This window comes from Ranitomeya imitator, chromosome 2 (assembly GCF_032444005.1).
Source record: "Ranitomeya imitator isolate aRanImi1 chromosome 2, aRanImi1.pri, whole genome shotgun sequence".
NCBI classification, from domain to species: Eukaryota; Metazoa; Chordata; class Amphibia; order Anura; family Dendrobatidae; genus Ranitomeya; species Ranitomeya imitator.
This window is the reverse complement of record NC_091283.1, coordinates 302598559-302742737: the sequence shown is the minus strand read 5'-3', so window position 1 is coordinate 302742737 and position 144179 is coordinate 302598559. Positions and strand designations below refer to the sequence as shown.

The 144179-nt window shown below is 45.5% G+C and overlaps 1 protein-coding gene across 2 annotated transcripts; it reads left to right on the top strand.

Annotated features, from left to right (window-relative positions):
• Positions 1–27918: 27918 nt before the first annotated feature.
• Positions 27919–122953, top strand: LOC138666951 (oocyte zinc finger protein XlCOF22-like). 2 transcript variants are annotated; one of them, XM_069755155.1, is made up of 7 exons: positions 27919–27976; positions 41689–41838; positions 41968–42147; positions 43821–43944; positions 44028–44125; positions 55899–55989; positions 121240–122952. In XM_069755155.1, the coding sequence occupies exons 1-7, from the start codon at positions 27950–27952 to the stop codon at positions 122574–122576; spliced, it is 2007 nt and encodes a 668-aa protein (XP_069611256.1). In that variant the 5' UTR covers positions 27919–27949; the 3' UTR covers positions 122577–122952. The 2 variants fall into 2 exon arrangements, with proteins under 2 accessions (XP_069611256.1, XP_069611255.1); XM_069755154.1 differs by having other exon boundaries at positions 27928–27976; positions 121237–122953.
• Positions 122954–144179: the final 21226 nt, after the last annotated feature.

Sequence of the window (144179 nt, the reverse complement as noted above, 5' to 3'; positions counted from 1 at the left end):
ACCCTAACCCCAACACACTCCTAATCCTAAACCCAACCCTAACCGTAATCCTAACCCCAACCATAACTTTAGCCCCAACCCTAACCCTAACTTTAGTCCCAACCAACTTTAGCCCAACTCACTTTAGCCAAAGTCTAACCCTAATGGGAAAATGAAAATAGATGCTTTTTTTTATTTTATCACTTTTACCTAACTAAGGGAGTGATAAAGGGGGGATTGATTTACTATTTTTTTTAATTTTGATCACTGTGATAGGGTCTTTCACAGTGATCAAAATGGACCAATAGGAAAAATTTCCAATTGTTGCCGGGTACCAGCCAGCACATCTCGGCCGGCGCACTGCATCTGCCATTTTCTCCTGGAAGACGCAGGTGGCCTGGGGAACTTCATGGGGGTTGCAGGGACAACGGAGGTCCCGGGAGAAGGATCGGGGAACCCTATTTCTCTCTCTTCTCTGATTTGTGAACTGTTGGGACCATCAGTTGTGTTGTGCAGAAGTCTGGTGGATACAGAGCTGATAGTCCTACTGAATAGACTATTAGCTGCTTTTTTCTTGCCATAATATAAATTCTAAGTAAAGAAAAACGAGTAGCCATCATTACTTTAAGAAATGAAGGTCAGTCAGTCTGAAAAATTGGGAAAACTTTGAAAGTGTCCCCAAGTGCAGAGGAAAAAACCATCAAGCGCTACAAAGAAACTGGCTCACATGAGGACCGCCCCAGGAAAGGAAGACCAAGAGTCACCTCTGCTTCTGAGGATAAGTTTATCCGAGTCACCAGCCTCAGAAATCGCAGGTTAACAGCAGCTCATATTAGAGACCAGGTCAATGCCACACAGAAACATCTCTACAACAACTGTTAAGAGTAGACTTTGTGCAGCAGGCCTTCATGGTAAAATAGCTTATAGGAAACCACTGCTAAGGACAGGCAACAAGCAGAAGAGACTTGTTTAGGCTAAAGAACACAAGGAATGGACATTAGACCAGTGGAAATCTGTGCTTTGGTCTGATGAGTCCAAATTTGAGATCTTTGGTTCCAATCACCATGTCTTTGTGCGGCGCAGAAAAGGTGAAAGGATGGACTTTACATGCCTGGTTCCCACCGTGAAGCATGGAGGAGGTGTGATGGTGTGGGGGTGCTGTGCTGGTGACACTGTTGGGGATTTATTCAAAATTGAAGGCATACTGAACCAGCATGGCTACCACAGCATCTTGCAGCTGCATGCTATTCCATCCGCTTTGTGTTTAGTTGGACCATCATTTATTTTTCAACAGGACAATGACCCCAAACACACCTCCAGGCTGTGTAAGGGCTATTTGACCAAGAAGGAGAGTGATGGGGTGCTAAGCCAGATGACCTGGCCTCCACAGTCACCAGACCTGAACCCAAACGAGATGGTTTGGGGTGAGCTGGACCGCAGAGTGAAGGCAAAAGAGCCAACAAGTACTAAGCATCTCTAGGAACTCCTTCAAGATTGTTGGAAGACCATTCCTGGTGACTACCTCTTGAAGCTCATCAAGAGAATGTCAAGAGTTTGCAAAGCAGTCATCAAAGCAAAAGGTGGCTACTTTGAAGAACCTAGAATGTAAGACATATTTTCAGTTGCTTCACACTTTTTTGTTAAGTATATAATGCCACATGTGTTAATCCATAGTTTTGAAGCCTTCAGTGTGAATGTACAATTTTCATAGTCATGAAATACAGAAAAATCTTTAAATGAGAAGGTGTGTCCAAACATTTGGTCTGTACTTGTTATAAACTGGTGGTTTAGGAGCAACATGGGACGAGCTCTGAAGGAGGTGGTACCTGTACTGACCGCAGTCCCTAAGCTCAACACAACACTAGAAGTAGCCGTGGGATGCTCCTGTCACTCCCTAGGCACCTCGTCACAGCCTGAGAACTAACTACCCCTAAAGATAGAAACAGGAAAACTATCTTGCCTCAGAGAAAATCCCCAAAGGAAAGATAGCCCCCCACAAGTAATGACTGTGAGTGGAGAGGGAAAAGACATATAATGAAACCAGGATGTAGCACAGGAGGCCAGTCTAGCTAGATAGATAGGACAGGACGGAATACTGTGCGGTCAGTATTAAAAACTACAAAAATCCACACAGAGTTTACAAAAATCTCCACACCTCACTAAAGGTGTGGAGGGTAAATCTGCTTCCCAGAGCTTCCAGCTTAACTGAATTAATCCATACTGACAAGCTGGACAAAACATAGAATGCACAGAACGAATAAGTCCACAACATGTGGACAAAAAAGAGCAAAGAAAGGACTTATCTTTGCTGAACTGGTCAGGATATCAGGGAAATCCAAGAGAGATGTGAATCCAACCAGGAACCATTGACAAGTGGCACTGGCTGAAGGGAAGAGCCAGGCATAAATAGCCGAGCAGAAAGACAATAAGTGGAAGCAGCTGCAGACTGCTAAATCCAAGGAGCAGCCATTCTACTTAAAAGCACCGGAGGGAGCCCAAGAGCGGAATTCACAACAGTACCCCCCTTGAGGAGGGGTCACCGAACCCTCACCAGAGCCCCCAGGCCGATCAGGACGAGCCAAGTAAAAAGAACGAACCAAATCGGCGGCATGGACTTCAGAGGCAACAACTCAAGAATTATCCTCCTGGCCATAACCCTTCCACTTGACAAGATACTGAAGCCTCCGCCTCGAAAAACGAGAATCCAAAATTTTCTCAACCTCATATTCCAACTCTCCCTCAACCAACACCGGGGCAGGAGGATCAACCGAGGGAACAACGGGCACCACATATCTCCGCAACAAAGATCTATGGAAAACATCATGAATGGCAAAAGAGGCTGGAAGAGCGAAACGAAAAGACACCGGATTGATAATTTCAGAAATCTTATAAGGACCAATAAACCGAGGCTTAAACGTAGGGGAAGAAACCTTCATAGGAACATGACGAGAAGACAACCAAACCAAATCCCCCACACGAAGCCGGGGACCAACACACCGACGGCGGATAGCAAAGCTTTGAGCCTTTTCCTGAGACAACGTCAAATTGTCCACCACATGAGTCCAAATCTGCTGCAGCCTGTCCACCACAGAATCCACACCAGGACAATCAGAAGGCTCAACCTGCCCCGAAGAAAAATGAGGATGAAAACCAAAATTACAAAAGAAAGGTGAAACCAAAGTAGCCGAACTAGCCCTATTATTAAGGGCAAACTTGGCAAACGGCAAGAAAGCCACCCAATCATCCTGATCAGCAGACAAAAAGCATCTCAAATAAGTTTCCAAGGTCTGATTAGTTCGCTCAGTTTGGCCATTAGTCTGAGGATGAAACGCCGAAGAAAAAGACAAATCAATGCCCATCCTGGCACAAAAGGCCCGCCAAAACCTAGAGACAAACTGAGAACCTCTGTCAGACACAATATTCTCCGGAATGCCATGCAAACGAACCACATGCTGAAAAAACAATGGAACCAAATCTGAGGAGGAAGGCAACTTAGGCAAAGGTACCAGATGGACCATTTTAGAGAACCGGTCACAAACAACCCAGATAACAGACATCTTCTGGGAAACAGGAAGATCCGAAATAAAATCCATGGAAATATGCGTCCAGGGCCTCTCAGGGACCGGCAAAGGCAAAAGCAACCCACTAGCGCGGGAACAGCAAGGCTTGGCCCGGGCGCAAGTCCCACAGGACTGCACAAAAGCACGCACATCCCGCGACAAAGAAGGCCACCAAAAGGACAAATCTCTGGTACCAAAAATCCCAGGATGACCAGCCAACACTGAACAATGAACCTCAGAAATTACCTTACTTGTCCATCTATCAGGAACAAACAGCTTCCCCACTGGACAGCGGTCAGGCCTATCAGCCTGAAATTCCTGAAGCACCCGCCGCAAATCAGGGGAGATGGCAGAAAGAATCACCCCTTCTTTAAGAATGCCAACCGGCTCAAGGACTCCAGGAGAATCAGGCAGAAAACTCCTAGAGAGGGCATCAGCCTTAACATTCCTAGATCCCGGAAGATACGAGACCACAAAATCAAAACGGGAGAAAAACAGGGACCATCGAGCCTGTCTAGGATTCAGCCGCTTGGCCGACTCGAGGTAAATCAGATTCTTATGATCGGTCAAGACCACAACGCGGTGCTTAGCTCCCTCAAGCCAATGTCGCCACTCCTCAAACGCCCACTTCATAGCCAACAACTCCCGATTGCCGACATCATAATTGCGTTCCGCAGGCGAAAACTTTCTGGAAAAAAACGTACACGGTTTCATCAAAGAACCATCAGAATCCCTCTGAGACAAAACAGCCCCTGCCCCTATCTCAGAAGCGTCAACCTCAACCTGAAAAGGAAGAGCAACATCCGGCTGACGCAACACAGGGGCAGAAGTAAATCGGCGTTTAAGCTCCTGAAAGGCCTCAACAGCCGCAGAGGACCAATTCGTCACATCAGCGCCTTTCTTCGTCAAATCAGTAAGTGGCTTAACCACACTGGAAAAGTTGGCAATGAAACGGCAATAGAAATTAGCAAAGCCCAAAAATTTTTGAAGGCTCTTTGCAGATGTGGGTTGAATCCAGTCATGAATAGCTTGGACCTGAACAGGATCCATTTCCATAGACGAGGGAGAAAAAATAAAACCCAAAAAAGAGACCTTCTGAACTCCGAATAGGCACTTAGACCCCTTCACAAATAAAGCATTATCACGAAGGATCTGGAATACCATCCTGACCTGCTTCACATGAGACTCCCAATCATCGGAAAAAATCAAAATATCATCCAAATATACAACCATGAATTTATCAAGATAATTGCGGAAAATATCATGCATGAAAGATTGGAACACAGATGGAGCATTAGAGAGCCCGAATGGCATCACGAGGTATTCAAAATGGCCTTCGGGCGTATTAAATGCAGTTTTCCATTTGTCACCCTGTTTAATACGAACAAGATTATATGCCCCTCGGAGGTTAATCTTAGTAAACCAACTAGCCCCCTTAATCTGAGCAAACAAATCAGAAAGCAAAGGCAAGGGGTATTGGAATTTGACCGTGATCTTATTAAGAAGACGATAATCTATACAGGGTCTCAAGGAGCCATCCTTCTTAGCAACAAAAAAGAAACCCGCTCCCAATGGTGATGAAGACGGCCGAATATGCCCCTTCTCCAAAGATTCCTTAACATAACTCCGCATGGCGGCATGCTCTGGCACAGACAGATTGAAAAGTCGGCCCTTAGGGAACTTACAACCTGGAATCAAGTTAATAGCACAATCACAGTCCCTATGTGGAGGAAGGGAACTGGACTTGGGCTCATCAAATACATCCTGGAAATCCGACAAAAACTCAGGGACCTCAGAAGAGGGGGAAGAGGAAATTGACATCAAAGGAACGTCACTATGTACCCCTTGACAACCCCAACTAGTCACAGACATAGTTTTCCAATCCAGCACCGGATTATGTTCCTGTAACCATGGAAAACCCAGTACAACAACATCATGCAGGTTATGCAACACCAGAAAACGGCAATCTTCCTGATGTGCTGGAGCCATGTACATGGTCATCTGCGTCCAGTGCTGAGGTTTATCCTTGGCCAATGGTGTAGCATCAATGCCCCTCAAAGGAATAGGGCTCTGCAAAGGCTGCAAGGAAAAACCACAGCGCCTGGCGAATTCTAAGTCCATTAAGTTCAGGGCAGCGCCTGAATCCACAAATGCCATGACAGAAAAGGACGACAATGAGCAAATCAGGGTCACAGATAAAAGAAATTTAGGCTGTACAGTACTGATGGTAACAGACCTAGCGACCCTCCTAGTACGCTTAGGGCAATCAGAAATAACATGAGCAGACTCACCACAGTAAAAACACAGCCTATTCTGACGTCTGAATTCCTGCTGTTCTGTTCTAGTCAAAATCCTATCACATTGCATAGGCTCAGGACTCTGCTCAGAGGACACTGCCATATGGTGCACAGCTTTGCGCTCGCGCAGACGCCGATCAATCTGAATGGCTAGAGACATAAATTCGCTCAAACCAGCAGGCGTAGGGAAGCCCACCATTACATCTTTAAGGGCTTCAGAAAGACCTTTTCTGAAAATAGCAGCCAGAGCATCCTCATTCCATTTAGTGAGCACAGACCATTTCCTAAATTTCTGGTAGTATAATTCTGCCGCTTCCTGACCTTGACACAGGGCCAACAGGGTTTTTTTCTGCATGATCCACAGAATTAGGTTCGTCATACAATAATCCGAGCGCTTGAAAAAATGCGTCTACATTCAGCAATGCCGGATCCCCTGATTCAAGGGAGAATGCCCAGTCCTGAGGGTCACCACGCAGCAAGGATATGATGATTTTAACTTGCTGAATGGGATCACCAGAAGAACGGGGTTTCAAAGCAAAAAGCAATTTGCAGTTATTTTTAAAGTTCAAAAACTTGGATCTGTCCCCAAAAAACAAATCAGGAGTAGGAATTTTAGGCTCCAAAGCCGGAGTCTGGACAACATAATCTTGGATACTCTGTACTCTTGCAGCAAGTTGATCCACACGAGAAAACAAACCCTGAACATCCATGCCAGAGCATAAATCCTGAACCACCCAGAGATCAAGAGGAAAAAAAAAGACAAAACAGAGCACAGAAGAAAAAAAAAGCTCAGAATCTTTTTTTCCTTCTTTTGAGATGCATTTAATTCATTTTTTGCCACTGCTAAGGACAGGCAACAAGCAGAAGAGAATTGTTTAGGCTAAAGAACACAAGGAATGGACATTAGACCAGTGGAAATCTGTGCTTTGGTCTGATGAGTCCAAATTTGAGATCTTTGGTTCCAATCACCATGTCTTTGTGCGGCGCAGAAAAGGTGAAAGGATGGACTTTACATGCCTGGTTCCCACCGTGAAGCATGGAGGAGGTGTGATGGTGTGGGGGTGCTGTGCTGGTGACACTGTTGGGGATTTATTCAAAATTGAAGGCATACTGAACCAGCATGGCTACCACAGCATCTTTCAGCTGCATGCTATTCCATCCGCTTTGTGTTTAGTTGGACCATCATTTATTTTTCAACAGGACAATGACCCCAAACACACCTCCAGGCTGTGTAAGGGCTATTTGACCAAGAAGGAGAGTGATGGGGTGCTAAGCCAGATGACCTGGCCTCCACAGTCACCAGACCTGAACCCAATCGAGATGGTTTGGGGTGAGCTGGACCGCAGAGTGAAGGCAAAAGAGCCAACAAGTACTAAGCATCTCTGGGAACTCCTTCAAGATTGTTGGAAGACCATTCCTGGTGACTACCTCTTGAAGCTCATCAAGAGAATGTCAAGAGTTTGCAAAGCAGTCATCAAAGCAAAAGGTGGCTACTTTGAAGAACCTAGAATGTAAGACATATTTTCAGTTGCTTCACACTTTTTTGTTAAGTATATAATTCCACATGTGTTAATCCATAGTTTTGAAGCCTTCAGTGTGAATGTACAATTTTCATAGTCATGAAATACAGAAAAATCTTTAAATGAGAAGGTGTGTCCAAACATTTGGTCTGTACTTGTTATAAACTGGTGGTTTAGGAGCAACATGGGACGAGCTCTGAAGGAGGTGGTACCTGTACTGACCGCAGTCCCTAAGCTCAACACAACACTAGAAGTAGCCGTGGGATGCTCCTGTCACTCCCTAGGAACCTCGTCACAGCCTGAGAACTAACTACCCCTAAAGATAGAAACAGGAAAACTATCTTGCCTCAGAGAAAATCCCCAAAGGAAAGATAGCCCCCCACAAGTAATGACTGTGAGTGGAGAGGGAAAAGACATACGTAGAATGAAACCAGGATGTAGCACAGGAGGCCAGTCTAGCTAGATAGATAGGACAGGACGGAATACTGTGCGGTCAGTATTAAAAACTGCAAAAATCCACACAGAGTTTACAAAAATCTCCACACCTGACTAAAGGTGTGGAGCGTAAATCTGCTTCCCAGAGCTTCCAGCTTAACTGAATTAATCCATACTGACAAGCTGTTATGGCTGGCAATCAGGCAACACAGCGTGCAGTAATCAGCGCACATACAGAGATCTGGCAATAACCAAAAACAATAGGACGAGCTCTGAGACGTGGAATCTCTGTAGACTGCAGTACCTGATCTATCCTCACACAACTATAAGCAGCAGTGGATTGCGCCTAACAACTACCTATGCAACTCGGCACTGCCTGAGGAGCTGACTAGCCTGAAGATAGAAATACAAGCCTGACTTACCTCAGAGAAATACCCCAAAGGAATAGGCAGCCCCCCACATATAATGACTGTTAGCAAGATGAAAAGACAAACGTAGGAATGAAATAGATTCAGCAAAGTGAGGCCCGATATTCTAGACAAAGCGAGGATAGCAAAGAGAACTATGCAGTCTACAAAAAACCCTAAAACGAAAACCACGTAAAGGGGCAAAAAGACCCACCGTGCCGAACTAACAGCACGGCGGTGCACCCCTCTGCTTCTCAGAGCTTCCAGCAAAAGACAATAGCAAGCTGGACAGAAAAAAACAGAAAACAAACTAGAAGCACTTATCTAGCAGAGCAGCAGGCCCAAGGAAAGATGCAGTAGCTCAGATCCAACACTGGAACATTGACAAGGAGCAAGGAAGACAGACTCAGGTGGAGCTAAATAGCAAGGCAGCCAACGAGCTCACCAAAACACCTGAGGGAGGAAGCCCAGAGACTGCAATACCACTTGTGACCACAGAAGTGAACTCAGCCACAGAATTCACAACAGTACCCCCCCCCTTGAGGAGGGGTCACCGAACCCTCACCAGAACCCCCAGGCCGACCAGGATGAGCCACATGAAAGGCACGAACAAGATCTGGGGCATGGACATCAGAGGCAAAAACCCAGGAATTATCTTCCTGAGCATAACCCTTCCATTTGACCAGATACTGGAGTTTCCGTCTAGAGACACGAGAATCCAAAATCTTCTCCACAATATACTCCAATTCCCCCTCCACCAAAACAGGGGCAGGAGGCTCCACAGATGGAACCATAGGTGCCACGTATCTCCTCAACAACGACCTATGGAATACATTATGTATGGAAAAGGAGTCTGGGAGGGTCAGACGAAAAGACACCGGATTGAGAATCTCAGAAATCCTATACGGACCAATAAAACGAGGTTTAAATTTAGGAGAGGAAACCTTCATAGGAATATGACGAGAAGATAACCAAACCAAATCCCCAACACGAAGTCGGGGTCCCACACGGCGTCTGCAATTAGCGAAAAGCTGAGCCTTCTCCTGGGACAAGGTCAAATTGTCCACTACCTGAGTCCAGATCTGCTGCAACCTGTCCACCACAGAATCCACACCAGGACAGTCCAAAGACTCAACCTGTCCTGAAGAGAAACGAGGATGGAACCCAGAATTGCAGAAAAATGGAGAGACCAAGGTAGCCGAGCTGGCCCGATTATTAAGGGCGAACTCAGCCAACGGCAAAAATGACACCCAATCATCCTGGTCAGCGGAAACAAAACATCTCAGATATGTTTCCAAGGTCTGATTGGTTCGTTCGGTCTGGCCATTAGTCTGAGGATGGAAGGCCGAGGAGAAAGATAGGTCAATGCCCATCCTACCACAAAAGGCTCGCCAGAACCTCGAGACAAACTGGGAACCTCTGTCAGAAACCATATTCTCAGGAATGCCATGTAAACGAACCACATGCTGGAAGAACAAAGGCACCAAATCAGAGGAGGAAGGCAATTTAACCAAGGGCACCAGATGGACCATTTTAGAAAAGCGATCACAGACCACCCAAATGACCGACATTTTTTGAGAAACGGGAAGGTCAGAAATGAAATCCATCGAAATATGCGTCCAAAGCCTCTTCGGGACCGGCAAGGGCAAAAGCAACCCACTGGCACGTGAACAGCAGGGCTTAGCCCTAGCACAAATTCCACAGGACTGCACAAAAGCACGCACATCCCGTGACAGAGATGGCCACCAGAAGGATCTAGCAACCAACTCCCTGGTACCAAAGATTCCTGGATGACCGGCCAGCACCGAACAATGAAGTTCAGAGATAACTTTACTAGTCCACCTATCAGGGACGAACAGTTTCTCGGCCGGACAACGATCAGGTTTATTAGCCTGAAATTTCTGCAACACTCTCCGCAAATCAGGGGAGATGGCAGACACAATGACTCCTTCCTTGAGGATTCTCGCTGGCTCAGATAACCCCGGAGAGTCGGGCACAAAACTCCTAGAAAGAGCATCCGCCTTCACATTTTTAGAGCCCGGAAGGTATGAAATCACAAAATCAAAACGAGCAAAAAATAACGACCAACGGGCCTGTCTAGGATTCAAGCGCTTGGCAGACTCGAGATAAGTCAAGTTCTTATGATCAGTCAATACCACCACGCGATGCTTAGCACCCTCAAGCCAATGACGCCACTCCTCGAATGCCCACTTCATGGCCAGCAACTCTCGGTTGCCCACATCATAATTACGCTCAGCAGCAGAAAATTTCCTGGAAAAGAAAGCACATGGTTTGAACACTGAGCAACCAGAACCTCTCTGTGACAAAACCGCCCCTGCACCAATCTCAGAAGCATCAACCTCGACCTGGAACGGAAGAGAAACATCAGGTTGACACAACACAGGGGCACAGCAAAAACGACGCTTCAACTCCTGAAAAGCTTCCACGGCAGCAGAAGACCAATTAACCAAATCAGCACCCTTCTTGGTCAAATCGGTCAATGGTCTGGCAATGCTAGAAAAATTACAGATGAAGCGACGATAAAAATTAGCAAAGCCCAGGAATTTCTGCAGACTTTTTAGAGATGTCGGCTGAGTCCAATCCTGGATGGCCTGAACCTTAACCGGATCCATCTCGATAGTAGAAGGGGAAAAGATGAACCCCAAAAATGAAACTTTCTGCACACCGAAGAGACACTTTGATCCCTTCACGAACAAGGAATTAGCACGCAGTACCTGGAAAACCATTCTGACTTGCTTCACATGAGACTCCCAATCATCTGAGAAGATCAAAATGTCATCCAAGTAAACAATCAAGAATTTATCCAGATACTCACGGAAAATGTCATGCATAAAAGACTGAAAAACAGATGGAGCATTGGCAAGTCCGAACGGCATCACCAGATACTCAAAATGACCCTCGGGCGTATTAAATGCCGTTTTCCATTCATCTCCCTGCCTGATTCTCACCAGATTATACGCACCACGAAGATCAATCTTAGTAAACCAACTAGCCCCTTTAATCCGAGCAAACAAGTCAGAAATCAATGGCAAGGGATACTGAAACTTAACAGTGATCTTATTAAGAAGGCGGTAATCAATACACGGTCTTAGCGAACCATCCTTCTTGGCTACAAAAAAGAACCCTGCTCCCAATGGTGACGACGATGGGCGAATATGTCCCTTCTCCAGGGACTCCTTCACATAACTGCGCATAGCGGTGTGTTCAGGTACGGACAAATTAAATAAACGACCCTTAGGGAATTTACTACCAGGAATCAAATCGATAGCACAATCACAATTCCTATGCGGAGGTAGGGCATCAGACTTGGACTCTTCAAATACATCCTGAAAGTCCGACAAGAACTCTGGGATGTCAGAAGGAATGGATGACGAAATAGACAAAAATGGAACATCACCATGTACTCCCTGACAACCCCAGCTGGTTACCGACATAGAGTTCCAATCCAATACTGGATTATGGGTTTGTAGCCATGGCAACCCCAACACGACCACATCATGCAAATTATGCAGTACCAGAAAGCGAATAACTTCCTGATGTGCAGGAGCCATGCACATGGTCAGCTGGGCCCAGTACTGAGGCTTATTCTTGGCCAAAGGTGTAGCATCAATTCCTCTCAACGGAATAGGACACCGCAAAGGCTCCAAGAAAAATCCACAACGTTTAGCATAATCCAAATCCATCAGATTCAGGGCAGCGCCTGAATCCACAAACGCCATGACAGAATACGATGACAAAGAGCACATTAAGGTAATGGACAAAAGGAATTTGGACTGTACAGTACCAATAACGGCAGAGCTATCGAACCGCCTAGTGCGTTTAGGACAATTAGAAATAGCATGAGTAGAATCACCACAATAGAAACACAGTCTGTTCAGACCTCTGTGTTCTTGCCGTTCTACTTTAGTCATAGTCCTGTCGCACTGCATAGGCTCAGGTTTACTCTCAGGCAGTACCGCCAGATGGTGCACAGATTTACGCTCGCGCAAGCGACGACCGATCTGAATGGCCAAGGACATAGACTCATTCAAACCAGCAGGCATAGGAAATCCCACCATTACATCCTTAAGAGCTTCAGAGAGACCCTTTCTGAACAAAGCCGCTAGTGCAGATTCATTCCACAGAGTGAGTACTGACCATTTCCTAAATTTCTGACAATATACTTCTACATCATCCTGACCCTGGCATAAAGCCAGCAGATTTTTCTCAGCCTGATCCACTGAATTAGGCTCATCGTAAAGCAATCCGAGCGCCAGGAAAAATGCATCAACATTACTCAATGCAGAATCTCCTGGTGCAAGAGAAAACGCCCAGTCCTGTGGGTCGCCGCGCAAAAAAGAAATAATAATCAAAACCTGTTGAATAGGATTACCAGAAGAATGAGGTTTCAAGGCCAAAAATAGCTTACAATTATTTCTGAAGCTCAGGAACTTAGTTCTGTCACCAAAAAACAAATCAGGAATCGGAATTCTTGGTTCTAGCATCGATTTCTGATCAATAGTATCTTGAATCTTTTGTACATTTACAACGAGATTATCCATTGAGGAGCACAGAGCCTGAATATCCATGTCCACAGCTGTGTCCTGAAGCACTCTAATGTCTAAGGGGAAAAAAAAGACTGAAGACAGAGCTAAGAAAAAAAAATGATGTCAGGATTTCTTTTTTCCCTCTATTGGGAATCATTGGTGGGGCTCCTTGTACTGTTATGGCTGGCAATCAGGCAACACAGCGTGCAGTAATCAGCGCACATACAGAGATCTGGCAATAACCAAAAACAATAGGACGAGCTCTGAGACGTGGAATCTCTGTAGACTGCAGTACCTGATCTATCCTCACACAACTATAAGCAGCAGTGGATTGCGCCTAACAACTACCTATGCAACTCGGCACTGCCTGAGGAGCTGACTAGCCTGAAGATAGAAATACAAGCCTGACTTACCTCAGAGAAATACCCCAAAGGAATAGGCAGCCCCCCACATATAATGACTGTTAGCAAGATGAAAAGACAAACGTAGGAATGAAATAGATTCAGCAAAGTGAGGCCCGATATTCTAGACAGAGCGAGGATAGCAAAGAGAACTATGCAGTCTACAAAAAACCCTAAAACGAAAACCACGCAAAGGGGCAAAAAGACCCACCGTGCCGAACTAACAGCACGGCGGTGCACCCCTCTGCTTCTCAGAGCTTCCAGCAAAAGACAATAGCAAGCTGGACAGGAAAAAACAGAAAACAAACTAGAAGCACTTATCTAGCAGAGCAGCAGGCCCAAGGAAAGATGCAGTAGCTCAGATCCAACACTGGAACATTGACAAGGAGCAAGGAAGACAGACTCAGGTGGAGCTAAATAGCAAGGCAGCCAACGAGCTCACCAAAACACCTGAGGGAGGAAGCCCAGAGACTGCAATACCACTTGTGACCACAGAAGTGAACTCAGCCACAGAATTCACAACACAAGCTGGACAAAACATAGAATGCACAGAACGAATAAGTCCACAACATGTGGACAAAAAAGAGCAAAGAAAGGACTTATCTTTGCTGAACTGGTCAGGATATCAGGGAAATCCAAGAGAGATGTGAATCCAACCAGGAACCATTGACAAGTGGCACTGGCTGAAGGGAAGAGCCAGGCATAAATAGCCGAGCAGAAAGACAATAAGTGGAAGCAGCTGCAGACTGCTAAATCCAAGGAGCAGCCATTCCACTTAAAACCACCGGAGGGAGCCCAAGCGCAGAACTCACAAAAGTGCCACTTACAACCACCGGAGGGAGCCCAAGAGCGGAATTCACAACAGTACTGTACATTACCCCATTTTGCAGTTTCTTCCAGGTAATGTGATTACATGATCTGAAAGGTCCTTGAGCTAGTCGAGTGGAAGGTCCTTCAACTGCTCACTCAAGAAGTGCAGCCTCAGTGGTTGATACCTTTTAATGGCTAACTGAAAAGATGGTAACAAATTGCAAGCTTTCGAGACTACTCAGGTCCCTTCATCAGTCTTAGATTAATGCAAATTCTGAAACGTGCACAAATGGACAGCGACATTTTTTTCTTATCTACGTGCAAAAAGGAGAATCTAATTTATCACTCTCACGTAATGGTAGTTCTGCTTCACGTCACCTGTCTTATCTATGGCGTTATTTCTGGGCTGTATTGTGCATAAATATGTGACAATGAAGCCAGCACTGATTGGAAGCATGGTTCACGTGACATAATCTCACATGAGCCCTGGGAATGAGAGTGCCGACACCACTGGAACGGCGACGGCATGGTTGGTGAGTATGAGTGTTTTATTTTAACAAAGGCCAAACATAAAGAGGAGACAATCTATTTAAAGAGAACCTGTCACCTGAATTTGGCGGGTCCTATTTTGGGTCATATGGGTGGTGTTTTCGGGTCTTTTATTAACCCCTTTTTTCCCGCTGGCCACAAGATTGACTTGACGTTGATTCGCTTTCCTCCCTAGTTAATGCGTGCGCAAAGCAATCTTGCCTTGCGCATGGGCAGTATGCTTTGCTCAACTGCGGGCAAAGCCGAAAACCATTAGTGCGCATACGCCGGCGCACTATGTCCCGGAAGTATTTCACTGTGTTCCGGGACATAGTGCACCGGCGCATGCACACTAATGGTTTTCGACTTTGCCTGCAGTTGGGCAAAGCATACTGCGCGTGCGCAAGGCAAGATTGCTTTGCGCATGCGTTAACTAGGGAGGAAAGTGGATCAACGTCAAGTAAATTTCGCGACCAGCATGCGGCCAGCGGGAAAAAATGGGGTTAATAAAAGACCCGAAAACACCGCTCATATGACCCAAAAAAGGACCTGCCAAATTCAGGTGACAGGTTCCCTTGCAGGAGTGCATTCGTGCACTATTATTCGTGTACATTTATTCAAAGTACTTTTTTCTAAGTACTTCGGCAGTTATAACATGGCAGAATATAACAAGCATCTCTTTTCTCTTCATTCAGGTAAACTTATCATTCATTCTCTGAACTGAAATATCCTGCATGTCTATTGCTCCACTCCCTGACAGCAAGCAGCCTGAATGGTATCTGAGTCATTCTTTCTTCGGCATTGAATCCTGCATATATCTATATATGTTAGCCATCTTATTATGCAATTGTTTTTGTTTATAGATATTTAACTCACTTCTGCTTGTCCTTATGCAGAGAGATCACATAACTGTTTCAAAGCGGTTTATGATCCATGTAGACCTGGACATTTGTTTATCTGTTCACTACATTTATTGTGTCCTGCTGTCTCAACTGAGTTAGATTGATTGGTAACGAGAGAGAAAAAAAAAGTGAGATCTAAGAGCTAGCCTTCTATAAATGTAGACATACTTTGGGGATGCATTCGTGCAGGGGTGCATTCGTGCACTATTATTTGTGTACATTTATTCAAAGTACTTTTTTCTAAGTACTTCGGCAGTTATAACATGGCAGTTAGACAGGGCAGGAGACAGGTAAGAAGAATTAAATATATACGCTATTCATTTGAAAAAGAACAAATATTCACCATATGTATTTGTATATAATCTATATCCTGGCTGCTGCATTCACTCACATTCACCGCCCTTGCATAAACTCTTTACACTCCATCCATATTGGCCCCTCTGTCCTCTCCTCTCCTATGTATAGCACTCATGCTCTGTTCACATTGCTTAACAGCGCTGATCCATTCAGTCCCACCATTCAACACAAGAGATGCTCTCACAAATCACTTAACCATCTGCTCACTCTTTCTATCCTCCTCCTAATTGCTGGAGACATCTCTCCCAACCCCGGCCCCCCATGTTATAGCCAGTCAAACCTCCCAACTGCTACACTCAGAAACCCCTCTAACCTTATTAATATTCCATGCATGCCTTCTGTATCCTTCAATTGTGCCCTTTGGAATTCTCGCTCTGTGTGTAATAAACTCTCCTTCATTCATGACTTCCTTTCTAACTGTCTTAATCTCCTGGCTCTTACTGAAACCTGGATCCAGCAGTCAGACACCACCGCTGCTGCTGCTCTTTCATATGGTGGACTACACTTTTCTCATACCCCAAGATCAGACAACAGAGCAGGTGGAGGCGTTGGTCTGCTCCTTTCACCCAAATGTACCTTTCATATTATCCCCCAAGTACCCTCACTTGTATTCCCTTCCATTGAGGTCCATGCTGTCAGACTCTACGTCCCCGTCTCCATGCGAGTGGCGGTGGTGTATCGTCCTCCCGGCCCCTCTCATGAGTTCCTGGATCACTTTGCCACCTGGCTTCCACACTTTCTCTCCTGTGACACCCCCACCCTTATCTTGGGTGATTTCAACATCCCCATTAATTCTCCCCTCTCCCCATCTGCTTCTCACCTTTTATCTCTAACCTCCTCTTTCGGCCTCTCGCAGCATACTAACTCTCCAACACATGAAGATGGAAACTCCCTTGACTTGGTCTTCTCCCGGCTTTGCTCAGTGGACGATTTCACAAACTCCCCTCTCCCGCTCTCTGACCACAACCTTCTTTCATTCTCTATCAAGAACTGCCATCCCGCTCAGGTCACCCCCACTTTCCACACTTATAGAAACATACAGGCCATTAACACCCAGAAACTTATGAAGAACTTGCAGTCCTCATTGGCCCCAATCTCCTCCATCTCATGTCCTGATTCTGCTCTGAAGCATTACAATGAAACTCTGCAAAGTGCCCTGGATGAAGCTGCAACCTCCTATACATAAAACAACTCAGCACAGACGGCGACAACCGTGGCACACGCTACAAACACGTTTCCTGCAGCGGTGCTCCATGTGCACCGAACGTCTGTGGAGAAAATCTAATCTACCCGAAGATTTCATCCATTATAAGTTCATGCTAAAAACATACAACTCTGCCCTTCACCTCTCTGTTGTGAATTCTGCTTTTGGGATCCCTCCGGTGGTTGTAGGTGGTAATGCAGTTGTCCCTGGGCTGCAGTCCTGGACAGGTGTATCTGCTGATTGCAAATCTGACTGGGGTATTTAGGTTTGCAGGACTCATTAGTCCTTGCCAGTTGTCAATGTTTCTTGGGAAGTTCTTGGGAACCACCGGAGGGAGCCCAAAAGCAGAATTCACAACAGTTCCCCCCCCTTTGAGGAGGGGTCACCGAACCCTCACCAGAGCCCCCAGGCCGATCAGGATGAGCCAGATGAAAGTCACGAACCAAATCAGCGGCATGGACATCAGAGGCAAAAACCCAAGAATTATCCTCCTGGCCATAACCCTTCCATTTGACAAGGTACTGAAGCTTCGAAAAACGGGAATCCAAAATTTTTCAACAACATATTCCAACTCCCCATCAACCAACACAGGGGCCGGAGGATCAACAGAAGGAACAACGGGCTCCACATATTTCCGCAATAAAGATCTATGGAAGACATTATGGATAGCAAAAGAAGCTGGAAGCGCCAGTCGAAAAGACACCGGATTAATAATCTCAGAAATCCTATAAGGACCAATAAGCCGAGGCTTAAACTTAGGAGAAGAAACCTTCATAGGAACATGACGGGAAGACAACCAGACCAGATCCCCAACCCGAAGCCGGGAACCAACACACCGAAGACGGTTAGCAAAACGTTGACCCTCCCCCTGAGACAACACCAAATTGTCCACCACATGAGCCCAAATCTGTTGCAACCTGTCAACCACAGAATCCACACCAGGACAGTCAGAAGGCTCAACCTGCCCAGAAGAAAAACGAGGATGAAAACCAAAATTACAAAAGAAAGGCGAAACCAAAGTAGCCGAACTAGCCCGATTATTAAGGGCAAACTCGGCCAATGGCAAGAAAGCCACCCAATCATCCTGATCAGCAGACACAAAGCATCTCAAATAAGTCTCCAAAGTCTGATTAGTTCGCTCGGTCTGACCATTTGTCTGAGGATGAAACGCAGAAGAAAAAGACAAATCAATGCCCAGCCTAGCACAAAAGGCCCGCCAAAACCTAGACACAAACTGGGAACCTCTGTTGGACACAATATTCTCCAGAATACCATGCAAACGGACCACATGCTGAAAAAACAGCGGAACCAAATCCGAAGAGGAAGGCAATTTAGGCAAAGGCACCAAATGAACCATCTTAGAGAAGCGGTCACAAACAATCCAGATAACCGACATCCTCTGGGAAACCGGAAGATCGGAAATAAAATCCATAGAAATATGAGTCCAGGGCCTCTCAGGGACTGGCAATGGCAAAAGCAACCCACTAGCACGGGAACAACAAGGCTTGGCCCGCGCACAAGTCCCACAGGACTGCACAAAAGAACGCACATCACGCGACAAAGAAGGCCACCAAAAGGACCTACCAACCAAGTCTCTGGTACCAAAAATGCCAGGATGACCAGCCAACACGGAACAGTGAACCTCAGAAATCACTCTACTAGTCCATCTGTCAGGAACAAACAGTTTCTCCACAGGACAGTGGTCAGGTTTGTCAGCCTGATATTCCTGAAGAACCCGTCGTAAATCAGGCAAAATGGCAGAAAGGACCACCCCTTCTTTCAGAATACCGACCGGTTCTAAGACCTCAGGAGAATCAGGCAAAAAACTCCTAGAGAGTTCATCAGCCTTAATATTCTTAGAACCCGGAAGGTACGAGACCACAAAATCAAAATGGGAAAAAAACAAGGACCATCGAGCCTGTCTAGGATTCAGCCGTTTGGCAGACTCGAGGTAAATCAGATTCTTATGATCCGTCAAGACCACAATATGGTGCTTAGCTCCCTCAAGCCAATGTCGCCACTCCTCAAACGCCCACTTCATAGCCAACAACTCCCGATTGCCGACATCATAATTGCGTTCAGCAGGCGAAAACTTACGGGAAAAGAAGGCATATGGTTTCATTAAGGAACCAACAGGATCCCTCTGAGACAAAACGGTCCCTGCCCCAATCTCAGAAGCGTCAACCTCAACCTGAAACGGAAGAGAAACATCCGGTTGGCGCAACACCGGAGCAGAAGTAAATCGAAGTTTAAGCTCCTGAAAGGCAGAGACAGCCGCAGAGGACCAATTCGCCACATCAGCGCCTTTCTTCGTCAAATCGGTCAAGGGTTTAACCACGCTGGAAAAATTAGCAATGAAACGGCGATAAAAATTTGCAAAACCCAAAAATTTCTGAAGGCTCTTCACGGATGTGGGCTGAATCCAATCATGAATGGCCTGAACCCTAACCGTATCCATCTCTATAGACGAGGGAGAAAAAATAAAGCCCAAAAAAGAAAACATCTGCACCCCAAAGAGACACTTAGACCCTTTCACAAACAGTGCATTGTCACGAAGGATCTGAAATACCATCCTGACCTGTTGCACATGAGACTCCCAATCATCGGAAAAAATCAAAATATCGTCCAAATATACAATCAAGAATTTATCAAGATAAGTCCGGAAGATATCATGCATGAAGGACTGAAAAACAAATGGAGCATTAGAGAGTCCGAATGACATCACAAGGTATTCAAAATGGCCTTCGGGCGTGTTAAACGCAGTTTTCCATTCATCACCCTGCTTAATACAAACAAGATTATATGCCCCCTGAAGGTCAATCTTCGTAAACCAACTAGCTCCCTTAATCCTAGCAAACAAATCAGAAAGCAAAGGTAAAGGGTATTGAAACTTGACCGTGATCTTATTCAAGAGGCGATAATCAATACAGGGTCTCAAGGAACCATCTTTTTTAGCAACAAAAAAAAAACCCTGCTCCCAATCGTGAAGAAGATGGTCGAATATGCCCTTTCTCCAAAGACTCCTTAATATAGATCCGCATGGCGGTATGTTCAGGCACAGACAGGTTGAAAAGTCGACCCTTAGGAAACTTACAGCCTGGAATTAAGTCAATAGCACAATCGCAGTCCCTGTGCGGTGGAAGAAAACTGGACTTGGGCTCATCGAATACATCCTGAAAATCAGACAAAAACTCTGGAATTTCAGAAGAAGAAGAATAGGAGATTGACATCAAAGGAACATCATTATGAACCCCCTGACAACCCCAATTAGTCACAGACATGGACTTCCAATCCAACACAGGATTATGTACCTGCAACCAGGGAAAACCCAGCACGATAGCATCATGCAAATTATGCAACACCAGAAATCGACAATCTTCCTGATGGGCTGGCGCCATGCGCATGGTCACCTGTGTCCAAAACTGGGGCTTATTTTTAGCCAAGGGTGTAGCATCAATGCCCCTTAAAGGAATAGGGTTCTGCAAAGGCTGCAAGGAAAAACCACAACGCTTGGCAAACTCAAAGTCCATTAAGTTCAAGGCGGCGCCTGAATCCACAAACGCCATGACAGAAAATGATGACAATGAGCAGATCAAGGACACATAACAAAAATTTAGGTTGTACAGTACTGATGGTAATTGAACTGGCGATCCTCTTTGTCCGCTTAGGGCAGACAGAAATGACATGAGAAGCGTCGCCACAATAATAACACAACCTATTCTGACGTCTGAAACCTTGTCATTCCGTTCTAGACAGAATCCTATCACACTGCATTGGCTCAGGAATTTGCTCTGAGGATATCGCCACAACGCGCACAGTTCTGCGCTCCCGCAAGCGCCGGTCAATCTGAATGGCCAGAGACATAGAATCACTCAGATTGGAAGGCGTGGGAAACCCCACCATAACATCTTTAACGGATTCAGAAAGACCCTTTCTGAAAATTGCCGCCAAAGCATCATTATTCCATTTAGTCAACACCGACCATTTTCTAAATTTCTGACAATACAATTCTGCCGCCTCTTGACCCTGAGACAGGGCCAACAAGGTCTTCTCAGCTTGATCCACAGAATTAGGTTCATCATATAACAATCCCAAAGCCTGAAAAAAGGAGTCTACATCAAGCAAAGCCGTATTCCCAGATTCCAGGGAAAATGCCCAATCCTGCGGGTCGCCACGCAGCAGGGAGATGACGATTTTAACCTGCTGAATGGAATCACCGGAGGATCGAGATCGAGGTCTAAAAGCAAAAAACAGTTTACAGTTGTTTTTAAAACTCAAAAATTTGGACCTGTCACCAAAAAACAAATCAGGAGTAGGAATCTTCGGTTCTAAAACAGGAGTCTGAACAATATAATCAGAAATACCCTGTACCCTAGCAGCAAGCTGGTCTACACGAGAAGCTAATTCCTGAACATTCATGCTAGCACAAGGCTCTTCAGCCACCCAGAGATAAAGAGGGAGGAGAAGACAAAGTAGACTGAAGAAAAAAAAATGGCTCAAGACCTTTCTTCCCTTCTTCTGAGATGCATTTAACTCATTTTTGGCCAGTTGTACTGTTATGATCAGGTGACCCTGGAGCAGCATGAAAACTTTCACTGGAGTAGGTGGTAACTATACTGACCGCAAACCCTGATCTTAACACCACAACTAGAAGTAGCCGTGGGGTGTGCCTAACAAAACCTAGACACCTCGACAAAGCCGGAGGACTAAATACCCCTATAGATGGAAATAGGAATTCTACCTTGCCTCGGAGCAGAACCCCAAAGAATAGACAGCCCCCCACAAATAATGACTGTGAGTAGCAGAGGAAAAGACACACGCAGGCAGGAAACAGGATTTAGCAAATGAGGCCACAATAGCTAAATAGGAAAGGATAGGACAGGATACTAAGCGGTCAGTATTATTATTATTATTTATTTATATAGCACCATTGATTCCATGGTGCTGTACATGAGAAGGGGTTACATACAAGTTACAAATATCACATACAGTAAACAAACTAACAATGACGGACTGATACAGAGGGGCGAGAACCCTGCCCTTGCGGGCTTACATTCTACAGGATTATGGGGGAGGAGACAGTAGGTTGAGGGTTGCAGGAGCCCCGGTGTTGGTGAGGCGGTAGCTCCGGTGTTGGTGAGGCGGTAGCTCCGGTGTTGGTGAGGCGGTAGCTTCGATAGTGATGAGGCAGCAGCGATGTCAGTGCAGGCTGTAGGCTTTCCTGAAGAGATGAGTTTTCAGGTTCCGTCTGAAGGATCCGACTGTGGTTGATAGTCGGACGTATTGGGGCAGAGAGTTCCAGAGGATGGGGGATATTCGGGAGAAGTCTTGGAGGTGATTGGATGAGGAGCGAATAAGTGTGGAGGAGAGAAGGAGGTCTTGGGAGGACCGGAGGTCACGTGAGGGAAGATATCGAGAGATTAGTTCAGAGATATATGGAGGAGACAGGTTGTGGATGGCTTTGTAGGTCAGTATTAGCAATTTGAACTGGATACGCTGAGGGAATGGGAGCCAGTGAAGAGATTTGCAGAGGGGGGAAGCGGAGGAGTAGCGAGGAGAGAGATGGATTAGTCGGGCAGCAGAGTTAAGGATGGACTGGAGAGGTGCAAGGGTGTTAGCAGGGAGGCCACAGAAAAGGATGTTGCAGTAGTCAAGGCGGGAAATGATGAGGGCGTGCACAAGCATTTTAGTAGATTGGGGGTTGAGGAAAGGACGGATCCTGGAGATATTTTTGAGCTGGAGGCGACAGGAGGTGGAAAGAGCTTGGATGTGTGGTTTGAAGGACAGGGCAGAGTCGAAGGTTACTCCGAGGCAGCGGACTTCGGGTACAGGGGAAAGCATGATGTCATTGACTGCGATAGATAGGTCAAGTAAGGAAGATTTGTGGGATGGAGGAAAGATGATGAGTTCAGATTTGTCCACATTGAGTTTGAGGAAGCGAGAGGAGAAGAAGGAGGATATGGCTGATAGGCACTCTGGGATTCTGGACAGCAGAGCGGTGACGTCTGGGCCAGAGAGGTAGATCTGAGTGTTGTCAGCATAGAGGTGGTACTGGAATCCATGGGACTTTATGAGTTGTCCCAAGCCAAGTGTATAGATTGAATTATTAAAGTATTAAAAATCCTTCCAAAAATATCCACAGCAGAAAATACAAAAACTCCACCATCTAACTAAAGATGTGGAGCGTATATCTGCAACTCCAGAGAATCCAACAAGACTGAGAAAACACTGACACAGTCTAAGCTGGACAAGAGAAAAACAAATGAATAGCACAGAATATAAGCACACTGCATGTGTGCCACAGAAAAAGAAACAGACACTTATCTTTGCTGAATTGGCAGCTAAGCAGGAGAAGCCAGAAAGTGATCCAACACTTCCCAAGAAACATTGACAACTAGCAAGGACTAATGAATCCTGCACACCTAAATATCCCAGTCAGAACTGCAATCAGCAGAAACACCTGGCCAGGACTGCAACTCCCACCTACAACCACTGGGGGGAACCCAAAAGCAGAATTCACAACACCTTACACAGCCTGGAGGTGTGTTTGGGGTCATTGTCCTGTTCAAAAATAAATGATGGTCCAACTAAACTCAAACCGGACATTTGTTAATTCATAGTTTTGATGCCTTCAGTGTGAATGTACAATTTTCATAGTCATGAAAATACAGAAAAATCTTTAAATGAGAAGGTGTGTCCAAACTTTTGGTCTGTACTGTACATTCCATTGCTCCTCGGGTTTCCATGTGTAAATTAGAAGAAGGATGATCCCTTACCCATACACTGTGACATCCATTCAAATATTTGTAGACAGTTATTAAGTCTCCTCTTAGCCTTCTTTTCTCTGACGCCCATGATGGCACCACGGAGAGAGGTGATCCACCCACCAAGGACAGGAAACCTACAGATAAAAAGGCGGTACCTATCTCCCGCATCAGTTGATTTCCTGTCCTTGATGGGAGACCTACAAACTTACCGACAGAAGACGAATGTCGTGGGATTCCGGGACCAATCAGTCCGACTCCGGCAACGGGGGTCCCCCCTGTGGGGGTCGCAGCCACCGTGACATCCCCTTTAAAACCGGATCCGGTGTCAAGTACCCCACTGCTCTGGTAGGGCGATCCAGAACACCCCCTCTTCCCAGCCCAAAGTTGGCAGAATCACCCAACTCCTGCTGCTGCCACATTCTGGGTAAGTACATCCGAATAATAAGATGCACCCCATTTTGACCCAAAAAAATTTGGTAAAAAAGAGTGCCTCGTATGAAAAATACGGTATGTGAAATGAATTAAATAGTTCTTGCCATTAAATAAATCATTTATAAATGGTTTTACTTAGTTGTGTCAGTAGTTTCCTATATGAGATGGGAACTGGTGATCAGTAAGTTTCTGAAGTCACAGGTATAGTGGTGTAAAGCTGTGCGCCAGTAGTAAACTTGATGGATCAGCATCGGACTGAAAAAATAGGATTATTGGAAAATAATCCATTGAACCTAAAGACGAATACGTAACCCAATGGTTGATAAGTAATAAGAATGAGGCTATGTGCACACGCTGTGGAGTTTGCTGCGGATCCGCAGAGTTTCCGTAGCTGCGGGTCCGCATCGGTTTCCCATGCGTTTACAGTACAATGTAAACCTATGGGAAATGCAATCCGCAGTGCACATGCTGCATAAAAAAACTTGCAGAAACGCAGCAGTTTACATTCCGCAGCATGTCAATTCTTTGTGCGGAATCCGCAGCGGTTTTACAACTGCTCCATAATAGAAAACCGCAGGTGTAAAACCGCAGTGGGAACAGCACAAAATCTGTGGTAAATCCGCAGTAAAAACGCAGTGTTTTTGCACTGTGGATTTATCAAATCGGCAGCTTAAAAATCCGTCGTGGACCACTTCTACGTGTGCACATACCCTGAATGTCAGTCTGGGGTGTTACATAGTGAGAAATGGAAGTGCTGACAAAACAAGAATGTGATTGAATCTTGTATGTGACGGCTGTCTATTCGAAGAGCGCGTGTTGGTTCCTGATCGCGGCTGTTCTGGTAACAGGAGGCATAAACCTAGTGAACATGTATCGGGGTCAAGCTACTATGGTGGAAGCTGCTAGAAGGTGTAGTGAATGGGAGTGAGGGAAAATGAGGGAGGTGTTGTAGATGAGGTGAATAATGCGATACAAGGAGCGTCGGCTGATCACTCAGGCTACAGAACGGAGGAACCATTAGAATGAATTACACATACGGGAATTGGTGACAGGTGTGTAGTATATAATATAGTATATATCAGGATATGAGAAGAATAATTGCCCGATTTGAGATAAACAAACTAGGTGTTATTATAGTAGAAATTTATTAAAACTGTATTAGAAATAAAGGTGATAAAAAATATGACACATTTATGAATGTATTAGAAGTATGTTAAAAATATTAAAATAATTAAGATCCCCAATGAATAGACCAATAATATGATGACTATGATGAATATGACAATAAAATATAATAAATAATACAATTAATTATGGCAAAAAGGTGGTGACAAAACTACATCTGTGATTTCACTGAGTCCATGTGGAGTAAGGATTTTTTGTTTATAAATTCAAAAGATTTCTTTCCGATTTAGTTTAGTGCGATTCTGAACCTGTGGGGGAATCTCCTCTATGGGGAATATTTCCAGTTGTGTGTAATCTTTATTGTGTTTGATGGTGCAGTGGTGTGAAAGCCCATGATTGAGAAAACCCTATTGAATATTGGTGCAAGTTCAGCCTTTTGTGGAGCGGTTGGTTAATCCTTCCCACATATACATTCTGACATTAGCATATACCGTATTTTTCGGACTAAAAGACGCACTTTCCCCCCCCAAAAAAAGGGGGGAAAATGGGGGGTGCATCTAATAGTCGCAATGCAGTCTTACCGTGGCGGCAGAGGTGCGGTGGCAGAGGTCCGGTGGCAGAGGTGCGGTGTTGGGGGTGTGGCGGCAGAGGAGGCGCAGTAAGCGGGGTCCCTTTCCCCGGTATGGTGATGCAGCAGGCCCGGTATGCAGCAGAGCCGGGTGAATCCTCTTGTTATCGGTGGTGGCGGCCATTTTCCGGAGGCCGCGCGTGCGCAGATGGAGCGCTCTGCTTCCCGGGGCTTCAGGAAAATGGCCGCCGCGATCTCCATCTGCGCACGCGCGGCCTCCCGCGGCCATTTTCCTGAAGCCCCGGGAGCAGAGCGCTTCATCTGCACACGCGCAGCCTCAGGAAGATGGCCGCGCCTACCGATAACAATAGGATTCACCCGGCTCTGCTGCATACCGGGCCTGCTGCATCACCATACCGGGGAAAGGGACCCCGCTTACTGCGCCTCCTCTGCCGCCACACCCCCACCACCGCACCTCTGCCACCGGACCTCTGCCACCGCACCTCTGCCACCAAGGTAAGCCTGCATGGTAAGCCAGGGACCCCTCTCACGCCATACCTCTCACTGCACCTCCTGATCCCAGCACCTCCTGATCCCAGCACCTCCTGATCCCAGCACCTTCTCATCCCAGCACCTCCTGATCCCAGCACCTCCTGATCCCAGCACCTCCTGATCCCAGCACCTTCTCATCCCAGCACCTCCTGATCCCAGCACCTCCTGATCCCAGCACCTTCTCATCCCAGCACCTCCTGATCCCAGCACCTTCTCATCCCAGCACCTCCTCATCCCAGCACCTTCTCATCCCAGCACCTCCTCATCCCAGCATCACCCCACCTCTGCCGACACCTTGCCTCCTGTGACCTTGCTCTGCCACCGCCATCCCTCAGGTAAGATACTGTAAATTCGGACAATAAGACGGACCCCCATCTTATAAAAAATCTTTTTTTCTGCAATTTTCACCCCAAATTTGGGGTGCGTCTTATGGTCCGGTGCGTCTTATAGTCCGAAAAATACGGTAATTACGTATATAACATAACTGGTGGAACGTGACATGGGACTTTTGATAGGGAAAATGTCACCTGTAGAATGAAGGGTGAGTTCAGAGACATCATGGCAGATCGTGTGACAACATAGACAATTTTACATATCGCATGTAATGATTTTATTTGGAAGACACACCACTTTTAGCGAATCTTCCATCTTCTTTTTTATCTTTCTTGGTGCTAGGACATTTTTTAATGATGGAGCTCTATTCAAAATGTCAAAGGAGGATTGCTGGGTAATGTTTTTCCCACTCCAGCTGTCTGACATGCTCATGATGCTCCTGCAGAGTACGTGAGTAACTCAACATATCATCCAGGTAAACTCCCGCATATCTACCAACCAGTGAGAAAAACATATAATTTATGACATTTTCAAAGATTGATGGAGCATTGCTTAATCTGCGTGGCATCAGCAAATGTTCAATCTGCCCCTCAGGTGTATTGAATGCGGTCTTCCATCCGTCACCATGGCGTATACCTATAAGGCTTTATGCCCCTCTCATGTTGAGTCTGTAAAATCATTTATCTCCAGATAATTGGCTAAACAGGTCAGGTATAAGGGGTAAAGGATAGGGAAGGTGCACCGTGATTTTATTAATCTCTCTAAAATCCAAGCATGGACACCGCCCTCCATCCTTTTACCAAAAAACAAAACATGATGACTGGAGAGGTGCATGGCCGTATATGACCCTTAGCCGGACTCTGGAAGGGGTTAAATAAGTGAGATTTCGGCATTTTAGCTCCTGGTATGGAGTCGATAGCACAATCATATGCCGCCATATAGTAGCCGTCCGGTAACTGGTGATAATTCCCTCATGTGTGGGGTCTATTTGTCTCCAGGGAAATCACACGTTACATTCCACACATAACACTGTGTAGAAAAGGCGGCGCGGGGTAATTGTGCCAGTAGTGAGGGGGAATAATGGCGGAAACGTCACTGACTGAGGAGAAGTCTCCATGTAGGGTCTACACTGTGGATATCATACCCTGAGGCCCCTGATCATGTGACCCCTGACTCCTCCCCTCCTGTGACCTCATCACAGGTCCTGTGCACAGAGCAGCCATATATGTGGAGTGCGGCTCTGCAGGTGGAGGTATGTGGAGATTCCCCATAACTGGGGGGGGGGGACATTAACCCCTTCAGTACTGAGACTCTTCTGGTGTCTTTGTTGCCACTTTATAAGAATCACAACGTTTTTGTTCTGTTTCCTGTAATAGATACATACGACCCAACTATGGAAGACAGGAAGTGAGGGAACGGATTGTTCTCCTAGTACAGGGCCCCTTTCTTGGCCCCACACAGTGTAATGCCCCTTATGCAGTATTTATGATGCCCCCACACAGTATAATGTCTCCCTTATGCCCCTGTGAGCAGGTGACCGGGTACAACACGCCGACTAAGGGTATGTTTCCACGTGCAGGAAACGCTGCGTGTTTGACGCTGCATAGAGCCGCAGCGTCAGACACGCAGCGTCCAGATGTTACAGCATAGTGGAGGAGATTGAATGAAATCCCGTCTCCACTAGGCGTGGTAACACGCACGCGGCGGCCCTGCGACTCCGGACATGCGGCGCGTCTTTTAAGATCGCAGTATGTCCGTCTACCTTGCGGCAATGCTGCGTCGCCGCAAGGTATAGCACAGGGCCTTATGGTGGGGTGCAATGATCCCGGATGTGTGCTATGAACACATCCGGCATCATCGCGTCCCAGAAAGTGGGCGACGACACCGCCGGCCATCCTGATCGTGGAAACATACCCTAACACAAGGCGGAAGTAACTAATATAATTATTTATTTCCTGATAATGGGAATTGCGATCACTATGGCAACAGTGAATAATGCAAAACAGGGTGATTATGAGGTGAAATATCCAATATCAGATACACAATGAATTCTCCGCCTCACTCTCACTGTAATAGCAGCCTCTAACCACATGTTACTTTAGCTACTGACAAGGGTGATTTTCCTGACACATATAGTTGACAACGCTCTCTTCTGCGAACACCGGCCATAGTGGGGTATCCACCTTTTCCCATTAGGCCATAAGTCCTCCTAATAAAGTCTATCAAGGCTCGCTGGGCCGCCTTCACTTCAGTCATCTTTCATCTTGTCTGTTGTGCTACCCTGGACCAACACCTGTACTGAACATGGGGAAAGGGAAAAAGGAATTAATCAGTGCTGACCAGAGTATCACAGGGCCATGGGGGCCAGGTTCAATATGGCTGGAATCCACTTGTAAATGCAGGCATAGAAGAAAAAAACAGCACGAGGTGATTTTCATAAAAAAGCCAGATTTGTCTTTTTATTTAATCCATAGTTTGCAAAAAGTTAAAAACATACATGGCATTAAATATCAAGGGGCAAACATCCCCCACACGTCTAACGCATTTCAGACTTCATTTCCTTACTCATAGGCACAGATGCCTTGATATTTAATGTGATTTTTTAATGGAAATCACCTGGTGTGGTTTTTTCTTCTTTACCTGTACTGACGTCAGTGCTGGAAGCAATAGCACCTGTTACTCGCCCCTCCTGCTCTTCTCTGCAGGCCTGTACTACTGAGTGGAATCTCCTCACAGATCTTCAGTGCTTGACCAAAGATGGATGTGTCTTGTCCCAGAAGTAATAAGAGCTGTGACTCTGCTCTTGCCTGGCATAGTTTGCACTCTGGGTCTTGACCGGCACAGGTCAGGTTCTCAGGCCTTGACAGGCATAGTTTGGACTCCGGGTCTTGACCAGGGCAGGTCTGGTTCTCAGGTCTTGGCTGGTATAGTTTGGACTCCGGGTCTTGACCAAGGCAGGTGTGGTTCTCAGGTCTTGGCTGGCATAGTCTGGACTCCGGGTCTTGATCAGCGCAGGTGTGGTTCTCAGGCCTTGGCTGGCATAGTCTGGACTCTGTGACTCATCTGGTGCCGCCTGGGTTCTGCCACCATAACCAGCTGCCTCGGGAACTTTACCATGTCCTGGTACTTCAAATTGTTCCCTGGCACCCTGTTGTTTGGCTTGGTGCCAAATCTGTTCAGGTTGTAGGGCTATGACCTTCATAATAACAGGAAACTGTGTCATCACGGTCACCTGATCTGGTGTACCATCTAGACACTTTCTTCCTGAAACTTTCCCTTTTCCCATTGATTCCGCAGGGTCCCGTCTGGATGGCTGATGGCAGTTATTTTGTACAAATGCAGCACAGCCATGAGGATTCTTTCTTCTTATGACACACCATTTTACACCCCTTATGCAGTATATATGATGCCTCTCACATAGTATAAAGTTTCCACAGTACTGGCATCTCTCACACAAAAGATATTTCCACAGTTCTGCCATACCCCCACGTATGCAGGTGCATCTTGCAAAATTAGAATATCATCAAAAAGTTAATTTATTTCAATTCCTCAATACAAAAAGTGAAACTCATATTATATAGAGTCATATAGGATAATAAGGTATAATAAAATTGTTATGGACGTAACTTAACATTGTGCAGTGACTCTGCTTTCCATATAGTGACAGATATTTCTTGTTGCTAAAACTGTGATTTTTTTTTCAATTTGAAACTTTTTTTTAAACCCCTCTGATTAGTGCGATCATGCAACATACAAGCCTCTGATTGCTCCGGTGATGCCCTGTACTACTGTAAGTGTCGTGTATCATCACTGCTGTCAGTATAATACTAATGGCCCCATACACATGAGATAAGTGTTGGCTGAATGGTCATTTGGCAGACGGCCATCTCTTCCGACTCCCCCATACACACAAATATTTCAGCTTTCCTGTGGTCTGTATGAGAGAGTCGCCCCCAGACTCCTCTAGCGGAGGATTATCTACAGGAAGAACAAATGGATTAGCCTCTGAAATTCAGGATGTCAGATGCTTCTCTGCGCTGACATCATCTGTCGTGAGGCCCCCAAATACATTATATAGTCGCCCGAAGCCCCCAAAATCAGTGCTTTCATGTAACTTTAGTCTAATGTGTAAGATGGCTGCCGGACTAGTCCTTGAGGAGATATATGTGTCATTGCGGCTATTAGCTGCTATGATGTGAGCTCAGAAGAATGCTCTAGCACATATACAGGTCCTTCTCAAAAAATTAGCATATAGTGTTAAATTTCATTATTTACCATAATGTAATGATTACAATTAAACTTTCATATATTATAGATTCATTATCCACCAACTGAAATTTGTCAGGTCTTTTATTGTTTTAATACTGATGATTTTGGCATACAACTCCTGATAACCCAAAAAACCTGTCTCAATAAATTAGCATATCAAGAAAAGGTTCTCTAAACGACCTATTACCCTAATCTTCTGAATCAACTAATTAACTCTAAACACATGCAAAAGATACCTGAGGCTTTTATAAACTCCCTGCCTGGTTCATTACTCAAAACCCCCATCATGGGTAAGACTAGCGACCTGACGGATGTCAAGAAGGCCATCATTGACACCCTCAAGCAAGAGGGTAAGACCCAGAAAGAAATTTCTCAACAAATAGGCTGTGCCCAGAGTGCTGTATCAAGGCACCTCAATGGTAAGTCTGTTGGAAGGAAACAATGTGGCAGAAAACGCTGTACAACGAGAAGAGGAGACCAGACCCTGAGGAAGATTGTGGAGAAGGACCGATTCCAGACCTTGGGGAACCTGAGGAAGCAGTGGACTGAGTCTGGTGTGGAAACATCCAGTGCCACCGTGCACAGGCGTGTGCAGGAAATGGGCTACAGGTGCCGCATTCCCCAGGTAAAGCCACTTTTGAGCTACAGAGAAGCAGCACTGGACTGTTGCTAAGTGGTCCCAAGTACTTTTTTCTGATGAAAGCAAATTTTGCATGTCATTCAGAAATCAAGGTGCCAGAGTCTGGAGGAAGACTGGGGAGAAGGAAATGCCAAAATGCCTGAAGTCCAGTGTCAAGTACCCACAGTCAGTGATGGTGTGGGGTGCCATGTCAGCTGCTGGTGTTGGTCCACTGTGTTTCATCAAGGGCAGGGTCAATGCAGCTAGCTATCAGGAGATTTTGGAGCACTTCATGCTTCCATCGGCTGAAATGCTTTATGGAGATGAAGATTTCATTTTTCAGCACGACCTGGCACCTGCTCACAGTGCCAAAACCACTGGTAAATGGTTTACTGACCATGGTATTACTGTGCTCAATTGGCCTGCCAACTCTCCTGACCTGAACCCCATAGAGAATCTGTGGGATATTGTGAAGAGAAAGTTGAGAGACGCAAGACCCAACACTCTGGATGAGCTTAAGGCCGCTATTGAAGCATCCTGGGCCTCCATAACATCTCAGCAGTGTCACAGGCTGATTGCCTCCATGCCACGCCGCATTGAAGCAGTCATTTCTGCCAAAGGATTCCTGACCAAGTGTTGAGTGCATAACTGAACATTATTATTTGATGGTTTTTTTGTTTGTTATTAAAAAACACTTTTATTTGATTGGATGGGTGAAATATGCTAATTTATTGAGACAGGTTTTTTGGGTTATCAGGAGTTGTATGCCAAAATCATCAGTATTAAAACAATAAAAGACCTGACAAATTTCAGTTGGTGGATAATGAATCTATAATATATGAAAGTTTAATTGTAATCATTACATTATGGTAAATAATGAAATTTAACACTATATGCTAATTTTTTGAGAAGGACCTGTAGTGCTGAGAGAGTTATTAAGCCATTCCAGGGCTGGGTTTTACGAGCTGTCATAAGAGACTGCTCGCATATCCCAACCCCAGGGGCATGATTTGGCAGATAAAATGGAGGCCGAGTCTCTCATTCAGTGTCTGGAGCTGGATGTGTGGATCTCCTGTGTGTTGGTCTGTGCTAAAGAATCGGACACTATCCTGAGCGGGCGGACCCGCTGTATGTTGTATGGAATTTTTATTCTATGTTTTCACTTTGTGCCGTAAAAGGCTGTTCTTTTGTTTTACTATGCTGAACGGTTTATGAAGTTTAAATAAACTTGCCTTGACATTGCAGCAATACCACTGTCTGTACAATGAACAAAGGAAAGGGTAGCATGCATACTAAAGGAATCACCACAGAGATTTATCAAAGTATAACAATTTTATTAAACCACACTTTTAGAACACTACACAAAGCAGTTAAAAACAATTAAAATTGCAAAAACATAGCAAAAAGGTATGAAGACCAGACCTATAATAAGGTCAAACCTCAGTGCCACCCTGAAAACTACCTAAGGAATCCAAATATAAGGGGTTTTTAGGAAACCCAAATACCCCAAATAAGAAACCCTCGTGGCTAAGGATTTGCCAAACAATAGGGTGCCCTATACTATCTGACGAAATGTACCAGGTCTCCAAGGTAGCATTCCCATGTGGTGGATCAGGGCAATAGAAGATGGTAAAAATGAGAAGGTGGCACCGGGCACAGGTGCCCAACGCGTATCGCCAGTAAACTGGCTTCCTCAGGGGCAATATCAGTAGTGAGTAGTCTCCATCTGAAGTAGTTAAATACCTTTCAGATAATTAGCAGAGTAGAGTCAGCTGGAGACAGGAGGTGTCCGGACAGAGTCCGGATAGTAAACAAGCATCAGGGGACCGGAAGTGGCCTACAACGCCCGTGGCTGCGCGGTGAGAGGAAAGAGGCCGGGGCTCCTGTTCCGGAGCGCCCACCCGGGTGCGAGTGCGCACGCGCCAAGTCGGCGCATGTGCAATGCATCCGCAGCAGACGCAACACAGACAGGAAGCGCCCGACCCAGTGTCCAACACACCAGCGCCTGCGCAGTGAGGTGCATGAAGTCTAAGTCCCTTGTCCCAAGATATCCGCCCAAGGCCCAGCGCGCACGCGCAAACCAGCACACTAGCAGTGGGCCGAGGACGGACAATGAGGAGATAGAGGAACCAATAGGATGGTGGCACCTAGTACCAATCACAATGGGCACACGTGCAGTACATCCAAAGCGGGCGCAACACAGACCGGAAGCGCCCGACCCAGAACCCAGCATACCGGCGCCTGCGTAATAAGGCGCGTGAAGTAAAGGTCCTCTGTCCCAAGATGGCTGCCCCGGGCCCAGCGCGCATGCGCAAACCAGCGCACGCGCAGTGGGCCGAGGATGGACACCGAAGAGACAGAGGAACTCCTAAGATGACAATACTTAGTACCTATCACAATGTGCCAGGTACGGTTACAGTGAGACAGGGGGACAAAAGGAGAGAGAAATCTCCTAGGCAGCGGGAAAATATGAAGGTGGACAACCTATAACCACCACACGGATACTAACATATCAGGGTGCCCAAAATATACCAGGGAACAAAATAATGCATATAAGTACATGTACGTGGTACCATAGGTTAAGACATGACGAGACTGCATACGCAGAAATGAATACCCAAGCCTGGCACAATACATAAGGTCACATAGCATAGTATGGAAAGTGATGCAGATATTAGAATAAACAATTAGTTTCAGATATTTAAGAAAAACATGGTTTTCAACGGATAGGTTCATCCGTATTAAGTGACCAGAGCAGAATAATACTCGAGACCTGGAAGAGGAAAGAGTCACATAGGCAAAATACGCACCCACACTTTATCATTATTTCACAAACACTACATATTTTAAAGTTGTTTGTAATAGCCAGTAAAAAGCAATTCCTCATTTAGTCCATGTGGAGTAAGAGTATTCAAATTGTGGATCCACTTTGATTCGCATCTTAGCAGTCTCCTGACCACATCGCCACCACGGATATTTTGTGAGATTCCCTCAAGTCTCATAACCCTTAGTCCCCTAGTCCATCCACTGTGAAAGTCCAAGAAGTGAGTAGCAACAGATGAAATGCCCCTTCCCCTTTCACGATCCCTAAATGCCGTGGAGATATTAGACAAGTGTTGCTGTGTTCTTCTTCGCAATTCCTGCGTGGTCTGTCCCACGTAGACTTTCGGGCAGTCGCAGATTAGAGCATAAACAAGTGAACAAGTCTTGCAGCTGAAGAAGGCTTTTTTCGGAGTAATCTGAAAGGGAGAGACAGTGAGCGAAAGGCCATCCTGCGCCACCATGTACTGGCAAACATTACAACCGCCACATGGAAAGGTTCCAAAAGTCCTGATTCCCCTATTTAATCTAGATGTAGGGCGTGTAAAATGACTGTGGCAAAGCATAGCCTTCAGATTCTTTGCCCGTCGGGCTATCAATTTAGGGGTGACCGAGATAAGCGGTGTTAATCTGGGTTCACTCAATAGAGTGCCCCAACTGCGATCAAGGATCTTATAGATGTCCTGCCACTGGTTGTTAAAGGTAGTCACAATACCAAGTGGTGTATCCAACTCACGTGTCTGTCTCTGAAGTAAATCCGAGCGCGGGCTAGTCCTGGCCCTCTGATACGCAGAATAGATTATCTTCTTAGGGTAACCACTGTTGTGAATTCTGTGGCAGAGTTCACTCCTGTGGTCACAAGTGGTACTTCGGCTGATTCTCTCTGGGAGCTTCCGTTTGTGGAGGAAAGTGGTACTGCAGCTTCTGAGTTTCCTCCCTCAGGTGATCTGGTGAGGTCGTTAGCTGCTTCTCTACTTAACTCCACCTAATGCTTTGATCCATGCTTCCTGTCAATGTTCCAGTGTTGGACTTGTGTTTCTCTGGATCATTCCTGTGGCCTGCTGCTCTGCATAGCTAAGTGCTTCTTTGCTATTTGTTGCTATTTTTTCTGTCCAGCTTGTCTATTTGTTTTGCTGGAAGCTCTGGGACGCAAAGGGTGTACCTCCGTGCCGTTAGTTCGGTACGGAGGGTCTTTTTGCCCCCTTTGCGTGGTTTTCTTTAGGGTTTTGTGTAGACCGCAAAGTTATCTTTCCTGTCCTCGTTCTGTCTAGAATATCGGGCCTCACTTTGCTGAATCTATTTCATCCCTACGTTTGTCTTTTCATCTTACTCACAGTCATTATATGTGGGGGGCTGCCTTTTCCTTTGGGGTATTTCTCTGAGGCAAGGTAGGCTTATTTTTCTATCTTCAGGCTAGTTAGTTTCTCAGGCTGTGCCGAGTTGCATAGGGAGCGTTAGGCGCAATCCACGGCTGCCTCTAGTTGTGATTGGAGAGGATCAGCAATTGCGGTCTACAGAGTTCCCACGTCTCAGAGCTCGTTCTATTATTTTGGGTTATTGTCAGATCACTGTATGTGCTCTGACCGCTATGTCCATTGTGATACTGAATTGCCTATCATAACAGTACAGGAAGCCAAAAGTACTAATGATTCTCAATAGAGGGAAAAAAGAAATTCTGAGACCATTTTTTTTTCCTTTGCACTGTGATTTGTCTTTTTTTCCCCCTAGATATTTGGGTGGTTCAGGACACAGGTGTTACAATGGACATTAAAGGTCTGTCTTCATGTGTAGATCAGCTCACGGCAAGAGTTCAAGATATTCAAAATTTTGTGGTTCAGAATTCTTTGTTAGAACCGAGAATTCCTATTCCAGATTTGTTTTTTGGAGATAGAACTAAATTTCTGAGTTTCAAGAATAATTGTAAACTGTTTCTGGCTTTGAAACCTCGCTCCTCTGGTGACCCAGCGCAACAGGTTAGGATCGTCATTTCTTTTTTGCGTGGCGACCCTCAGGACTGGGCATTTTCTCTTGCGTGAGGAGATCCTGCATTAAGTAATATCGATGCGTTTTTCCTGGCGCTTGGATTGCTGTACGATGAGCCTAATTCAGTAGATCAGGCAGAAAAAAATTTGCTGGCTCTTTGTCAGGCTCAGGATGAGATAGAGCTATATTGCCAGAAATTTAGAAAATGGTCCGTGCTCACTCAATGGAATGAATCTGCGCTTGCAGCCATTTTCAGAAAGGGTCTCTCTGAAGCCATTAAGGATGTCATGGTGGGATTTCCTATGCCCGCTGGTTTGAATGAGTCTATGTCTTTGGCCATTCAGATCGGTCGACGCTTGCGTGAGCGTAAATCTGTGCACCATTTGGCGGTATTACCTGAGATTAAACCTGATCCTATGCAGTGCGATAGGACTATGACCAGAGTTGAACGGCAAGAACACAGACGTCTGAATGGGCTGTGTTTCTACTGTGGTGATTCCACTCATGCTATCTCTGATTGTCCTAAGCGCACTAAGCGGTTCGCTAGGTCTGCCACCATTGGTACGGTACAGTCAAAATTTCTTCTGTCCGTTACCTTGATATGCTCCTTGTCGTCGTATTCTGTCATGGCGTTTGTGGATTCAGGCGCTGCCCTGAATTTGATGGACTTGGATTATGCTAAACGTTGTGGGTTTTTCTTGGAGCCCTTGCAGTGTCCTATTCCATTGAGAGGAATTGATGCTACACCTTTGGCCAAGAATAAGCCTCAATACTGGACCCAGCTGACCATGTGCATGGCTCCTGCACATCAGGAGGTTATTCGCTTTCTGGTGTTGCATAATCTGCATGATGTGGTCGTGTTGGGGTTGCCATGGCTACAAGCCCATAATCCAGTGTTGGATTGGAATTCCATGTTGGTGTCCAGCTGGGGTTGTCTGGGGGTACATGGTGATGTTCCATTTCTGTCAATTTCGTCATCCACCCCTTCTGAGGTTCCAGAGTTCTTGTCTGATTACCGGGATGTATTTGATGAGCCCAAGTCCGATGCCCTACCTCCGCATAGGGATTGTGATTGTGCTATCAATTTGATTCCTGGTAGTAAATTCCCAAAAGGTCGACTGTTTAATTTATCCGTGCCTGAGCACACCGCTATGCGCAGTTATGTGAAGGAATCCCTGGAGAAGGGGCATATTCGCCCATCATCGTCGCCATTAGGAGCAGGGTTCTTTTTTGTAGCCAAGAAGGATGGTTCGCTGAGACCGTGTATAGATTACCGCCTTCTTAATAAGATCACTGTTAAATTTCAGTACCCCTTGCCATTGTTATCTGATTTGTTTGCTCGGATTAAGGGGGCTAGTTGGTTCACTAAGATAGATCTTCGTGGTGCGTATAATCTGGTGAGAATCAGGCAAGGCGATGAATGGAAAACTGCATTTAATACGCCCGAGGGTCATTTTGAGTATCTAGTGATGCCGTTCGGACTTGCCAATGCTCCATCAGTGTTTCAATCCTTTATGCATGACATCTTCCGTGAGTACCTGGATAAATTCCTGATTGTGAAGGCGGATGCTATGTCTAGGAGTTTTGTGCCCGACTCTCCGGGTTTATCTGAGCCGGTGGGTATCCTCAAGGAAGGAGTAATTGTGTCTGCCATCTCCCCTGATTTGCGGCGTGTGCTGCAAAAATTTCAGGCTAATAAACCTGATCGTTGCCCAGCGGAGAAACTGTTTGTCCCTGATAGGTGGACGAATAGAGTTATCTCTGAACTTCATTGTTCGGTGTTGGCTGGTCATCCTGGAATCTGTGGTACCAGAGAGTTAGTGGGTAGATCCTTTTGGTGGCCGTCTCTGTCGCAGGATGTGCGTACTTTTGTGCAGTCCTGTGGGATTTGTGCTCGGGCTAAGCCCTGCTGTTCTCGTGCCAGTGGGTTGCTTTTGCCCTTGCCGGTCCCGAAGAGGCCTTGGACACATATCTCTATGGATTTTATTTCTGACCTTCCCGTTTCTCAAAAGATGTCAGTCATTTGGGTGGTCTGTGATCGCTTTTCTAAGATGGTCCATCTGGTACCCTTGTCTAAATTGCCTTCCTCCTCTGATTTGGTGCCTTTGTTCTTCCAGCATGTGGTTCGTTTGCATGGCATTCCAGAGAACATTGTTTCTGACAGAGGTTCCCAGTTTGTTTCGAGGTTTTGGCGAGCCTTTTGTGGTAGGATGGGCATTGACTTGTCTTTTTCCTTGGCTTTCCATCCTCAGACTAATGGCCAGACCGAACAAACCAATCAGACCTTGGAGACATATCTGAGATGCTTTGTTTCTGCTGATCAGGATGACTGGGTGTCCTTTTTGCCTTTGGCTGAGTTCGCCCTTAATAATCGGGCCAGCTCAGCTACCTTGGTTTCGCCGTTTTTCTGCAATTCTGGGTTCCATCCTCGTTTCTCTTCAGGACAGGTTGAGTCTTCGGACTGTCCTGGTGTGGATACTGTGGTGGACAGGTTGCAGCAGATTTGGACTCAGGTAGTGGACAATTTGACCTTGTCCCAGGAGAAGGCTCAACTTTTCGCTAATCACAGACGCCGTGTGGGTCCCCGACTTCGTGTTGGGGATCTGGTTTGGTTATCTTCTCGTCATATTCCTATGAAGGTTTCCTCTCCTAAGTTTAAACCTCGTTTTATTGGTCCGTATAGGATTTCTGAGGTTCTTAATCCTGTGTCTTTTCGTCTGACCCTCGCAGATTCTTTTTCCATACATAACGTATTCCATAGGTCATTGTTGCGGAGATACGTGGCACCTATGGTTCCATCTGTTGAGCCTCCTGCCCCGGTTTTGGTGGAGGGGGAATTGGAGTATTTTGTGGAGAAGATTTTGGATTCTCGTGTTTCAAGACGGAAACTCCAGTATCTGGTTAAATGGAGGGGTTATGCTCAGGAAGATAATTCCTGGGTTTTTGCCTCTGATGTCCATGCTCCCGATCTTGTTCGTGCCTTTCATGTGGCTCATCCTGGTCGGCCTGGGGGCTCTGGTGAGGGTTCGGTGACCCCTCCTCAAGGGGGGGTACTGTTGTGAATTCTGTGGCAGAGTTCACTCCTGTGGTCACAAGTGGTACTTCGGCTGATTCTCTCTGGGAGCTTCCGTTTGTGGAGGAAAGTGGTACTGCAGCTTCTGAGTTTCCTCCCTCAGGTGATCTGGTGAGGTCGTTAGCTGCTTCTCTACTTAACTCCACCTAATGCTTTGATCCATGCTTCCTGTCAATGTTCCAGTGTTGGACTTGTGTTTCTCTGGATCATTCCTGTGGCCTGCTGCTCTGCATAGCTAAGTGCTTCTTTGCTATTTGTTGCTATTTTTTCTGTCCAGCTTGTCTATTTGTTTTGCTGGAAGCTCTGGGACGCAAAGGGTGTACCTCCGTGCCGTTAGTTCGGTACGGAGGGTCTTTTTGCCCTCTTTGCGTGGTTTTCTTTAGGGTTTTGTGTAGACCGCAAAGTTATCTTTCCTATCCTATATTCTTTCTGTCTAGAATATCGGGCCTCACTTTGCTGAATCTATTTCATCCCTACGTTTGTCTTTTCATCTTACTCACAGTCATTATATGTGGGGGGCTGCCTTTTCCTTTGGGGTATTTCTCTGAGGCAAGGTAGGCTTATTTTTCTATCTTCAGGCTAGTTAGTTTCTCAGGCTGTGCCGAGTTGCATAGGGAGCGTTAGGCGCAATCCACGGCTGCCTCTAGTTGTGTTTGGAGAGGATCAGGAATTGCGGTCTACAGAGTTCCCACGTCTCAGAGCTCGTTCTATTATTTTGGGTTATTGTCAGATCACTGTATGTGCTCTGACCGCTATGTCCATTGTGATACTGAATTGCCTATCATAACAAACCACGATGTCTGAAGCGATCTGTAAGTGTCCTCGCTTCATGCTGGAAGTCAGACGTCAAACTGCAATTTCTCTTCAAGCGCAGGAATTGGCCGGTTGGAATGCCATTCTTGAGGTGCCTAGGATGAAAACTTGAATAGTGTAACAAACTATTCATCGCCGTCGGCTTACGGTATAATGTAGTGACAACATTAGAGCCCGCCAAGCTTACTTTAAGGTCCAGAAATTCCACACAAGTATGTGATATATGCGATGTAAGCCTAATATTAAAGGGATTATCGTTCAGATCAGCGATGAACTGGTTACAATCCTCTTCGGTGCCTGTCCAAAACATCACAATGTCGTCGATAAATTGAAGCCATTTAAGGCACCTTTTCCTGTCTGTGCTGACAGTTAAAAGGTAACTTATTGGACGCTACCTCTGGCTGGCCTAATAGACCTTCGTACATTGCAGGCCCAGACACCAGTATTAGGCATGTAAGTATTGTAATAACCAGGCCGCCCCATACTATCGAGTGCTTGGGGAGAAGGGCATTCAGCAGGACTCTGTCACACCTTCTTAGATGCCATGTTTGCTTTTCAGAGCAGCAAGTGGTTAAACTGTTAGGGTTTTTGTTGGAGGGTCATCTATGCTGTCCCTGTGGTGTACATCTATGTTCTGGTGCTCAAAATAGTTAATTTGTAGAAAAATGTTTCACTTGTTAAAAAATAATAAAATGTGTCTCCTGCTTTTTTTATATTTTTTTATTTTTACAAGAATTGTTGAAGCCAATCTTCTTTTGAAACATTTTAATATCTGATTTTTCTGGTGTTTTTCTGGTAATATAGGAAAGCCTAAGGCCAGAAATAAACCCCATAAAGCATTGTACATGGAGATTTTGGGATCAGATCATTTCTGTCCGCGGTGTTTGAGGAAACAAAAAAGCTTTTTTAAAAAGTCTCAAACTTCTGTGTGTGAATCAGGCCTGAGATACAGTGCAGGGAAGACGGGAAACTTTCATATAGACGGCCGGTGGTGATGGAGTCAGTGACGGACTCTGGACGAATCTGTTCCTAGAGCCGTAGTAGAAGATGAAGATGTTGTCCTCATCATGAAGTAGTTATTTCTCCTGTCACGTGTAATGAATATCTCCTGCAGTATTGCTAATGCCGATTCCAGTGTTGGTAAATGAGACGAGAATTAGCGTTATGGAAGATGAGTCTATGAGAAACGTATTCAGCTGCCGACTCCGAGGAAGAAACTGCTTGTTGTCTGTGGCCTAAATATATAGGTTTTATTAGTGGATGTAAAGAAGGAAACTAAACACTGTAAAATAATAAATCTCCTCGTGTTTCCCTTATTATCTCCAGTAATTGTATTATTACACAGGATTTTTATGATGTTACATCGGCTCATCTCCTTCTCATTCAGGTCTCTACAATATCTGATCGTCTCAGTGAAGATCTTCTATATAAGAGAATTTTCCTAATTTATTCATCAAGGATTGATATGGATAGACACAAGATGGTGGAGAGGATCTTTCACCTCACCCTAGAGATCCTCTTCCGTCTTACTGGAGAGGTGAGAGATTCTGATGACGTCACATTACATCATTCTTATCTGTGGGAATAACAGATGGACAGAACTGGAGAGGTGAGGACTCTGGAAATGTCTGTAGTGAGATTCATTATTGTGTCTCTCCATAACCAGGATTACACTGTCGTGAAGAAGACCTCTAGTGAGTGCTGTCAGGACCCTGTGTCTGAGGGATGGGGAAGACCCCTGAGCCCAATCTTTAGGCCTCCACCTCACCCCCTGATGCATGAGGAAATCAATGACCAGAGGATCCTAGAACTCATCTACAAGATGATTGAGCTGCTGACTGGAGAGGTGACACTGCTGGGACATTATACAGTAATGTTATGAAGAGATTGGGGGGATGATGGTATCATTGTACAGTTAAGTCCATATATATTTTGACAGAGACTACATTTTTCTAATTTTGGTTATAGACATTACCACATTGAATTTTAAACAAAACAATTCAGAAGCAGTTGGAGTTCAGACTTTCAGCTTTCATTTGAGGGTACCCACATTAAAATTGTACGAAGGGTTTAGGAGTTTCAGCTCCTTAACATGTGCCACCCTGTTTTTAAAGGGACCAAAAGTAATTGAACAGATTAAACTATTTTAAATAAAATGTTCATTTCTAGTACTTGGTTGAAAACCCTTTAATGGCAATGACTGCCTGAAGTCTTGAACTCATGGACATCACCAGATGCTGTGTTTCCTCCTTATTGATGCTCTGCCAGGCCTTCACTGCAGTGGTTTCTAGTTGCTGTTTGTTTGTGGCACTTTCTGTCTGAAGTTTAGTCTTTAACAAGTGAAATGCGTGCTCAATTGGGTTGAGATCAGGTGACTGACTTAGCCATTCAAGAATATTCCACTTCTTTGCTTTAATAAACTCCTGGGTTGCTTTGGCTTTATGTTTTGGGTCATTGTCCATCTGTAGTATGAAACGACGACCAATCAGTTTGGCTGCATTTGGCTGGATCTGAGCACACAGTATGTCTCTGAATAGCTCAGAATTCATTTGGCTGCTTCTGTCCTGTGTCACATAATCAATAAACACTAGTGACCCAGTGCCACTGGCAGCCATGCATGCCCAAGCCATCACACTGCCTCCGCCGTGTTTTACAGATGATGTGGTATGCTTTGGATCATGAGCTGTACCACGCCTTCACCATAGTTTTCTTTTTCCATCATTCTGGTAGAGGTTGATCTTAGTTTCATCTGTACAAAGAATGTTCTTCCAGAACTGTGCTGGCTTTTTTAGATGTTTTTTAGCAAAGTCCAGTCTAGCCTATTTATTCTTGAGGCTTATGAGTAGCTTGCACCGTGCAGTGAACCCTCTGTATTTACTTTCATGCAGTCGTCTCTTTATGGTAGATTTGGATATTGATACACCTATCTCCTGGAGAGTGTTGTTCACTTGGTTGGCTGTTGTGAAGGGGTTTCTCTTCACCATGGAGATTATTCTGCGATCATCCACCACTGTTGTCTTCCGTGGACGCCCAGGTCTTTTTGCATTGATGAGTTCTCCAGTGCTTTCTTTCTCAGGTTGTACTAAACTGTAGATTTTGACACTCCTAATATTGTAGCAATTTCTCAGATGGGTTTTTTCTATTTTCGCAGCTCAAGGATTACTTGTTTCACCTGCATGGAGAGCTCCTTTGACCGCTTGTTTACTTCACAGCAAAAACCTATGCAAGCACCACACCTCAAATCAACTCCAGGCCTTTTATCTGCTTAATTGAGAATGACATAACGAAGGGATTGCCCACTCCTGTCCATGAAATAGCCTTGGAGTCAATTGTCCAATTACTTTTGGTCCCTTTAAAAACCCAATTTTAATGTGGTTACCCTCAAATGAAAGCTGAAAGTCTGAATTTCAACTGCATCTGAATTGTTTTGTTTAAAATTCATTGTGGTAATGTCTATAACCAAAATTAGAAAAATGTTGCCTCTCTCCGAATATATATTGACTTAACTGTATGTGTCAGATTTCTATAAGGTGTCGGGATGTCGCCGTCTATTTCTCCATGGAGGAGTGGGAGTATTTAGAAGGACACAAAGATCTGTATAAGGACGTTGTGATGGAGGATCCCCAGCACCTCACATCACCAGGTAATAGACAGAACTAAATACATATGGCCTATAATTATCTGTATGTAAAGAATGAATTCAGTCCCTGTATGTGTTTCCTCCAGATCTTTCCATTAAGAGGACAACACCAGAGAGATGTCCCCATCCTCTTCTTCCACAGGACTGTAAACAAGAAAATCCCAATGTTCCTCAGGATCATCAGGTAGATGGAGAGAAGGTGTCAGGAGATCTCCCCTATGATGTGTAGACGGCTGTGAAGGTCTTGTGTCCATTCTTGTTTTATCCACCAGTATTTACATGTTTTATACTTAGATTCATAGTTTCAGATATATTCCATTGCTCCTCGGGTTTCCATGTGTGAATTAGAAGAAGGATGATCCCTCTACACTGACATCCACTCAAATATTTGTAGACAGTTATTAAGTCTCCTCTTAGCCTTCTTTTCTCTGACGCCCATGACGGCACCATGGAGAGAGGGGATCCGCCCACCAAGGACAGGAAACCTACAGATAAAAAGGCGGTACCTCTCTCCCGCATCAGTTGGTTTCCTGTCCTTGATGGGAGACCTACATACTTACCGACAGAAGACGAATGTCGTGGGATTCCGGGGCCATTCAGTCTGACTCAAGCAGCGGGGGTCCCCCTGCCTCGGCTGGTGTGGTGACCCGAGGAGCCACCGCTGGGGCTAGTGGGCCTCTAGGGTGTGCGGGGGAGGTGGCATGGAGTTCGCGGCCACCTCCCTAGGTAAGATCCACTTCAGCAGCAACAGCATCCAGGGTGGTGCCTCTGTGGATGAGGAGAGGGGCGCGGCTCTCCCCCCGGAGCGTCAGTCTGCTCGTTGGAAAATCCAGGGGTTCTGGTGTGCAGCGTCCCGGGCATGATGTGCGGCATCATTTTGGAGGGCGGGACCGGTCTGCGCATACGCAGGATTTGGTCGCGTTTCTCACGCGAATACGGGCCATTGCACATGCGCAGGTTTGGCGGAGCCTCAGAGCTGAGCAGCGTTACTGTGCAGAAGCAGGTTTAAATAGACGGCGGGAATCACCGCCGCATAAAAGAGGAGAAGTAGCCCAGGCAGGCGCTTCTGTGAGCTCAACCAGATAACATGAGCGACCTAGAGGCATCACCCCTATCAAAATCACGACCACCACCAGCGCCGGCGCATCAGCAGCAGCAGCAACAAAACTGACGGCCACAAAAAGGACACCAAGATGTCACCGGTATAGGACGCCAAAGGTCCCTGCATAACAAGGAGTCCAGTACGGCGTCCGGCACAAGGATGACAGATGCAGAGCATCCCCAACCGGTATTTATGGGTCTGCAAGGTGGTAAGTGATCTCCGTGAAAGTCTGTGACAGTAAGGGCATATTTGTCTTTTCTTTCTTTAGGGGAAGAAAAGCTTAGGCAAATCTAAGCATAGGATTAGCGCCCTTTGTAGAGAGGACCTTCCAACTACCTGGGAAAAAAGGCTTTGTAGCATGTGTATACAGCAGACAGTATCCGAAGGGCTTCCCGGGTTCGCAGACGACCTCAAAACCCTGATAAAAAATCAGGTGGAAGACACCTTTTTTTTTTTTTGAATCAGATATTTTTTATTAAACAATAAAGATGGTACATAAAAAATGCCTTGCTGTCAGCAATATACAAATGTATTTTACTTTTTTAGGAAACTTATTTAATCCCAAACCGAACTCCCACCCCCCTTCCCCCCACCCTTTAGAGACCTGTCAAGAACCGCCCCACTTTACTACATCATACACAAATGTACAAGAAAAAGGAAGATGACTTGTCAATAATGCTCCCAAGGGGGCAAAAGGCCCAAAAAACAGAAACAAAGTCATTTAAATCACATTGATTCAAGCCACGGATTCCACAACCTGTCAAAGAGGTCCATCTTGTTTCTCTTAGAGTAGATACTCCTCTCCAAAGTAATAATATGATCCACTTGCATCATAAAGTGTCTTCTTGTTGGTGGCTCTTCCCTAATCCAGAACTTGGCGATCAAATTTCGCGCAATAAATAACAGTCTAGCAATAACCATTTTGTACAACTTATCAGCTATAATCTCCTCTACGTAGCCCAAAACACATACCAAAGGATCCCGCGGCACAGAGCAATTATATGCCAGTCCCACTTTATTCAGCACCACCACCCAGAAGGAGGACAACCTGGGGCACTGCCACAACATATGGAGGATACCCGCCTCAGACTGCGAGCATCTAGGGCATTCTGAATTAGGTCTCAACCCGGCTTTGAATAACATGTCCTGAGTTCTATAAGCCCTATGAATAACAAATAATTGTGACAACCTCCCAGGCTCGCTCATTTATATCTTAGGCACATAATCTAGTATTGATTCACAATGGTCATTATCAATCGCCCCCAGGTCAACCTCCCATTTCGCCCTGGCTCTAATAGGGTTCTCCTCCAAAAACGAGAATAGAAGAAATTCATATATTCCTGAGATCACCCCCTTCGTGCCTCCCCCTACAAGGATGAAATCCAGCATAAGATCCACCTGGATCTCCACAGGCCCTCTCCTACACTGTGCCCGGTACGCATGAGAGAGGCGACGATACTGATACATCTCAGAGTCTGGCAGTAAAAACTCCTCCTGCAATGCCTCAAAGTTCCTAATTCTGCCCTGATGTAAAATTTGGCCCATCCGAGAGATGCCTGCCTCCTTCCAAATATGAAATCCCGCCATCTGTCTAAACTCTTGTAGGCAACAGTTATTCCAAATGGGTGAGAATCTGGTAAGTGCCCCCACTCCCCTAATTCATTTAACTTTGTCCCAAACCTTGTGAATAAGCCTAATAGTACAAAATTTAGAACCTTTCTCACGGAAATGCCCCCCCTCCAGGCCCTCACTCAATACCTTCATCCCAATCAATGATCTCAGGCTACAGGGTGCCCGCGCCCCACCCGACTCGTCACCCCATCCCTTAAAATGCTGACACTGTGATGACAAAAAATACAACCACGGATTAGGTAGTGCCACCCCTCCCTCCGTCTTTGGCCTTTGTAGAGTTTCCTGTTTAAATCTGGGGCTCTTTCCACCCCAAATCAGCTCGCCAAACAAGGATCTAATCCTCCTAAATCTATTCTGCGATATTCATATAGGGGAGTTGTGCAGCACATAAAGAAGCTGCGGCATCACAATCATCTTTATAAGGTTTATCCTGCCGATTACCAATAAATGTAACTTTTTCCACGCCTGAACTTTAGTACGTATTTTACGCAAAAGTGGTGCCAAATTCAGCTCCTCAAAACTAGTCAAAGGGAGAGCAATCTGGATCCCCAGGTATTTAAATTTATCAACTAGCCTCAACCTTGTGAAAGAGTCCCCCACTCCACCAACTCCATAATCCCCATCTATCAACATCATATTGGATTTGTCCCAGTTGATCCTTAGGCCCGAATAACTCCCGAATCTATATATATAATTGTCTAAGGGTTTTTCCGTCTGTCTGTCTGTCTTTCTGTCTGTCTGTCTTTCTGTCTGTCTGTCCTGGAAATCCCGGCTCTCTGATTGGTCGAGGCCGCCAGGCCTCGACCAATCAAATACCGGCACAGCATCGACGTAGAAATCCCGCGTCTCTGATTGGTCGAGGCCGCCAGGCCTCGACCAATCAGCAACGGGCACAGCGACGATGATGTCATAATGGTTGCCATGGCGACGATGATGTCATAAAGGTTGCCTCGACCAATCAGCGACGGGCACAGTCTGCCGCGAATTCTGGAATCATCATTGTCCATATACTACGGGGACATGCATATTCTAGAATACCCGATGCGTTAGAATCGGGCCACAATCTAGTTCCTCAATAATGGCCTCCGCCCTAACCAGGGTCCCTTCAGAATCTTCCAAGAAAAGCAGAATATCATCAGCGTATAACGCTACTTTTTCTTCTGAGTCCCCGTACATAAAACCTCTCACCTCCGGGGACCCTCTGATCTTTGCAGCAAGGGGTTCCACCGCCAAGGCAAAGAGCAGCGGGGACAGAGGGCAGCCCTGTCTAGTTCCCCTAGACAAAGAAAAGGTCTCGGAGAGAGCGTCATTCACTCTAATTTTGGCCACTGGAGAAGAGTACAACAGCCGCACCCATGAAATAAATTTGGGTCCAAACCCCATTCGTTCCAGCACTGACCACAGATAGCTCCACTCCACGCAATCGAAAGCCTTATGGGCGTCCAAGGACACCACAACCCGTTTGCCGACATTATCAGAAGGGATTTGCAGATTTAAAAACAACCTTCTCAGATTGAGTGCCGTTGACTTATTGGGCATGAAGCCTGACTGATCCGGGTGAACCAGTCTGTCAATCACAATGGACAACCTATTTGCCAAAGCTTTTGCCAAGATCTTTATGTCGGCCGTCAGAAGTGAGATTGGTCTATAGGATTCTGGTAGCTGTGGGTCCTTGTCTGCTTTAGGGATAACTACCACAATAGCCTCTCTCATTGACAAAGGTAGCTCCCCTCTTTCCAATGAGCTATTATACACCCCCGCCAGTTTGGCCAGCAAAGTTTCCTTCAGCACCTTATAAACCTCAGCTGGAATACCATCCGCCCCCGGAGCCTTACTCCCAGCAACACCCGCCAACGCAGCCCCCAATTCTTCCTCCCCAATCGGCTTCTCCAACACCTCACATTCCTCTCTACTCAACCTAGGCAGGTCAATCCCCTCCAAGTAACCCGTCATATCCTCGGACCCCCTCCCCACACTAGAAGTATATAATTTATCATAGAATTTTCTAAACACTTCTAGGATTTGTTCCCCCCGAGTAACCAATGTTCCATCCTCTGTCTTAATGGAGTAGACATGCGAGGAAGCCCTCTGTGCGGACGCCACTACCGAAAGTAAATGCCCCACCTTTTCCCCCTCTGAATAGAAAGATGCTCTTTGAAAAGCCCGCAATCTCTCCGCCTTTCTCAAATATAGTTGGTTGACCTCCTTCTGAGCCATCCTCATACGGCTCTGAGACTCCCTAGTGCAATGGGCCCCCAATGCCGCCTCAGCTGCCTTCAGTTCCTCCAGGACAGCTTGATCCTGTACTCTAGTCCTTGTCTTGTGTCTTGAAATGTCCCGAAACAGAATGCCCCTTAAATATGCCTTCATAGTGTCCCATACTACATGGCATTCTGCACTACCTTCATTAATCTTAAAAAACTCCTCTATCTCAGCCCCCACCCTTTCCATGTCCAAGAGTTGTAGCCAGGAGGGGTGAACCCTCCAGCCCATCCTCCGCGACCCAACCTGTTCTGATAACTTTAAAGAGACCTGAACTGGGCTATGATCTGATAGAATCCTGGGACTATATTCCACCCCGCTTAACAATTCGTTCATCCCGTCATTACCCAAGGCGACATCAATTCGAGACATAGAACCATACGTGGTCGAGTAACAGGAGTAAGAATATGTATTAACATTGCGAGCCCACCATAAGTCAATCCAACCTATTTCTCCAAGATAGTTTCCAAAAGGAGTGCCATTACCGTCCCTGCGTAGCGGAGCCTGATTACTCTTGTCCCAATGGTCGTCGGCTATATTATTCACATCTCCCACCACCAGAAGGGGAACCCCAACCCATCTTCTCATAGACTCCAAAATCTCCTGAATTTTCTTACTAGAATATGGCAGGGGTATATATAGTGATACGATGCAAATCAAACGATTAAAGATTTTACACACTAAAAAAACATATTGACCGTCTTTATCAGTTTTTACCACAACTTCCTCAAATGGAGTACTTGTATGGATCAAAACCGACACCCCCTTGCATAATTAGAGAACGTCGAGTGATATGCCTTGCGCACCCATCTCTTCTGTAACATATCAACTTTTTCCTCCACTAAATGGGTTTCTTGCAGGCATATCACCGAGGGCCTCTGTTTCAGTAGGTACTGAAATATTGCCGCACGCTTGGTAGCATCCGCTAGCCCCCTAACATTCCAACTTACAATATTAACATTCCCTCCCATTTCCTTAAAGCAAGATAAAAAATGGGAACAGTCTCCCCCAGGTCTCCACCAATGCCCTCCTCCCCCCACCCACCACCCCCACAACCATTCCAACCTCCCCCATCTGAAACTCAAAGTAACTCAGATAAACCAAACTTTCTTTCTCTATATGAGAACTGAGAGCACTTGATAAACCCTAGAACTATGTCCTTTGCCGTCCATCTCTCCCCCTCCCACCGCGACCATAATAAACTATTCATTACGCCGCCGAACACAATACTGTAACCTTTGGGTGCATTTTGTCTAAATACACGAATCACATTCAAAAAACCCACAAAAAGAGGCAGAACCAGTAGAATTATAGATCTTCAGTATCAGTTTCATCGGTTCCGATCAGTGCCAATTTTCTTGGCGTTAGTGTCCAGCCATTGCATCGCCTCCTCCGGACTTTGGAAAAATTGAACACGATCCAGCGCCACCACCCTGAGCTTAGCTGGGTAGAGCATTGAGTATTTTAGGTCCAGTTCTCGGAGCCGTCACTTGACTTCACCAAACTTCATTCTGAGTTTCTGCACCGATGCCGAATAATCCGGATAAATGGAGATCCGATTTCCATTTATACTCAGGCCATCACTGATCCTAGCCTTCCTCAGTAGGGATTCCCGATCCCGGTAGTCCAAAATTTTTGCCAGTATAGCTCTAGGGGCGGAACCAGGCGGCAGTGGACGAGTGGGGACTCTATGAGCCCTAGGTGGAAGACACCTTTAGATCCCTAAAGGGTAGTAAAAAGCGGAGGAAGACCAGGCACAGGTCCCCATCTCCTGCGTCTAATATTACGGATAGTGAAGATGTGGAATCAGATACATCTAACTCCTCTTCTTCTTTATCATCCTCTTCCTCTGGGGGTCACAACTGTTTTCCTTTGGAAGGCACAGACGGCCTCATAAAAGCGGTTAGAAGCACTATGGGGCTAGCGGACTCTCACCCAAAGAGATCAGTTCAGAACATCATGTTCGGGGGTCTTGACCAAAAAAGAGGAGAGCATTTCCCTTTAACGAGATAATATCTGCATTAATAAAAAAAGAGTGGAAAAAAACCCTGAAAAGAAAATACCCTTTTGAGGATGAATCTTGCTCCTTCTGGGAAAAAGCCCCTAAACTAGATGTAGCCATAGCTAAGGCATCAAAGAAATTTGCCCTCCCATTTGAGGACATGGGGGTCTTGAAAGAAACCATGGACAAAAAGGCGGACGCCTTTCTCAAAATTTCCTGGGAAACAGCTGGGGGAGGTCTAAAACCGGCGGTTGCCGCCACATATATGTCCCGTTCATTAATGGTATGGTTAGACCAATTGGAAAGCCAGCTAAAAGGGAAATCATCCCGTTACTCCATATTAAACACCGTGCCGGTGATGCGGGGGGCGGCCGCTTTTTTGGCTGATGCCTCCGCCGATTCAATCAGGCTGGCTGCTAGGTCGTCAGTTTTCTCTAACGCGGTTAGACGCGCCCTCTGGCTTAAGTGTTGGCCAGGGGACCTACAGACAAAATCCAAATTGTGTACCATCCCTTGTGAGGGCGAATTCTTATTTGGCCCCACCTTAGCCGACATCTTAGAAAAGGCAGGGGATGAAAAGAAATCTTTCCCCTCCCTGGGTTTCCCTTCCTACAGAAGGCCCTTTCGGAGCAAGAGGTTTTTCCAAAGGAAGCCGGGGAAAAACCAAGACAAGTGGGAGGATAAGAGAAACAAGAACAAAAGGTTTTTGTTCAATAAGAGCCCCAGTGACAACAAAAAACCTTCCCAATGAATGTTTGCCCCAGGTGGGGGGAAGACTGTCCCTCTTTCTCTCGGCTTGGGAGAAAATTACCTGCAGTACATGGATTTTGAGCATAATAAAATCGGGACTAAAACTAACATTTCTCAAACTCCCTCGTCCCTCCTTTATGGTGACATCACCAAGATCTTCAGGGGAGGAGCAGCTATCATTAGAAAAGGAGGTCATTGGACTGGTGAACAAAGGGGTTCTCCTAGAAGTTCCCCTTCAAGAAAAAAGGCAAGGATATTATTCCCCTCTGTTCCTAAGGAAAAAGCCGAATGGGTCATACAGGACTATCATAAACCTGAAAAATCAAAACAAATACCTAGAGGTCCAAGCGTTCAAGATGGAAACAATAAAGACGTCTATAAAAATGCTGTTTCCTCTGTGTTTCATGGCAGTCCTGGACCTGAAGGACGCCTACTATCACGTCCCTATCCACAGAGATCACCAAAGATTTCTCAGAATAGCAGTGCACATCAGGGGGGTGTTATGCCACCTGAGGGAACAGGACACCCTGATAGTGCCATATCTCGACGACTTCCTGGTAATCGGCACCCCTCCCCAACACTGCGGCAAACAGCTAGAAACAATAATACTCACTAGAAAACCTGGGCTGGTTGGTAAACTTAAAAAAATCCAAGTTATTACCATCCCAAATCCAAGAATATCTAGGTCTTACTCTAGCCTCCTTAAAACAAGAATGCCGCCTTCCAGTGGAAAAAATACAAAAAATATCGGGGCTAGTGTCCAGAATGCAAGATCTCTCCTCCATAACCCTCCACCAAGCCAAGTCCCTCTTGGGATCCATGACATCATGCATCCCTGCAGTTCAATGGGCTCAAATCCATGCAAGGGATCTTCAATGGCAAATCTTGTCAGAAGAAGTCTCTCTAAAAGGGAATTTAGAAGGTCGGTTCAGTTTATCTCCTCACACAACTCGGTCACTAAACTGGTGGACATCGCAAAACAATCTTTCTCGAGGGGTCCCGTGGGTAACTCCAATTTCAAAAATAGTAACCACGGACGCAAAGCCCAACGGGTGGGGGGTTCATCTGAGCGACCTATTAGCCCAAGGTACTTGGCCACCGACTCTGGCAGAAGCATCTTCCAACATGAAAGAACTGCTCGAAGTCAAGTTTGCACTACTGGAACTCTTAGGCTCCCTTCACTACCACCATGTCAGGATTATGTCAGACAACAGGGTAGTGATAGCGTACCTGAATCATCAAGGGGGTACTCGCTCTTAAAAACTGATGGAAGTAGCCAAATCAATATTCCACATAGCCGAAAGCAACCTTCTATCCCTGTCAGGCCTTCATATAAAAGGGGTGGACAATAACAGAGCGGACTATCTGAGTCGTTCCCGCCTAAAGCAAGGGGAATGGGAGCTAAATCAATAAGTGTTCATACAGATTACAGAAAAATGGGGTATTCGAGCATAGACCTCTTCGCAAACAACCTGAACAAAAAAGTAAACACTTTCTGCTCCATAACCCTATTGGGGAACCCAGTATCATTAGATACGTTCCTGATTCCTTGGCTCCATCAACTAGCATATGCATTTTCCCCAATCGCTCATATTCCGGCGGTGCTGAGGAAGATTCGGGAGGACGGGGCTCATGTGATCTTAATAGCCCCGTTCTGGCCGAGGAGGCCTTGGTTCTCTTGGATGATGAGAATGTCAATCTCCGACCCGTGGGTACTTCCAGATCTTCCAAACCACCTCTCCCAAGGTCCAGTTCATCATCCGCAAGTTGCAAGCTTACACTTGACAGCCTGGCATTTGAGAGGGAGCTACTAGAAAGTAGAGGATTTTCTCCGGGACTGGTTTCTACTCTACTACAAAGTAGGAAACCAATTACAACCAAATAGTATGGGAAAATATGGAAAAAATTCCTCTCATCCCCATACGCTAAAATAGATGAGGGAGTCCCTCTTAAATCCATACTAGAATTCCTACAAAATGGATTGGAAATCGGTCAGGCCACAAATACCCTGAAAGTCCATGTGGCAGCATTGGGAGCTCTATTTAACTATGATTTGGCAGGGAATCGGTGGGTTTCCAGGTTCATCAGGGCAGCAGGTAGATCGAGACCTCTTCCTGTAAGGGTTACCCCTCAATGGGATTTAAATTTGGTCCTTAAGGCCCTGACTAAACCTCCCTTTGAACCCTTAGCGGATATCCCATTGAAAATCTTAACGCTCAATACATCCCTGCTAGTCGCCATCACCTCTGCATGTAGAGGTAGCGACATACAGGCTCTATCTGCTAACCTTCCTTACACCCAGTTTTTGGAGGATAGGGTTGTTCTCAAAACAGACCCAACATACCTCCCGAAAGTAGCATCCCGATTCCATAGAACTCAAGAGATATCTCTCCCCTCCTTTTGTCCCAACCCTAAAAACAAGGAGGAAGAATCCTTACATACACTAGATGTCAGAAGATGCCTCATGCATTACATAGAAGCCACCAGAGAGAGTAGGGAGGATGCCTCTCTTTTTGTTTAATTTCAGGGTCCCCAGAAGGGGAAAAAAAGCCTCCAAAGCCACTTTGGCGAGATGGATCACGGACGCCATCAGCCTATTATACTCAGCAAGTGGGATACCCGTCCCGGGAGATGTCATGGCTCACTCAACGAGAGCAGTAGCAACCTCTTTGGCGGAGAAGGCCAGAGCTTCAATTCACCAGAAATGTAGAGCTGCTACCTGGTCCTCACCATCTACAATCTATTGGCACTATAGATTGGACCTAATCTCCTCTTCAGACCTTACGTTTGGTAAAAGGGTTCTGGAAGCGGTGGTCCCTCCCTGAATGTACAATCTCTGCAAATCTCTCCATGGTGCCATCATGGGCGTCAGAGAAAAATATAGTTCTTACCGATAACGGTATTTCTCTGAGCCCATGATGGCACCCGTACATTCCCTCCCTTCACTTATGGGTGTGCACATTAATATAGTGCCATATGCTAATTATCTGAATAGCCACGCGGTATCTCAATTAAGTTAAGTAATGTTAAAAGTAAGACTCAGTTTCTTAGTCTCCCGTCATTCTCTAGTAAACAACTGATACGGGAGAGAGGTACCGCCTTTTTATCTGTGGGTTTCCTGTCCTTGGTGTCCCCTATCTCCGTGGTGCCGTCATGGGCTCAGAGAAATACCGTTATCGGTAAGAACTATATTTTTTGCAAAATAAACATTTCTAAATCCTTTAACCGTTCCTCGTAGAACATACTTTGCAGTCTGCTCACCATCCCGGTAGCTCTTCTCTGAACTTGCTCACTCTTTTCAATGTTTTTTTTTATTTTTTAAATGTGGTGCCCAGAACTGGACACAGTATTCCAGAAAAGATCTGACCACGGAGGAGTAGACGAGAATAATTACTTGACATGATCTAGACCAGGGGTCTCAAACACGCGGCCCCTCTGGCTGCTTCATGCTGCCCACCGGCACATAGACCCTGTAACGATCGCGCTCGCTCCAGCAGCCGCCGACATCCGCGCTGTAGTGCAGTGTATTGCCGCGCAGAAACTGGCTCTCTGCACAGCAATACTAGTGTCAGACGCCGGCCTATCAGGGGCCAGTAACTGACATCTGTGCATGGCAGTGACGTCATTCGCCGCTGCACCGGGATGCAGATGTCCGCTGCCGGGCTCTGCGCGGCAATACACTGCACTACAGCGCGGATGTCGGCGGCTCCTGGACTGGGCTGCGATCATCAAGGGGTCTATGTGCCTGCGGGCCACAGGAGCAGAAAGGACGCCGAGGGAACGGAGGACAGGTGAGAAGAATCTTTTTTTTCTTCTCTGTTATGTCTATGTGAAAATGGGTGGGACCTGGGTGGGGGACATGTCTGCAATATGGGGGGGACCTGGATGGGGCACATGTCTGCATTATATGGGGGAACCTGGATTGGGCACATGTCTGCAATATGGGGACATGGATGGGGGACATAACGAAAAAAAAGGTATCACTAAAAATGTCATTTTGTCATGCAAATAATGCGGCTTCCGAAACTAAATGTTTTTCTATGTGCGGCCCATATACCCAGCCGAGTTTGAGACCCCTGATCTAGACTCTATGCTTTTCTTAATACATCCCAGAAGGTGTGTAATGAGAACGTGTGTAATGGCAAGATTAGAGCTGATCATAGATGTGACTGCTCCATCTTTCTGTGACTTGTACAATATTTGTTTAAGGGTGAAGATCTGACCCATATTAATACTACAGAGACATATGTGAGGGGTGATGAGCGGTGTAAAGAGGAGACTCCTACATATGACTACCCAGGTGAGTAGTAACCACTAAATGCAGAGAAGTCACAGATTCTTCTTAGTCATCGGCTGTGGCTGTTTTATCGGATCATGTAGTCCGGCTGTGTCAAAATCGTGCGATCACAAGTATTCCTCTAGACCACAACATTCTCCTCCACCAAACTATGTTCAAATGGGTTTGGACATTGAAAGCCCTTTTCTATAGAACTTACAACCTGGAAGATCCACCTACTTCAAATAGAAGACGCTGACCGTTACCTGCCCAGATCTGTAAACTACAAAGCCAAAATGACAGTGTATGTAGAATGTGCTGACAAGTTAGAAAATCTCTTGAAGAAAAATATTATGAAGGGCCTTTAAGAGAAAGCAGAGGGTAATGATGCTGTTGGCTTTCTAGAACACTGATATCTTATTGGATGAATCTACCTTCTCTCCTTTCTGTGCTGCTGAATGTGCTCATATGGTCCCTACAAGACCAGGCCCAGTCTTTCTGGCCAAACTTCACTTTTATGATCAACGACATTAAATGTGCAGTGAGGCCAAGTGAGAATTTCTGTACAATAACAGAGTTTCCTTTATCCTGACTTTTCAATTTCTTTTAAAACCAACGAACTTCAAACAGGATTGTGATAAACTACATAAAAAACATTACACCTATGCCATGATATATCTCTAAGCTGTATGTGGCTGATAGCTTTAATATTATTATTATTATTATGCATTTTTATAGCGCCATTTATTCCATGGTGCTTTACATGTGAATACGGGGCAAATATAGACAAATACATCAAACATGAGCAAAAAAAAGGTACACAGGTACATAAGGAGGGCGAACCCTGCCCGCGAGGGCTCACAGTCTGCAGGGGATGGGTGAGGATACACTAGGAGAGGGTAGAGCTGGTTGTGTGGCGGTTCCATAGGTTAAGGATCACTGCAGTCTGTAGGCTTGTCGGAAGAGGTGAGTCTTCAGGTTCTTTTTGAAGGTTTCTGTGGTAGGCGAGAGTCTGATGTGTGTGAGATCATGAGAGGATCGGAGGTTGCGTGTAGGTAAGTACCAGGAGACCATGTCACAGATATATGGAGGAGACAGGTTGTGGATGGCTTTGTATATCGTTGTAAGGGTTTTGTACTGGAGTCTCTGGACGATAGGAAGCCAGTGAAGGGCTTGGCATAGGGGAGTGGCTGGGGAATAGCAGGTAGACGGGTAGATTAGTCGGGCAGCAGAGTGTAGGATGGATTGGAGTGGTGCCAGAGTGTTAAAGGGGGAGGCCAGAGACTAGGAGGTTGCAGTAGTCAAGGCGGGAGATGATGAGGGCATGCGCTAGTGTTTTTGTGGTGTTGCGGTCAAGGAATGCGCGGATCCGGGAAATATTTTTGCGTTTAAGACGACATGAGGAGGCAAGGGCTTGGATGTGTGGCTTGAACGAGAGGGCAGAGTCGAGGATCACCCCGAGGCACCGGGCGTGTGGGACTGTGGAAAGTGATCAGCCATTAACATTGATGGATCGGTCTGGTGGAGGGGTAGCGTGAGATGAGGGAAGGATGATGAATTCTCTTTTGTCCATGTTCAGTTTTAGAAAGCGAGCAGAAAAGAAGGCCGAGATAGAAGACAGACAGCGTGGGATTTTGGTAAGTAAGGAGGTGAGGTCAGGTCCGGATAGGTAGATCTGCATGTTGTCAGCGTAGAGATGGTACTGCATACCATGGGATTCTATGAGCTGTCCCAGGCCGAAGGTGTAGATGGAGAAGAAAAGGGGTCCTAGAACAGAGCCTTGAGGAACACCGACAGACAAGGGGCGAAGTGAGGAGGTGGTGTAGGGGAGGGAGACACTGAATGTTCGGTCTGTCAGATATGACAAAATCCAGGATAGGGCCAAGTCTGTGATGCCAAGAGATGAGAGGATCTGTAGCAGAAGGGAGTGGTCCACAGTGTCAAAGGCAGAAGGCAGGTCCAGGAGAAGGAGGACAGAGTAGTGTTGCTTGCTCTTGGCGGTTAGTAGGTCATTGGTGACTTTAGTTAGGGCAGTTTCAGTTGAGTGATGGGGTCGGAAGCCAGATTGGAACCGGTCAAAGAGGGAGCAGGAGGAGAGGTGGGAGGACAGTTCAAGATGGACATGTTGTTCCAGTAATTTGGAGGCATAAGGAAGAAGAGATATCGGGCGATAGCTAGACACAGAGGATGGGCTGAGGGAGGGATTTTTGAGGATGGGTGTGATCTTGACATGCTTGAAGGATGAGGGGAAGACACCTGTTGTGAGTGAGAGGTTGAAGAGGTGCGTTAGGATTGCGATAAAGACCGTGGCAAAATTAGGGATGAGGTGGGACGGTAGCGGGTCAAGCGCGCAAGTGGTGAGGTGTGATCTTGACATGAAGGTGGAGAGCTGATATTCTGTCATGGTGGAAAGCTGCTTTTGGAGGAACAGGGTTGAGCAGCTAAGAGGGGTATTGGGTGCTGTGGACCAAAGATTTCTCTGATCGTATCGATCTTCTGTTTTATAGAAAGAGGCAAAGTCTTCGGCAGAAATGAGAAGGGAGGGAAAGGGTGCGGGGGGGAAGGAGTAGAGAATTGAAAGTGTTGAAAAGCTGTTTAGGGTTGTGAGACAGGGAGGATATGAGAGATGAGAAGTTTGTTTTGCGGCAGTGAGCGTGGACTTGAAGCTGGCAAGGGACTGCTTGTATGCACTGATGTGGTCAGCATAGCGGGATCACTTCCATCTCCTCTCAGCGATCCTGGACGCCCGTCTCAGTTCAGCCAGGGCTGCCTGTTGAGTGTACAAGTTTTGCTATGCATGAGCGGGGCACCCGAATCGAGTGCTGCTGTTATTGTAGTGTTATAAAAAGTGGAGCAGCATCTGTGTCATGAAGGAAAGCTATGTCTGTGAGAGGGAGAAGGGACTCAGAAAGTGATTGTAAGTAGAGATGTTTGAGATTTCGGCAAGGGTGAGTGAGTTTGTGGAGTGGGGGTTACACACTAGGAGAGGAGAGGGAAGAGAATGTCAGTAGGTTGTGGTCAGACAGGGGGAGGGGGGAGTTAATGAGATTAGTAAGGGAGCAGAGGTGAGTGAAGATGAGGTCCAGCGTGTGGCCATCTTTGTGAGTGGCCTCAGAGGACCATTGAGTGAGACCAAAAGAGGCAGGTAGCGATAAAAGTTTAGAGGCAGCTGGGGTGGAAGTGTCAATGGGGATATTGAAGTCACCCATGATGATAGTGGGGATGTCAGCAGAGAAGAAATTAAGTAGCCAGGTGGTGAAGTGGTCGAGAAAGGTGGAGATGGCTAGTTCTGGGGGCGGTAAATGACAGCCAGCTGGAGGTTGGAGGGGAATAGATGCGGTCAGAGTGTACATTGAACGAGGGAAGAGTAGAGGAGGGTGGTAGCGAGATTGGAGTAAAGGAGCAGGTATCGGACAGGAACAAGCCAACCCCTCCACCGCGGTTGTTGTTTGGGCGAGTGGTGTGAGAGAGGTGGAATCCGCCATAGGAAAGCGCAGCTGGAGAGGCTGAGTCAGAGGGGGTGAGCCAGGTTTCAGTGATGCAGAGGAAGGAGAGTTTGTTGGTGATGAAGAGGTCATGGATAAATGTCAGTTTGTTGCAGACAGAGCGTGCACCAGGTAAGGGGACCGGGGGAGTGGGGGCTGGATGAATGGGTATGAAGTTATCATGGTTGGGAAAACTGTTATGGACCTGGTGGTTAGGAGCACCAGGAAAGACCTGATGAGTAAACAAACACAAGACAAGCTCTGGGATGTGGGAACTCTGCTGACTGCAATCCCTACTCCTATCACACACACTAGAAATAGCCGTGGAGCGTACCTAACAGGCCTAGACGCCTCGACACAGCCTAAGAGCTAGCTACCCCTAGAGATAGAAAGAAAAGCCTACCTTGCCTCAGAGAAATTCCCCAAAGGAAAAGGCAGCCCCCCACAAATATTGACTGTGAGATAAGATGAAATACACAAACACAGGAATGAAAGAGGCTTCAGCAAAGGGAGGCCAGACTACCTAAACAGACAGAGGATAGAAAAGGTAAGTTTGCGGTCAGCACAAAAAACTACAAAAGACCACGCAGAGTGTGCAAAAAGACCCCTGCACCGACTCACGGTGCGGAGGTGCCACTCTGCATCCCAGAGCTTCCAGCTAGCCAGACAGAATCATGTTAGCAAGCTGGACAAGAAAACAAGAACAACAAAATAAACTAGCAGGGACTTAGCTTCTGCTGGCATAGACAGGTCACCAGAAAGATCCAAGAGCGAACTGAACCAGTACTGGAACAATGACAGGTGGCATGGAGTAACGATCTGGGTGGAGTTAAATAGAGCAGCCAGCCAAAGAATAAACCAGGGTACCTGTGGAAGGAACCTCAGAACCAGCAGCTCCACTCACAGCCACCAGAGGGAGTCCATGGACAGAACTCGCCGAAGTACCATTCATGACCACGGGAGGGAGTTCCAAAACAGAATTCACAACAGTACCCCCCCCTTGAGGAGGGGTCACCGAACCGAAATGAAAGGCACGAACCAGATCAGCAGCATGAACATCAGAGGCAACAACCCAGGAATTATCTTCCTGACCATAACCCTTCCACTTGACCAGGTACTGGAGTTTCCGTCTCGAAATACAAGAATCTAAAATCTTCTCCACCACATACTCCAACTCCCCCTCGACCAACACCGGGGCAGGAGGGTCAATGGAGGGAACCATAGGCGCCACGTATCTCCGCAACAACGACTTATGGAACACATTATGGATGGCAAAAGAAGCTGGAAGGGCCAAACGAAATGACACAGGATTAAGAACTTCAGAAATCTTATAAGGACCAATGAAACGAGGCTTAAACTTAGGAGAGGAAACCTTCATAGGAACATAACGAGACGACAACCAAACCAAATCCCCAACACGAAGTCGGGGACCAACACAGCGACGGCGGTTAGCGAAACGTTGAGCCTTCTCCTGGGACAATGTCAAATTGTCCACTACGCGAGTCCAAATTTGCTGCAACCTGTCCACCACAGAATTCACATCAGGACAGTCCGAAGGCTCAACTTGCCCTGAAGAAAAACGAGGATGGAAACCAGAATTACAGAAAAAAGGCGTAACCAAAGTAGCCGAGCTGGCCCGATTATTAAGGGCGAACTCAGCCAAAGGCAAGAAAGACACCCAATCATCCTGATCAGCAGAAACAAAGCATCTCAGATATGTTTCCAAAGTCTGATTGGTTCGTTCGGTTTGGCCATTTGTCTGAGGATGGAAAGCCGAAGAAAAAGACAAATCAATGCCCATCTTAGCACAAAACGACCGCCAAAACCTCGAAACAAACTGGGAACCTCTGTCCGAGACGATGTTCTCCGGAATGCCATGCAAACGAACCACATGTTGGAAAAATAATGGCACCAAATCAGAGGAGGAAGGCAATTTAGACAAGGGTACCAAATGGACCATCTTAGAGAAGCGATCACAAACCACCCAGATGACCAACATCCTTTGAGAGATAGGGAGGTCTGAAATAAAATCCATGGAAATATGCGTCCATGGCCTTTTCAGGACCGGCAAGGGCAAAAGCAACCCACTGGCACGAGAACAGCAGGGCTTAGCCCGAGCACAAGTCCCACAGGACTGCACAAAAGAACGCACATCCCGTGACAAGGAAGGCCACCAAAAGGATCTAGCCACCAAATCTCTGGTACCAAAGATTCCGGGATGACCAGCCAACACCGAACAATGAACCTCAGAGATAACTCTACTAGTCCATCTATCAGGGACAAACAGCTTCTCCGCTGGAGAACGGTCAGGTCTATCAGCCTGAAACTTCTGCAGCACCCGCCGCAAATCAGGGGAGATGGCAGACAAAATTACCCCCTCCTTGAGAATACCAGCCGGCTCAGGAACATCCGGAGAGTCAGGCACAAAACTCCTTGAAAGGGCATCAGCCTTCACATTCTTAGAGCCCGGAAGGTAAGAAAAAACAAAATCGAAACGGGAGAAAAACAGCGACCATCGAGCCTGTCTAGGATTCAACCATTTGGCAGACTCGAGATAAGTCAAATTCTTGTGATCCGTCAAGACCACCACGCGATGCTTGGCTCCTTCAAGCCAATGTCGCCACTCCTCGAATGCCCACTTCATAGCCAACAACTCTCAGTTGCCAACATCATAATTACGCTCGGCAGGCGAAAATTTTCTAGAAAAGAAAGCACATGGTTTCATCACCGAGCCATCAGAACTTCTCTGAGACAAAACAGCCCCTGCTCCAATCTCAGAAGCATCAACCTCGACCTGAAACGGGAGCGAAACATCTGGTTGGCACAACACAGGGGCAGAAGAAAAACGACGCTTCAACTCCTGAAAAGCCTCAACGGCCGCAGAAGACCAATTGACCACATCAGCACCTTTCTTGGTCAAATCGGTCAACGGTTTAACAACACTAGAAAAATTAGCGATGAAGCGACAGTAAAAATTAGCAAAGCCCAGGAACTTCTGCAGACTCTTCACAGATGTAGGCTGAGTCCAATCATAAATGGCCTGAACTTTAACAGGGTCCATCTCGATAGTAGAAGGGGAAAAAAAGAAACCCAAAAATGAAACCTTCTGAACTCCAAAGAGACATTTAGACCCCTTCACAAACAAGGAATTAGCACGAAGAACCTGGAACACCATTCTGACCTGCTTCACATGAGACTCCCAATCATCCAAAAAGACCAAAATATCATCCAAATATACAATCATGAATCTATCCAGATACTCTCGGAAGATGTCATGCATAAAGGACTGAAACACAGATGGAGCATTAGAAAGCCCAAATGGCATCTCCAGGTACTCAAAATGGCCCTCGGGCGTATTAAATGCTGTTTTCCATTCATCGCCCTGTTTAATACGCACAAGATTATACGCCCCTCGAAGATCTATCTTGGTGAACCAACTAGCCCCCTTAATCCGAGCAAACAAATCAGACAGTAGCGGCAAAGGGTGTTATGATAGGTAATTCAGTACCACAATGGACATAGAGGTCAGAGCACATACAGTGACCTGACAATAACCAAAAACATAGAACGAGCTCTGAGACGTGGGAACTCTGCTGACCGCAATCCCTAATCCTCTCCAACCACACTAGAGGCAGCTGTGGATTGCGCCTAATGCTTCCTATGCAACTCGGCACAGCCTGAGAAACTAGCTAGCCTGAAGATAGAAAATAAGCCTACCTTGCCTCAGAGAAATACCCCAAAGGAAAAGGCAGCCCCCACATATAATGACTGTGAGTTAAGATGAAAAGACAAACGCAGAGATGAAATAGATTTAGCATAGTGAGGCCCGACTTTCTGAACAGAGCAAGGATAGGAAAGGTAACTTTGCGGTCAACACAAAACCCTACAAAAACCACGCAAAGGGGGCAAAAAGACCCTCCGTACCGAACTAACGGCACGGAGGTACACCCTCTGTGTCCCAGAGCTTCCAGCAAGCAGGAAAAAACAAATAGACAAGCTGGACAGAAAAAAACAGCAAACAAAATAGCAAAGCGGAACTTAGCTATGCAGAGCAGCAGGCCACAGGAACGATCCAGGAGGAAACAGGTCCAATACTAGAACATTGACTGGAGGCCAGGATCAAAGCACTAGGTGGAGTTAAATAGAGCAGCACCTAACGACTTCACCACATCACCTGGGGAAGGAAACTCAGAAGCCGCAGTACCACTTTCCTCCACCAACGGAAGCTCACAGAGAGAATCAGCCGAAGTACCACTTGTGACCATAGGAGGGAGCTCTGCCACAGAATTCACAACAGTACCCCCCCCTTGAGGAGGGGTCACCGAACCCTCACCAGAGCCCCCAGGACGACCAGGATGACCCATATGAAAGGCACGAACAAGATCGGGAGCATGGACATCAGAGGCAAAGACCCAGGAAATATCTTCCTGAGCATAACCCTTCCACTTAACCAGATACTGGAGTTTCCGTCTTGAAACACGAGAATCCAAAATCTTCTCCACAATATACACCAACTCCCCCTCCACCAAAACCGGGGCAGGAGGATCAACAGATGGAACCATAGGTGCCACGTATCTCCGCAACAATGACCTATGGAATACGTTATGTATAAAACGAGGTTTAAATTTAGGAGAGGAAACCTTCATAGGAATATGACGAGAAGATAACCAAACCAAATCCCCAACACGAAGTCGGGGACCCACACGGCGTCTGCGATTAGCGAAACGTTGAGCCTTCTCCTGGGACAAGGTCAAATTGTCCACTACATGAGTCCAAATCTGCTGCAACCTGTCCACCACAGTATCCACACCAGGACAGTCCGAAGACTCAACCTGCCCTGAAGAGAAACGAGGATGGAACCCAGAGTTGCAGAAAAACGGTGAAACCAAGGTAGCCGAGCTGGCCCGATTATTAAGGGCGAACTCAGCCAAAGGCAAGAAGGACACCCAGTCATCCTGATCAGCAGAAACAAAGCATCTCCGATATGTTTCCAAGGTCTGATTGGTTCGTTCGGTCTGGCCATTAGTCTGAGGATGGAAAGCCGAGGAAAAAGACAAGTCAATGCCCATCCTACCACAAAAGGCTCGACAAAACCTCGAAACAAACTGGGAACCTCTGTCAGAAACGATATTCTTTGGAATGCCATGTAAACGAACCACATGCTGGAAGAACAATGGCACCAAATCAGAGGAGGAAGGTAATTTAGACAAGGGTACCAAATGGACCATCTTAGAGAAGCGATCACAGACCACCCAAATGACTGACATCTTTTGAGAGACGGGAAGATCTGAAATAAAATCCATAGAGATATGTGTCCAAGGCCTCTTCGGGACCGGCAAGGGCAAAAGCAACCCACTGGCACGAGAACAGCAGGGCTTAGCCCGAGCACAAATCCCACAGGACTGCACAAAAGTACGCACATCCCGCGACAGAGATGGCCACCAAAAGGATCTAGCCACTAACTCTCTGGTACCAAAGATTCCAGGATGACCAGCCAGCACCGAACAATGAACCTCAGAGATAACTTTATTCGTCCACCTATCAGGGACAAACAGTTTCTCCGCTGGGCAACGATCAGGTTTATTAGCCTGAAATTTTTGCAGCACCCGCCGCAAATCAGGGGAGATGGCAGACACAATTACTCCCTCTTTGAGGATACCCGCCGGCTCAGATAAACCCGGAGAGTCGGGCACAAAACTCCTAGACAGAGCATCCGCCTGAACATTTTTAGAGCCCGGAAGGTACGAAATCACAAAGTCAAAACGGGCAAAAAACAGCGACCAACGAGCCTGTCTAGGATTCAACCTCTTGGCAGACTCGAGATAAGTCAAGTTCTTATGATCAGTCAAGACCACCACGCGATGCTTAGCTCCTTCAAGCCAATGACGCCACTCCTCGAATGCCCACTTCATGGCCAGCAACTCTCGATTGCCCACATCATAATTTCGCTCAGCAGGCGAAAACTTCCTGGAAAAGAAGGCGCATGGTTTCATCACCGAGCAATCAGAACTTCTCTGCGACAAAACAGCCCCTGCTCCAATCTCAGAAGCATCAACCTCGACCTGGAACGGAAGCGAAACATCTGGTTGACACAACACAGGGGCAGAAGAAAAATGACGCTTCAACTCTTGAAAAGCTTCCACAGCAGCAGAAGACCAATTGACCACATCAGCACCCTTCTTGGTCAAATCGGTCAATGGTTTAGCAATACTAGAAAAATTGCAGATGAAGCGACGATAAAAATTAGCAAAGCCCAGGAACTTTTGCAGACTTTTCAGAGATGTCGGCTGAGTCCAATCATGGATGGCTTGGACCTTAACAGGGTCCATCTCGATAGTAGAAGGGGAAAAGATGAACCCCAAAAATGAAACCTTCTGAACACCAAAGAGACACTTTGATCCCTTCACAAACAAAGAATTAGCACGCAGGACCTGAAACACCGTTCTGACCTGCTTCACATGAGACTCCCAATCATCCGAGAAAATCAAAATGTCATCCAAGTACACAATCAGGAATTTATCCAGGTACTCTCGGAAGATGTCATGCATAAAGGACTGAAACACTGATGGAGCATTGGCAAGTCCGAATGGCATTACTAGGTACTCAAAATGGCCCTCGGGCGTATTAAATGCAGTTTTCCATTCATCGCCTCGCTTAATACGCACAAGATTATAGGCACCACGAAGATCTATCTTGGTGAACCAACTAGCCCCCTTAATCCGAGCAAACAAATCAGATAACAACGGCAAGGGGTACTGAAATTTAACCGTGATCTTATTAAGAAGGCGGTAATCTATACAAGGTCTCAGTGAACCATCCTTCTTGGCTACAAAAAAGAACCCTGCTCCTAATGGCGACGATGACGGGCGAATATGCCCCTTCTCCAAGGACTCCTTCACATAACTCCGCACAGCGGCGTGCTCAGGCACAGATAAATTAAACAGTCGACCTTTTGGGAATTTACTACCAGGAATCAAATCGATAGCACAATCACAATCCCTATGCGGAGGTAGGGTATCGGACTTGGGCTCATCAAATACATCCCGGTAATCAGACAAGAACTCTGGAACCTCAGAAGGGGTGGATGACGAAATAGTCAGAAATGGGACATCACCATGTACCCCCTGACAACCCCAGCTGGACACAGACATGGATTTCCAATCTAATACTGGATTATGGACTTGTAGCCAACCCCAACACGACCACATCATGCAGATTATGCAACACCAGAAAGCGAATAACCTCCTGATGTGCAGGAGCCATGCACATGGTCAGCTGGGTCCAGTACTGAGGCTTATTCTTGGCCAAAGGCGTAGCATCAATTCCTCTCAATGGAATAGGACACTGCAAGGGCTCCAAGAAAAACCCACAACGCCTAGCATACTCCAAGTCCATCAAATTCAGGGCAGCGCCTGAATCCACAAATGCCATGACAGAATACGATGACAAAGAGCAGATCAAGGTAACGGACAGAAGAAATTTTGACTGTACCGTACCAATGGTGGCAGACCTAGCGAACCGCTTAGTGCGCTTAGGACAATCAGAGATAACATGAGTGGAATCACCACAGTAGAAACACAGCCCATTCCGACGTCTGTGTTCTTGCCGTTCAACTCTGGTCAAAGTCCTATCGCACTGCATAGGCTCAGGTTTAAGCTCAGGTAATACGGCCAAATGGTGCACAGATTTACGCTCACGCAAGCGTCGACCGATCTGAATGGCCAAAGACATAGACTCATTCAGACCAGCAGGCATAGGAAATCCCACCATGACATCCTTAAGGGCTTCAGAGAGACCTTTTCTGAAAATAGCTGCGAGCGCACCTTCATTCCATTGAGTGAGTACGGACCACTTTCTAAATTTCTGACAATATACCTCTATCTCATCCTGACCCTGACACAGAGCCAGCAAATTTTTCTCTGCCTGATCCACTGAATTAGGTTCATCGTACAGCAATCCGAGCGCCAGGAAAAACGCATCGATATTACTTAATGCAGGATCTCCTGACGCAAGAGAAAATGCCCAGTCCTGAGGGTCGCCACGTAAAAAAGAAATAATGATCCTAACTTGTTGAACAGGGTCACCAGAGGAGCGAGGTTTCAAAGCCAGAAATAGTTTACAATTATTTTTGAAACTCAGAAATTTAGTTCTATCTCCAAAAAACAAATCAGGAATTGGAATTCTCGGTTCTAACATAGAATTCTGAACCACAAAGTCTTGAATACTTTGTACTCTTGCCGTGAGCTGATCCACACATGAAGACAGACCTTTAATGTCCATCGCTACACCTGTGTCCTGAACCACCCAAATGTCTAGGGGAAAAAAAGGGCAAAACACAGTGCATAGAAAAAAAAATGGTCTCAGAACTTCTTTTTTTCCTCTATTGAGAATCATTAGTACTGTTGGCCTCCAGTACTGTTATGATAGGTAATTCAGTACCACAATGGACATAGAGGTCAGAGCACATACAGTGACCTGACAATAACCAAAAATTTAGAACGAGCTCTGAGACGTGGGAACTCTGCTGACCGCAATCCCTAATCCTCTCCAACCACACTAGAGGCAGCTGTGGATTGCGCCTAACGCTTCCTATGCAACTCTGCACAGCCTGAGAAACTAGCTAGCCTGAAGATAGAAAATAAGCCTACTTTGCCTCAGAGAAATACCCCAAAGGTAAAGGCAGCCCCCACATATAATGACTGTGAGTTAAGATGAAAAGACAAACGCAGAGATGAAATAGATTTAGCAAAGTGAGGCCCGACTTTCTGAACAGAGCGAGGATAGGAAAGGTAACTTTGCGGTCAACACAAAACCCTACATAAACCACGCAAAGGGGGCAAAAAGACCCTCCGTACCGAACTAACGGCACGGAGGTACACCCTCTGCGTCCCAGAGCTTCCAGCAAGCAGGAAAAAACAAATAGACAAGCTGGACAGAAAAAAACAGCAAACAAAATAGCAAAGCGGAACTTAGCTATGCAGAGCAGCAGGCCACAGGAACGATCCAGGAGGACACAGGTCCAATACTAGAACATTGACTGGAGGCCAGGATCAAAGCACTAGGTGGAGTTAAATAGAGCAGCACCTAACGACTTCACCACATCACCTGGGGAAGGAAACTCAGAAGCCGCAGTACCACTTTCCTCCACCAACGGAAGCTCACAGAGAGAATCAGCCGAAGTACCACTTGTGACCACAGGAGGGAGCTCTGCCACAGAATTCACAACAAAAGGGTACTGAAATTTGACCGTGATCTTATTAAGAAGGCGGTAATCAATACAAGGTCTCAAAGAACCATCCTTCTTGGCCACAAAAAAGAAGCCTGCTCCCATCGGTGACGACGACGGGCGAATATGTCCCTTCTCCAAGGACTACTTTATATAACTCCGCATAGCGGCGTGTTCTGGCACAGATAAATTGAACAGTCGGCCCTTAGGAAACTTACTACCAGTTATCAAATTAATAGCACAATGACAATCCCTATGAGGAGGTAGGGCACCGGACTTGGGCTCATCAAACACATCCCGGTAATCCAACAAAAACTCAGGAACTTCAGAAGGATTGGAAGACGAAATTGACAGCAGTGGAACATCACCCCCTTGACAACCCCAGCTGGACACAGACATAGATTTCCAATCCAATACTGGATTATGGACCTGTAGCCATGGCAACCCCAAAACGACCACATCATGCAGATTATGCAACACCAAAAAGCGAATATCCTCCTGATGTGCAGGAGCCATGCACATGGTCAATTGAGTCCAGTACTGAGGCTTATTCTTGGCCAAAGGCGTAGCATCAATTCCTCTCAATGAAATAGGACACTGCAAGGGCTCCAAGAAAAAACCACAGCGCCTGGCAAAGTTCAAGTCCATCAAATTCAGGGCAGCGCCCGAATCCACAAACGCCATAACAGAATAGGACGACAAAGAGCAAATCAGAGTAATGGACAAAAGAAATTTAGGCTGTACCGTACCAATGGTGGCAGACCTAGCGAACCGCTTAGTGCGCTTAGGACAATCAGAGATAGCATGAGTGGAGTCACCACAGTAAAAACACAGCCCATTCTGACGTCTGTGTTCCTGCCGTTCAGCTCTGGTCAAAGTCCTATCGCATTGCATGGGCTCAGACCTATGCTCAGAGAATACCGCCAAATGGTGCACAGCTTTGCGCTCATGCAAGCGCCGATCGATCTGAATGGCCAAGGACATAGACTCATTCAGACCAGCAGGCGTGGGAAATCCCACCATTGCATCCTTAAGGGCTTCAGAAAGACCTTTTCTGAAAATTGCCGCCAGGGCACACTCATTCCACTGAGTAAGAACAAACCACTTTCTAAACTTCTGACAATATACCTCCGCTTCATCCTGACCCTGACACAAAGCCAGCAAGTTTTTCTCTGCCTGATCCACTAAATTAGGTTCATCATAAAGCAATCCAAGCGCCAGAAAAATCGCATCTACATCACGCAATGCAGGATCTCCTGGCGCAAGGGAAAATGCCCAGTCTTGAGGATCACCACGTAACAAAGAAATAATGATTTTTACTTGTTGAACTGGGTCACCAGAGGAGCGGGGTTTCAAAGCAAGAAACAGTTTACAATTATTTTTGAAATTCAGGAATCTAGATCTATCCCCAGAAAACAAATCAGGAATTGGAATTCTAGGCTCTAACATTGGATTCCGAACTACAAAATCCTGAATGCTTTGTACCCTTGTAGTGAGATGATCCACACAAGAGGACAGACCTTGAATGTCCATATCTACACCTGTGTCCTGAACCACCCAGAGGTAAAGGGGAAAAGAAAGACAAAACACAGTGCAAAGAAAAAAAATGGTCTCAGAACTTCTCTTATCCCTCTATTGAGATGCCTTAACACTTTGGGCCACCTGTACTGTTAACGACCTGGTGGTTAGGAGCACCAGGAAAGACCTGATGAGTAAACAAACACAAGACAAGCTCTGGGATGTGGGAACTCTGCTGACCGCAATCCCTACTCCTATCACACACACTAGAAATAGCCGTGGAGCGTACCTAACAGGCCTAGACGCCTCGACACAGCCTAAGAGCTAGCTACCCCTAGAGATAGAAAGAAAAGCCTACCTTGCCTCAGAGAAATTCCCCAAAGGAAATGGCAGCCCCCCACAAATATTAACCGTGAGATAAGATGAAATACACAAACACAGGAATGAAAGAGGTTTCAGCAAAGGGAGGCCAGACTACCTAAACAGACAGAGGATAGAAAAGGTAACTACAAAAACTACAAAAGACCACGCAGAGTGTGCAAAAAGACCCCCGCACCGACTCACGGTGCGGAGGTGCCACTCTGCATCCCAGAGCTTCCAGCTAGCCAGACAGAATCATATTAGCAAGCTGGACAAGAAAACAAGAACAACAAAATAAACTAGCAGGGACTTAGCTTCTGCTGGCATAGACAGGTCACCAGAAAGATCCAAGAGCGAAGTGAACCAGTACTGGAACAATGACAGGTGGCATGGAGTAACGATCTGGGTGGAGTTAAATAGAGCAGCCAGCCAAAGAATAAACCAGGTCACCTGTGGAAGGAACCTCAGAACCAGCAGCTCCACTCACAGCCACCAGAGGGAGTCCATGGACAGAACTCGCCGAAGTACCATTCATGACCACAGGAGGGAGTTCCAAAACAGAATTCACAACAGAAAACATGCAGAGGATCGTGGCAGAGGGTTAAAAATGAGTGTGGGGATATTTTGAGGAGGGCTGGGATTTGGGGATACGTCACCAGCAATGAGGAGTAGCAGACAGAGCGTTAGAAGGTGGGAGCAGGATAGGACATGATGCGGCCGTGATTGTCTGGCGAAAAAGGATTGTATGTTGAGGAACAGTTCTGAGGAGGAGGTGAGATGGCTGGGGAGTATTGAGGAAGAAATGACTAGTTCTTTACTAGGTGGAGGGATTGCAAGAGATTGTAAGAAGGAAAGTAGTATGGGGTGAAAGAGAAGAGAAACATAAACATTGTAGTGGTTTGGTATTCTGTTACCTTCCAGTCAATTGCAGTCCAATTCAGTCTAATTCAAAGTAATTAAAAAGATGTAAAAAGATGGAAGTTAAAAGATGAGTGGAGCAGACAATACACATTTCCAGGTCACCACATGACAGCACCATGGAGGACGTCCTTCTTATCCATAATGGGACAGGAAAAACGAGAGGTTAAAAGGACCCTCCACCTACCACCCTTCAGTGTTTTTCCTGTCCCATAGTGGATAGGAACGGCAAGAGTGAAAGTCTGACCGTTCTGAGCTGGGGGTGTGGATCGGGGGGCTCGGCTTCTCCCTTCCCATGGTGAAATGCCTGCAGGCCGACACCCGCCCAAGGGTCCCTCAGCCTACCAGTGCAGCGCTGCTCCTGGTCTGAGGGTTGCTTCCTTCTGTCGGGGGCTCTCGACCCTTCCATCACGCCCCTGGTGTACCTGGCTCCGGACCACCTCTGTTGATGCGGAACATCTCCACGTGGATTTCCGGAGGAAGTCAGATGGGGTATGCTATGCAAGCGCCGGCCGCGCATCACTTCTGGGTCGCGGCTGAGAGTGGCGGGGCGGCATCTTCTCCTCAGACTGATACCTCCGGAACGGACCGAAACTCAGGCGATCTTCAGGATGGAGGATACGAGTAGTGTATAATTCATAGGTTTCGTCAAACTCAATCTGACAGGTGCCCCGCCCCCTATCAAAGTGTATCAAAGTGTGTAACCCCTCCCCTCCCCTTGTCTGACGGCTGGTATCCAGCTGTCCCTCCTTGTTTGATTTCCCCTTTTGATATCGTTTAAATAACACATGTTTATAATTATAGCCTAGTCGTGTATTTATTTTACACGTGGTTTATAACACCTTTCTCATTTGTTTTATATTAGATTTTATACGTAGCCCGAGACTGTTGTTTCTGTATGCAATCCTACATCCTGTTATGTGAAAAGTATTCTCATATTATATCAGTATTTCTTTTTATATTTTATTCACAGTGTATCCATATAGTGAATAGGTCTGGTGTTTCTGTATGCAATCCTACATCCTGTTATGTGAAAAGTATTCTCATATTATATCAGTATTTCTTTTTATATTTTATTCACAGTGTATCCATATAGTTCTGAACTTAAAGCTGCTTATTTGTGCTCTACTGAACACTAACTAAATGGTGAACATTACCTAAATTAGGTTAACTGTGGGTCAGAGGTTTATAGCACCTAGGTCAAGCAATTGTTGTTGTATTTGCGTACCCAATAAATGTTTATTTTCACAAACAGAAGAGGCAGCTTTTTTTGTTTGTACATGTATTGTACCTGAATTGATATTTGCTTTCTCTTTTTTGTGTCCTGAAGATGGCATCTGCGAAGTTATTTGTTATCTACTGAGGGCATTGTAAGTTGTGTTTATTCACATTGTAGCAGATATTCTCCTTGTGGATGCCTTAGGGTACCGTCACACAGTGAAATTTTGATCGCTACGACGGCACGATTCGTGACGTTCGAGCGATATCGCAATGTCTGACACGCTCCTGCGATCAGGGACCCTGCTGAGAATCGTACGTCGTAGCAGATCGTTTGAAACTTTATTTCGTCGTCTAGTGTCCCGCTGTGGCGGCATGATTGCATGGTGTAACATATATCGTATACGATGTGCGCATAGTAACCAACGGCTTCTACATCGCACATACGTCATGAAATTATCGCTCCAGCGTCGTAGATTGCAAAGTGTGACAGCAGTCTACGACGCTGGAGCGATATTGTTACGACGCTGGAGCGTCACGGATCGTACCGTCGTAGCGATGAAAATTGCACTGTGTGACGGTACCCTAATATACACAGAAGAGATATGCATCAATGTCAATCTGAGAAGTTATTTGTTATCTACTGAGGGCATTGTAAGTTGTGTTTATTCACATTGTAGCAGATTTTCTCCTTGTGGCTGCCTTATATACACAGAAGCGATATGCACCAATGTCACAACACAAGTTATAATATGACCCAATGTTACAACACAAGTAAAACCAAAGACACGATATTGTAAAAAATTTAAAAAAATTTATTTCTCACGATAAAACAACAGCTCAAATTTTAAGTTAGCTAACAGCATGATGCTGACAAATGCATCTTTGCGGTATCTGATAACGACACGATGAACAAAGGACGGCGCCTGAAAATCTTGATGTCACAAAATCTGATACGGCTCGATCATTATTCTGCATGTCAGACGTAAAATTTTGTAAAATCTTCTTAAATGGAAAGCCTCGCGCTAAATGGTATAATACATATATGCAATAATGACCGCATACACTGCTATACAAATCTTGAATTTGTGCGCTCTGATAACAATAAGAATAACAATTCTTGTTCAGGAATGTCACAAAAGCGCGTGGAAAGATAATATTATCCGCACGGAAGCCGTAACTGTCAAAAAATATGCCCGTCTTATCGTCGCAGAGTACGATTAATATCCAGTGGCGACCAGCTTGATTCGCCGGGTCTGTATTCACAATATATGCCACGGGTCTCGGAGTCACTCTTTTTTCCGGAAGCAAATCACACGGAAACACACCGGCGAATATGCGGTCTGTATAATTATCGGACCGCGCTACAACTGTAAGCTGCAGACTGTCCATCGTTGCTTAATTAAAATCGTACAAGATCTCTCGCCTGTTATTAATTTCCAGAATGGTGTGGTTGACTGCAAAGACAATCATATTTATCGTGTGGGGTGTCGCTATCGCAAAGCGGACTTCAGCATGCAGATTACCTGTTTTAATGAGCGAGAAATGGCCTCCAGGCTCTTGATCAGGCGATAAATCAAATGCAAATAGCGTGAAGCCAGCCATAAATTCTTCACGATCTATCGCCATGGCACAATCAGCCTTTTGCTTGCCCGATATATGGGCAAGCGCCATATATTCTCTGATGGCTAAATCAGCATTAAAATTAGGATTATAAGGCCTCGCGGGTATCTGCTGACCATCCAGATATAATGCCGCGTGGTTGACGTGGTAGTGGTGAAAGTCCAGTGGGTTTTTTGTATAAGAACCGCTGAACGCCTCATTATCTACAAACCCCAATATAACAGTTTTTGGTATCTGTCCTAGGAAGAGGTTCTCGTGGTTCGTGATCCGTGTCCCTGCGGCGATGCTGTACACTTTCAGGCATGTTCGGTCAACAGCGTACTTGGCTGTTGCGGCTAGGAGGGCCTGGCTGTGGCCGATTCGGACAGCCGGTGATACCTGCACTCTTTTTACATAGAGAGCCGCCTGCGAGATTTGTACCTTCAGCGGCTCGGCTTCTGCGGACATGAGGCAGAAAGTATCCTTATTCCTTGACAGCTTAACCTTAAGGTCAAGGCCGTTCAATATTAACTTTGGCTGGTTAAATATATCCCCAAAAATGGGTCCCAAAAGGTCGATGGGTTTTGAGCGAGAGGCGGCACTGGCTCTTTTGATAAATCCCGCATTTGCGCCATCCAGGCGCCTGTCATTATGATGCCCCGCAGTGTCTTTATAGAACAAACCGGCTGTTAATTGCGATGCCAGCGTCTGTGAACTGTAATTTAAAAGGGTCTCTATGTACGCTCTATAGCTGTAGAGATTGTCCGATTGTGAGATAAGTCGGTCTCCCAGAGTAATATCGACCTGGTTAAAAAGAGTGGCTAGAGGGTAGTTTATGAGCGCCACACGCGTACCATCGGCGATGGCCGTATTATCCTGCTTCACGATGCGACAGCTTATGTACAGCAGCGTGTTGTTCAGATCATAATAATAATCACCGCTACCAGATATGTAAAACTCCAACGGTCCATTGTCTGACAGAGCAGCAACCGGCTGTACTTCTACAAATAGAGATTTCTCGATACTTGTTTGAGTCGGTGGTACGGCAAAAATATCCAGTTCAGATTTTGCGCACTCTACAGAAGCGTCATGCAGGAAAGCCATGGTAACTGATTAGAAGATGTCGTCCGCAGAGCGTCTTACTCGTTTCTGACGGGGGCGTCTCTTGGATGTAGTTTTATTCATGAGCATCGGCGGTAAAGGAGGGCAAACGCGCCGCTTTCTTTTTTGGACTTTTTTAGCGACATAGATTATCCCAGATCCGTCTTGATGGGTTGGCGTATTTATCCTTTTCATAAGGGCAGTCGATGCGGATGTCACGGCATCTGCAGCGATGTTCCGGGCAGCCGTCCGAACGTGTGGTTTTACTAATTCTAAGCCTTTTCTGAAAAGCGGCACGGCGCGACGAAATAAGCCTTTAAATAGTCCTGCCAGTCCAGAGCCATACATGTACTCGCTCCCGCGGAATCCCTCTAGACCGTGCCCCGACTGGGCAGTATAGTAGCGGGCATAAACAGCAGGATCTCCATACACCCTTTGAGACAGCATTTTATCGTGTCAATGCTGGCGAGGTCTAAAATGTAATCGCACTATACACTTGCCGTATCTGAATTTAACCGGCGTGCCCTGGTCCGACATGACTGTAATGTTTATGGAGTCAAAGTGTTGCTTGCACAGCGGTATGTAATCGGGCCGTGAGTAGCGCACCGTGACAATATCATTATCATCGCCGCTAACTTCTACGGTTCGTAGCAGTTGAACGTAACTGTCACCTACAAGTTGATGCTGAATTATATCAGTGTATACAAAAAGCGAATAAAAACCAGCCTTTGAATCGGGGTAAAAGCGGCGATTCCACGGCATTAAAGCAACGGGGGAGTCATCGACGGTCTGCAGGCCGAAAATAAATTTTAACTTAGTACCCAGAGTAAACTGTATAGGGGATGGGTCGGTCAGGATCACCTCGCGGCGTAGCTCATCATACCGTATTCTGTAGGCAGGCGTAGATAAATACAGCGCTTCTATTCGGGCATTGACCGCGCCAACTAGCTTAGGAATGGACGAGTAAAATCCTGATTTTATGTGATACTGTACTAAAGGTTCGCCGTGTTTAGCCGCGTAGAAGCTCCCTTCAAAAGCATCAAACGTGTTCCACGTATGGGGGTACTGTATTTCCGTTAACGCCACCTCATAATCTGCCGAAAGATGAACGGCCCGCGCTAACTTGGTATTGTACTCCGATATTGTGTTTTCAGGGTAGATTTTAATTGACGAATTACTGGGTAATGTCACGAAAAATGAGCCCGCTTCCATGGTTATATATCTGTCAACTCCGAGGCCGGGATCCAACTATTGAATTTTTCGGGGTAGCCCAGCCATTTGACAAAGCAGTGACTCACACCCCTGACACGTTTTTTTCTCAAAATCTTTTCTACTCTGTAGACACGATCCTCATCCATAGGTATTTTTTGCAGCTCTTCCTTATAAAATGACCCCTCTACAGGCTCTCCGGCTAAATCACTGATTTTATAAAGGGGTTTATGAAATTTATTGGAGACGCCGGTGATTAAAAAAATCTCATCGCTGTACGTCTTCTCATAGCCCTTACAGAAGGTCGATTTATAGCGCGATATTCTCACATGAGAGCCGACCGTTAAAGACGGTTTAATCGGTTTATTAGTAATAGTAGAACTGTAAATATTGCGCCAGATTTGCATCACGTTTCTCTCTGACACAGACGCGGGACTACAGCGGATCGTTGAGTGGTACGTATGGTTGTAGCTATGCAGCAAATCCGGTAAAATATCAATATACCTAAAGGTATTATGATGCGTAAGATAGCGCCACATACGGGTTTTTAATGTGCGATTAAAACGCTCGACCATAGCGGCTTTTACATCATTGTTTGTAAAAAAGTGATGAATATTGTACATATTACATAGCTGCTTGAGTGATGAATTTATAAATTCTTTGCCGCGATCCGTCTGCAGTTTCTTCGGTATGCGCTTATCATTTTGAAATATTCGAACGATCTGGCGACACTAGCGCCTGTCTTGTTTGTCAAGGCCACGCACCATGCGTATCTCGATAGAACATCAATCACCGTCAGGATGTATTTGACATTATCATTTTCCCTTGAATAGTCAATTAAACTTACGAGATCCGCCTGCCACTGCGCATCAATGGCCGAGACGTAAATTTTATTTGTCAAAAAGCGTTTTCTAGCAGGCTTGTGTAGCGTGTAGGTGTCTTGCTTATTTAACCAAGCAATAACATCAGATTTCTTTATTCCGCGTGCTCTTGCAGATCTAAATAATTTGTCAATACCTGAGAATGAACCGGGTGCGTGGCATGTAAAATATTGTTTTTCTAATATGGCATCATACGATTTAGACGTCATGATTGATTAAAATGATTGTGGTTCGTTAATCAACAGCCTGCTTCTTTCAGAAATTCAGCTGTATAAAAAATCCTGTTTTAATCCGGCTATATCATGCGTGAGTTAATGCATGCATTAATTGCATGTATGGTTGTGTTCTGGGTGTTAACAGAAGGCGTGTGGTGGGGGCGTAACTGGGTGTGTTTCTGGGTGTTAACAGGTGAGCTGATTTCTGACACTCAGGATAAATACAGCTGACTGTCCCACTACAGTACATCAGACATTCACCAGAAGTCCGACTAGACTAAAAAAAAGCAGAGCTATTCTAAATGTAAGTATATATGCCAGTTGTCTTATTATTCGCAAATGCTTAATTATATTTAACTATGCATCTCTAAACCATAATTAAGGGTGTTATTTGTTTAATAAGTGTTATACTGGAGGATAGCTGCATATTTAGTATTGTTGTATAATATAGTTTTACTGCATAAAACATATTCTGTGGTACATAATTAATATAGAAAGACTTATCCGCGGGCAACTATAACATAATTTATGTAATACAGTAGTTAATAACTGTTAATACGCCCTAACTAGCGCATGCAGCGCTTACTTACTACATGTGTTTTGTTTAACATAGACATATTTATAGTCATATTTATACAGTAGCGGTATATTTAGTGGGGCTGTGTAATATAGTTTTACCGCATAAATCATATTTGTGGCGCATAATTAATATAGAAAGACTTAGCCGTATTACCCATGATTTGCTTAGTATAAGAATATTTATACACGGGCCGCAGTTTTATTTGGTGTGTATATAAATGAGCTTGACGAGTGGTGGTGTGCGGTTAATAATGATTGCGCAAAAAATTTACACAGATAATTTATTTTAGATGGAATCCCAACATTTTTCGGCTTTTTCCAGTCAAGTTGCGGATTCGGTATTCGGTATGTTTCAAGATTTATATACATGTATCTGTTAGTGGCCCATTCTAAGTAAGGATTGTTTTATATATTATCTTTATATTGTTTATTCTTTCTTGTTTAAGATGAATTAATCAGGACCATCCCCGATAATCTAGATGAATTTACCAGGAACACCCCCGATGCTGTAGATGAATTTATCAGCAACTACAGCGATGATTTTTTAAACGGCTTCAGCGTGCCTACTCTGGAGTGTGATACACCTGGAGCTGAGTATAGTAACACTAATGCAGGTGTCGCTGCTGTGGGGGCTTTGACTCAGGACATCATAGGTGCGTTGTGTGACTGCTGTGTATGTGTGTGTGTGTGTGTGTGTATATAGCTTTTAAGTATTTAGACGTGTAAATATATATATTAATTCTTTACAGATGTCGACATGTTTCCAGAACCAACCACCTCGGAACACAATCAGCTACCTGTTGAGGAACTGATGTACCAGACCCCCACGCCGAGAAACAGTCCTGTTTCTAGAGCACCTAAAAAACAGCTCGGACCGGCGGGCAAAAAAGGGAAAGGTGAGAATCGTATGAAAAGTTTTTGCACAACCGCTCTGCGAAAATCCACCACGCCTCTACTAAGGCCTGTATCTTTATTTATAGCTTGTAAACTGAAGCCTAGAAGAATTTTCACAAAAGAGAATATACCGGAGCTAATGGAGAGCCTCGCTGAAGCTACAGAAGACACCACGGCAATCATTCACCACACATCGCTAGCCCGTAAGTGTATATTTTGGTATACATGCACAGTCTCTGTACAATCAATGATACACGTGCTTCACCATTGAGATCCATGGCCCCCACATATCTGACACATGTATAATCTTTCCTACAGCTAAGCGCAGCGGCCTGCGACGGTCTCGCACATATCTGACACACGTATAATCTTTCCTGCAGCTAAGCGCAGCGGCCTGCGACGGTCTCGCACATATCTGACACATGTATAATCTTTCCTGCAGCTAAGCGCAGCGGCCTGCGACGGTCGCGCACATATCTGACACATGTATAATCTTTCCTACAGCTAAGCGCAAAGTCATGAGAAAAACACCTCCAGCACCTCTACAGCCGCTACAGATCATCGAGAATGGCGCAGCACCAGCGTGGCCGGCGATACAGACGGCTAATGGATCTGTTAGAGCATATCCGCTATCACCGATCTGCGTGGTGCAGGACGCAGGAAACCCTGTACCGTCGGACCATCGTGAAATACCCCATTCAAGCACCGGACAGCCATCGACAATCCGTGTGAATGACCCCGCGCTACTATATACAGAAGTGCTCGAGGCACCCCGAAAACATAAGCGAAAAACAAAACATGTTGCAGAGTCACCAACCGCATCCTGCGCCGTGGGTGCCACAGCCACGATGACTCGTGAAGAGTATGTTCGCGAGATTGATCAGCTCGCTGATGGTAAGCAACCATCCGTAGAACCGCTCATTATACGTATGTCCCACACTATGCATCCGTCAGCGACATGTGTAACGGGGCCTGCTAATGCCTCTGGGGTCGGACCCTCAGGACCCTCTAATTTGGGTGACATATCTCATGTCTGTGTATCTAACTCTGTTAATGTTAAGAGACGGTCAAAGAGGTCGCGGCCGGCTGATGTTAAGGGGTGTAAAGAGCTTAAGGTGTGTAAAAAGCCACGGATTCATGCGACAGCTATAGATCTGCAGCATGAATCCCGCAGCTGGGGCCCCGTTGAAATGCTTGTATTTCAGGAACACATCGTCCGCTACTTACGCTACAAACGCTGGGTCCCCAAAATAATGTTTTTTTGCGATACTTTTGAAAAATTATTATCAACACAAAGCCCAACACAGGCTAATAAGTCCGAACTATACGCACTTCGGAGCCTGTTGCTGGATGGCGAGATAACAACTACAGCGACCCCATTATGACTAGATATGGTCGGCTACGGCATGCATAAACCACCTAAACTAACACTACCCAGGTATAATAGGGCTAGAGTTATAAAGAGGGCTCTAAAATTGTTGGTCAGCGCTAGACGAGCGCTATGCTCTAGGAGTCGTCGTGGTGACATGTGTCCTGCAGTGCCTCTACAGCCACCACAGACGTCGTCACAAGAGTCAGAACAGCACTCACATAGTCCAGGCAGCTCTGCAGATGCCACACAGGCATCTACACAAAATTCACAAGCCGCACACGCTGACGCTGCTGGTAATGTGCGGCGCCCCGATCATACAGTATTTTTGCAACACATCCATCATCATGAAAGAGCCCTCCGCAATTTCAATGGTCATATACATACAGATCATTTTAGATTTGTAAATTTGGAGCGTGTACGATCATTTGAAGAGGGCTTGAATATTGTTCATGAGGGCATTCAGGCATTACTGGATAGAATCATCAGGGACATTGAACCTGGCGACTTTGTACAGTTAAGGTTTGATGCCGGCGATACTTTAGACCCTATTTTCACTACAAAACAAACCCGTGAAGATTTTAATTCAGAATCTTTTTTAAATGCTGTTGCCAGCGCACTTCAAAGTAACAGTGAGTGCATATCATCCAATTCGCTAAAGCTAGTCGTCACCATCATTAAAAACCGACGCGGTGGTGTAAAACAAAAAAGGCGCTTGAAATCTATAGCGAGCAGTCAGATCATTAAACAAAAGAGACAATGGCTGTATGATTTTAACAATTACACGACAAATCTGTGTTTGGCTGCTAGTGTGTGCGCCCTGATGGCCGACACGGATGTCACTGATGGTGTTTTACTGAGCCGCTCTAAAAACATACACGCAGCACTGGGCATCCCTGATGATCAATTAGTGAGTTTTAGCGCCATCCCTGCATTTGAAAAATATTTGGGGGTCACCATTAAAGTACTGTACTATAGTCAGGGCGATTGGCGTTACTTTGAGAGCGGTAATACAGCTAATGGCAAAACAGTATTCATATTGTTCCATGATAATCACTACTACGGTATCAAAAATATGAAGGGTTTTATCGGTGCTAATTACTTTTGTGAGCTCTGCAATTCAGTGTTTCACCACAAAAACAACCACTCCTGCCAGTATTTTTGTAAAGCCTGTCAGAGAGAGAATTGCGTAGAAAGCGGGCCCGACCAACAGCCCAGATGTCCTGTTTGCAGAGTTTATTGCCGCTCGAGCGAGTGCTTAGATTATCACAAACAATTGGGATTAGGCGACCCAGCATTCTGCAGACTTAAAACATTTTGTGATAAATGCAACCTTTTTGTCCCCAGAAATAGCGAAACAGAGCATAAATGTAATGGTTTGCGCTGTCCTGTATGTCGCAGACATATAAACAAATTCGATGCCCATCTTTGTTACATGCGGAAGTATGTAGCACAGGATGAGTCAGATTGCTATATCTTTTATGATTTTGAATGTATGCAGGAGACAGGCACGCACATCCCGAATTACATTTATGCTACAACGCTGTATGGCCACCCCTCCTGGGAGTTTGAGGGTGATACCTGTACGCATGACTTTGTACAGTTCTTTACAAGCGGTAAATTTTCAGATCATACATTTATTGCCCACAATGGTGGAAGATACGACTCATACTTTATTGTTAAGGAACTGATTTCTGAAAAACTACAAGTACAGTTGATAACCCAAGGTGGCCGTCTCTTGTGTGTGACGCTACCCGATTTGTCTATAAGGTTCATAGACTCTCTAAATTTTATCCCCATGAAACTCAGTAAATTACCACAGGCCATGGGCTTTTCAGGAGGCAAAGGGCATTTTCCACACTTTTTCAATACCAGAGAAAACCAAAACTATGTAGGCCCCATACCTGATGTAAAATATTATGGGTTGGAGTACATGTCACCTGGTGAGAAGGTAGAGTTCCTGGAGTGGTATGAGACACAGGTAAATACAACTTTTGACTTCAAGGCCGAGCTAAAATCTTATTGCAAACAAGATGTTGAAATTTTGAGACACGCCTGCGAGATCTATAGAGAGCGTATTATGCAGATGACGCAGAAAAATGTGAAAAAATACTGTAAGCGTCAAAAGCAAAGGATTGTAGTGAGCAGATGTGTTGATCCTTTTCAGCTCATCACCCTGGCCTCGGTGTGTATGACAATGTACCGGTTTAAATTTCTTCCAAAACAGACAATCGCCATTTTACCTGGTGATAATTATCACAAGGCAAAAAAGCGCTACTCGACACCCGCTATACAGTGGCTCATGTATGTAGCCCACTCTGAGAACATCGACATACAGCACGCTTTGAGAGGCGGTGAAAAACAGGTCGGGAAGTATTTTCTAGATGGCTATGCCTATGTTAGCGGCCAGCACATAGCCTTTGAATTTCAGGGGTGTTTTTACCACGGCTGTCCCGTGTGCTATAATGAAAATGACACGAATAAGGTCACGAGTACGTCCTACGGCCAGTTATATTACACCTTTTTAGCTAAAAAGCGTTACAGTGTTGCGGGTACACAGTAAGACTGATGTGGGAACATGAGTGGAATGAAATGGTTGAAAATGATTCTAACCTTCAAACATTTCTTCGTCAGATGGAATTCCCCGTTCCTTTAGACCCCCGTGATGCGCTTTATGGCAGTCGAACTAACGCCATTAAGCTCTATCACCATCTGGAAGAAGGGGAGACTTTACACTACTACGATTTCACCAGTCTGTACCCCTTTGTAAACAAAACTAAAACATACCCTGTAGGCCATCCAGACATCATCTACGACAATTTTGGATTCATTAAAAAATACTTTGGCATTGCTAGAGTCAAGGTCTACCCGCCGAGAGATTTATTTTTTCCAGTTCTACCGGTAAAACTCAACAAAAAATTAATGTTTCCCCTTTGCTACACATGCGCTGCAAATTCCCAGGCAGATATTTGTGCCCACAGTGATGAAGAACGGGCGCTGACAGGCACCTGGTGCACTATAGAGCTCGATATAGCTATAGAAAAAGGGTATCGGATCGCTCACATCTATGAAATATGGCATTTTCCTAAAACCACTGATGATCTGTTTGCGCCTTACATTAAATTACATCTTAGGGATAAGCAGGAAGCCTCTGGTTATCCTAGCTGGTGCACTGATGACGCCAAGAAACGGCAGTACATTGACTCTTTTCTTGAAAAAGAAGGTGTCCAATTACGGCCTGAAAATATAGCTGTCAATCCTGCTAAGCGACAGATCTCCAAGCTTTTCTTAAATTCTTTATGGGGAAAGGTTGCTCAGAGATCTAATCTATCATGTACCAGCATTGTTAGGGATCCAGATGAGCTTTTTAAGTATTTGTTCCTGCCTTACTATGACATTTCGATGTTACATTTCCTTGATGATGACACCGCAACCATTAACTGGAAATATGCAAAAGGCCATCACACACTCAACAAAAACACAAACATTTTTATAGCGTGTTTTACAACAGCGTATGCTCGGCTAGAGCTCTATTCGCTGCTGGACCGGCTGCAGGAGAGGTGCCTTTATCACGACACAGACTCAGTTATTTTTGTACAGAGAGATGGTGAGTGGCAACCGCCTTTAGGCGATTACCTGGGGGAGCTGACCAGTGAAATACCCGATGGTACACACATCACAGAATTTGTATCCGCGGGCCCCAAAACTTACGGCTACAAACTCAACACCGGTAAAACTGTCTTAAAAGTTAAGGGGATAACACTAAATGTTGGTAACTCTCAATCTATTAATTTCAACAGTCTGAAAGATCTAGTTCTGGACTACCCGCGCAATTCTGCCGCAGAAACTCAGAAACGTATTGTCGTACAGCAGGCGTCCATTGTGAGAAATAAAAAGTACTGGGATATTGAAACAAGGCCATTACGCAAAACACAAAAGTGCGTTTATACAAAGCGCCGACTATTAGACGATTTCACAACATTACCTTTTGGGTATTAGTCGAGTATTGTGATGGATACGCGTCTGCAGCACCCTTTCTCTTGCATTCTAGCAGGACCGTCTAATTCTGGAAAGAGCTATTTTGTAAAACAGCTGCTATATAATATTGAAGCTAATTTTTCTCAGAAACCTGATAATATTGTATGGTTTTATTCGTGTTGGCAAAAACTATATGATGAAATCTCTCTCTCTTTTCCCCACGCCAGATTTGTGGAGGGTCTGCCGAATACATTCGTAGATGACGAATTATTCCCACCGGAGAAGGTGAATTTGGCGATTGTTGATGATCTCATGGAGAGTGCTAGTGAGAATTGTGAGATAGAAAAAGCCTTTACCAAGTATGTGCACCACAGAAATCTCAGCATTTTCTACCTGGTGCAAAACATATTTTGTCAGGGCAAGAAAAGCCGTACGATAAATTTAAACACAAAGTACATGGTGCTTTTTAACAACCCCCGAGATAAATTACAAATTTTAACTCTAGCTCGTCAGATGTATCCCGGAAAAACACGTTTTTTCCTAGAAGCTTTTGAGGATGCCACGCGGGAGCCTTACGGGTATTTGCTTGTAGATTTGAGAGCTAATACTCCTGAGGATCTGCGTTTAAGGACTGGGTTGTTTCCACCCGCGCTGCCCGCTGTCTATGTTCAGAAGAAAAACACTTCTAAAAAGTGAATTTTACCCGGTATCAGACATTCTACGCTGTGGTCGTTGTGATGTAAAGATGTCTGAGAGGCTCCGGCGTAACTGGGCTCTCTTAAAAACCCTAGTGAAAGCAACCCCCGCTGTCAGAAAGTCTATTTTGCGCGATGCAAGCAATGATTTAATTACAGCCATAGGCGAGATTGCTTTAAATATCTTAAAAGGCAGGATTCCACTGAAAGAGCGCCAGAAAGGTATATTAAAGAAGTGGCGTAAAGCTATAAGAACCCTGAGCGACAGGTCTCAGCCCATAAAGAAAAAGAAGCGCCTACTAAAACAGGCCGGCGGGTTTATCGGTCCTCTTTTAGCTTTTGCAATCCCAATAATAACAAGCCTGATCGCCGGAAGATAATGGAGCATGCAACGAAAATGTATCTAGTCCCCAAACAGGAGCTAGACAAACTAAGACCCGGTACTACAGATAACATACGCGACAGTGTTATTCGGCGCCTTGATGGTGAGATTAGCGACATTTTACAGCGTCGTAACATTCCCGATGATGTGAAAATTAAAATGTATAGCTCTGTGCTACAACGCTACTTGGTACATACGAGGCATAGCTCAAAAGAAGTAACGGCTTTAAATCTCGTTAGCCCTCCTGATCCTGGTCAGCAGCAATTGCCAAATACCGACTCTGATAAAAATCATGAGATCGCTGAAATTGTCGGACATATAAACCAAAGATATAAAAAGAATGCTGAATTTTTACTAAACAGGCTGCTGCATAATAAAAATGTCACAGCATGGAATAATAATGCTGAATTTATTTTCAAAGGATCCGTAATACCCGGGTCTAACTTACTGGATTTGGTACGTAGTACAACGCAGAGTCATGCTCTGAACAGTAGAAATTTACCGCCGGGTTGGGATTCATTTATGCAGGCTATGGCCGAGCTAAATATGCCGTCTACAGTTGTGGGTAACCCCGCTACTAGGAAGCTTTTAGATGAATTAAAAATTACCAACAGTGAGACACGCTCTGTATCTACACCGCTGAAGTTAGCGGCGGCACCCCGTACAATTCAATCTTTACATTCACCGTCATTAGGTACCACACGTGGAACTCTGCTACCTAAAAAAAGGTCTCTACCGATGCTGCAAACCATGTGGCTCACGATGTAAAGAATGTACTGGCTAAAATGCTGTACTCGCCTTGTAACTCTATATTAATTATTTTGTAAGAAGTGTAATTGTTCATTGTACTATTTTAATGTTTTTACTTTTTATATTCTGTAAGAATTTTTATAGTATTGAAATGTCTTTGAGATGCTGTTTTATTGTGAGAAATAAAATTTTTTACATTTTTACAATATCGTGTCTTTGGTTTTTTATTCGTATAAAACACGCCGCTTCTTACTTGTGTTGTAACATTGGGTCATATTATAGCGTGTGTTGTAACATTGGTGCATATCTCTTCTGTGTATATAACGCAGCCACAAGGATAAAATCTGATACAATGTGAATAAACACAACTTACAATGCCCTCAGTAGATAACAAATAACTTCGCAGATGCCATCTTCAGGACACAAAAAAGAGAAAGCAAATATCAATTCAGGTACAATACATGTACAAACAAAAAAAAGCTGCCTCTTCTGTTTGTGAAAATAAACATTTATTGGGTACGCAAATACAACAACAATTGCTTGACCTAGGTGCTATAAACCTCTGACCCACAGTTAACCTAATTTAGGTAATGTTCACCATTTAGTTAGTGTTCAGTAGAGCACAAATAAGCAGCTTTAAGTTCAGAACTATATGGATACACTGTGAATAAAATATAAAAAGAAATACTGATATAATATGAGAATACTTTTCACATAACAGGATGTAGGATTGCATACAGAAACACCAGACCTATTCACTATATGGATACACTGTGAATAAAATATAAAAAGAAATACTGATATAATATGAGAATACTTTTCACATAACAGGATGTAGGATTGCATACAGAAACACCAGTCTCGGGCTACGTATAAAATCTAATATAAAACAAATGAGAAAGGTGTTATAAACCACGTGTAAAATAAATACACGACTAGGCTATAATTATAAACATGTGTTATATAAACGATATCAAAAGGGGAAATCAAACAAGGAGGGACAGCTGGATACCAGCCGTCAGACAAGGGGAGGGGAGGGGTTACACACTTTGATACACTTTGATAGGGGGCGGGGCACCTGTCAGATTGAGTTTGACGAAACCTATGAATTATACACTACTGATACGGTTAAAGCTGATGTGGGGCAGGAGAACCTGGGACACATAAGTGGCACATAATAGTGTTCCCAAGTGCACATACATACAGCTCCACAGTAGCAGCTACAATTATCTTTTGTAGGCTCTCTCCTTGCCAGAGAAGTGTAAAGAAACCAAGCAAATATAGGAAATGCCCTATTTGCGCTACAAAACTGAAGGATTCCTGGCAGAAACCCTTATGTGAGACGTGCACCAGCCGGATTGTGGGGGAGGAACAGGCATCTCTTATGTCTAATATGAGAGCCATTATTAGAGAGGAAGTGCAGGCCTCGGTGTCAGGGCTGGTACTCCCTCAAGCCTCACATTCTGACACTCAGAGACCCAGGAAAAGATCAAGGTAAGAGTTTTCTTTTGTGGACTCGACCCCTTCTGATTCAGACCTGGAGGAGGAGGATGAAAAGAATAGAGAGCCTCCAGAAAAAGGAAGGACATATTTATTTTCTGCTGGGGATACAGAGGAGCTCCTTGAAGCAATAAGACAAACTATGCAAATGGAGGAGCCTCAGACGATGTGTTCAGTACAGAATGAAATGTTTGGGGGTTACGTTCCCAGACTTTTAAGGTCTTTCCAGTAAACTCCCATATCCGCTCTATAATTTTAGAGGAATGGGAGGAGGTGGAAAAGAGACTAACAATTCCCAAAGACTTTAGACTTCGTTTGCCATTTGACCCAGAAGACGTCAAAGAATGGGTAGATATTCCCAAAATAGACATCCCGCTTGCTAAAGTGTCCAAGAGAATGGCCATTCCTTTTGAGGACTCCTCTAATTTAAAGGTGCCTATGGACAGGAAGGCAGATGGCCTCTTAAAAAGGGCCTGAGAGAGTTCAGCAGTGATTATAGGAGCAAATATAGCTGCAACATCGGTAGCTGGCTCCATGCATCTGTGGATAGATGATCTCCAGGATCAATTATCAGCCAAAACCCATAGGAAAACTATAATAAAATCCCTTCCCCTTCTGAAATTGGGCACCGCCTTTCTGGCAGATGCCTCTGCAGAGTCGGTTAGATTTGCAGCTAGAAGTCAATCCCTATCTAATGCAGCCAGAAGAGCTATCTGGCTTAAAAGCTGGTCCGGGGATATGCACTCTAAGAACAAACTTTGTTCTATACCCTTTTCCAGAGGTAGTCTTTGGGCCTGTCCTCGATGATATTTTAGACAAGGCCTCAGAAGAAATGAAGGGGTTTCCAGAGGAAAAGCCCAAAAAATATCAGCCCTGTCATAATCAAAAACAGATTACAGGGGAAAAGGGAAGCAAGGCAGATGGAGTTATCTGAAAGAGGGAGAGAGCAGAGTCAAGAATAAGGACTCGAGCTACTCAGGATCTGGATCTAGCTTCCGAAGGAAATAACGCCATCAGAGTAGGGGACCGGCTGATAGATTTTCTGGGGGGATAGCAGGGGTATTACAGGTTGTTTCCCAGGGATACAGATTAGAGTTTGTGTCTCCTCCTCCCTAAACATTCCTCGTCTCCAGCTCCCATCTAAATTCAACTTCCCCTATGTGGTCAGATATTCAGGACCTCTTAGACATAGCTGCAATTGTTACGGTACCCCCTTGAGAAGAACGCAGAGGTCACTACTCAAATCTCTTCTCGATAATAAAACCATCAGGAGCATCCAGAACAATAATAAACCTCAAATATTTAAACAAATGGGTTAAATACAAGAGGTTCAAAATGGAGTCAATTCTTTCCACCCTTCCTCTGTTAGGGAAAGGTGTGGTAATGTGTACTCTAGATCTAAAGAGTGCATACTATCATGTGCCAATTTACCCAGGCCACTGTTGTGAATTCTGTGGCTGAATTCACTCCTGTGGTCACAAGTGGTATTGCAGCCTCTGGGCTTCCTCCCTCAGGTGTTTTGGTGAGCTCGTTGGCTGCCTTGCTATTTAACTCCACCTGAGTCTGTCTTCCTTGCTCCTTGTCAATGTTCCAGTGTTGGATCTGAGCTACTGCATCTTTCCTGTGGCCTGCTGCTCTGCTAGATAAGTGTTACTTTGTTTTTGTTTCCGTTTTTTCTGTCCAGCTGTGCTATTCTCTTTTGCTGGTAGCTCTGAGACGCAAAGGGTGCACCGCCGTGCCGTTAGTTCGGCACGGTGGGTCTTTTTGCCCCCCTTTGCGTGGTTCTGCTTTAGGGTTTTTTGTAGACTGCATAGTTCTCTTTGCTATCCTCGCTCTGTCTAGAATATCGGGCCTCACTTTGCTGAATCTATTTCATTCCTACGTTTTGTCTTTTCATCTTGCTAACAGTCATTATATGTGGGGGGCTGCCTATTCCTTTGGGGTATTTCTCTGAGGCAAGTCAGGCTTGTATTTCTATCTTCAGGCTAGTCAGCTCCTCAGGCAGTGCCGAGTTGCATAGGTAGTGTTAGGCGCAATCCACTGCTGCTTTTAGTTGTGTGAGGATAGGTTCAGGTATTGCAGTCTGCAGAGATTCCACGTCTCAGAGCTCGTTCTATTGTTTTTGGGTTATTGCCATATCACTGTATGTGCGCTGATTACTGCACACTGTGTTGCCTGATAGCACAGCATAACAGTACAAGGAGCCAAAACCAATGATTCTCAATAGAGGGAAAAAAGAAGTTCTGACATCATTTTTTTTTTCCTCAGCTCTGTCTTCAGTTTTTTTTTTTTTTTCCCTAGACATTAGAGTGCTTCAGGACACAGCTGTGGACATGGATATTCAGGCTCTGTGCTCCTCAATGGATAATCTCGTTATAAATGTACAAAAGATTCAAGATACTATTGATCAGAAATCTATGCTAGAACCAAGAATTCCTATTCCTGATTTGTTTTTTGGTGATAGAACTAAGTTCCTGAGCTTCAAAAATAATTGTAAGCTATTTCTGGCCTTGAAACCTCATTCTTCTGGTAATCCTATTCAACAGGTTTTGATTATTATTTCTTTTTTGCGCGGCGACCCACAGGACTGGGCGTTTTCTCTTGCGCCAGGAGACCCTGCATTGAGTAATGTTGATGCGTTTTTCCAGGCGCTTGGATTGCTTTACGATGAGCCTAATTCAGTGGATCAGGCTGAGAAAAATTTGCTGGCTTTATGCCAGGGTCAGGATGATGTAGAAGTATATTGTCAGAAATTTAGGAAATGGTCAGTACTCGCTCAGTGGAATGAATCTGCGCTGGCAGCTTTGTTCAGAAAGGGTCTCTCTGAAGCTCTTAAGGATGTCATGGTGGGATTTCCTATGCCTGCTGGTTTGAATGAATCTATGTCCTTGGCCATTCAGATCGGTCGTCGCTTGCGCGAGCGTAAATCTGTGCACCATCTGGCGGTATTGTCTGAGAGTAAACCTGAGCCTATGCAGTGCGACAGGACTATGACTAAAGTTGAACGGCAAGAACACAGACGTCTGAACAGGCTGTGTTTCTACTGTGGTGATTCCACTCATGCTATTTCTAATTGTCCTAAGCGCACTAGGCGGTTCGATAACTCTGCCGTCATTGGTACTGTACAGTCCAAATTCCTTCTGTCCATTACCTTGATATGCTCTTTGTCATCGTATTCTGTCATGGCGTTTGTGGATTCAGGCGCTGCCCTGAATCTGATGGATTTGGATTATGCTAAACGTTGTGGATTTTTCTTGGAGCCTTTGCGGTGTCCTATTCCGTTGAGAGGAATTGATGCTACACCTTTGGCCAAGAATAAGCCTCAGTACTGGGCCCAGCTGACCATGGGCATGGCTCCTGCACATCAGGAAGTTATTCGCTTTCTGGTACTGCATAATCTGCATGATGTGGTCGTGTTGGGGTTGCCATGGCTACAAACCCATAATCCAGTATTAGATTGGAACTCTATGTCGGTAACCAGCTGGGGTTGTCAGGGGGTACATGGTGATGTTCCATTTTTGTCAATTTCGTCATCCACCCCTTCTGAGGTCCCAGAGTTCTTGTCTGATTATCAGGATGTATTTGAAGAGCCCAAGTCCGATGCTCTACCTCCGCATAGGAATTGTGATTGTGCTATCAATTTGATTCCTGGTAGTAAATTCCCTAAGGGTCGTTTATTTAATTTGTCCGTGCCTGAACACACCTCTATGCGCAGTTATGTGAAAGAATCCCTGGAGAAGGGACATATTCGCCCATCGTCATCACCATTGGGAGCAGGGTTCTTTTTTGTAGCCAAGAAGGATGGTTCGCTAAGACCGTGTATTGATCTTAATAAGATCTGACCCATATTAATACTACAGAGACTCCTACATATGACTACCCAGGTGAGTAGTAACCACTAAATGCAGAGAAGTCACAGATTCTTCTTAGTCATCGGCTGTGGCTGTTTTATCGGATCATGTAGTCCGGCTGTGTCAAAATCGTGCGATCACAAGTATTCCTCTAGACCACAACATTCTCCTCCACAAAAATATGTTCAAATGGGTTTGGACATTGAAAGCCCTTTTCTATAGAACTTACAACCTGGAAGATCCACCTACTTCAAATAGAAGACGCTGACCGTTACCTGCCCAGATCTGTAAACTACAAAGCCAAAATGACAGTGTATGTAGAATGTGCTGACAAGTTAGAAAATCTCTTGAAGAAAAATATTATGAAGGGCCTTTAAGAGAAAGCAGAGGGTAATGATGCTGTTGGCTTTCTAGAACACTGATATCTTATTGGATGAATCTACCTTCTCTCCCTTCTGTGCTGCTGAATGTGCTCATATGGTCCCTACAAGACCAGGCCCAGTCTTTCTGGCCAAACTTCACTTTTATGATCAACGACATTAAATGTGCAGTGAGGCCAAGTGAGAATTTCTGTACAATAACAGAGTTTCCTTTATCCTGACTTTTCAATTTCTTTTAAAACCAACGAACTTCAAACAGGATTGTGATAAACTACATAAAAAAACATTACACCTATGCCATGATATATCTCTAAGCTGTATGTGGCTGATAGCTTTAATATTATTATTATTATTATGCATTTTTATAGCGCCATTTATTCCATGGTGCTTTACATGTGAATACGGGGCAAATATAGACAAATACATCAAACATGAGCAAAAAAAAAGTACACAGGTACATAAGGAGGGCGAACCCTGCCCGCGAGGGCTCACAGTCTGCAGGGGATGGGTGAGGATACACTAGGAGAGGGTAGAGCTGGTTGTGTGGCGGTTCCATAGGTTAAGGATCACTGCAGTCTGTAGGCTTGTCGGAAGAGGTGAGTCTTCAGGTTCTTTTTGAAGGTTTCTGTGGTAGGCGAGAGTCTGATGTGTGTGAGATCATGAGAGGATCGGAGGTTGCGTGTAGGTAAGTACCAGGAGACCATGTCACAGATATATGGAGGAGACAGGTTGTGGATGGCTTTGTATATCGTTGTAAGGGTTTTGTACTGGAGTCTCTGGACGATAGGAAGCCAGTGAAGGGCTTGGCATAGGGGAGTGGCTGGGGAATAGCAGGTAGACGGGTAGATTAGTCGGGCAGCAGAGTGTAGGATGGATTGGAGTGGTGCCAGAGTGTTAAAGGGGGAGGCCAGAGACTAGGAGGTTGCAGTAGTCAAGGCGGGAGATGATGAGGGCATGCGCTAGTGTTTTTGTGGTGTTGCGGTCAAGGAATGCGCGGATCCGGGAAATATTTTTGCGTTTAAGACGACATGAGGAGGCAAGGGCTTGGATGTGTGGCTTGAACGAGAGGGCAGAGTCGAGGATCACCCCGAGGCACCGGGCGTGTGGGACTGTGGAAAGTGATCAGCCATTAACATTGATGGATCGGTCTGGTGGAGGGGTAGCGTGAGATGAGGGAAGGATGATGAATTCTCTTTTGTCCATGTTCAGTTTTAGAAAGCGAGCAGAAAAGAAGGCCGAGATAGAAGACAGACAGCGTGGGATTTTGGTAAGTAAGGAGGTGAGGTCAGGTCCGGATAGGTAGATCTGCATGTTGTCAGCGTAGAGATGGTACTGCATACCATGGGATTCTATGAGCTGTCCCAGGCCGAAGGTGTAGATGGAGAAGAAAAGGGGTCCTAGAACAGAGCCTTGAGGAACACCGACAGACAAGGGGCGAAGTGAGGAGGTGGTGTAGGGGAGGGAGACACTGAATGTTCGGTCTGTCAGATATGACAAAATCCAGGATAGGGCCAAGTCTGTGATGCCAAGAGATGAGAGGATCTGTAGCAGAAGGGAGTGGTCCACAGTGTCAAAGGCAGAAGGCAGGTCCAGGAGAAGGAGGACAGAGTAGTGTTGCTTGCTCTTGGCGGTTAGTAGGTCATTGGTGACTTTAGTTAGGGCAGTTTCAGTTGAGTGATGGGGTCGGAAGCCAGATTGGAACCGGTCAAAGAGGGAGCAGGAGGAGAGGTGGGAGGACAGTTCAAGATGGACATGTTGTTCCAGTAATTTGGAGGCATAAGGAAGAAGAGATATCGGGCGATAGCTAGACACAGAGGATGGGCTGAGGGAGGGATTTTTGAGGATGGGTGTGATCTTGACATGCTTGAAGGATGAGGGGAAGACACCTGTTGTGAGTGAGAGGTTGAAGAGGTGCGTTAGGATTGCGATGAAGACCGTGGCAAAATTAGGGATGAGGTGGGACGGTAGCGGGTCAAGCGCGCAAGTGGTGAGGTGTGATCTTGACATGAAGGTGGAGAGCTGATATTCTGTCATGGTGGAAAGCTGCTTTTGGAGGAACAGGGTTGAGCAGCTAAGAGGGGTATTGGGTGCTGTGGACCAAAGATTTCTCTGATCGTATCGATCTTCTGTTTTATAGAAAGAGGCAAAGTCTTCGGCAGAAATGAGAAGGGAGGGAAAGGGTGCGGGGGGGAAGGAGTAGAGAATTGAAAGTGTTGAAAAGCTGTTTAGGGTTGTGAGACAGGGAGGATATGAGAGATGAGAAGTTTGTTTTGCGGCAGTGAGCGTGGACTTGAAGCTGGCGAGGGACTGCTTGTATGCACTGATGTGGTCAGCATAGCGGGATCACTTCCATCTCCTCTCAGCGATCCTGGACGCCCGTCTCAGTTCAGCCAGGGCTGCCTGTTGAGTGTACAAGTTTTGCTATGCATGAGCGGGGCGCCCGAATCGAGTGCTGCTGTTATTGTAGTGTTATAAAAAGTGGAGCAGCATCTGTGTCATGAAGGAAAGCTATGTCTGTGAGAGGGAGAAGGGACTCAGAAAGTGATTGTAAGTAGAGATGTTTGAGATTTCGGCAAGGGTGAGTGAGTTTGTGGAGTGGGGGTTACACACTAGGAGAGGAGAGGGAAGAGAATGTCAGTAGGTTGTGGTCAGACAGGGGGAGGGGGGAGTTAATGAGATTAGTAAGGGAGCAGAGGTGAGTGAAGATGAGGTCCAGCGTGTGGCCATCTTTGTGAGTGGCCTCAGAGGACCATTGAGTGAGACCAAAAGAGGCAGGTAGCGATAAAAGTTTAGAGGCAGCTGGGGTGGAAGTGTCAATGGGGATATTGAAGTCACCCATGATGATAGTGGGGATGTCAGCAGAGAAGAAATTAAGTAGCCAGGTGGTGAAGTGGTCGAGAAAGGTGGAGATGGCTAGTTCTGGGGGCGGTAAATGACAGCCAGCTGGAGGTTGGAGGGGAATAGATGCGGTCAGAGTGTACATTGAACGAGGGAAGAGTAGAGGAGGGTGGTAGCGAGATTGGAGTAAAGGAGCAGGTATCGGACAGGAACAAGCCAACCCCTCCACCGCGGTTGTTTGGGCGAGTGGTGTGAGAGAGGTGGAATCCGCCATAGGAAAGCGCAGCTGGAGAGGCTGAGTCAGAGGGGGTGAGCCAGGTTTCAGTGATGCAGAGGAAGGAGAGTTTGTTGGTGATGAAGAGGTCATGGATAAATGTCAGTTTGTTGCAGACGGAGCGTGCACCAGGTAAGGGGACCGGGGGAGTGGGGGCTGGATGAATGGGTATGAAGTTATCATGGTTGGGAAAACTGTTATGGACCTGGTGGTTAGGAGCACCAGGAAAGACCTGATGAGTAAACAAACACAAGACAAGCTCTGGGATGTGGGAACTCTGCTGACTGCAATCCCTACTCCTATCACACACACTAGAAATAGCCGTGGAGCGTACCTAACAGGCCTAGACGCCTCGACACAGCCTAAGAGCTAGCTACCCCTAGAGATAGAAAGAAAAGCCTACCTTGCCTCAGAGAAATTCCCCAAAGGAAAAGGCAGCCCCCCACAAATATTGACTGTGAGATAAGATGAAATACACAAACACAGGAATGAAAGAGGCTTCAGCAAAGGGAGGCCAGACTACCTAAACAGACAGAGGATAGAAAAGGTAAGTTTGCGGTCAGCACAAAAAACTACAAAAGACCATGCAGAGTGTGCAAAAAGACCCCTGCACCGACTCACGGTGCGGAGGTGCCACTCTGCATCCCAGAGCTTCCAGCTAGCCAGACAGAATCATGTTAGCAAGCTGGACAAGAAAACAAGAACAACAAAATAAACTAGCAGGGACTTAGCTTCTGCTGGCATAGACAGGTCACCAGAAAGATCCAAGAGCGAACTGAACCAGTACTGGAACAATGACAGGTGGCATGGAGTAACGATCTGGGTGGAGTTAAATAGAGCAGCCAGCCAAAGAATAAACCAGGGTACCTGTGGAAGGAACCTCAGAACCAGCAGCTCCACTCACAGCCACCAGAGGGAGTCCATGGACAGAACTCGCCGAAGTACCATTCATGACCACAGGAGGGAGTTCCAAAACAGAATTCACAACAGTACCCCCCCCTTGAGGAGGGGTCACCGAACCGAAATGAAAGGCACGAACCAGATCAGCAGCATGAACATCAGAGGCAACAACCCAGGAATTATCTTCCTGACCATAACCCTTCCACTTGACCAGGTACTGGAGTTTCCGTCTCGAAATACAAGAATCTAAAATCTTCTCCACCACATACTCCAACTCCCCCTCGACCAACACCGGGGCAGGAGGGTCAATGGAGGGAACCATAGGCGCCACGTATCTCCGCAACAACGACTTATGGAACACATTATGGATGGCAAAAGAAGCTGGAAGGGCCAAACGAAATGACACAGGATTAAGAACTTCAGAAATCTTATAAGGACCAATGAAACGAGGCTTAAACTTAGGAGAGGAAACCTTCATAGGAACATAACGAGACGACAACCAAACCAAATCCCCAACACGAAGTCGGGGACCAACACAGCGACGGCGGTTAGCGAAACGTTGAGCCTTCTCCTGGGACAATGTCAAATTGTCCACTACGCGAGTCCAAATTTGCTGCAACCTGTCCACCACAGAATTCACATCAGGACAGTCCGAAGGCTCAACTTGCCCTGAAGAAAAAACGAGGATGGAAACCAGAATTACAGAAAAAAGGCGTAACCAAAGTAGCCGAGCTGGCCCGATTATTAAGGGCGAACTCAGCCAAAGGCAAGAAAGACACCCAATCATCCTGATCAGCAGAAACAAAGCATCTCAGATATGTTTCCAAAGTCTGATTGGTTCGTTCGGTTTGGCCATTTGTCTGAGGATGGAAAGCCGAAGAAAAAGACAAATCAATGCCCATCTTAGCACAAAACGACCGCCAAAACCTCGAAACAAACTGGGAACCTCTGTCCGAGACGATGTTCTCCGGAATGCCATGCAAACGAACCACATGTTGGAAAAGTAATGGCACCAAATCAGAGGAGGAAGGCAATTTAGACAAGGGTACCAAATGGACCATCTTAGAGAAGCGATCACAAACCACCCAGATGACCAACATCCTTTGAGAGATAGGGAGGTCTGAAATAAAATCCATGGAAATATGCGTCCATGGCCTTTTCAGGACCGGCAAGGGCAAAAGCAACCCACTGGCACGAGAACAGCAGGGCTTAGCCCGAGCACAAGTCCCACAGGACTGCACAAAAGAACGCACATCCCGTGACAAGGAAGGCCACCAAAAGGATCTAGCCACCAAATCTCTGGTACCAAAGATTCCGGGATGACCAGCCAACACCGAACAATGAACCTCAGAGATAACTCTACTAGTCCATCTATCAGGGACAAACAGCTTCTCCGCTGGAGAACGGTCAGGTCTATCAGCCTGAAACTTCTGCAGCACCCGCCGCAAATCAGGGGAGATGGCAGACAAAATTACCCCCTCCTTGAGAATACCAGCCGGCTCAGGAACATCCGGAGAGTCAGGCACAAAACTCCTTGAAAGGGCATCAGCCTTCACATTCTTAGAGCCCGGAAGGTAAGAAAAAACAAAATCGAAACGGGAGAAAAACAGCGACCATCGAGCCTGTCTAGGATTCAACCATTTGGCAGACTCGAGATAAGTCAAATTCTTGTGATCCGTCAAGACCACCACGCGATGCTTGGCTCCTTCAAGCCAATGTCGCCACTCCTCGAATGCCCACTTCATAGCCAACAACTCTCAGTTGCCAACATCATAATTACGCTCGGCAGGCGAAAATTTTCTAGAAAAGAAAGCACATGGTTTCATCACCGAGCCATCAGAACTTCTCTGAGACAAAACAGCCCCTGCTCCAATCTCAGAAGCATCAACCTCGACCTGAAACGGGAGCGAAACATCTGGTTGGCACAACACAGGGGCAGAAGAAAAACGACGCTTCAACTCCTGAAAAGCCTCAACGGCCGCAGAAGACCAATTGACCACATCAGCACCTTTCTTGGTCAAATCGGTCAACGGTTTAACAACACTAGAAAAATTAGCGATGAAGCGACAGTAAAAATTAGCAAAGCCCAGGAACTTCTGCAGACTCTTCACAGATGTAGGCTGAGTCCAATCATAAATGGCCTGAACTTTAACAGGGTCCATCTCGATAGTAGAAGGGGAAAAAAAGAAACCCAAAAATGAAACCTTCTGAACTCCAAAGAGACATTTAGACCCCTTCACAAACAAGGAATTAGCACGAAGAACCTGGAACACCATTCTGACCTGCTTCACATGAGACTCCCAATCATCCAAAAAGACCAAAATATCATCCAAATATACAATCATGAATCTATCCAGATACTCTCGGAAGATGTCATGCATAAAGGACTGAAACACAGATGGAGCATTAGAAAGCCCAAATGGCATCACCAGGTACTCAAAATGGCCCTCGGGCGTATTAAATGCTGTTTTCCATTCATCGCCCTGTTTAATACGCACAAGATTATACGCCCCTCGAAGATCTATCTTGGTGAACCAACTAGCCCCCTTAATCCGAGCAAACAAATCAGACAGTAGCGGCAAAGGGTGTTATGATAGGTAATTCAGTACCACAATGGACATAGAGGTCAGAGCACATACAGTGACCTGACAATAACCAAAAACATAGAACGAGCTCTGAGACGTGGGAACTCTGCTGACCGCAATCCCTAATCCTCTCCAACCACACTAGAGGCAGCTGTGGATTGCGCCTAATGCTTCCTATGCAACTCGGCACAGCCTGAGAAACTAGCTAGCCTGAAGATAGAAAATAAGCCTACCTTGCCTCAGAGAAATACCCCAAAGGAAAAGGCAGCCCCCACATATAATGACTGTGAGTTAAGATGAAAAGACAAACGCAGAGATGAAATAGATTTAGCATAGTGAGGCCCGACTTTCTGAACAGAGCAAGGATAGGAAAGGTAACTTTGCGGTCAACACAAAACCCTACAAAAACCACGCAAAGGGGGCAAAAAGACCCTCCGTACCGAACTAACGGCACGGAGGTACACCCTCTGTGTCCCAGAGCTTCCAGCAAGCAGGAAAAAACAAATAGACAAGCTGGACAGAAAAAAACAGCAAACAAAATAGCAAAGCGGAACTTAGCTATGCAGAGCAGCAGGCCACAGGAACGATCCAGGAGGAAACAGGTCCAATACTAGAACATTGACTGGAGGCCAGGATCAAAGCACTAGGTGGAGTTAAATAGAGCAGCACCTAACGACTTCACCACATCACCTGGGGAAGGAAACTCAGAAGCCGCAGTACCACTTTCCTCCACCAACGGAAGCTCACAGAGAGAATCAGCCGAAGTACCACTTGTGACCATAGGAGGGAGCTCTGCCACAGAATTCACAACAGTACCCCCCCCTTGAGGAGGGGTCACCGAACCCTCACCAGAGCCCCCAGGACGACCAGGATGACCCATATGAAAGGCACGAACAAGATCGGGAGCATGGACATCAGAGGCAAAGACCCAGGAAATATCTTCCTGAGCATAACCCTTCCACTTAACCAGATACTGGAGTTTCCGTCTTGAAACACGAGAATCCAAAATCTTCTCCACAATATACACCAACTCCCCCTCCACCAAAACCGGGGCAGGAGGATCAACAGATGGAACCATAGGTGCCACGTATCTCCGCAACAATGACCTATGGAATACGTTATGTATAAAACGAGGTTTAAATTTAGGAGAGGAAACCTTCATAGGAATATGACGAGAAGATAACCAAACCAAATCCCCAACACGAAGTCGGGGACCCACACGGCGTCTGCGATTAGCGAAACGTTGAGCCTTCTCCTGGGACAAGGTCAAATTGTCCACTACATGAGTCCAAATCTGCTGCAACCTGTCCACCACAGTATCCACACCAGGACAGTCCGAAGACTCAACCTGCCCTGAAGAGAAACGAGGATGGAACCCAGAGTTGCAGAAAAACGGTGAAACCAAGGTAGCCGAGCTGGCCCGATTATTAAGGGCGAACTCAGCCAAAGGCAAGAAGGACACCCAGTCATCCTGATCAGCAGAAACAAAGCATCTCCGATATGTTTCCAAGGTCTGATTGGTTCGTTCGGTCTGGCCATTAGTCTGAGGATGGAAAGCCGAGGAAAAAGACAAGTCAATGCCCATCCTACCACAAAAGGCTCGACAAAACCTCGAAACAAACTGGGAACCTCTGTCAGAAACGATATTCTTTGGAATGCCATGTAAACGAACCACATGCTGGAAGAACAATGGCACCAAATCAGAGGAGGAAGGTAATTTAGACAAGGGTACCAAATGGACCATCTTAGAGAAGCGATCACAGACCACCCAAATGACTGACATCTTTTGAGAGACGGGAAGATCTGAAATAAAATCCATAGAGATATGTGTCCAAGGCCTCTTCGGGACCGGCAAGGGCAAAAGCAACCCACTGGCACGAGAACAGCAGGGCTTAGCCCGAGCACAAATCCCACAGGACTGCACAAAAGTACGCACATCCCGCGACAGAGATGGCCACCAAAAGGATCTAGCCACTAACTCTCTGGTACCAAAGATTCCAGGATGACCAGCCAGCACCGAACAATGAACCTCAGAGATAACTTTATTCGTCCACCTATCAGGGACAAACAGTTTCTCCGCTGGGCAACGATCAGGTTTATTAGCCTGAAATTTTTGCAGCACCCGCCGCAAATCAGGGGAGATGGCAGACACAATTACTCCCTCTTTGAGGATACCCGCCGGCTCAGATAAACCCGGAGAGTCGGGCACAAAACTCCTAGACAGAGCATCCGCCTGAACATTTTTAGAGCCCGGAAGGTACGAAATCACAAAGTCAAAACGGGCAAAAAACAGCGACCAACGAGCCTGTCTAGGATTCAACCTCTTGGCAGACTCGAGATAAGTCAAGTTCTTATGATCAGTCAAGACCACCACGCGATGCTTAGCTCCTTCAAGCCAATGACGCCACTCCTCGAATGCCCACTTCATGGCCAGCAACTCTCGATTGCCCACATCATAATTTCGCTCAGCAGGCGAAAACTTCCTGGAAAAGAAGGCGCATGGTTTCATCACCGAGCAATCAGAACTTCTCTGCGACAAAACAGCCCCTGCTCCAATCTCAGAAGCATCAACCTCGACCTGGAACGGAAGCGAAACATCTGGTTGACACAACACAGGGGCAGAAGAAAAATGACGCTTCAACTCTTGAAAAGCTTCCACAGCAGCAGAAGACCAATTGACCACATCAGCACCCTTCTTGGTCAAATCGGTCAATGGTTTAGCAATACTAGAAAAATTGCAGATGAAGCGACGATAAAAATTAGCAAAGCCCAGGAACTTTTGCAGACTTTTCAGAGATGTCGGCTGAGTCCAATCATGGATGGCTTGGACCTTAACAGGGTCCATCTCGATAGTAGAAGGGGAAAAGATGAACCCCAAAAATGAAACCTTCTGAACACCAAAGAGACACTTTGATCCCTTCACAAACAAAGAATTAGCACGCAGGACCTGAAACACCGTTCTGACCTGCTTCACATGAGACTCCCAATCATCCGAGAAAATCAAAATGTCATCCAAGTACACAATCAGGAATTTATCCAGGTACTCTCGGAAGATGTCATGCATAAAGGACTGAAACACTGATGGAGCATTGGCAAGTCCGAATGGCATTACTAGGTACTCAAAATGGCCCTCGGGCGTATTAAATGCAGTTTTCCATTCATCGCCTCGCTTAATACGCACAAGATTATAGGCACCACGAAGATCTATCTTGGTGAACCAACTAGCCCCCTTAATCCGAGCAAACAAATCAGATAACAACGGCAAGGGGTACTGAAATTTAACCGTGATCTTATTAAGAAGGCGGTAATCTATACAAGGTCTCAGTGAACCATCCTTCTTGGCTACAAAAAAGAACCCTGCTCCTAATGGCGACGATGACGGGCGAATATGCCCCTTCTCCAAGGACTCCTTCACATAACTCCGCACAGCGGCGTGCTCAGGCACAGATAAATTAAACAGTCGACCTTTTGGGAATTTACTACCAGGAATCAAATCGATAGCACAATCACAATCCCTATGCGGAGGTAGGGTATCGGACTTGGGCTCATCAAATACATCCCGGTAATCAGACAAGAACTCTGGAACCTCAGAAGGGGTGGATGACGAAATAGTCAGAAATGGGACATCACCATGTACCCCCTGACAACCCCAGCTGGACACAGACATGGATTTCCAATCTAATACTGGATTATGGACTTGTAGCCAACCCCAACACGACCACATCATGCAGATTATGCAACACCAGAAAGCGAATAACCTCCTGATGTGCAGGAGCCATGCACATGGTCAGCTGGGTCCAGTACTGAGGCTTATTCTTGGCCAAAGGCGTAGCATCAATTCCTCTCAATGGAATAGGACACTGCAAGGGCTCCAAGAAAAACCCACAACGCCTAGCATACTCCAAGTCCATCAAATTCAGGGCAGCGCCTGAATCCACAAATGCCATGACAGAATACGATGACAAAGAGCAGATCAAGGTAACGGACAGAAGAAATTTTGACTGTACCGTACCAATGGTGGCAGACCTAGCGAACCGCTTAGTGCGCTTAGGACAATCAGAGATAACATGAGTGGAATCACCACAGTAGAAACACAGCCCATTCCGACGTCTGTGTTCTTGCCGTTCAACTCTGGTCAAAGTCCTATCGCACTGCATAGGCTCAGGTTTAAGCTCAGGTAATACCGCCAAATGGTGCACAGATTTACGCTCACGCAAGCGTCGACCGATCTGAATGGCCAAAGACATAGACTCATTCAGACCAGCAGGCATAGGAAATCCCACCATGACATCCTTAAGGGCTTCAGAGAGACCTTTTCTGAAAATAGCTGCGAGCGCACCTTCATTCCATTGAGTGAGTACGGACCACTTTCTAAATTTCTGACAATATACCTCTATCTCATCCTGACCCTGACACAGAGCCAGCAAATTTTTCTCTGCCTGATCCACTGAATTAGGTTCATCGTACAGCAATCCGAGCGCCAGGAAAAACGCATCGATATTACTTAATGCAGGATCTCCTGACGCAAGAGAAAATGCCCAGTCCTGAGGGTCGCCACGTAAAAAAGAAATAATGATCCTAACTTGTTGAACAGGGTCACCAGAGGAGCGAGGTTTCAAAGCCAGAAATAGTTTACAATTATTTTTGAAACTCAGAAATTTAGTTCTATCTCCAAAAAACAAATCAGGAATAGGAATTCTCGGTTCTAACATAGAATTCTGAACCACAAAGTCTTGAATACTTTGTACTCTTGCCGTGAGCTGATCCACACATGAAGACAGACCTTTAATGTCCATCGCTACACCTGTGTCCTGAACCACCCAAATGTCTAGGGGAAAAAAAGGGCAAAACACAGTGCATAGAAAAAAAAATGGTCTCAGAACTTCTTTTTTTCCTCTATTGAGAATCATTAGTACTGTTGGCCTCCAGTACTGTTATGATAGGTAATTCAGTACCACAATGGACATAGAGGTCAGAGCACATACAGTGACCTGACAATAACCAAAAACATAGAACGAGCTCTGAGACGTGGGAACTCTGCTGACCGCAATCCCTAATCCTCTCCAACCACACTAGAGGCAGCTGTGGATTGCGCCTAACGCTTCCTATGCAACTCTGCACAGCCTGAGAAACTAGCTAGCCTGAAGATAGAAAATAAGCCTACTTTGCCTCAGAGAAATACCCCAAAGGTAAAGGCAGCCCCCACATATAATGACTGTGAGTTAAGATGAAAAGACAAACGCAGAGATGAAATAGATTTAGCAAAGTGAGGCCCGACTTTCTGAACAGAGCGAGGATAGGAAAGGTAACTTTGCGGTCAACACAAAACCCTACATAAACCACGCAAAGGGGGCAAAAAGACCCTCCGTACCGAACTAACGGCACGGAGGTACACCCTCTGCGTCCCAGAGCTTCCAGCAAGCAGGAAAAAACAAATAGACAAGCTGGACAGAAAAAAACAGCAAACAAAATAGCAAAGCGGAACTTAGTTATGCAGAGCAGCAGGCCACAGGAACGATCCAGGAGGACACAGGTCCAATACTAGAACATTGACTGGAGGCCAGGATCAAAGCACTAGGTGGAGTTAAATAGAGCAGCACCTAACGACTTCACCACATCACCTGGGGAAGGAAACTCAGAAGCCGCAGTACCACTTTCCTCCACCAACGGAAGCTCACAGAGAGAATCAGCCGAAGTACCACTTGTGACCACAGGAGGGAGCTCTGCCACAGAATTCACAACAAAAGGGTACTGAAATTTGACCGTGATCTTATTAAGAAGGCGGTAATCAATACAAGGTCTCAAAGAACCATCCTTCTTGGCCACAAAAAAGAAGCCTGCTCCCATCGGTGACGACGACGGGCGAATATGTCCCTTCTCCAAGGACTACTTTATATAACTCCGCATAGCGGCGTGTTCTGGCACAGATAAATTGAACAGTCGGCCCTTAGGAAACTTACTACCAGTTATCAAATTAATAGCACAATGACAATCCCTATGAGGAGGTAGGGCACCGGACTTGGGCTCATCAAACACATCCCGGTAATCCAACAAAAACTCAGGAACTTCAGAAGGATTGGAAGACGAAATTGACAGCAGTGGAACATCACCCCCTTGACAACCCCAGCTGGACACAGACATAGATTTCCAATCCAATACTGGATTATGGACCTGTAGCCATGGCAACCCCAAAACGACCACATCATGCAGATTATGCAACACCAAAAAGCGAATATCCTCCTGATGTGCAGGAGCCATGCACATGGTCAATTGAGTCCAGTACTGAGGCTTATTCTTGGCCAAAGGCGTAGCATCAATTCCTCTCAATGAAATAGGACACTGCAAGGGCTCCAAGAAAAAACCACAGCGCCTGGCAAAGTTCAAGTCCATCAAATTCAGGGCAGCGCCCGAATCCACAAACGCCATAACAGAATAGGACGACAAAGAGCAAATCAGAGTAATGGACAAAAGAAATTTAGGCTGTACCGTACCAATGGTGGCAGACCTAGCGAACCGCTTAGTGCGCTTAGGACAATCAGAGATAGCATGAGTGGAGTCACCACAGTAAAAACACAGCCCATTCTGACGTCTGTGTTCCTGCCGTTCAGCTCTGGTCAAAGTCCTATCGCATTGCATGGGCTCAGACCTATGCTCAGAGAATACCGCCAAATGGTGCACAGCTTTGCGCTCATGCAAGCGCCGATCGATCTGAATGGCCAAGGACATAGACTCATTCAGACCAGCAGGCGTGGGAAATCCCACCATTGCATCCTTAAGGGCTTCAGAAAGACCTTTTCTGAAAATTGCCGCCAGGGCACACTCATTCCACTGAGTAAGAACAAACCACTTTCTAAACTTCTGACAATATACCTCCGCTTCATGCTGACCCTGACAAAGCCAGCAAGTTTTTCTCTGCCTGATCCACTAAATTAGGTTCATCATAAAGCAATCCAAGCGCCAGAAAAAACGCATCTACATCACGCAATGCAGGATCTCCTGGCGCAAGGGAAAATGCCCAGTCTTGAGGATCACCACGTAACAAAGAAATAATGATTTTTACTTGTTGAACTGGGTCACCAGAGGAGCGGGGTTTCAAAGCAAGAAACAGTTTACAATTATTTTTGAAATTCAGGAATCTAGATCTATCCCCAGAAAACAAATCAGGAATTGGAATTCTAGGCTCTAACATTGGATTCCGAACTACAAAATCCTGAATGCTTTGTACCCTTGTAGTGAGATGATCCACACAAGAGGACAGACCTTGAATGTCCATATCTACACCTGTGTCCTGAACCACCCAGAGGTAAAGGGGAAAAGAAAGACAAAACACAGTGCAAAGAAATAAAATGGTCTCAGAACTTCTCTTATCCCTCTATTGAGATGCCTTAACACTTTGGGCCACCTGTACTGTTAACGACCTGGTGGTTAGGAGCACCAGGAAAGACCTGATGAGTAAACAAACACAAGACAAGCTCTGGGATGTGGGAACTCTGCTGACCGCAATCCCTACTCCTATCACACACACTAGAAATAGCCGTGGAGCGTACCTAACAGGCCTAGACGCCTCGACACAGCCTAAGAGCTAGCTACCCCTAGAGATAGAAAGAAAAGCCTACCTTGCCTCAGAGAAATTCCCCAAAGGAAATGGCAGCCCCCCACAAATATTAACCGTGAGATAAGATGAAATACACAAACACAGGAATGAAAGAGGTTTCAGCAAAGGGAGGCCAGACTACCTAAACAGACAGAGGATAGAAAAGGTAACTACAAAAACTACAAAAGACCACGCAGAGTGTGCAAAAAGACCCCCGCACCGACTCACGGTGCGGAGGTGCCACTCTGCATCCCAGAGCTTCCAGCTAGCCAGACAGAATCATATTAGCAAGCTGGACAAGAAAACAAGAACAACAAAATAAACTAGCAGGGACTTAGCTTCTGCTGGCATAGACAGGTCACCAGAAAGATCCAAGAGCGAAGTGAACCAGTACTGGAACAATGACAGGTGGCATGGAGTAACGATCTGGGTGGAGTTAAATAGAGCAGCCAGCCAAAGAATAAACCAGGTCACCTGTGGAAGGAACCTCAGAACCAGCAGCTCCACTCACAGCCACCAGAGGGAGTCCATGGACAGAACTCGCCGAAGTACCATTCATGACCACAGGAGGGAGTTCCAAAACAGAATTCACAACAGAAAACATGCAGAGGATCGTGGCAGAGGGTTAAAAATGAGTGTGGGGATATTTTGAGGAGGGCTGGGATTTGGGGATACGTCACCAGCAATGAGGAGTAGCAGACAGAGCGTTAGAAGGTGGGAGCAGGATAGGACATGATGCGGCCGTGATTGTCTGGCGAAAAAGGATTGTATGTTGAGGAACAGTTCTGAGGAGGAGGTGAGATGGCTGGGGAGTATTGAGGAAGAAATGACTAGTTCTTTACTAGGTGGAGGGATTGCAAGAGATTGTAAGAAGGAAAGTAGTATGGGGTGAAAGAGAAGAGAAACATAAACATTGTAGTGGTTTGGTATTCTGTTACCTTCCAGTCAATTGCAGTCCAATTCAGTCTAATTCAAAGTAATTAAAAAGATGTAAAAAGATGGAAGTTAAAAGATGAGTGGAGCAGACAATACACATTTCCAGGTCACCACATGACAGCACCATGGAGGACGTCCTTCTTATCCATAATGGGACAGGAAAAACGAGAGGTTAAAAGGACCCTCCACCTACCACCCTTCAGTGTTTTTCCTGTCCCATAGTGGATAGGAACGGCAAGAGTGAAAGTCTGACCGTTCTGAGCTGGGGGTGTGGATCGGGGGGCTCGGCTTCTCCCTTCCCATGGTGAAATGCCTGCAGGCCGACACCCGCCCAAGGGTCCCTCAGCCTACCAGTGCAGCGCTGCTCCTGGTCTGAGGGTTGCTTCCTTCTGTCGGGGGCTCTCGACCCTTCCATCACGCCCCTGGTGTACCTGGCTCCGGACCACCTCTGTTGATGCGGAACATCTCCACGTGGATTTCCGGAGGAAGTCAGATGGGGTACGCTATGCAAGCGCCGGCCGCGCATCACTTCTGGGTCGCGGCTGAGAGTGGCAAGGCGGCATCTTCTCCTCAGACTGATACCTCCGGAACGGACCGAAACTCAGGCGATCTTCAGGATGGAGGGTACGGTTAAAGCTGATGTGGGGCAGGAGAACCTGGGACACATAAGTGGCACATAATAGTGTTCCCAAGTGCACATACATACAGCTCCACAGTAGCAGCTACAATTATCTTTTGTAGGCTCTCTCCTTGCCAGAGAAGTGTAAAGAAACCAAGCAAATATAGGAAATGCCCTATTTGCGCTACAAAACTGAAGGATTCCTGGCAGAAACCCTTATGTGAGACGTGCACCAGCCGGATTGTGGGGGAGGAACAGGCATCTCTTATGTCTAATATGAGAGCCATTATTAGAGAGGAAGTGCAGGCCTCGGTGTCAGGGCTGGTACTCCCTCAAGCCTCACATTCTGACACTCAGAGACCCAGGAAAAGATCAAGGTAAGAGTTTTCTTTTGTGGACTCAACCCCTTCTGATTCAGACCTGGAGGAGGAGGATGAAAAGAATAGAGAGCCTCCAGAAAAAGGAAGGACATATTTATTTTCTGCTGGGGATACAGAGGAGCTCCTTGAAGCAATAAGACAAACTATGCAAATGGAGGAGCCTCAGACGATGTGTTCAGTACAGAATGAAATGTTTGGGGGTTACGTTCCCAGACTTTTAAGGTCTTTCCAGTAAACTCCCATATCCGCTCTATAATTTTAGAGGAATGGGAGGAGGTGGAAAAGAGACTGACAATTCCCAAAGACTTTAGACTTCGTTTGCCATTTGACCCAGAAGACGTCAAAGAATGGGTAGATATTCCCAAAATAGACATCCCGCTTGCTAAAGTGTCCAAGAGAATGGCCATTCCTTTTGAGGACTCCTCTAATTTAAAGGTGCCTATGGACAGGAAGGCAGATGGCCTCTTAAAAAGGGCCTGAGAGAGTTCAGCAGTGATTATAGGAGCAAATATAGCTGCAACATCGGTAGCTGGCTCCATGCATCTGTGGATAGATGATCTCCAGGATCAATTATCAGCCAAAACCCATAGGGAAACTATAATAAAATCCCTTCCCCTTCTGAAATTGGGCACCGCCTTTCTGGCAGATGCCTCTGCAGAGTCGGTTAGATTTGCAGCTAGAAGTCAATCCCTATCTAATGCAGCCAGAAGAGCTATCTGGCTTAAAAGCTGGTCCGGGGATATGCACTCTAAGAACAAACTTTGTTCTATACCCTTTTCCAGAGGTAGTCTTTGGGCCTGTCCTCGATGATATTTTAGACAAGGCCTCAGAAGAAATGAAGGGGTTTCCAGAGGAAAAGCCCAAAAAATATCAGCCCTGTCATAATCAAAAACAGATTACAGGGGAAAAGGGAAGCAAGGCAGATGGAGTTATCTGAAAGAGGGAGAGAGCAGAGTCAAGAATAAGGACTCGAGCTACTCAGGATCTGGATCTAGCTTCCGAAGGAAATAACGTCATCAGAGTAGGGGACCGGCTGATAGATTTTCTGGGGGGATAGCAGGAAGTTACCACAAGTCCTTGGGTATTACAGGTTGTTTCCCAGGGATACAGATTAGAGTTTGTGTCTCCTCCTCCCTAAACATTCCTCGTCTCCAGCTCCCATCTAAATTCAACTTCCCCTATGTGGTCAGATATTCAGGACCTCTTAGACATAGCTGCAATTGTTACGGTACCCCCTTGAGAAGAACGCAGAGGTCACTACTCAAATCTCTTCTCGATAATAAAACCATCAGGAGCATCCAGAACAATAATAAACCTCAAATATTTAAACAAATGGGTTAAATACAAGAGGTTCAAAATGGAGTCAATTCTTTCCACCCTTCCTCTGTTAGGGAAAGGTGTGGTAATGTGTACTCTAGATCTAAAGAGTGCATACTATCATGTGCCAATTTACCCAGGCCACTGTTGTGAATTCTGTGGCTGAATTCACTCCTGTGGTCACAAGTGGTATTGCAGCCTCTGGGCTTTCTCCCTCAGGTGTTTTGGTGAGCTCGTTGGCTGCCTTGCTATTTAACTCCACCTGAGTCTGTCTTCCTTGCTCCTTGTCAATGTTCCAGTGTTGGATCTGAGCTACTGCATCTTTCCTGTGGCCTGCTGCTCTGCTAGATAAGTGTTACTTTGTTTTTGTTTCCGTTTTTTCTGTCCAGCTGTGCTATTCTCTTTTGCTGGTAGCTCTGAGACGCAAAGGGTGCACCGCCGTGCCGTTAGTTCGGCACGGTGGGTCTTTTTGCCCCCCTTTGCGTGGTTCTGCTTTAGGGTTTTTTGTAGACTGCATAGTTCTCTTTGCTATCCTCGCTCTGTCTAGAATATCGGGCCTCACTTTGCTGAATCTATTTCATTCCTACGTTTTGTCTTTTCATCTTGCTAACAGTCATTATATGTGGGGGGCTGCCTATTCCTTTGGGGTATTTCTCTGAGGCAAGTCAGGCTTGTATTTCTATCTTCAGGCTAGTCAGCTCCTCAGGCAGTGCCGAGTTGCATAGGTAGTGTTAGGCGCAATCCACTGCTGCTTTTAGTTGTGTGAGGATAGGTTCAGGTATTGCAGTCTGCAGAGATTCCACGTCTCAGAGCTCGTTCTATTGTTTTTGGGTTATTGCCATATCACTGTATGTGCGCTGATTACTGCACACTGTGTTGCCTGATAGCACAGCATAACAGTACAAGGAGCCAAAACCAATGATTCTCAATAGAGGGAAAAAAGAAGTTCTGACATCATTTTTTTTTTTCCTCAGCTCTGTCTTCAGTTTTTTTTTTTTTTCCCCTAGACATTAGAGTGCTTCAGGACACAGCTGTGGACATGGATATTCAGGCTCTGTGCTCCTCAATGGATAATCTCGTTATAAATGTACAAAAGATTCAAGATACTATTGATCAGAAATCTATGCTAGAACCAAGAATTCCTATTCCTGATTTGTTTTTTGGTGATAGAACTAAGTTCCTGAGCTTCAAAAATAATTGTAAGCTATTTCTGGCCTTGAAACCTCATTCTTCTGGTAATCCTATTCAACAGGTTTTGATTATTATTTCTTTTTTGCGCGGCGACCCACAGGACTGGGCGTTTTCTCTTGCGCCAGGAGACCCTGCATTGAGTAATGTTGATGCATTTTTCCAGGCGCTTGGATTGCTTTACGATGAGCCTAATTCAGTGGATCAGGCTGAGAAAAATTTGCTGGCTTTATGCCAGGGTCAGGATGATGTAGAAGTATATTGTCAGAAATTTAGGAAATGGTCAGTACTCGCTCAGTGGAATGAATCTGCGCTGGCAGCTTTGTTCAGAAAGGGTCTCTCTGAAGCTCTTAAGGATGTCATGGTGGGATTTCCTATGCCTGCTGGTTTGAATGAGTCTATGTCCTTGGCCATTCAGATCGGTCGTCGCTTGCGCGAGCGTAAATCTGTGCACCATCTGGCGGTATTGTCTGAGAGTAAACCTGAGCCTATGCAGTGCGACAGGACTATGACTAAAGTTGAACGGCAAGAACACAGACGTCTGAACAGGCTGTGTTTCTACTGTGGTGATTCCACTCATGCTATTTCTAATTGTCCTAAGCGCACTAGGCGGTTCGATAGCTCTGCCGTCATTGGTACTGTACAGTCCAAATTCCTTCTGTCCATTACCTTGATATGCTCTTTGTCATCGTATTCTGTCATGGCGTTTGTGGATTCAGGCGCTGCCCTGAATCTGATGGATTTGGATTATGCTAAACGTTGTGGATTTTTCTTGGAGCCTTTGCGGTATCCTATTCCGTTGAGAGGAATTGATGCTACACCTTTGGCCAAGAATAAGCCTCAGTACTGGGCCCAGCTGACCATGTGCATGGCTCCTGCACATCAGGAAGTTATTCGCTTTCTGGTACTGCATAATCTGCATGATGTGGTCGTGTTGGGGTTGCCATGGCTACAAACCCATAATCCAGTATTAGATTGGAACTCTATGTCGGTAACCAGCTGGGGTTGTCAGGGGGTACATGGTGATGTTCCATTTTTGTCGATTTCGTCATCCACCCCTTCTGAGGTCCCAGAGTTCTTGTCTGATTATCAGGATGTATTTGAAGAGCCCAAGTCCGATGCTCTACCTCCGCATAGGAATTGTGATTGTGCTATCAATTTGATTCCTGGTAGTAAATTCCCTAAGGGTCGTTTATTTAATTTGTCCGTGCCTGAACACACCGCTATGCGCAGTTATGTGAATGAATCCCTGGAGAAGGGACATATTCGCCCATTCGCCTAATAATTGTATGATACAATATTGTTCTGCTCCAGGAAGACATCTAGGCCTCTCTTGAACCCCTCGACTGAGTTCGCCATCACCACCTCCTCAGGCAAGCAATTCCAGATTCTCACTGCCCTAACAGTAAAGAATCCTCTTCTATGTTGGTGGAAAAACCTTCTCTCCTCCAGACGCAAAGAATGCCCCCTTGTGCCCGTCACCTTCCTTGGTATAAACAGATCCTCAGCGAGATATTTGTATTGTCCCCTTATATACTTATACATGGTTATTAGATCGCCCCTCAGTCGTCTTTTTTCTAGACTAAATAAACCTAATTTCGCTAATCTATCTGGGTATTGTAGTTCTCACATCCCCTTTATTAATTTTGTTGCCCTCCTTTGTACTCTCTCTAGTTCCATTATATCCTTCCTGAGCACCGGTGCCCAAAACTGGACACAGTACTCCATGTGCGGTCTAACTAGGGATTTGTACAGAGGCAGTATAATGCTCTCATCATGTGTATCCAGACCTCTTTTAATGCACCCCATGATCCTGTTTGCCTTGGCAGCTGCTGCCTGGCACTGGCTGCTCCAGGTAAGTTTATCATTAACTAGGATCCCCAAGTCCTTCTCCCTGTCAGATTTACCCAGTGGTTTCCCATTCAGTGTGTAATGGTGATATTGATTCCTTCTTCCCATGTGTATAACCTTACATTTATCATTGTTAAACCTCATCTGCCACCTTTCAGCCCAAGTTTCCAACCTATCCAGATCCATCTGTAGCAGAATACTATCTTCTCTTGTATTAACTGCTTTACATAGTTTTGTATCATCTGCAAATATCGATATTTTACTGTGTAAACCTTCTACCAGATCATTAATGAATATGTTGAAGAGAACAGGTCCCAATACTGACCCCTGCGGTACCCCACTGGTCACAGCGACCCAGTTAGAGACTATACCATTTATAACCACCCTCTGCTTTCTATCACTAAGCCAGTTACTAACCCATTTACACACATTTTCCCCCAGACCAAGCATTCTCATTTTGTGTACCAACCTCTTGTGCGGAACGGTATCAAACGCTTTGGAAAAATCGAGATATACCACGTCCAATGACTCACCGTGGTCCAGTCTATAGCTTACCTCTTCATAAAAACTGATTAGATTGGTTTGACAGGAGCGATTTCTCATAAACCCATGCTGATATGGAGTATCAGCATGGGTCCTTTTAACCTCTCGTGTTTCCTGTCCCATTATGGATAAGAAGGACGTCCTCCATGGTGCTGTCAGGATGGATTCCTGGAAATACAGTTACCGGTAGGTCTAATTACCATTTTTTTCACTCCTGCAAGAGATGTGTTGGCATGGCTCGAGCCCTGGTTTCATAGATTCACTCCACGTCATAAATTCCATTATGTTTTCAATCATAAGGAATTGAGATTACTACACAATCTCTCCTGATATGGGGAGCAATAAATAATTTCAGAGCTCAGTAGCTCCAATGGTCCACCATAAATAAGTGCAATTCCGGTTTAGTGATGGACCTTTCTCCAAAACATATGTTGTTGGGGATATAACATGTTTTTTTCTTCTAGTTCTTTTTGTACAGGTTCTTTTTGTATGGTAGTTTAATGATGGTGGGGTCGGCCTGCCTCACTTATGTGAGTCTGCAATTACCTGGTAGTCTTTAAAAGAAGGTCTCAATTACCTCTTCCAAAATGCCTCAGATCTAAATTTAACCCCTTCATGATCCAGCCTATTTTGACCTTAATGACCTGGCCGTTTTTTGCAATTTTGACCAGTGTCCCTTTATGAGGTAATAACTCGGGAACGCTTCAACGGATCCTAGCGGTTCTGAGTGTTTTTTTCGTGACATATTGTGCTTCATGATAGTGGTAAATTTAGGTCAATAAATTCTGCGTTTATTTGTGATAAAAACGGATATTTGGCAAAAATTTTGAAAATTTCCCAATTTTGACATTTTGAATTTTTATTCTGTTAAACCAGAGAGTTATGTGACACAAAATAGTTAATAAATAACATTTCCCACATGTCTACTTTACATCAGCATAATTTTGGAAACAAAATTTTTTTTTGCTAGGAAGTTATAAGGGTTAAAATTTGACCAGCGATTTCTCATTTTTACAACGAAATTTACAAAACCATTTTTTTTAGGGACAACCTCACATTTGAAGTCAGTTTGAGGGGTCTATATGGGTGAAAATACCCAAACGTGACACCATTCTAAAAACTGCACCCCTCAAGGTGCTCAAAACCATATTCAAGAAGTTTATTAACCCTTCAGGTGCTTCACAGCAGCAGAAGCAACATGGAAGGAAAAAATGAACATTTAACTTTTTAGTCACAAAAATGATCTTTTAGCAACAATTTTTTTATTTTCCCAATGGTAAAAGGATAAACTGAACCACGAAAGTTGTTGTCCAATTTGTCCCGAGTACGCCGATACCTCATTTGTGGGGGTAAACCACTGTTTGGGCACACGGCAGGGCTCGGAAGGGAAGGCGCGCCATTTGACTTTTTGAATGGAAAATTAGCTCCAATTGTTAGCGGACACCATGTCGCGTTTGGAGAGCCCCTGTGTGCCTAAACATTGGCGCTCCCCCACAAGTGACCCCATTTTGGAAACTAAGCCCCCCAAGGAACTTATATAGATGCATATTGAGCACTTTAAACCCCCAGGTGCTTCACAGAAGTTTATAACGCAGAGCCATGAAAATAAAAAAATAATTTTTCTTTCCTCAAAAATGATTTTTTTAGCCTGGAATTTTCTATTTTGCAAAGGGTAATAGGAGAAATTGGACCCCAAATGTTGTCCAGTTTGTCCTGAGTACGCTGATACCCCATATGTAGGGGTAAACCACTTCTTTGGGCGCACGGCAGGGCTCGGAAGGGAAGGCATGCCATTTGGCTTTTTAAATGGAAAATTAGCTCCAATCATTAGCGGACACCATGTCACGTTTGGAGAGCCCCTGTGTGCCTAAACATCGGAGATCCCCCACAAATGACCCCATTTTGGAAACTAGACCCCCAAAGGAACTAATCTAGATTTGTGGTGAGCAGTTTGAACCCCCAACTGCTTCACAGAAGTTTATAACGCAGAGCAGTGAAAATAAAAAAAAAAATTATTTTCTCAAAAATGATTTTTTAGCCCGCAATTTTTTATTTTCCCAAGGGTAACAGGAGAAATTTGACCCCAAAAGTTGTTGTCCAGTTTCTCCTGAGTACGCTGATACCCCATATGTGGGGGTAAACCACTGTTTGGGCACATGCCGGGGCTCAGAAGGGAAGTAGTGACTTTTGAAATGCAGACTTTGATGGAATGCTCTGCGGGCGTCACGTTGCGTTTGCAGAGCCCCTGGTGTGCCTAAACAGTAGAAACAGAAAAAATAATCTCCAGCATGGATCTTCTAAAAAGTCAATTTATTGGAAACACTTTAAAATGCAAACATTTGCAAAAAAGAGATGGGGGTCCCAGGTGGTCAACGCCGACGCGTTTTGACCATCAGGTCTTAGTCATGGCATGACTAAGACCTGATGGTCGAAATGCGTCAGCGTTGACCACCTGGGACCCCCATCTCTTTTTTGCAAATGTTTTCATTTTAAAGTGTTTCCAATAAATTGACTTTTTAGAAGATTCATGCTGGAGATTATTTTTTCTTTTTCATTGCTGTCTCTGGACTACGCCCTTGACCAAGGCGGCTCCGTGCATGGACATCATTGCACTGTTGAGGGATTGGTGAGCTGACTTATTTCCTTCCCATTTTTTCCTTTTCCCTATTTTTGTAAACAGTAGAAACCCCCCACAAGTGACCCCATTTTGGAAACTAGACCCCCCAAGGAACTTATCTAGATATGTGGTGAGAACTTTGAACCCCCAAGTGCTTCACAGACTCTTACAACGCAGAGCCGTGAAAATAAAAAATCATTTTTCTTTCCTCAAAAATGATGTTTTAGCAAGCAATTTTTTATTTTCACAAGGGTAACAGGAGAAATTGGACCCCAATAATTGTTGTGCAGTTTGTCCTGAGTTTGCTGATACCCCATATGTGGGGGTAAACCACTGTTTGGGCACACGTCGGGGCTCGGAAGTGAGGGAGCACCATTTGAGTTTTTGAATACAAGATTGGCTGGAATCAATGGTGGCGCCATGTTGCGTTTGGAGACCCCTGATGTGCCTAAACAGTGGAAACCCCTCAATTCTACCTCCAACACTAACCCCAACACACCCCTAACCCTAATCCCAACTGTAGCCATAACCCTAATCACAACCCTAATGACAACCCTAATTCCAACCCTAACCCTAAGGCTATGTGCCCACGTTGCGTTTTGTGTGAGATTTTTCCGCACCATTTTTGAAAAATCCGCGGGTAAAAGGCACTGCGTTTTACCTGCGGATTTACCGCGGATTTCCAGTGTTTTTTGTGCGGATTTCACCTGCGGATTCCTATTGAGGAACAGGTGTAAAACGCTGCGGAATCCCCACAAAGAATTAACATGCTGCGGAAAATACAACGAGCGTTTCCGCGCGGTATTTTCCGCACCATGGGCACAGCGGATTTGGTTTTGCATAGGTTTACATGGTACTGTAAACGTGATGGAACATGTTGTGAATTTCGCTCTTGGGCTCCCTCCGGTGGTTCTAAGTGGCACTTTTGTGAGTTCTGCTCTTGGGCTCCCTCCGGTGGTTTTAAGTGGAATGGCTGCTCCTTGGATTTAGCAGTTAGCAGCTGCTTCCACTGATTGTCTATTCTGCTCGGCTATTTAGACTGGCTCTTTCCTTCAGCTTGTGCCACTTGTCAATGGTTCCTGGTTGGATTCACATCTCTTTTGGATTTCCCTGTTATCCTGACCAGTTCAGCAAAGTTAAGTCCTTGCTTGCTCTTTTCTGTCCACAGGTTGTGGACTTGTCTGTTCTGTGCTGTCTATGTTTTGTCCAGCTTGTCAGTATGAATTTAATCTGTGTAGCTGGAAGCTTTGGGAAGCAGATTTACCCTCCACACCTTTAGTCAGGTGTGGAGATTTTTGTAAACTCTGTGTGGATTTTTTGTAGTGTTTTATACTGACCGCACAGTATTCCATCCTGTCCTATCTATCTAGCTAGACTGGCCTCCTTTGCTACATCCTGGTTTCATTCTGTGTATGTCTTTTCCCTCTCCACTCACAGTCATTACTTGTGGGGGGCTATCTATCCTTTGGGGATTTTCTCTGAGGCAAGATAGTTTTCCTGTTTCTATCTTTAGGGGTAGTTAGTTCTCCGGCTGTGACGAGGTGCCTAGGGAGTGTCAGGAGCATCCCACGGCTACTTCTAGTGTTGTGTTGAGCTTAGGGACTGCGGTCAGTACAGGTACCACTTCCTTCAGAGCTCGTCCCATGTTGCTCCTAAACCACCAGATCATAACAGGAACACTGCTGCGAATCCGCAGTGGCCAATCCGCTGCGGATCCGCAGCCAAATCCGCACCGTGTGCACATAGCCTAATTCTAAAGGTATGTGCACATGCTGCGGAAAACACTGCGGATCCGCAGCAGTTTCCCATGAGTTTAGAGTTCAATGTAAACCTATGGGAAACAAAAATCGCTGTACACATGCTGCAGAAAAATTGCACGGAAACGCAGCGGTTTACATTCCGCAGCATGTCACTTCTTCCTGTGGATTCCGCAGTGGTTTTACAACTGCTCCAATAGAAAACCGCAGTTGTAAAACTGCAGTGAAATGCGCAGAAAAACAGAGGTAAATCCGCCATAAATCCGCAGCAGTTTAGCACTGCGGATTTATCAAATCCGCTGCAGAAAAATCCGCAGAGGACCAGAATACATGTGCACATATCGAAACCCTAACCCTAGTTCTAACCCCAACCTTAGTGGGAAAAAAAATTCTTTATTTTATTATTGTCCCTATCTATGGGGGTGACAAAGGGGGGGGGGGTCATTTACAATTTTTTTTATTTTGATCACTGTGATAGGTTATATCTCAGTGATCAAAATGCACTTTGGAACGAATCTGCCGGCCGGCAGATTCGGCGGGCGCACTGTGCATGCGCCCGCCATTTTGGAAGATGGCGGCGCCCATGGAGAAGACGGACGGCCCCCGGGAGGATCGGTAAGTATGATGGGGTGGGGGAAAGCACGGGGGGGTGGATCGGAGCATGGGGGGGTGGATCGGAGCGTGGGCGGGTGGATCGGAGCACGGGGGGTGGATCGGAGCATAGGGGGGTGGATTGGAGCACGGGGGGGTGGATCGGAGTGCAGGGGGGTTGGATCGGAGCACGGGGGTTGGGATTGGAGCACGGGGGGAGCAGACAAGAGCACTGGGGGAGCGGAGCACAGGACGGAGGGGAGCGGGGCAGTGTGCAGGACTGATCGGTGGCTTGGGGGGGCGATCGGTGGGGTGGGGTGGGGGCACATCAGTGTTTCCAGCCATGGCCGATGATATTGCAGCATCGGCCATGGCTGGATTGTAATATTTCACCAGTTATAATAGGTGAAATATTACAAATCGCTCTGATTGGCAGTTTCACTTTCAACAGCCAATCAGAGCGATCGTAGCCACGGGGGGGGGGGGAGTGAATCCACCCCCCCGGGCTGTACTACCACTCCCCCTGTCCCTGCAGATTGGGTGAAATTGGAGTTAACCCTGTCACCGGATCTGCAGGGACGCGATCTTTCACCTACGTGGCGTCATGGGTCGGGAAGGGGTTAAGACACCTCAGCTCTGCACTATTATAAAAAGTTATCTATGAATGTCTAATATTTCTTCTTGAAACTCATCTGACAGAAAATATTGGCCCTTATGATTGTTTAGATTCCCAATAGCCACCAAGCTACATACTCTAATAATCCAGAGAATTTTCAGCAGGATAATAGGAAACCAATGGACCTTCCAAATTATTTTTCAACGTCTCTTGAATCCGACAATACCCTTTATATGGTTATAAACTAATTTCTGGGCACATGGCAGGGTTAAGAAAGGAAGGAGCGCCATTTAGCTATTTGAATGCAGATCTTGCTGGAATAGTTTGCAGGCACAATGTATTGGGAGCACTGTTAGTGATCACCTAGCAGATCAAAAGATGGCCACCACGAGAAGGCTTGGCTACCTACTCCATTTTCCTGATGCCAGGGATTGCCTTGCTCATCATCCTTTAACCCCTCTACATGGATCTGGACGAACACAGAGACCCCTAGGCTTGGGCCATGGTGTTACCAGCTATTCTGTGGTGTGAGATGGCAAGAAGAATATTCAAGTAGTTGGGTCATAACCAGGAGGGCAGAGAAAGTACAAAATTAGACACCGCAAGAGTATCAGTAACTGGGCTGGGATCACAACAGGATACAAATACAACAGCAGGGAGCTGAGCACAGAAGACTGAACCAGAGGCAAACAAGGCTGTATCTGGCACCTTCCGACAATATGCTTCAAACTTTAGTAGGGTTCGGTGCTTTCTAATTGGCTTAAGCAGGTAGCAGATTGCTCCAGCTGGACAGCACACAACCCCATATTTCCAGACTGGATGATACTACTGGTCTCAGACACCCTAATCTTAGTGGCTGGACAGAGCCAGCACCACCCAGAGCTTCTAGTTTCGACGTCACCTCTATTACCAGCAACGCCTGCACAATAAATAACAGAAAAAAGACTGGCACATCCAAACTAGTGTGAATAGGTGCATACCAGGAGCAGCTACCTCCATATATAATATACAAAAAAAGTTGCACTCTATCTTGCCAAAACACGTCAAATATGAAATACATGACATATGAATAGCAAAATTGCTTTTTGAACATTAAGAAAACATTTTTGAGACGCTTAGCACAGAATTTGGCCAAATAGTGTGAGCCAATTAACCATCGTCAAGGTGGTCTCATTAAATCTGATGGGTACCTCACCTCCTTGTTCAAATGTGAACACTTACCGAAGGCTAATGTCTGCATGCTTGGGTGAATATGGACACCTCTATCAGCAAAGCCTACTTATGGGTTGGCCGGAACCAAGTGTGAATAGATGTAATTAAAAACCAGATGGTGAAGGGAGGAGTGCTCAGTCAATAAGCTAACATAGAAATGACAGAAAAAAAGACTGGCACATCCAAACTAGTGTGAATAGGTGCATACATCTATTCACACTTGGTTCCGGCTAACCCATAATTAGGCTTTGCTGAGAGAGGTGTCCATATTCACCCAAGCATGCAGACATTAGCCTTCGGTAAGTGTTCACATTTGGACAGGGAGGTCAGGTACCCATCAGTTTCAATGAGACCACCTTGACGATGGTTGATGGGCTCACACTGTTTGGCCAAATTCTGTGCTAAGCGTCTCAAAAATTTTTTCCTAATGTTCAAAAAGCAATTTTGCTATTCATATTTCATGTATTTCATATTTGACGTGTTTTGGCACGATAGAGTGCAACCTTTTTTGCACAATAAATAAGGCGCTACCTGGTGATATAATCAAACATTGCAGTAGCAGATTCCAGTGGAGAGGGGAAACACCATTTGCAGATGCCCTAAAATAACAAAATTACAGAAAACTAAGCAGTAAAAATCCCCATAAAGTGACTCCATTTTGGAAATTATAACAATCAGTAAATTATTCTATGGGAGTAGTGACGATTTTGACTCCACTCCCACTTTACGGAAATTAGCTTGCACTGGATGTTGCAACGTGAAATTTGCACATTTGCCATTTTATTATCCAACACATAGTGCCCAGATTGTGCTCCAGGAGACACGCACATCGTAAATTAACTGGATTCTTCTCACTATAGTAATGGCAAATATATGGATGCTAAATGTGGTTTGGGCACACTACAAAGCTCAGAAGTGAGAGGAAATTTGACTTTGGGAGAGCGGATATTGCTGGATTGGTTACATATTACTTTTCAAGAGCTTTTGAGCCACAAATAATGTGGGAACCTTTTGTTTTTTCCACTGGCAGATGATGGACCTTAGTGGTGTCTTGTATTTCGTGAGATAAGTAGAAGTTTTATTGGTATAATTTTCACCTACATAACATTGTTGTTGGCTTTTTATTCCATGTTTGGGAGGCAGAATGAACAAACAGTTGAACACCAAGCTCCACTGGTTCATACCATGATGCTTTCGATTAGACTGAACTGTCATTGTCTTGGTGAATAATTCAGTATTTTTAAAAAGCTTGTAATTTTTACGGACAGGTTAAGTAGAAATGTTCAAAAGTAAAAAATTTGAGGATATTTTATTCAAAATTATTAATTGGTTTTATTTTTAGCAGATGGCTGTACCAGGAGATCAGAGGGACAGCTGACATCTTCAGTTTGTAAATCAGATGATCTTGAGAATAAACAGGATACAATTGAAGTGAATGCCATTACTCCAGATATACCATCATCCCTTCACAGCAAAGATCTGTCATCTGATCCTTTGAAACAGATTCTATCTTCTGATTCATTACCAACTACTAAGGAATATCAAAGTAACAATATAAGCATTAAAAAACTAACTGATTCAAAAGGAAAGAAGCCATTTTCATATTCAGAATATGGAAATAGTTTTCTCAAAAATACTTTTTTTAAACATGAAAAAATTTACATAACAGAGAAAAGATTTTCATGTTCAGAATGTGGGAAATGTGTTAACCAGAAATCACATTTGGTTAAGCACCAGAGAATTCACACAGGGGAGAAGCCTTTTTCCTGTTCAGAATGTGGAAAATGTTTTAACCAGAAAGCGCATCTTGATAGCCACCAGAGAACCCACACAGGGGAGAAGCCATTCTCATGTTCAAAATGTGGGAAATGTTTTATCCAGAAATCAGATTTGGTTAGGCACCAAAGAACTCACACAGGGGAGAAGCCTTTTTCCTGTTCAGAATGTGCGAAATGTTTTGTAGATAAATCACATCTTGTTAATCATCAGAGAACTCACACAGGGGAGAAGCCTTTTTCATGTTCAGAATGTGGGAAATGTTTTAGCCAGAAATCAAGTTTTGTTAAGCACCAGAGAACTCACACGGGGGAGAAGCCTTTTTCCTGTTCAGAATGTGGGAAATGTTTTAACCAGAAATCAGATTTGGTTAATCACCATAGAACTCACACAGGGGAGAAGCCTTTTTCCTGTTCAGAATGTGGGAAATGTTTTAGCCAGAAATCAGATTTGGTTAGGCACCAAAGAACTCACACAGGGAAAAAGCCTTTTTCCTGTTCAGAATGTGGGAAATGTATTATCCAGAAATCAAATTTTGTTAAGCACCAGAGAACTCACAAAGGGAAGAAGCCTTTTTCCTGTTCAGAATGTGGGAAATGTTTTAACCAGAAATCATATTTTATTAATCATCAGAGAACTCACACAGGGGAGAAGGCTTTTTCATGTTCAGAATGTGGGAAATGTTTTAACCAGAAATCAGATTTGGTTAAGCACCATAGAACTCACACAGGGGAGAAGCCTTTTTCCTGTTCAGAATGTGGGAAATGTTTTAGCCAGAAATCAAGTTTTGTTAAGCACCAGAGAACTCACACGGGGGAGAAGCCTTTTTCCTGTTCAGAATGTGGGAAATGTTTTATCCAGAAATCAGATTTGGTTAGGCACCAAAGAACTCACAAAGGGAAGTAGCCTTTTACCTGTTCAGAATGTGGGAAATGTTTTGTAGATAAATCAAGTCTTGTTAATCATCAGAGAACTCACACACGGGAGAAGCCTTTTTAATTTTCTTAATGTGGGGAATCCTTTCCACTGAAATCAACACTTAATAAACATCAAGGAAGTCACGCAGGGGAGAAGTCTTTTTCATGTTCAAAATGTTGGAAATATTTTAGCTGAAAATTATATCTTCTTAAAGAGGTTGACCACTGCTAGGACAACCTCTTGTCATTCCTCATGTTTGGCCATGTTAAAATATAAACACTCATTGTACAAGAATGATCTGTACTAAATATGTTGAACAGCCATATCGGAGTGAGTTGCCATCTTGGAAAACCTTTCGCTAACTAACTTTGCAGCTATTGAAATGCCGTTATCGGAGTTCTAGCCAGAATGGAGACAATAAATTACATCAAAGTCATTAGCATGTATGTTTGGCATGCACAAAGGTTGATAGGAGGAGCTGCAGGGCATTGTGAGAGTGAATAAGTGGTGCCATATGGTAGTAAGTAGTGTTTGTGACAAGGACAATACCGTTGTCAATACAGTTAGGGCCAGAAATATTTGGACAGTGACACAAGTTTTGTTATTTTAGCTGTTTACAAAAACATGTTCAGAAATACAATTATATATATAATATGGGCTGAAAGTGCACACTCCCAGCTGCAATATGATAGTTTCCACATCCAAATCGGAGAAAGGGTTTAGGAATCATAGCTCTGTAATGCATAGCGTCCTCTTTTTCAAGGGACCAAAAGTAATTGGACAATGGACTCTAAGGGCTGCAATTAACTCTGAAGGCGTCTCCCTCGTTAACCTGTAATCAATTAAGTAGTTAAAAGGTCAGGGGTGGATTCCAGGTGTGTGGTTTTGCATTTGGAAGCTGTTGCTGTGAGCAGACAACATGCGGTCAAAGGAACTCTCAATTGAGGTGAAGCAGAACATCCTGAGGCTGAAAAAAAAGAAAAAAATCCATCAGAGAGATAGCAGACATGCTTGGAGTAGCAAAATCAACAGTTGGGTACATTCTGAGAAAAAAGGAATTGACTGGTGAGCTTGGGAACTCAAAAAGGCCTGGGCGTCCACGGATGACAACAGTGGTGGATGATCGCCGCATACTTAATTTGGTGAAGAAGAACCCGTTCACAACATCAACTGAAGTCCAGAACACTCTCAGTGAAGTAGGTGTATCTGTCTCTAAGTCAACAGTAAAGAGAAGACTCCATGACAGTAAATACAAAGGGTTCACATCTAGATGCAAACCATTCCTCAATACCAAAAATAGACAGGCCAGAGATAAATTTGCAGAAAAACACCTCAAGAAGCCAGCTCAGTTCTGGAAAAGTATTCTATGGACAGATGAGACAAAGATCAACCTGTACCAGAATGATGGGAAGAAAAAAGTTTGGAGAAGAAAGGGAACGGCACATGATCCAAGGCACACCACATCCTCTGTAAAACATGGTGGAGGCAACGTGATGGCATGGGCATGCATGGCTTTCAATGGCACTGGGTCACTTGTGTTTATTGATGACATAAGAGCAGACAAGAGTAGCCGGATGAATTCTGAAGTGTACCGGGATATACTTTCAGCCCAGATTCAGCCAAATGCTGCAAAGTTGATTGGACGGCGCTTCATAGTACAGATGGACAATGACCCCAAGCATACATCCAAAGCTACCCAGGAGTTCATGAGTGCCAAAAAGTGGAACATTCTGCAATGGCCAAGTCAATCTCCAGATCTAAACCCAATTGAGCATGCATTTCACTTGCTCAAATCCAGACTTAAGACGGAAAGACCCACAAACAAGCAAGACCTGAAGGCTGCGGCTGTAAAGGCCTGGCAAAGCATTAAGAAGGAGGAAACCCAGCGTTTGGTGATGTCCATGGGTTCCAGACTTAAGGCAGTGATTGCCTCCAAAGGATTTGCAACAAAATATTGAAAACAAAAATATTTTGTTTGGGTTATGTTTATTTGTCCAATTACTTTTGACCTCCTAAAATGTGGAGTGTTTGTAAAGAAATGTGTACAATTCCTACATTTTCTATCAGATATTTTTGTTCAACCCTTCAAATTAAACGTTACAATCTGCACTTGAATTCTGTTGTAGAGGTTTCATTTCAAATCCAATGTGGTGGCATGCAGAGCCCAACTCGCGAAAATTGTGTCACTGTCCAAATATTTCTGGCCCTAACTGTATGTGAAGAGTTATGTGAGTAACGACATTAGTTAACCCTTTCCCGACCTGTGACACAGTGTATGTGTCATGAAAGTCGGTGCCAATCCGACCTGTTATGCATATGCTGCGTCACAGAATAACCGCGTCCCTGCCGGCCGGGTAAAAGGGTTAACTGTAATTTCACCCGACCTGCAGGGACAGGGGGAGAGGTACTTCAGCCGGGGGGGTGGCTTTGCCCCCACGTGGCTATGATCGCTCTGATTGGCTGTTGAAAGTGAAACAGCCAATCAGAGCAATTTGTAATGTTTCACCAGTGAAACATGCTGAAATATTACAATCCACCCATGGCCGATGCTGCAATATCATCAGCCATAATGCAAGGAGAAAAAGCAGAGCATAGATGAACATTTCATAAAACAAACTTTATTCAAAAAGTAGTACAAAGACATATACTTTAATATTTGAGCGTTATAAATTAGTAATGAGAGCACAACGATTAATGCTTGAAATATGCTGTAAAAAAAGACCCCCCTGCCGCCTACCCCCCCACAGAGCTGTAACTGCCAATACAGGAGCACACAAAGGACCCCTGCGCCACCCCCCAAAAATAGAGGGGAAAGGGGAAAATGGTAACTAGCCCAACACTATTGACAGGCAGATAAAGGCATCAATGTGCCTGACCTGGAGGGCAAGCACCCATACATGCAGCAGAAAGAGTGTCCGTACTAGGATACCATAGTGGCATAAAATATCATATTCGCTAACATGGGGGTAAAGACTTACCAGGTGCGAGGGCAGGGTGGGGAAGCAGTCAGGAGGTGGTCCCCGACGCGCGTTTCGCGGCCGCACAGTGCTGCTTCCTCAAGGGGATAAGTGCTTTGTGCACAAAAGGACCTTAAAATAGCCCCTGATCACATGCTCGCCGGCGGCCAATCACAGTGGCGCTGTCGGCACATGCGCACTGCGTCCGGCAGGTTCTGGCAGTGAAACACAGCGTCAAGACAAGTGCGCACCCCTGGGAGCAGCCCAGGTGTGCGGACGAGCCCTAAAGACGCCGGTTCACACCGAGGCACCACAGAACGCAGCGCGATACGCACGGCCACCAATGAAAGCAGGATGTAATTATAAATAATGAATAAATAATCATTCTCAACTCTGCAAGCCGCCCTATGAAAAAAGTGAAGACCCGTCATATATAAGTCCCATGAGACCACCTTCATAAGCACAGGAAATGCACACATAAGTAAATACATAAGTAAGAAAATAGTCCAATTTTTGTGCATTAAATCCATGCTATGGTGAGTGTATTCCTCTTTTCCAAAGGTAATATCCATAACAATAGAAGAGGATTTTCACATTCATTTTCATGGTAGTCTTTGTTGGTGGGTCCCCTTTACCCCAACTGGGGTGATATTCATGATAGATGTTAATGAGGCCAAGGACATATTCAAAATGAACCTTAAGGCATGACGTCAGTTCAAATCACTAATAATAATGCAAACAAAAAAGACAAGAATTAAAATCACATGCATAAAAATAAAAAGCATAAAAACAACAACCCGACTGCTTATCGGGTATGGAGGGCCAGATGGGGGGAGGGGAGGAGGTTTATAACACATATCATATTCAAAAGAAAGAAGGGCAGGAGGTGAAGAGTATATCTCAACACGCCAAGAGGAGGAATTACAAGTAGGGGGCAAAACTTAGTGCCTCGTTAAGGCCGTTTGGTGACATTGTACCTAATTGCACTATCCATTTAGTTTCTTTTTGTGCTAGCAGCTTCTTATGATCCCCACCCCGAATACCCAGATGTAAGGCATCAATGCCTCTCACCTTAAGTAATTTTGCGTCACACTTATGGTGCGACGTGAAGTGACGTGGAATTGATTTTAAATCAGAAACGTCAGGCACTGTCCTGGCAGCACCAATGTCCCGCACATGCTCACGGACTCTGACTCTCAATTCCCGAGTTGTTAGCCCCACGTACACCATGGGGCAGGGACATGTAGCATAATATATTACATTGGTTGTGCTACAGGAAATTCGTTCTCTAATATCAAATTTTCTTCTTCCATTTGCAGACATGAAGCTAGAACAGCGCAGGACATTGGTGCAGGCAAGACAGTGCCCACACGGAAAACACCCCAAATTGGGTCCCCTCGTACCAAATGGGTTATGCGGGGTGGGGACATAATGGCTGCGTACTAATAAATCATTAAGATTCTTACACCTCCTAGAGGTCATCTGTGGACAAGGGCCAAGGGAGGCCGCCAGGGAGGGCTCAGTCCCCAGAATGGACCAGTGTTTAGCCAGGATGGAGCGCATATTCCTCCACTCATGATTATAAGTTGAAATAAAACGGATGGCATCAGTCCCATCCTTGTTGGTCCGTTTACTGAGCGAATGTAGTAGAGTCTTACGTGGGGTTTTCTTGGCACGATTATAGCCGTATTTGATAGATCTCTGACTATAACCCCGAGCAAGGAAGCGGTCTTTCAGATCCGAGGCCTGTGCCTCGAATCTGGACTCAGAGGAGCATCGGGGACCACCTCCTGCCCTCGCACCTGGTAAGTCTTTACCCCCATGTTAGCGAATATGATGTTTTATGCCACTATGGTATCCTAGTACGGACACTCTTTCTGCTGCATGTATGGGTGCTTGCCCTCCAGGTCAGGCACATTGATGCCTTTATCTGCCTGTCAATAGTGTTGGGCTAGTTACCATTTTCCCCTTTCCCCTCTATTTTTGGGGGGTGGCGCAGGGGTCCTTTGTGTGCTCCTGTATTGGCAGTTACAGCTCTGTGGGGGGGGGTAGGCGGCAGGGGGGCCTTTTTACAGCATATTTCAAGCATTAATCGTTGTGCTCTCATTACTAATTTATAACGCTCAAATATTAAAGTATATGTCTTTGTACTACTTTTTGAATAAAGTTTGTTTTATGAAATGTTCATCTATGCTCTGCTTTTTCTCCTTGCATTGTGATATGCTCTGAGCAGATTTAGTGAGTTCGGGGGTGGCTGGCGTTATTTTCGTCAGACCTCGTTTTCTCACACTATGCATTTGGGATTTTTGTTTTCAATATCATCAGCCATGCCTGGAGACCCCGATCCACCACCACCACCGACTGACAGCGGCGATCTGCCACAGCCCTCCTCTCCCCTCCATCCTGTCATCCGCCCCCATCCTTTTCTCTGACCCCCATCCTGTCCTCCATCCCCCCGCTGTCCGATCTCACCCCCTATGTGCCTCCTGAGTCCTGACATCCCTCCCAGTGCCGGCGGTCTTTAGCGATGGGCACCGCCATCTTCCAAAATGCCGGCCGGCAGATTATTCATTCCCGAGGTACATTTTGATCACTGTGATAGAACGTATCACAGTGATCAAAATAAAAAAAAGTAGTAAATAATTCCCCCTTTATCACCCCCACAGGGTTAGGATTAGAACTAGGGTTAGGGTTAGAACTAGGGTTAGAATTAGGGTTAGGGATAGAATTAGGGTTATATTTAGGGTTAGTATAAAGGTTAGAATTAGGGTTAGGGTTAGAACTAGGGTTAGGGTTAGAATTAGTGTTAGGGTTAGAGTTAGGGTTAGATTTACGGTTAGAATTAGGGTTTGAATTAGGGTTAGGGTTGGAAATAGGGTATGTGCATACGGTGCAGATTTGGCAGCAGTTTTCCATGCATTGTACAGTACCATGTAAACCTATGGAAAACCAAATTTAATTCCTCATTGGAGATTAACAGAGTTGTTTTTGCTTTGACAAGGATCTCATTCAACGTTTTTTTGTATTTCAAAGATGGATCCTGACGTAGGATCTCATATGTAGACGTGTCAGACAGGATATCGTTGCACATTCTCTCGTAATCAAGTCTATCCATTAGTACCATGTTGCCTCCCTTATCCGAGGGTTTGATTACCAGAGAGGTATCCATTTGTAAATTCTCTAAAGCAATCTTTTCCCCCTCGGTTATGTTGGGAGGAGCAGCACTATTTTTTGGATCTATTTTTTTTTATCTCCGCCACGACCAATTTTTGAAAAGCGTCAATAATCCCTTGGTCACCCAGTGGGGGCATTTTCTTACTTCTCAATTTGAGGTCTGTAAAAGGTCCTTCCCCTAGACCCCTTGCCCCTTCCTCTGCCAAACCTGCGAGGAGACGTACGTCTTCCAGATCATCTGGTAATAGACCAAGTTGCTGACATTTATTACTGTCATTATGGGCAAAGAATTTTTTCCATCTGAGTTTCCTCAGAAATAGATTGATATCCTTGACCCATACAAAAGGGTCAAATCTAGTTGTTGGAACAAATGATAATCCAGCCTGCAGTATATTTTTTTCTTCTCTTGTCAAATTATGATTGGATAAATTGATAATCTCATTATACCCTTCATTTGCCCCGTGGCGGCTCAGAATTGATTCCTCAGCTTGCTGGGTTATTTTTGTACAACCGTCCGTCCTCAAAGGTGGTACCGTATGTCCCTGTTCTCTAAAAAAGAGGGAGTGGTGGATGAAGTACCCAAGGATGAAGATGTGCCAACATCCAGACGGTCTGGTCCCCGCCATCTTGTACCCCTTTTCAGTTTTCTGCCCTCAGTCACATTCTGGCGGAGAAAATTGCGCGGGAGCCCACGCCAATTTGTACCGTATACAATCCGTATTTTCAGCACCTCTCTTACGTCTGTAAAACACGCTAGTGTGAGGCCGGCCTTAGGTTCTCCACCTTGGGGACCATTTCCCCCTGGGTACATTTTAAATGTCTCAGCTGTCAGTCGGGTAGAAGGTGCTTCCCCCAGGGCTGAACGCACTAACTGTTGCATGTCCTGTCTGGTTGCCTGGTAAGTGTGCTGTATCACCCCACACTGTCTGGCAAAAGTCATAGGTCGTTGGTTAATGTCTGGCAGCTGTGCAGTCAAAGACATCTGTTCTGTGGGAGACCATGGCTGATACCTACTAGCAACATGGTAATTCGGAGGTCCACTATCAGCTGCGCTGTCCTCTACTTTGGATCGTGTACCACTTGAGACTGGTTTTCATGAAGTCATGTCATTTACCTGAATCTAATTCCCCTGAGGGGTGGAAGCCTCCTGCCTTCAAGAGCACACTAACCTGTTTCTGGGATTACTTTCCCTGGACTAATTCTCTAGTACTATGGAACCCTGTACTCTCTTGATTCCCCATTCTATTGCTAGTATACATGCAGGCTGAAAACTTATCAGCCGAACCTTTCCTCCTGACCTAGAGTAGGCCATGTCCTCCTGCGTTAGTCCTATCCGTGCAGGCTGAAAACTATCAGACGGACCTTTCCTTCTCACCTAGAGTAGGCTATGTCCTCCTGCGTTACTCCTAAACTACAGGTTTACTGTGCTCACAGGTTACTGTATTAGCTTGCTTCCAAGATTGATAACACAGGTATATGAACAGACAAACAACAAACACTCCACAAGCACACCACACAAAGATCATGGGGTCAATCATTTTAGTCTAACAGTGGAGTCATCAGTAACCACACAATGAGGGTCAATATCTGGGTTCAAGGGTACCTGAACCAGGCAAGCCCGTGATTTTACCTGATCCTGGTCGACTAGAAGAAGGGGAAAACCCGTCCACAAGTGGAATGACGTAGGCAGAATATAATCAGTATTCTCACCCCAGCGCTATGTGATGCCACTAATCCCGGGAAGTCCCCTGGTCCATTACTGGAGTCGGCAGGGTCTCAGATGAAGCACTCAGGTCCCTGTTCGGGCAACGCCAGAATTGTTGTCGCAGGTCTTGACCTACTCTCTGATGAGTCCACCATAGAGATGACATCACGGCATCGGAGAGATAAGACACAATACACCAAGGCTGTATCTGAAGTATAGCTCTAGTTTTAATAAGCTTACACACACTTTTTATGCATTCTTGTGTCGGAGGCGGATTCTCCATATATGGGCTAAGCGTCGGAGTGTATTACTCCCTATGGTTTTGCAAACATATTTTTACACAGTACATTATTTGTTATTTTCCCAAGGACATTCCCTGCTACAATCTGCAATAACAGCTAAAATGAAGAATAGTGAATAACAACGTGTTTATCTGACCTTTAGTAACACTTACACAAAATGGAGGCAAGCAGGATAAAATGGATCCTGCTATAACAATATATATAGTATGATGGCCCCAGTTCCCCCCATATATACAGTATTACAGTATGATGGCCCTAGTTCACCCCATACATAAAGTATGATGGCCCCAGCCACCATATATGCAGTAGGATGGCCCACAGCCCATTCATATAACAAATAAGGTTTATGCTACCCTCATCCTGATTACTGGCACTGCAGCCTCCGTCTTCTCTACTGGCCTGTAGAGCGGCGCAAGACAATGATGTCATCGCACCCCCTGCATGAGCACGCTGAGGTCTCACAAGCCGCGGACAGACTGACTGTTATGCCACAAGCCGCAGACAGTGTTATGATCCGGTGACCTTGGAGCAGCATGAAAACATTCACTGGAGTAGGTGGTAACTATACTGACCGCAAACCCTGATCTTAACACCGCAACTAGAAGTAGCCGTGGGGTGTGCCTAACAAAACCTAGACACCTCGTCACAGTCGGAGGACTAAATACCCCTATAGATGGAAATAGGAATACTATCTTGCCTCAGAGCAGAACCCCAAAGGATAGGCAGCCCCCCACAAATATTGACGGTGAGAAGTAGAGGAAAAGACACACGCAGGCAGGAAACAGGATTTAGCAAATGAGGCACACACTAGCTAAATAGGAAAGGATAGGACAGGATACTAAGCCATCAGTATTAAAAAATCCTTCCAAAAATATCCACCGGAGAAAATACAAAAACTCCACAATCTAACTAAAGAGGTGGAGCGTATATCTGCAACTCCAGAGAATCCAACAAGACTGAGAAAAACACTGACACAGTAAGCTGGACAAGAGAAAAACAAATGAAAAGCACAGAATATAAGCACACTGCATGTGTGCCACAGAAAAAGAAACATTTCAAAAACCTGACCGGCACATCCAAACATAGACTCAGTGTGAACAGGTGCTGAACCTAGAGTCGCCAACTCGTATATAGTTAAGTAAATAAGGCAGCACACTGCAGCGCTAGAACATACAAACTTGAAAAACGAAATTTGAACTGCATTACTGCACTAGAAATATGAAAAATGAGAGCATTTAGCGCATAAAAATGGCCAATTTTATGTGTACCTGGTAGTCCCTTTACGGCATCTCTCTTATACCAGGTCCTACACTTGCCTTACCTTGCTGAGAATAAACGTCTCCATCTGAATGGCTACATGTGAAACCTCTTCTTAGACTAAAATTCTCTCTCTGTGGAGGGGTATTGGACCTGCTGTAATTAAAACACCTGTGGCTAGGAGGCGGAGTGCACGATCAGAAGTCTATGGGTACAAAACGCATCCTGTAAGCACATTTGCAGGATCCATTTTTTTTCGCCGGATCTTTTTTTTTCTGCCGGATCTTTTTTTTCCCGCCATATCCGTTTTTTTTCCACCTGATCGTTTTTGTCCGCCAGATCCATTTTTTTCTCATAGAGTTGTATTAGCGCCGGAGTGCGTCTGATGGCCACACGTTTCATCCGTTTTTTGCTAGATCAGTCGCTGTGCATTTTTTCGACGTACCGAAAAACCATTCATCTGTATGTGTTTTCCGTCCGGCGGAAACAGCTTTTTTGACGGATCCTGCAAAAACGGATTAAACGTGTGGCCATCAGGCGCAATCTGGCGCTAATACAACTCTATGAGAAAAAACAGATCTGGCGGAAAAAAAAACATCCGGTGGAAAAAAAATGGATCCGGCGGAAAAAAACGGATCCGGTTGAAAAAAACGGATCTGGCGGAAAAAAAAAAGATCCGGTGCAAATAAACGGATCCTGCAAATGTGCTCGCAGGATGCGTTTTACCCATAGACTTGTATTAGCGACGGATCGTGACAGATGGCCAGACATCGCCTCCGTCGTGCTACAGATCCGTCGTGTTTTGGCAGACCGTCGGCACGAAAAAACTTTCAATTGAAAAATTTTTTGGCCGTCTCGCCCGCCATTTTCTACCGCGCATGCATGAGCGTTGAAAAACTGCATCCGCTGCCCACGTCATGCACAAATTTCACAACGCGCGTCGGTACGTCGTCCCGACGCATAGCGATGGACCCGTACCGACGCAAGAGTGAAAGAGGCCTTAATGAGCGTTGAATTTAAAACGAAAAAAAAGTAAAAAAACTGCGTGGGCTCCCGCACAATTTTCTGCGCCAGAAGTGGAAAGCCGACAGCCAGGGCCAATATCTGTAGCCTGCTATGAATACCAGCCCGCAGCTGTCTGCGTAGCCTTTACTGGATATTAAAATAGGGAGACCCCCCAAAAAAAATGACGTGGGGTCCCCCTATATTTTATAGCCAGAAAGGCTACGCAGACAGCTGCAGGCTGATATTCATAGCCTAGAGAGGGGCCATGGATATTGCCCCCCCCCGGCTACAAATACCTGTCCGCAGCCGCCCCAGAAATGGCGCAATTCCGGCACTTAGTCCCTCTCTTCCCACTCCCGAGTAGCGGTGGGATATGGGGTAATAAGAGGTTAATGTCACCTTGCTATTGTAAAGTGACATTATGCCGGGTTAATAGCGGAGAGGCGTCAATAAGACGCCTATCCATTATTAATCCAATAGTAAGAAAGGGTTAATAAAACACACACATATTTGGAAAAAAGTATTTTATTATTCTTCATTTAACCATACTTACCATATTTCAGCGCCTGCAAAAAAAAGTTAAATAATAAACCTTATACTACCTTTCCGCCGTAGTCCAATTAATAACGAGTGTCCCACGACAATCTCCCCTATAGAACAGTGACATCGGGTGATGTCACTGCTCTATAGGACCCACAGTGACACACTGACAGGAGACAATGGCTCCTGCAGTGCATCACTGAGGTTACTCTAGTTCACTGGTCTCACTTTATTGCAATTGCTGCGTGGGAAAAATGTCTCACCCAGCAATGCCAATAGTGAGACTAGGGACTATTTTCTCACAGGAGCGTAGGAATACCTTGTGAGGAATACATGGAAGGATAACTTCCATCATTGTGTTCCTGGAGCCCCTGGAGAGTGGTCGCATCAGCTGATGCTCCGGCTCTCCAAGGGAGATCGTCGTGGGACACTCGTTTTAATTGGATTTCTGCCGACAGGGAGTATATTGTTTGTTTATTATTTTAATATTTTTTACAGGTGACACTGGCTTTGGGGAACAAAGTGACAAGTGATGGTGAATATGTACTCTATGTTATATGTACTGTATGTATGTATGTACTGTATGTATGTATGTACTGTATGTGACATGTCGTTGCATGGTGCATGTCGTTGCATGGTGCAAGTCGTCGCATGGTGCATGTTGCATGTCGTTGCATGGTGCATGTAGCATGTCGCATGGTGCATGTCGCATGGTGCATGTCGGTGCATGTAGCATGTCGCATGCCGCCGCATGGTGCATGTCATCACATGGTGCATGTCGCATGGTGCATGTCGCATGTCGTCGCATGGTGCATGTCGTCGCATGGTGCATGTAGCATGTCGCATGGTGCATGTCGTCGCATGGTGCATGTCGTCGCATGGTGCATGTCGTCGCATGGTGCATGCAGCATGTCGTCGCATGGTGCATGTCGTCGCATGTCGTCGCATGGTGCATGTCGCATTTCGTCGCATGGTGCATGTCGCATGGTGCATGTCGTCGCATGGTGCATGCAGCATGTCGTCGCATGGTGCATGGTTCATGTCGCATGTCGACGCATGGTGCATGTCGGCGCATGGTACATGTCGCATGGTGCATGTAGCATGGTGCATGTCGTCGCATGGTGCATGCAGCATGTCGTCGCATGGTGCATGTCGCATGGTGCATGTCGCATGGTGCATGTAGCATGTCGTCGCATGGTGCATGTTGTCGCATGGTGAATGGTGCATGTCGCATGGTGCATGTTGTCGCATGGTTCATGTAGCATGCCGTCGCATGGTGCATGTTGTCGCATGGTGCATGTAGCATGTCGTCGAATGGTGCATGTCGCATGGTGCATGTCGTCACATGGTGCATGTTGTCACATGGTGAATGTCGCATGGTGCATGTTGTCGCATGGTTCATGTCGCATGTCGTCACATGGTGCATGTTGTCGCATGGTGAATGTCGCATGGTGCATGTCGCATTGTGCATGTTGTCGCATGGTTCATGTCACATGTCGTTGCATGGTGCATGTAACATGGAGCATGTCACATGTCGTCGCATGGTGCATGTCGTCGCATGGTGTGTGTTGTATGTATGTTCTGTGTATGTTTTTTTTTACATTCAACACATTAGCCGGATGATGGGACTACTACTGTCCCATCATTGGCTAATGTGTCACTCACTGTCAGTATAGCAGGCAGAGCCCGATGGGACTTGTAGTCCCATCGGACGATGCCTGCACATACACACACAGCGCCGGCACACACGCACATGCTGGCAGGCAGACACCGGTGCCGGCGGGCAGACGCCGGCGGGCAGACACCGGCGCCGGCCCACAAAAACACCGGCGCCGGCGGGCAGACACCGGCGCCGGTCCACAAAAACACCGGCGCCGGCGGGCAGACCCCCGGCGACCGCAGCACAGCCCCGCCCGCACATCATGATCCCAGCAGCAGTGAGCACACACAGCCCCGCCTGCCCCCAGCACAGCCCTGCCCACCCGCAGATCCCAGCACTCAGAGCAGAGCAGTGAGCACACATAGCCCCGCCCGCCCCCAGCACAGCCCTGCAGGCAGCCCGCAGCACCGCCCACAGCCCAGTCACTTTTGCTGAGTGACTGCTGACTGTGGGGGCTAGTCACGGCTGCTGCTGACGTCACGTCAATTTCAAAGTCTGGAAATTGACGTGACGTCGGCGGAAATGAGCGGCGGCGTTAGCCTGGGGGTCACGTGACCCGGACTCAGCAGGCAGAATAGCGCCGCTCACAGGCAAAAACGGCAACGGAAGGTAATTGCACAATTCATTAGGGGCCCCGGGGGGGTACATTGGGGGGTTAATTGAAAGTAGTGGACAACCACTGCTCAATCTTGCATGTCCACATGGATATTCCTTCTCTGAACCCTGCTTATACAGGTACTATACAGATGATCAGGTTTTAAATACATCAGATAGGGATTATATACATTAGATAGGACTGCTCTATAAGGGTATACCTTGAAGATTGGTGGAGCAGCTTAGTATACATTTTTTTGCAAAATAACGTATCAACTAAATACCTTGCACTAGCATTTGCTTATTACTGTGATTTTTTTTACAACAGACTATTTTTGACCTCACTGTGCTCTTTTGTGTTTTCAAGTTTCAAAGATCTGCAGCTTTTTGCACGACCTCTGACCTTTAAAAAACATGTCCATGACCAATCCTTACATAAATTGTTTCCAACAGAATCAGAACAGGAAGCTCTAAAGATCTTGGAAGAATTAATTCATGATCATAAAACAGAGGAAGGAGGGTAGGTTCCATCTAGTATTGCCCCAAAGGTCAAAAAACGTCCACCTCCACCTATCTGTCCTAATGTGGATTTATTTGTTCAGTTGGTCAGCGCAGATGTTGAGAAAATTCCTCATACAGTTAAAGACAATTTAAGCAGAGATGAATGTAACAGTCTAAATAACCTAAAAATATTAGACAATGTTGTTTTTAAACCCATGAACAAGGGCGGCAACATAGTGACATTGCCAAAAACTCTGTATGAGTCTTGAGACATTCCGCCATCTAATAATAAGGATTGTTATAGAAAGCTGACATATAATCCCCGCTATCATAGTCAGCACAATTTTGTCATGTGATAAGGGTAGCCAAAGATAAATTAATCATTACAAAAGAATTGGCATTGGCCCTACAGTATGAGAAACCAAGGTATCCAGTATATAAAACAATTGGGCTAAATAGCCACAGCCCGCTCAGCGACAGCCACAGGTGCACGGAACCTCGTCTTTCCAGAAAAGGAAAGATGGGCGTTCCAGCTCCTTAAAATTGTAATCTTTATCTGGAGCGCCCCCAGACACAGGGCCACGAGTTCTCGATACCGGGCCTCTCTGTCTCTGTATTGGGGTCGTCACGGTGGCTAGACCCAGTCCGTGACCCTGCTAAGGGGCGCCCAATGAAATGTGATGGTGTGATGCGTGGTGCGAGGCGCGATGAATAACAAGGACACAGGGTTGCAGTCTCTTTACCTCTTTACTGAAGGCTTTGGGATCCGCAATCCAGAGCACTGCTAACAGGGCTGGCTGAGACCGGCCGGTCCGAAGGCACATCCAGAGTTTCCTTTGCAGGTGGAAATCAGTGCCTACCCACTAGCACCTGTGTGTTGTAGTCCTACCCTGCTGAGCACCACGGGATAGTCCGCACAACTGTTGTGTCTGTGTTCGTTGTTCTTTCTCTCTCTCTTCGTCCCCCAGATGATATGGTTAGGACGCACCCGTATGACGGGTAGGCCTGGAGTTATTCTGGGACCCTAGAGACGCCCCTCTCCCACAGTTGCCTCCCTTGTCTGCTTAGGCCATTTAGGTGAGACAGCCAACCTATAATTAACTGTCCTGCCATGTTGAAGTAATGTGTAAAGTCTCTTACTTTCTCGGTGCTCCGGCCACCGCTATGCGCCTCAGAAGGATGTTGACTCGGTCTCACGGCACGACTCCTACTGGCTCTATCTCCTTTACATTGCGATCCCGCTTCTCACTTCTCCACAATCAACTTTGCTTCGTGTCCTTTCTTAGAATACCGCCGCAAGGTAGTGCAGGCGCGGCTTCGTAACGATATGTTCTCTTTCTAGACCACTGTCAGGATCCCACCCCTGACAGGTCCTCTCCCGAACTCTCCCGGGCTCTTTCTGTCTAACTTCCTGTCCAACCCCCAGTTTTACCAGAGTGTGAAGAGTGGCCTACTAGATAGAACCACTCCCCCTGGTGGCCGGAGTGTGAAGTGTCATGTGTGTTTGTGATACCTGGTCAGAACTCCTTTAGTGCCATCAGACGTACTATCACTCCCCTTAGCGGCAGAGTGTCATACTGCAACGACCAGATCTCTGGGGCGCTGCATATCCATTTTAAAATCAATGTTATTGGCAAAATCCTCAGATGATGTGGACGCACACGGAGGGGAGAAAGTCCAGAGACGCGTTTCCATCTATAGATAGATCTTTGTCACAGCTAAACTGTGTTCAACAGCATGAGATCCATATAGTGCATGCGGACCAATCAAATAAGCCACTAGTGTCAGATGACTTAATGGTAAGGTCCTGCAAGGTCTATATGAACACATGGTTTTAAATCACAAACGGATACATTGTACCGACATGCTGTAACCAAAAATGTTAAAAACATTCATCATGGATTAAAATAATACATTGAAATAAAAACAATTCACCTTTAATAATGAAACATGATCTCGTTTCGTCTGTTTACGCCAGTAGGAAATCTAGTTTCTAAATTATAAATCCAAAGAGACTCGCGCGTAAGAAGACGTCTTTTTACATCTCCTCCTCTCTGAGGATTTCTAACCTGCTCTGTATCCGTGACTTTTAAGGAAGATGTATTACTGGAATGGTGACATATAAAATGTTTAGCTGTCGTAGAGATGTTACGATTGCTGTTATTATTTGGTATATCCCTAATATGTTCGGATATACGAGTCTTCAATTTTCTTGTAGTGCAGCCTATGGATGATAGTTGGCAGTTGGTACACTCTATTCTGTAAATAACATTAGTTGTGTTACAGTTAAGAAACTGATTAATGTTTGTGAGTTGTTAGGGTTATTAATAGTGTTGAGCGATACCGTCCGATATTTGAAAGTATCGGTATCGGATGGTATATATACGGATGGTAGATATCACCGATACCGATATCCAATACCAATACAAGTCAATGGGACCCAAATATCGGAAGGTATCCTGTAATGGATCCCAGGGTCTGAAGGAGAGGAAACTCTCCTTCAGGCCCTGGGATCCATATTCATGTGTAAAATAAAGAATAAAAATAAAAAATATTGATATACTTACCCTCTGACGCGCCCTGGTTGTCACCGCTGCAACCGCCATGCTTTCGTTGCAAAGAATGAGCGCGTTAAGGGCCTTCGATGACGTCGCGGCTTGTGATTGGTCGCTGAGCGGTCATGTGACCGCTCATGCGACCAATCACAAGCCACAACGTCATCGAAGGTCCTTAACGCGCTCATTCTTAGGAACGAAAGCATGGCGGTTGCAGCGGTGACAACCAGGGCGCGTCAGAGGGTAAGTATATCAATATTTTTTATTTTTATTCTTTATTTTACACATGAATCTTAGTCCCGATACCGATTCCCGATATCAGAAAAATATCGGAACTCGGTATCGGAATTCCGATACCGCAAATATCGGCCGATACCCGATACTTGCGGTATCGGAATGCTCAACACTAGTTATTAAACAGTTTACTGGTTTGGGCATGTTTACATATTTTGCACTTAAGTGTGCCGCATTTATAAAAACCCTTGATCGCATGTAAATTAACCCCTTCATTACCTTGGGATTTTTCGTTTTTCCGTGTTCGTTTTTCACTCCCCTCCTTCCCAGAGCCATAACTTTTTTATTTTTCCGTCAATTTGGCCATGTGAGGGCTTTTTTTTTTGCGGGACGAGTTGTACTTTTGAACGACATCATTGGTTTTAGCATGTCGTGTACTAGAAAATGGGAAAAAAATTCCAAGTGCGGTGAAATTGCAAAAAAAGTGCAGTCCCACACTTGTTTTTTGTTTAGCTTTTTTGCCAGGTTCACTAAATGCTAAAACTGACCTGACATTATGATTCTCCAGGTCAGTACGAGTTCATAGACACCTAACATGACTAGGCTATTTTTTACCTAAGTGGTGAAAAAAAATTACAAACTTTGCTAAAAAAAAATACTCGTAGCGTCTCCATTTTTCATGATCTGGGGTCGGTTGAGGGCTTTTTTTTTGCGTGCCGAGATGAAGTTTTTAATGATAGCATTTTGGTGCAGATACGTTCTTTTGATCGCCCGTTATTGCATTGCAATGTCGCGGTGACAAAAAAAACGTAATTCTGGTGTTTCAAATTTTTTTCTCTTAGCGATCAGGTTAATGCTTTTTTTAATTGATAGGTCAGGCGATTCTGAACGCGGCGATACCAAATATGTGTAGATTTGATTTTTTTTTATTTATTTTGATTGGGGCAAAAGGGGGGTAATTCAAACTTTTATATTTTTTTATTTTTTTCACATTTTTTTTAACTTTTTTTTTTTACTTTTGCCATGCTTCAATAGCTTCCATGGGAGGCTAGAAGCAGGCACAGCACGATCACAGCTGCCAGGGATCAGGAACCATAGAGGTCTCAAGGACCTTTATGGTTACAATACTGAAGCATCGCCGACTTCCGATCATGTGACGGGGGTCGGCGATGCCGTCATTTCCGGCCGCCCGGCCGGATGCGGTAGTTAGATGCCGCTGTCTGCGTTTGACAGCGGCATTTAACTAGTTAATAGGCGCGGGCAGATCGCGATTCTGCCCGTGCCTATTACGGGCACATGTCAACTGTTCAAAACAGCTGACATGTCCTGGCTTTGATGCGGGCTCACCGCCGGAGCCCGCATCAAAGCGGGGCTTCTGACCTCGGACGTACTATCCCGTCCGAGGTCAGAAAGGGGTTAATTTATGCCAAACTACAGCCTCTAGTTGAATGTTTACCATCTTTTATTGGTTGTACTGGTGACTCACTCCAAAAAATTGATGAACTTGGAATTTAGTTTGACACATAATATCTTTGTTTTCAAGGGGTCCTTCTACCTGCAGCTCCAGGGCCCGGCTATTCCGAACTACCTACGCACCCTCACATGCCAACCTGTTCCTGCGGCTGTGGGAGTGGGACCGTTTCCTGTCATATCACTGCACATGGATGGACCGTGTTCTGTTTTGGGAGCTGTACATCGACAACATCCCCCTCATCTGGAAGAGTTCATTCGAGGAGTTACACAGCTTTATGTCATTTCTTAACAACAATTGCATAAACATACATCTGACTCATAGTTGATTGATTTTTTTGCCTATTATAAGTAAGAGAGACACTATGAATAGGTTGTAGACTGGCATTTACAGTAAAACCCACATCAGTAAATGCACTACTGCTCTCTTCTTAGTTTCATCGAAGTTCCCTTATCGATTCCAGTGGGTCCATTTTTGTGCCTTAATAGATTATGTTCAACTGAGGCGGATTTTGAAACACAAGCTAAAGATCTTGAAACCAGATTTTGTGAATGACGCTTTAGCCATTGAAGTATAAAGAGAGCATATTATAGAGCTAAGAATAGATTTGGTGAACAATTACTATATACCCCTCGTATATCATCACCGTCAAATCTAATACGGTTTATTACAAGTCATCGTTCGCAATCATCCATGATGAGACAATGCCTAGAAAGATTGTGGACTATTTTATTAGCTGATGCGACTTTATCCCAATATTTACTAAAACCACCTAGTATTACTTATTGTCTGTCAAAAAAAATCTGGGATTACCTGGTCAGCAGTCATTATACAAATGAAAGGGCCATTTTTTTTGACAATGCTCGCCCTCCTCTTGGTTGCACACCATGTGGTAAGTGTGTAGCGTGTCCAAATATTGAAAGAACTAATGTATTCTCGGACTCAACTGGACAAGAACCTTAAAGATACAACATGATATCCCTTGTTCTACTAGGACGGTCATTTATTACGCTACTTGTCCATGTCCTAAGATTTATGTTTGACTCACTAGTGATGAGCGAGTATACTTGTTACTCAAGAGTTCCCGAGCATGCTCAGGTGATCTCCGAGTACTTGGATGTGCTCAGAGATTTAGTTTCTATCTCCGTAGCTGCATGATTTGTGGCTGCTAGACAGCCTGAATAGATGAGGGGATTTTCTAATAAACAGGCAACCCCCACATGTATTCAGTCTGGCTAGCAGACGCAAATCATGCAGCTACGTCAACATAAACTAAATCTCCTAGCACATCCAAATACTCAGAGATCACCCAAGCATGCTCGGGAAATATTGAGTTACGAGTATACTCGCTGATCACTAGGACTCACAACTAGACAACTAACAGTGAGAGTTCGGGAACACATTAACCCTGCAGTTTTGATCGCATTTACTATACACTTGTACTGTTTCGGGTCAATATGACCCGACATATTAAAATGTTGATTTTAGCTACTGTGTTTTATTTGAATACTTATTTCATTATTAAACTGTATGTGAAGATGGTTGATCATAAACAAATGAAAAATGAAATTAAAACTTAATTTTTATTTATTTTTTCAGAAAAAGTTTACACTGGCTATTTGCAAATATGTTTGCTTTATAGCATTCTGCACACAAATAACAAACATGCTTTAGATTTCTATTACCATAACATGAAATCTAACCAAATATAACTTTGTGTTAACATATTTTATAAAACAACAAATTTGGTAAATTCAAAAAAGTTCATTTTTTTTCTCATTAATGTACACTGTGCACCCCATCTTGACTGAAAAAAAACATAAATGTGGAAATTTTTGCAAATTTATTAAATAAGAAAAACCGAAATACCACATGATCATAAGTATTCAGACCCTTTGCTTAGACACTTATATTTAAGTCACGTGCTGTCCATCTCCATGTGATCCTTCTTGAGATGGATCATATGAAAGATACTCTTTCATTGTAGTCCAGCTGTGTTTAATTAAACTGATAGGACTTGATTTGGAAAAGCACACACCTGTCTATTTAAGACCTCACAGCTCACAGTGCATGTCAGACCAAATGAGATACATGAGGTCAAAGGAACTTGCCAAGGAGCTCAGAGACAGAATTGTGGCAAGGCACAGATCTGGCCAAGGTTACAAAATAATTTTTGCAGTACTCAAGGTTCCTAAGAGCACAGTCGCCTCCATAATCCTTAAATGGAAGAAGTTTGGTACCACCAAGAGTCTTCCTAGACCTGGCCGTCCAACCACACTGAGCAATCGTGGGAGAAGAGCCTTGGTGAGAGAAGTAAAGAAGAACCCCAAGATCAGTGTGGCTGAGCTCCAGAGATGCAGAAGGGAGATGGGAGAAAGTTCCACAAAGTAAACTATCACTGCAGTCCTCCACCAGTCAGAAAAAAAAAAAAAACATGAAGGACTCCCAGACTATGAGAAATAAGATTCTCTGACTTGGCCGAAGGTTCACCTTCCAACAAGACAATGACCCTAAGCAGACATCTAAAATAACAAAGAACAACTCTGTACTTTTCTTGACTGGCCCAGCCAGAGTCCTGACCTAAACCCAATTGAGTATCTCTGGAGAGACCTGAAAAGGGCTGCCCACCATCTAACCTGACAGAACTAGAGAGGATCTGCAAGGAAGAATGGCAGAGGTTCCCCAAATTCAGATGTGGAAAAACTTGTTGGATTATTCTCAAGAAAACTCATTGCTGTACTAGCTCAAAAGGTTCTTCTACTCAATACTGAGCAAAGGGTCTGAATACTTATGACCATGTGATATTTCAATGGTGAGTATGACACTATAGGCAGTGACTTTGGCAAAAATCACTGATGTGAAAGTAGCCTTTTGCAGCAGATCCAGCAGTTTTTCCGCATCTGCCGCGTAACGGATCACTTATGGCAGTACTGCGTTCGGCCTCATTCATTCCCTATGAGACTTGCGGACATGTGTGGCACTTGCCGTTTTCCCGCGATCCGGCAAATGCGGTACTTACAGCAATGGTAAAAAAACGCTGCCAGCAGTGTTTTTGTCTCACTGCAAGTGTAAAACCGCAAGTGCCGCACATGTCCGCAAGTAGCCATCACTACCTGTCCCTGCACCTTGCTAGCTCATCCCTAGCCATCCCTCCCTGACCTAAAACTACACTATAAAGCTTTAGAAAAACAATTTATTAAAGGGAATCTGTCACCCCAAAATTCGTATATGAGATAAGGCCACCGGCATCAGGGGCTTATCTACAGCATTCTGTAATGTATCCTGAAAGGTATGAAAAACAGGTTATATTATACTCATCCAGGGGCGGTCCCGCTGCGGTCCGGTTTGGTATGATGGGTGTTGCGGTCCGGTCTGGCGCCTCCTATCTTCATCAGATGACATCATCTTCATACTGCGGCTCTGGCGCAGGCGTACTTTGTCTGCCCTGTTGAGGGCAGAGCAAAGTACTGCAGTGCGCAGGCGCCGGGAAAGGTCATATTCCTCTGATAATGAGGATCCAGGCTACAGCGTAGAATGGGACGGGCAGTCTGCGGGTCTTTATTCTCTGTGCACACTCTCAGTCCCTGCCTCACTGCCTGTGCACAGACCTCCCTCCACCGGACCCGGTAATCACCG

Coding starts and splice junctions, on each gene's coding strand:
- LOC138666951 (XM_069755154.1), top strand. CDS start 27,950: ATGTGGAGTGCGGCTCTGCAGGTGGAG. Junction 41,839..41,967: donor TCTTCCGTCTTACTGGAGAG/GTGAGAGATTCT, acceptor CTCCATAACCAG/GATTACACTGTCGTGAAGAA. Junction 42,148..43,820: donor TTGAGCTGCTGACTGGAGAG/GTGACACTGCTG, acceptor TGTATGTGTCAG/ATTTCTATAAGGTGTCGGGA.